Below are 144,179 nucleotides of genomic sequence, written 5' to 3' on the forward strand. Positions count from 1 at the left end.
TTGCAATTGCGCTTGCATTTGCACTTGCCACTCAGAGCGAACACGATTCCAGCGATGCAGAGGAGCGCAGCGCAGATCACCCCGCCCAGCTGCAGGGTCTCCCAGTCGTAAGAAAAGGAACTGTCTTTATCAATCAGGTCGTTGGCTTCCAAGGCAGGCAGGCCTGCCAGCACAAGGAGAAGGCCCCAGGTCACTCCCTCCATGTCACAGCTGCAGGGCAGGGCTGAGAGCAGGGTGCACAGAGCAGGTCTGGGGAGGCCGCTGGGGCTGTAGGGATAAGACTGGAGCCTGCAGCTTTGAGTGAGTCCTGAAGTGTGCCTCCAAGAGTCTTCGAAGAAGCCAGTCTCTTTCCAGTTAAATCTGTAAAAACTGACTTAAAGTTTTCTTTGGAGGAGAGAACTATCCAGTGATAATTGTTATATATATATATATATATATATATATATATATATATATATATATATATATATATATATATATAATTGTTATATATATCCATACTGTATACATATCCATGCTTTGGCATAGCAATGAGGGTTGCAGAGACTTGAGACCCTTTTGTGTGTCCTTGAACAAATTTAATAGTGAAATTAATAGTAGACAAAGAATGAAATTTTCTGCCCAGCCAGTGCTGCTCAGTGGTTAAGCGTCAACCCATGAACCAAGAAGTCCCCAGCTCAATTCCCGGTCAGTCAGGGCACATACCCAGGTTTCAGGCTCAATCCTCAGTTGTGGGTATGCAGGAGTCATCAGTCTCATTGATGTTTCTATCTCTATATCCCCCTCCCTCCCTCTTTAAAAATCAATAAAAACATATTTTATAAAAAAAAGAATGAAATTTTCTTTCCTGAGGTTTTCTGCATTGACCAGTGAGTGAATCCTAATACCATTGTCCTACTAGAACAAGAAAAATACTAATTGAAAGAGTAAAAACCTGGCATTCACAGAGTAGACACTTTTTAACAATCCTTTTATGCTTGCAGTAAATAAAAAATATACTTATGGTCTATCCTTTAGTCTCTTTATACTAACAAAGACATTTAATAATTGCATTCTCTACTACATAATTTATATAAGTAAAATATTTTTTAGATAATCACCTATTTTCTACTGACAATATAAAATAAAAATTTAGGCATTTTGCCTTAGTCAGTTTGGCTCAGTGGATAGAGCGTTGGCCTGTGGACTGATGGGTTCCAGGTTCGATTCCGGTCAGGGGTATGTGCCTTGGTTGCGGGCACATCTCCAGTGGGAGTGTGCGGGAGGCAGCTGATCAGTGTTTCTCATTGATGTTTCTAACTCTCTCTCTCCCTCTCCCTTCCTCTTTGTGAAAAATCAATAAAATATATTTTTTAAATTTAGGCATTTTCCCATAGAAGGGGCATAAACTGAAATATATAATACTTGAGAATAAGTAGATATATTTTAGTCACCAAGGAAAATAGGAAACATGTTATATTGCAGAATAAAGATAACCTTGTTTTATTTATTGGAATATCATAGCAGAATGTATCTTGCATTAAATTTTTACATACCTTATTTTTATCTTATGATTTATCCTTTTAATGATGGTCACTATAGTTTGGAAATGGAATTGGGAGTATCTTCCTAGAAGACATTCCTTCTTGTTAGTATGTGAAAGTCTGGTGCAATTTATAAGAAATGTTACAGCGACCTGAACACTGATGCTTTCAGTATGGCAGTCATTTTCAGCATAAGTCCTGGTCACAAGAAATAGGAAAATGGTGATTTGCATAGGTACATTCTGCATCACTCAGGGCATTCTCTAGTGTCCAAATGTAACTGCCAAGTCTTTACCTGCAAGGAGTTCAAGATTCAGTGCAAGAAGCAGACTCATGAAAGCAACAAAGTGCAATATAGTGTGACAGGTGTTATAAAAGGTGACATACCTATGCTGGGAGCACAGGCAGGGCAAATACCTAACCCATCTTGAGGGGGTCGGGAAGTTTTCACACCGGTGTTGATATAGCAACTATTGCCAGGCACCATGATTTTTATAGATAGACTGAGGAGTAGACATTAAGGAATTTACTCGAGCTCAGAGAGCCAAGGCTTGAGTTTCCTAACCCATCCAACTCGCAAGCCTCTATGACTGATGCATGGACAAGACCAACTTGGAGGTGTGTTACTACAAATGTCTCTGCAAGAGGGAGCAGGCTTTTTGTAGAGTTTGTGCTTCGGTTGGGTGACTCCAAGGAGGAACTAGGGGAAGCCGGGCCAGTTTGGCAATTAGGTAGCTCAGGAGCTTTGACTTGGAAGCGACAAGTACAAAGCCAGGCCAGAGAGTTAGGTTCATAGGTTCACCTTTGCATCCCGCTGGTGTGAATGGAAGGGAGTGAGCCTGGCGCTGGGTCTCAGGCTCTGATAGGTGGAAAGGGGAAGGAGGCGGAGCCTGGGAAGTCGGACTGGGAAACGAGGCGAGCTGCTAAGGGGGGGGAAGAGAAAAAGAGGAAGAGATGTTACTTTAACCCCATGGCCACACCCATTACACTTATGGTGTCTAGAGCAGTAGGAGGGAAGAAATATTTGCAGGCCGACTTGGGATTCTCTAGGAGACATTTATTTGCAGGGTTTCGGAAGAAAAGCCACCCTGGGAAACCTCCCTTTTTCTATCTTGGGTGCGTCTGGCGGAGGTACGCCCCGCCTTCCCGAGAGGCCGCGGGGCACGCGGTTCTGCGCAGGCGCGCGCTCTTCCAGCGCGCCTTTCCCGGCAGGCTCCTGTGGGCGTGGCTGCGCGGGCAACATGGCGGCGCCCCAGGCGGTGATGCTTCCGGACAAACTAGGGTAAGAGGGACTGAGGGGGGTGAGCCGGGGGGAGAGGGGACGGAGCGGGCCGGGCCTGGGCGCGGAGGGGGTGCAGGCGGGAGGGAGCGGGCGCTGGGCCCGGCCGGCGCGCCTCCACGGCGGCGCCAGCCCTTTTGGGCGCTGTCCGGTCCCGGACGTGGGGCGGGAGGGGGGGCCCCGGGGAGGGGGCCGCAGGGAGAGCAGGTGGCGGGCTGGAGGTCACCTGCCATCCGGGCGGGAAGGGGCGAGGGAAGGGCACATGCGCGTTCCGTAACGAAAACCCGGGAAGCAAGCTTGCAACCCCAAGCGGCCGAGGGGTTTCCCGTCTTGGGGCGCCCAGGAGGGGGGAACCCCGCTGATGGCGAGTGTGCCTGTCTGCTTTTCCAGCCACAAAAGGTTCAGGGCCGCCCTGAAGAAGGAGAAACGGAAGAAGCGCCGCCAGGAACTTGCTCGATTGAGAGACTCAGGTAACCGGCCTCTTAGCCAGTTCTGTGTGCACGGAGGACATGGCTCTCCCCCTGCCCTCCTAACCTGCCACTGACACAGGATGCTGAGAGCTGTGTCTGTAAGAATGGCTGGGGCTGCTGCTCCCCAAGCCAAGTCATGTCGGAAACCACGTTACCCTGCCGCAGAGGAGGAAAATCCCCACTGACTGCGTGTAGGGACTTATGAACTATCTGATACTACAGGTGCACACATGAACTGCAGCAGCTAGCACAGCCCTCGCACGCATTAAGTATTCGGTGAATACTTTTCTTGCAAAACCAGCAGGAGTAGCCCTAACTGGTGTGGCTCAGTGGATAGAGCGTCGGCCTGCAGACTAAAAGGTCCCAGGTTCGATTCCGGTCAAGGGCATGGACCTTGGTTGTGGGCACATTCCCAGAAGGGGGTGTGCAGGAGGCAGCTGATCGATGATGTTTCTCTCTCATCGATGTTTTCTAACTCTCTATCCCTCTCCCTTCCTCTCTGTAAAAAATTCAATCAAATATATATATTTTTAAAAACAGCAGGAGTTGAGGATTTTGGATATTTTGCAAGTTTTTGTCAAACTTTAGTAATGTAAGAGACCCTTTGTGGACTCAAGTTGTTATTGATACGTTATTGAAATATATAAGCATAAAACTAGTTAGTAACTCTTAACTATAAATAATATATACACAAAACCAAGTGAAATTACACATCCAGTAAAAATCGCACCCACATTAATGTGATGTTACAGATGATGGGGGCACTGATTATGGCACTGACTGGAATTTGAAATGCTCCTATTAATCCTATGGTTATTTTTCTGTTAAAATACTGTGGAACATTCATCTGTACTGGCCATAATATCATTTGTCCTTTACATGGCGGAATCTAACATTTATATAATTATCCTGTCTGTTTAATATAATGAAATTAGTGCTACTAACTTAATTATAAAATTATAAGAGTAGTTATAAATGCTGATGGATGCACTGAAATCACACTGGAGTACTGAGCTATGATGGCTGCTATCCAGATTATCCAGAATATGCTTATTAAGTTATCCTGACAATCCGTGAAGTTCACAGACACTGGCCTCAAGTAACCAGGATTCTTGGGCTTGAGGAATAAAGCCATGGAAGTTTTATTTGCCACTGGAGTTGCCTAGTAATTATTTAGAGCAAGCATGTCAAACTCAAAGGCTAATAGGCCAAATAAATAAGGTTTAAGTTTATGTGGACTGCAAAAAACCCCCAAAAGCTTCCATTTTCATAGAAACGTAGGTTTATTTTAATAGACACATGCTGAATACAAAGGGCTGAAATAAATAATTGTTAACAAAATAATAGAACATTTTAATAAAAATTAGTATTTTTTTCTTGAACATTAACTTACCAGACACTGAATAGCTGCAAAAATTAATAAGCATAATGCATACAAACCTATTTTGTTCTTGGAAAGTGAAATATTTCCTGTTGCACACATGAAACAAGTCAATCCAAGATTAATGACATGGCCATCGGATGCTAAAATATTTGTTGTTAGTATTAGTGGAGAGAAGTGGTGCGCCTGCATGTAAGGCACGTAAGGGAAATTAATGCAACATGATTATAGTAATTAGTCATTAGCGAACGTTGTAGTTCATTATTAATTATTGTGTATAACAGGATATTGTAAAAATTAAGTTATGGGATTTTTATTAAAACACTAGAGGCCCAGTGCATGAAATTTGTGCACTTGGGAGGATTCCCTCAGCCTAGCCTGCTCCCTCTCACAGTCTGGGAGCCTTCAGTCAGACATCCTTAGCATTGCCATAGAGGCAGAAGAGGCTCCTGCCACAGCTGCTGTGCTTGCCAGCCGTGAGCCCTGCATTGAGTGTCTACTCCCTGGTGGTCAGTGCACGTCATAGCGACTGGTCATTCTGCCATTCAGTCAATTGCATATTAGCCTTTCATTATATAGGATTTCTTACCATTATATTAGCTGAGCCACAAAAATATTCATTGTGGGCCACATGTGGCCCGTGGGCTGCAAGTTTGACATCTTGATTTAGAGGCAATGCTTGGAATATTTAGAATGGAAAAGGCAGTGTGTTTAACTGCAATTTTTGTTAGCACCTCCTTTTTTAATTCATTTAAAACTGGCCCACTAGAGGCAGGATAAAGCATCAGGGATAAAAGGAAAAACAGGGTAATTCAAGTTATTGTCACTGTTAGTGATCTCCTTAAAGTTCTCAGCTACCTTTGTTTATTGTTTTATTCTCACACTTCTTTTAAATCTTTTTCTTTATCATTTTAAATCCTATAGCTGTTGTTTGTGTTGCGTTGTATTTTTTTTTATCCTTTTTGACTTTGCATAGTGCGTTGACAGTGAGCCTTTGTGGAGAGGCTGTTCATTGCAGCACACGTTAGATGGGTAAACAGTGCCCAGAAGGTTGGATTATAGAAGCATTCTAAACAATTGCTATAAGAGTGAGTTGACAAATGATTGGTAGAAATTTCTGGGATGTCAGCCTCTCAATTACAGGTAGTCTCTTTAGCACCCAGTTCTTAAAATAACCTGAAATGAACTGCCTTGTCAGCAAGTTGTAAAACTGGCATGATTCCATACATAATTGCATGGATAATACAGTTAGATATATTGTACGATCAAATATATGCAAGGATACATACATGTAGAAAAAAGGCTACGCCCAAAACTCTTAGTAATCACCTGGAGTGTGTGAGCTTGGTTTGAGGCATGATGAGGAGTTGAGTGAATCAGGCAACATATTTTTGCATATTGGCTGTGTCCAGGCAATGTCTAGTCTATGGACATACCTCTGTAAGTCAATCAGTCATAGCCTCTGTGCCAGGTTCTTTGGGAGGCCTTTATGTACATTAGTTCATTTAATGATCTGTGTTATTAGATATTCTATGTGAGTTAGAACTTATCCCAATTTTTTTTTTACCGACTTTCTTTTAATTTCAGTGTTGAAAAAATAAAATTTATTTGCTTACGAAAAGTAAATTATCTAGGATAAGGTGAACCTTTGGGTTATACTTAAACTCAATATGTGGGACAGACACAGAACCTTTTTCCTTAAGCCTGAGATCTCCTGTTACATTTCCTTAAGCTTGCTTTAGATGACCTCATTTCCCCCCTCAAATTTAATTCTGAATAGGAAAAGATATGTTTATTATAGTAAAATTTGTTTTCCCATGTTTTTGTTTTTGTTAGAAATAAGGCAAGCCCCCCAAGTCAGGGGTTCTGATAGAATACAAAACACTCGGGAGCCAGGCAGCAGGGCAAACATACTTACTTCTATGTAGAAGAATGCGCACACATGGTCTGGAAGCACGTGCACACCGAGCAGGAGGGCTGCTTGGGTTTATAGTCCCTTACACACATGTGACCTGTCCTCACTCTTGATTGGAGCTCAGGCACACAGCCTTTCGCGATCGGCTAATTCAAAGAAAGGAGTTGGCCTTTGCTGTTTCAAGATGGTGGCCCCCAGGGGAGCTGCAAACCATGTGGCCAACATGGCGGCTGTCCAAACTGTTCTTTGACAGAAAAGATGACTTGTTTATTCTCACATTTTGAAGATGTCCCAATGTACAGAAAGTTAAAAAACAATACTACCATATGACCGGCTGTCGTGGCTCAGTGGTTTAGCATTGACCCATGAACCTGGACAATTCGATTCCTGACCAGGGCACATGCCCGTGTTGCGGGGCAGATCCCCCATAGGGGCTGTGCAGGAGGCAGCTGAACAATGATTCTCTGTCATCATTGATGTTTCTATCTCTCCCTCTTCCTTCTTCTCTGAAACCAACAAAAACATATTTTTTAAAAATAACTACCATAAACATTCATGAACCCTTCACCTTGATTTGCCCATGGTTAACATTAGATACATACGTATACATTTTTTCCTGAACCTTTGCATGTCAGTTGCAGATATCATGACCACTGACCCCTACATACGTCAGCCTGCATCTCCTAAGAATAAGGACCACAATACTAAATTTGCACTCAAGTGAAGGAATGATAATTCAGTGATATGATTTATAGGCCATATTTAAACTTGCTCAAACCGAGATTGATTATTTTGAAAAGCCATGCATTCTGGATTAGTCTGTCTTCTCCTGATTAGCTTCAGGTTATACCCTTTATGCAAAATTACTACAAAGCTGATGCTCTCTGATGCTCTCATTGCAGACAGCGGGGGAGGGGGCTATAATGTCAGGTGGTTCTACTTCCTGTGATGTAATTGTGGTCATTATTGCCAATCAGTATTTCCCCTTTGTAATTGGTATTCACTTCTGGGCTGATATTTTGAGATGGTAGAAGCAAATCCTTTTCACAGCAAATTTTCATTGGATGCTTGATGTTTTTAGCATCTTTATATGAATTACTTGTTACAGTGGGGGTTGCAAAAGTGATGGCTTTCCTAATTAAGTCTTTCTACATTTATTAGTCCATTCTTCTGCAAATATGTGTTTCCTCCCATACCCCCACCACCTCTTTGAGTATCACTGTGAAGCCATCAGTAAACTTTCTAAATTTAATTTGTTATCAGCTTCTAATATTGTTAGTTTTGATGCTCAGATTGTACCGCAGTTGGAGCCTTATTATTAGAAAGTTTTAAAAACAGGATCATACCATAAAGGTAAAAAATAAAGAATGTATCTGAATTTTTCCCTGTAATATTGACTAAGGTTTTGTTCTCAGATAGTTTAATAAGACATTCGCATTCCCCCAGGACTCTCACAGAAGAAGCAGGAGGAAGAGGAGGAATCTCTTATTGAACAAGAAGAGAAGCTGTTGGAGACAGAGAGGTCAGCACAGACTGAAGCACTGCTTGTGAAGCCAGTTATTTCATTGGAATATTATGTCTTTATTAATGAGTATGAGTCTTCTTTCTAGGTCCCTGTCCAAAATAAGTCTTATAAAATACCTTGGATAATTAAATCTCTAGCTAACAGGCTATAACTGATATAACTAGATGTTGTCATATCTTTAATGGAAGTATTTTTCTGTTTTTGCTAATTCATAAATGTTTAAAAAAAATCAAACAATTAAGAAGTGTAAAAAAAAAAAAAGTGCAAGGACTTTAAATGAATTCAACACACCCAAAGATGGTCACTGTTAAGAATGTAAAAATAATAATAATTAAAAAAAATAAGGCCCTGGCCTGTGTGGCTGAGTTGTTTAGAGCATAGTCTCGTATACCAGAAGGTCATGGGTTCGATTACCAGTCAGGGCACCTACCCAGGTTCGGGTTCAATCCCTCCCTGGTCAGGGTGCCTACATAAGGCAGTCAATCCTTGTTTCTGCCTCTCCCTCTTTCCTCTCTAAAAATTAATTTAAAAATATCTTCAGGTAAATATTAAAAAACAGAATGTAAAGAGAGAAAGTGTACGTGTATTTCTATAATAGGACGATATTTATACGTTTCCTGTAAATTGCTTTTTTTGCTTAATATATAGGCCATTTAGTATTCATGCAGAGATCCAATCCAACCAATTCAATGGCAACGTAGTCATTGTATAAATAGAGCATAATTCTTTATTCACAATTTATAATTTACTAATGGGCATGTAGGTAATTTACTATTAACTAACATTTGCTTACTACGTACTATTAATTTACATTCAGATTTTTTACTATTATTTAAAAAGTTGCATTTTAAAAAGCACTGGCCAGTGTGTTCAGTGGTTAGATCATTGGCCAGAGCACTGAAGGGTCGCAGGTTGGATTCCCTGCCAAGGGTACATACCTCCGTTGTGGGTTTGATCCTGCTTGGGCAGCATATGAATGCAATTGATGTTTTTCTCTCACATCCCTCTTCCTCTCTCTCTGAAATCCATGAAAAACATATCTGGTTAGGATTTTTAAAAAAAAGTTGCAGTGACCATATATATTTTTGGTAACTGTCCTGTTATTTCCTTAGGAAAATGCCTGGAAATGAAATGGTTGCGATCAAAGGATAAATGCACATACAGTGTAGATGGGCAGGTAGGAAGGGCTTCCCAGTTTGCAGTCTGCAGCCCCTCCAACAGTGAGTCAAGGTGCCTACCTCCCCATACCTTCACTTGCGCTAGGCATTGTCAACTTTATAAACGCCTGCAGTCAAAAGTTGTATTTCACTGTTTCAGATGTACATTTCTTAATTAGTAGGGTTGAGTATCTTTTTATATGTTTTATTACATATTTATAGATTGCTTAAGTCTTGCATATTTCTCTTTTGTTATATATTTTAGTTTGTTGTGTGAGCAGTGTTACTTGATTTAAGAATATTCTTTATCTGTCATGTGTGTCATGTGTATTTTTTCTCATTTGTTATCAGTCCTAACTGTCAGCTTTCATCATGCTATCTTGTCTTGGTGTCTGACTTAAAAAGTCACAAAATGACAAAATACTGTGTGTGTTTTTCTCTAGTATCTTTCAGGAGGTAGTTTTGTCTTTGTTTAAGTTAAACACAGTAATGTGAATGTGCTTAATGCTACTCACTTGTACACTTAAAAATGGTTAAAATGGTAAATTTTTATGGTATATTTTGCCACAATAAAAAAAGTAAAAATGTTTTAAAAGGAGAAAAAACTTTAGAGACACTATTTAGTGTGTTCATTAGAAATGTTGCTTCTTACAATTAATTCCTGTTACCCATCTAAGCACATAAACAGCTGAATTGATCAAAATGCCAAACAGAAAAAAATGTAATAGTGTTTGGGAACATGGAGTAGATTCAGCCAGATCTGTATTCCAGTCCTGGCCCTGCTACTTACTAGTTGTGTTCAAGTTGCTTAATCTCTCTAAGAATCAGTTTCTTTGCCTTAAATATAGAGATAAAGTCAATCATAGTATCTACCTCGTAAAATCGGGGTGAATGCATAGTACTTAAAATAGCGTTAGCAGATAGGAGGCACGGTGATAACTCTGGTTGTTATAGATTTCTGTTACACTAATGCCACACAGTTGATCCTTGAACAACATGAGAGATGGGGGCACCAACTCCCTGCACAGCCAGAAATCCATGTATAACTTTCAACATTTGCAGTATGCCAATCTCAATCATTGCTAAAAGACATGTTCCTAGAATCTGCAGTTGGAAATGGAATATATTTTCCCCAGAGATTATTTGAAATTGTGATTAGGTCCCTAGACATAAAACCTTATTTAACTCCTAATGTTGCTGAAGAGATATAGAGTAATTTCTCATATTTCATTTTCCATTTCCAGGATGCATGGGGAAATGCAATTTGGGTTCTAAACACCCCCAATTGGCTAATAAACCTTTGAGCCATAACCCATCTTTAAATTAGAAACTTGTGATGTTTGATGTACAAGACACCATTTTAAGATAGCATCACTCTTTATAATAGGTCACTTTTAAAATAAACTGGACACCTGCTAATTTATTTTTATAACTCCTTGTCACCTTTTCTTAAAACCTGTAACGTTCTTCATTTTAAAGACATGATGATTTAGTTTTAGTTTCCTTCTTTCAGTTGTTTTAGTGCATGGGACAAACCACAAGAGTCTCTTAACTGTATATAGCAGCGGTCCAAAGGCTTATAGCAGAAGATGCCAGTTTTCCCTGCTGCTGCAATCCTGCACTGCCACTTTCAGAATGTGCAGAATAGGAAGGGTAATACAGTTTGAATGTGAAAAGCTAGATGTGGCTTTAAGACTTGTTACTCACTTTATTGGCACCTACCGGTAAACATCACCTATGGTCAACCTTCAGGGACAGTTGTAGTGTCACTGTTTTATGTGAGAGATGTCATAAATACAAAATGTAGAAATAGTGGTTTTAAGCTATTGTCTTAAAAACAGTTGCTGAAGTAAGTGTAGTGCTTTTTCTAAGATCTTTCTTTACTCACGTCTTTTGACCCTCTTACTCCCACTTAACTGCTTTCTAGAAAATGTCTTTCGTGATAGTTTCATCCTTCCCAAACATGCCATTTTTTGCGTGTGTGTGTGTGTGTGTGTGTTTGTATATTAATGCCCATTTCTCTTATTTAATTGCCTTATCACATTTATAGGCAAAAATTACATGAGGAGTGGTTACAGCGGGAGCAGAAGGCACAGGAAGAATTCAGAATAAAGAAGGAAAAGGAAGAGGCAGCTAGAAAACGGCAGGAAGAGCAGGAGGTACAGTATTATCAGATAACCAGTTGACTAATCAGTTAGCCCAACACTCATTAAGAGTTATATATCTTGAATTAAAAAAAAAATGGATAGCATCCATTTTACCAATGTTGTAAAAACCTGTTTTATTTGTCCTGTGTGTGCAATGTTATAAAAAAGTAAGTCTGAAAAAAATATTACTTTTCCTTTTTCCCTCCTGTAAAGAGAAAGTTAAAGGAAGAATGGGAAGAACAGCAGAGAAAAGAGAAAGAAGAGGCGGAGCAGAAGCTACAGGAGAAGAGAGAGAGAGAGGTGATTCCTGTCACAGGAGGGTAAACGCACTGCGTATCCTCTTAGTGAGCTGATGTGGCAGGTGCTGGGGTTGAAGATTAAGGGCTTGGGCTCCAGTTTTTTGTTTAAAAAGAGTCATGTTTTAGTGAAGTATACACTAGGGTTTGCTTTTGGTGCTCTGGAGTTTTTCATCTGTGCATTGGCATATGCTTTAATTAAGGTTTTTCTTCAGCTTTACCTATCTTACCCTTTTTACCAGGGATTGGCAAACTCTGTGAAGAGCCAAAGCATAAACATTTTAGGCTTTATGGTTCATACGGTGTTTGTTGCAAACACCCAGCCCTGCCAGTGTGCCATGAAAGCAGCCATAGATAACCTGTAAATGAATGGTTGTGGCTGTGTTCCAATAAAACTTTATTGCTTTATTTACAAAAACAGGCAGTGGGCCCCTGCTTTGTACTATGTACCACTCTAGAGCAAACGCTGTTGTCTATGGGTTGGCTTATAGAATAATATTTTGTATAGTTTCCACATTTATTTGCTTTATAAGAGTTAACTGCTTATGACATGTCAGCAAGAATTAGTTGATTAAAAGAAATCAGGAACTCAAATATTGAGGAATTAGGAAGTTTTTTTGTTATTAAATCTTGACTTCCTTTTCATTTTGGGCTATAATACAATTGTAGCTAACACGTTGCTCATTTAAAAAAATCTGTAATGTTATGTGTACATATCTCCTGTCTGTATCTTCAGGATTCTTTTTAAAGATCTGGTATATTTTGTTGCTGTTCCTTAACAGTGTATTTACTTCAAAGAATCACAGCTCATCTTTCCTGAGTCATTCATCAGGATGTATCTTTTCTGTAATATTGCTGGGTTTGATGAATATAAAATTGGGTAATTAATCACTATATCATGGGGGAAATGCGTTGGTGGGGGAGAAGCCGCCTCTTTGACCTTTGCTCTTTGTGTCTCAGGCTATCATTAATTCCAGTGCAGGTTGTTTTAGATACCCTTATTTGAGCACTGCTTTCCAATAAGATGAGAGCACACTGGGTTTTAGGGGCAGGGCAGTCGTTTGGAACTCATCATTTTTTAAGAGAGTAATCAATTCCCATTTTAGTAGAAGAATGTTCTTCAATTGCAATCTTTCTGACATTTAGATAAAAGCTAAGGCTTTTTTTTTTTTTTTTTTTCAAAAAGCTAAGGCATTTGTTTCGAAGGAAGTCTGTTCAGGCATTAAAGAGAAACAAGTAAAATGAAGTAGATTCTAAGCTTATAAAAAGGGATGTGCAGTCTCATTTCTGCTCTGTGCTAGATACTTCTCTAGTGGGTAGAGATAAAGTATCAAAAAGACAGTCCCTGCTCTCAACTGAATTAGTTTTCTAGATGATAAGTAAGCAAAGAAAAAAAGCTCATTTTAAGTGCTATAAGGTCATGTTAGGAGCTGTAAGGAAATAAAGCAGAGTCATGTGATGGAGTGAGTAGGGTAGGCGAGGACTTCTTTAGATTGCCTGGTCAAGGAAGACTTCTGTGAGGAGCCTATTGGTCAGCTGACACCTGAGTGCAGAGACCTCAGGGAGAAAGGGGTCCAAGCAGAGGAAAGAGGCCTGTGCTTGGAGCGGAAGGAAGGTCAGAGTGCCTTAATCCTAGAGACCAAAGGAGAGAGAGGCAGATGGAGAGGGCAGGAGGGTGGGCAGGGTCAGATCATGTAAGACCTGGATTTGAAGGAGGAATTTAGATTTTATGTTAAAAGTAAGGGGAAGCCATTGAAGGGTTTCTAAGCAGGGAGTGACTTCATCTAATTTACCTCTTTACCTTTAAAGATCATTCTAACTTTTTAAAAATATATATTTTATTGATTTTTTTACAGAGAGGAAGAGAGAGGGATAGAGAGTTAGAAACATTGATGAGAGAGAATCATCGATCAGCTGCCTCCTTCACACCCCCCACTGGGGATGTGCCAGCAACCAAGGTACATGCCCTTGACTGGAATCGAACCTGGGACCCTTCAGTCTGCAGGCCAACGCTCTATCCACTGAGGCACACCGGTTTCTGCATCATTCTAACTTTTGTATAAAGAAGGGGGTAGTGAGCAAGGAGGCAAAAGTGGAAATAAGGTGATCAGTTAGAAGGCAGCTGTTCCAGATAGGACAAGGAGTTGGTTTGGCTGAGGGTAGTGCTTAATACAGCAAAGTATACAGATTTGGGGTGTGTTGAATCAGAGTTAATAGGACTCTAGCTGGTAGATTGAATGTAGAGGAGTTTAAGTCATACACTTGCAGGTTTTTAGTTTGAACTGAAATGGGGTAAGAGATAGGGAAAAGGTAGTTTTCATTTGAGCTTTTAAGTTACTGAGGACCTTAAGTTACTGGTCTTATATGACCAAGTAGAGTTATTAAGAAAAGCTGGATAGATGAGTCTTTTATATAATGCTTTAAGAGGCTAGAAGAAAAGTCTGTGGATCATAATTTCAAAAAATCGTTTAAGTGCCAATGAGGTCAAATCTATTGGCATATTGGCAGGACTTCCTTTGCCTTATTGAAAAGTTTGAGATTTTTCATCAATCCTAATTACTACTGTTCATGTCATATTTTAGCATATATTAAATGTTTATGATGTTTCAGCTACCATTGTGTTTTATAATATTCATAATACCTCATCTTAAAAACTAGAACGTGACATATGTGTTCAAGTACACTAAATATGACTGTTACTATAATATTATACGGTATTTTCAATATTTTGCAATCTAAGCCAGTAAATGTCCTATTTGAATGAAAACTCAACTTTGAAGTCTTTTTTCAGAAGATCGGTGCTGTAGAAAGCAAATTGGGAACTGAAACTTTTTGTGTGCATGGGTTGGTAACATTTTTACACATGAGATTCTTAACCGGAGAAACCAGATGTGCCTTACCTGACTTTCCGGTTTTCACTAGTCCTATGTTTGCACCATTTGTAGGAGGCTGTGCAGAAGATGCTGGAGCGGGCTGAAAATGAGGTATTTTCAAAACCTTTTGTTAAGAATTTGAGACTGATGAACATTTCTTTGAAAACAACACTTCTAGCAATGTTACTTTTGCGGTTGGCTCTGTAGATCATGTCTGAAATATCTGGGGTCACTTTCGCACCTCTGTGATTTATGCAACAACAAGAATTATAGAAGTTATCAATGAATACATGCAAATGGTATTGAATCACCCCTGTGGGCTGTCCTTCTTTATACTCTTCAGTGTATGAATAAGACACAGTGCACACTCTTTTTTTTATATATATATTTTTGGTTTTTTTACAGAGAGGAAGAGAGAGGGATAGAGTTAGAAACATTGATGAGAGAGAATCATCGATCAGCTGCCTCTTGCCCACCCCTACTGGGGATGTGCCCGTAATCAAGGTACATGCCCTTGACCAGAATCGAACCTGGGACCTTTCAGTCCGCAGGCTGACGCTCTATCCGCTGAGCCAAACCGGTTTCGGCCAGCACACACTCTTACACCCTCCCCACAATGGACCCTTTACCTTCCTGCTTCAGAGTAACCTTGATTTCTCTTAGTGATGGTTCTCTAAGAACTCCTTGGCCATTTTCAGAATGCTTGGACAAAGGGAAACCTTGGTGACTGCTCTTGGTCGCCGTGACGATGCCTAATAATGAGTGGTGACGGAACCGAGAGAGGCACAGTTTGTGTCTCAGCCCAATTGCTTTTCAAGTCTCCATTACATGTTACAACTTAAATTACATGTTACAACTTAATATTACTAAGAGAATCCATCTTTATTTATGACCAAAACAGTTTAATACATTTTAAACATTGAATTTTTAATGGATCATGGTTATTTTCAACAGTTGGAAAATAGTGCCACATGGCAAAACCCAGAACCACCCACGGATGTAAGAATAATGGAGAAAGATCGAGCTAACTGTCCATTCTACAGTAAAACGGGAGCTTGCAGATTTGGAGATAGGTAACTAATTTTGCTTTATCATGTCCGAATGAAGTGCCTCAATATGTTGAGCTTTTTGAGTTCTGTTTTTAGGGGTGACTTGGGCTAGAGTTTGAGGGTTCACAGTCAGGCACCTGCTATGTTCTTACTGCTTCTCCAGTTCCCAAGCTATCTGTCTTCTCCCCTCCCACACACCTCACCCCTACCCTCCAATAAGGGGTTTAAGGCTGAAATGAGTGAACGTAGGGAAAGCACGTAGAATAGTGTCCGGCAAATGGCGAGCACTCTTGGAGTTTTTTTTTGTTATCGTTGTCATTCTTCTCTGAGAAACTCTTATTCCCTGCCTCTTCGCATCAGTGTTATTGAAACGACATTCATGTGGAAAATTAAGCGTTGATGTCTTCATTTAGCGATGTCTTCCTACCTACTCTATGCCAGGCAATGGCGATTTTTATTATTTGGTCTGTTGATGAGTAACTCAAATTATGTAAATAATTCATAATGATGAATGAATCCACCCAAGGCAAAATCTAATTATTACTATGCATTCTGCAGAATAAAATGTCTAATCATATATTAGTGTCCTATTCAAAAAAGGGCTATGAATAGGCAATTTTATATGTATTCGATGAGAAACTGTATTTTGTCTCTTGTGTTTATCTTATTCATAAGATTATCTCTCCCATGAGATAATTTCCTTCTTTGAAAATCTGAACCTTTCTATCTTTCTCTTCTATTTCTTTTTAAATTTAAGCCTTAATACTATTTTACATTTTTGTAAGAACAGTGGTCTTCAACCTTAGATGCACATTAGAATCACTTAGAAAACTGTAACAAAAAGTATGTCCTAATTCAATTTGACTAAATCAGAGTCTCTGAGACTTGGGAAGCCTTAGTTTTGAAATGTCCTCAAGTGTTCCTAATGTGTCCCAGGATTGAGAGTCCCAAATGCAGGGTGGTTCACTCCTTTTATATTTCACTAGAGGCCCGATGCACAAAAATTTGTGCAAGAATGGGCCTTTCTTCCCCTGGCTCCCGGCACTGCCTTCACTCTGGCTGGAGCCACCTTCTGCCTTCCCACGCTGCCCAGAGGCCTGGAGCATCCCACCCTGCCCCTGGCCGCTTGGTGTCTGCCTATGCAAAGTAACCCACCATCTTTGTTGTGTTAATTTGCATACTCAGTTTTGATTGGCTGGTGAGTGTCACGAAGGTATGGTCAATTTACATCTTACTCTTTTATTAGTGCAGATAGTAGGATTGTTTATGCCCAGATGATCTTTGAAAGGAGTCACAGGATCTGATCAATAGTGAAAATTTCCTCTTGAGGAACTGGGAGCTAATGAAACTTTATTTCCCTTTGTACTTTTACAAGTGTTTTCCAAATGTATGCTCAATTTCCTCAAGAAATAATGATTTATGTGAAACACCAATGTGCAATTAAGACTCAGCATGAGTTTATATTTGTATGGATAGTTGAATCAGGTTGCGTTTAAGGTCTTCCAGCTGCAGGATTCCTCATTGACGAAACATCTCTCTTAACATATCCTTGAATTTTAAGACTGGTCATCTGATTCTGGGATTCTTCTTCTGGTGGGGATAAGTTAGAAGGGAAAATGTCCTAAGCAGTTTCAGGAAATCAGTTGACAGTGCTTATTTGTAGAAAGGGTTATGGCCTAACAGGCTCTCAAAACTCACCCCTGAGAGTCTTTTCAAGGAAACAGTGGTCAGATTAGTTTGTGAACATTTCTTAATGTTTTGATAGGCATATGACATTTTACTATCACAACTATTAAAAAAAAGTAAAACAGCAATTTGCATATTTTCATTGTTCAAGTGGTGAGTTGTGAAATCAAATTCTAAGAAATTAGCATTTACAAAATCCAGCGCCATCCCTTCCAACAAAAACACTGTGCCCTTTTTACAGGGAGCCATAGGGACTTGCTCTGGATCGCACAACTGTTCTTTTCGGTTGAGATCTGTCATATCAGAAGCCATCACTTCCATAGCCTAAGCATTTCTTAGGTTTTGTTTCTATAATTAGTACAGTTCAATTCTAGAACCTTTCTGGAATTGATAAATGTTAGAGGCAGAGCTTTGAGGAAGGTTATTTTTTTCTTCCTAAAGGAACAGAATTACTGATGAAAGGTAAGACTTACCAGAGTAGTTATTTATAGCTCATACATTTCCTGTACTAAGGAAATGTGTGAGGTATAAAGAAAACTCAGGGTCTCCTGGACTAAGTTTAATAAAATAAAAGAAATCGAAATTAAGGAAAGGAGGAGAAAGTGGGTTGTGAATGTGTGGTATATTTGGCACTGGATTTGAATATATCCCAGGCAGATGTTGAAATATACAGTCTAGTTCTTACCAAAAAGGAAGAATGAGCAGTATCTCTGAAAAGGAAGAAATTTTCCTGGTATCGGAGTCTAAATGTTTCTCCCATTAAATACTATGTAAAGACATTGAATAGGAAGTGAACAGTAACTTTCATAGATGTTTTGTTAACAGTTGCATATGTGATTTTCATGAGAATGTTTCTTACAGAGACCTTCAATAAAGGATTGCAGCCAAATTGCATTATGTGTGTATATACATAAATATATACATACATATATCTATCAATATATAAAAACCTAAGTGACTGTTAAAACCAGCCAGTGCTATGACACTCACTGACCACCAGGGGGCAGAAGCTTAACACAGGAGCTTCCCCCTGGTGGTTAGTATGCTTCCAGAGCCAACCTCCCACAGTCCCATCCCTCCACCCAGCTTGCCAGGCCGAGGGACCCCACAGTTAGCTTTACCTAAGAGGGCATTTGGAGACCCACACAATTTATTGGCTGTCCTTGGGGTAAGATAATGTTAAAGTATGTGATTTTTGTGCCAGTCTTACTTGATTTAGGTATCTGAGCAATGGGCAAGTAGCATGTTCTAAACAAGGGGTTCTTAAACATGGCTGACCTTCAGGACCGAGTGGGGAGTTACTTGAAAATATGGGTCTCCCACTCTGAGATCCGAACAGATGATCCGTGTGCAGAACTCACACTCATTTGACATCCTGGGAACTAGAACCAAGTTTATTCAGATGTAATAAACCCGTGAGCAGGATGTTAACCTTGTTAAAGTGGTTTCTTGTTTAATTCTGCATGTGCTTCATACATGTAAAATTCTGATGCACAGCTAACGCTGCCAGTTAGATTGAATCATTGCTCTTTGTTCTGTCGGTAGCTGTACTTGGGAAGATGGATCTTACCAGAAGGTCCCTAACTGAATAGTCCAGGCAGGTCCTTTGGAAAAATAACATTTCACATTAACGAACACTGACTGCACATTTCTGAGCTGGGCACAGTGTGTGCGGGCATTCTGTGTGCAGTATCTCACTAGGTGTACAGATCCATATTGTACACATGGAAAGTGAAGATGAGTTAAACATTTAGTCATTTCAAGGCCGTTATTTTTTCCTAGCATATGCCTAGTTCTTCACCTTTTTTCTTTCTAAAAGTTCTGGGTTGTTTTTTCCCCCTAAAAGTTGTGTCCTAATCAGTTTTATAACTAGAAACCTATTCAGGAAAATGTTGATGATTTGGAATTGTGAAGTACATCCCCTCCCAATCCCCATTTTATTTTAGGAGAAGGATATAAAAAAAACCCAAAAGATTTTTAAAGAACTATTCAGGTTTGGGCTTGTCCAGTTTACACAACAAAAAGAAAAATCTTGTTCATAATGGTTAGTTTTCTTCAATCAAATAAAAATTAACTACATTTGCCATACCACTTAATGAACTGCAGGTTAACTCGGATTTCTTGGGTCCTTTCTTAATTACCAGCCATGTGACTTTGGAAAGTGCTTTTTTCTTTGCAAAGTACAGAGAAATACTAGCCCCAACTGTCCCAACAGGTTGCAAGGATCAGAGGGGAAAATGTAGAAATGCCATGAAAACTATGAAATGTTATACATGTATGAGGTTGAAACACTCCGTTAGCTGGCAATTCTTAGATTACCCTATTCTCTAAACATCAGGTTAGTTGAAGATTATCTAGAACCAGGATTGTATTGTTCTGACTTTCCTCCTAAGTTCCAAATGGGGTACCTGAATGGCAAATGAACTTGGAAATAATTTTTGCATTTTAATGGGATCACTATATTGCTCCGTCTTAAAAGTTTTCTTAAGTATTGAAAGTTAATGTCCGAATGGATTTATTTTACAATTAAGTTGAAACAGTCAAGTTACTTGAGTCTCGATCTCCAGGTTTAATGCAAGCACTTTATGTGTAATTTCTAACTATTGCCCTACTTAATTTAAACTTTCCTCTTATATGCAGGTGTTCACGTAAACACAATTTCCCCACATCGAGCCCCACCCTTCTCATCAGAAGCATGTTTACAACATTCGGGATGGAGCAGTGCCGAAGGGATGACTATGACCCCGACGCCAGCCTGGAGTACAGCGAGGAGGAGACCTACCAGCAGTTCCTGGACTTCTATGAGGACGTGCTCCCCGAGTTCAGGAACGTGGGGAAGGTGATCCAGTTCAAGGTGGGCATGCGCAGTGCACGTGAGGGAGGAGACTGGGTCACTTCCCACTGAAGTACCCAGTGGGACAAGAGAGCGAGGGTACAGGCTTTGTGCCCAGCTGGGGGGCGTGGGACAGTGCCTGGCCCTGTGTAGGCCACCCCGGCACTCACTGAATGGCGCTCCCTTCTCTCAGAGGTACTGCATGGACTCGTGCTAGCATGAAGGTTCCTGGGTGCCAGGGACTAGATGGGAAAGGCTCTCATCTCTTCAGGACCTTTGTGATCTAACTCTTCTAGCTGGGGAATTTGTGCAAAAGTTCCCTGCAGACAGCAATGCCAGCATTCAGTTATAGGCCGCCTGTGACAGACATGCTGCCTCCCTCTCTCCCTCCCTCTGGGTAATGGGTCTCACCCAGAGCTGCAGTGTGCACAGATACCACTCCATTTACTGAGATTGTAGTTGTATGGTTGCATTGTGTTGACAGTGCCAGGCCAGATGCGTGTTATTTTTTTCTGGAAGTACACTGGAATGTTAGATCTTGATTCCTTTTCTTTACATTATTTTTATTTAAAATATGTTTTATTGATTTTTTACAAAGAGGAAGGGAGAGAGATAGAGAGCTAGAAACCTCGGTGAGAGAGAATCATCAACCAGCTGCCTCCTGCACACACCCACTGGGGATGTGCCCGCAACCAATGTACATGCCCCTGACCGGAATCGAACCCGGGACCTTTCGGTCCGCAGACCGACGCTCTATCCACTGAACCAAACTGATTTTGGCTTCTTTACATTTTTACTCATTGAATCATTTCAATACTGAACATAGTATTCCCAAAGTCATGGTTTGTGGTGCAAAAATGGGATGAAAAAAAAGGCATTCACATTGCACAGAATTATTCTAGCATGTTCCTTAAGGCGAGAGGAAAGTCTGATGTAACACCTAGTAGTTGAGTCCTACCACAGTGAAGACTCCTACTTCATGAACCATCAGTCCCAATCCTGAATGATTCTGTTATGGTAGGATAGGGAAAATGTCCCATAATTTTGGGAAAAATAGGAATAAAGTTGTTTTTTTCCTGCTTGTTGGAAATAGCCAAGAGTAGAGCAACTACTAACCGGTAGCACTTATGAAATTCAAAGCTACACTTATTCCTACCAACTTCAAGGCTTTACCATTTTCTTCCCCCCTTTGCCTTTTATTTCTGTTGCGCATGCCTTTCTGTCGTCCCACTACTTCTCAGCACAGCCAGTAAACACTCAAGTAGAATTGCCTGGCTACCCATAACATGGAGCCACGGTAATGCCGTTTGGCTAGGCCTGCATTCTGGAACATGTCATTAAATTTACCTCTCCGTGCCTTTTTCTCATCCCGAAAGTGAGGGGATTGGACAACATTAGTGGTTTCCCTCTTGGGGTCCCTACAGTACACTCCTCCATGATGTCAGTGGTGGAGCTGCTTTCAAAACTTCAGGCCATCCTAGCTGGCATGCTCAGTGGCTGAGCATCGACCTATGAACCAGGAGGTCACGGTTTGATTCCTGGTCATGGCACAAGCCCAGGTTGCAGGCTCAGTCCCCAGTGTGGGGCATGCAGGAGGCAGCTGATCAATGATTCTCTCTCATCATTGATTGTTTCTATCTCTCTCTCTCCCATCCTCTCTGAAATCAATAAAAACATATTTTAAAAAACAACACACAAAACTTAGGCCAGTTAGTAGAAATCACACCAGTACCTGCAACTAGTCACTTACTAACCATGGTGTATTTGTTTTCTTTTGTTTAAAATTTTGTCAGCTAAGCTCATGCTAATCACATTGGTAGTTATAAATGGAAAGGTTTGCTTAGTAAATTTTTAGTAGGAAAATTTCCAAAACATTAAATTTTCCATGGAAAATTAATAATGGGTCTTTGGCTTAAGTGATCTCTAAGGTACCTGGTACAGCTGATGTGGCTTCCCAAACAGATCCTGTCTATTTTGGGTACTCTAATAAAAATACTCGGGGACAAATTTGTAAAATTAAACATTTATTTTGAAAATAAAAGCTGAATATTACTATGAACATTTGAGGACCTTTTATACCACTATATAAAACCAAATAAAAAATAAAATAACCACCCGGCCAGCATGGCTCAGTGGTTGAGCATTGACCTATGAACAAGGAGGTCACGGATTGAGTCCCCATTAGGGGACATGCCTGGGTTGCCGGCTTCAGCCCCAGTGCCGATCCATGATTCTCTCTCATCATGGATGTTTTTCTCTCCTCCTCTCTCTCTCTCCCTCTCTCCCTCTCTCCCTCTCTCTCTCTCTCTCCCTCTCTCCCTCTCTCTCTCTCTCTCTCTCTCCCTCTCTCTCTCCCTCCCTCTCTCTCTCCCTCCCTCTCCCCCCTCCTTCCCTCCCTTCCCCTTCCTCTCTAAAATCAATAAAAATATATTTTAAAAAATAAAATAACCAAATTAGATATGTCATTTTCGAAGGCAAAGGATCAAATGTTCAACATAAATAGTAATAGGAACAGTGCATCTTAAAAAGACAGACCATTCACACCTTATCAGGTAAAATATTATAAAATTCCAAGACTGGGCAAGGATGTGTGAATTAGTAAAACCACTTCAGAAGGCAGTAGTTGTCAGTACCTAGTGAATCAGTAAACTTACAAATCTGCGCACTGTTTGTGGTCATGCACACAAAGGAGCAATCCATACACCTACAGACACGTGTTCCAGAATGCTGGCTGCTGCACTGTTTGTTGATGAAAATTGGAAGCGCCTTGGATACCTGTCATTCGAGGAGTGGACACATTGATTTGCTAATTTGATGTATCCAGTATCCAGTAGTTAAAATGAGTCCTTAAGTTTATGGGATTACATCTTTAAAAAAGGATGTGGAATAAATACTATTTATGTAAAATTTTAATGTGTGCAAAGCAATGCTATACTCTATCTATATATATTTTTTGCATATGTACACATACATATGTGTGTGCCCATATATGCATAGTGGACATACATTTCAGTGTGTGTATGTGTTGCTGTGGATGTTTGTGTAGGTGTGTATTTATGTTTAGAATGTGAAGGATGTGCCCAGCCTTAGGACAGTGCCTGTGTATGTGATGGAGAAGAGCTTCAAATGGATCTTTAATGTTTTATATATTTAAACTTTCTCTGTCAAAAAGGAAAGTGTCGGGGTTAAATCTGGGTGGTATGTAGATGGGCTGATTTTCCCCCTCGATTTCTGTGCATATGTGAAACATTTCACATCTATGGGAAAAAGGACCTGGATGGACAGGGATCAGCTCATTGGGGCCTGCAAAACCGCAATGTGCTGAAGCGGTGGTCGGCAAACTCATTAGTCACCAGTCAAATATCAACAGTACAACGATTGAAATTTCTTTTGAGAGCCACATTTTTTAAACTTAAACTTCTTCTAACTCCACTTCTTCAACATAGACTCGCCCAGGCTGTGGAAGAGCCACACTCAAGGGGCCAAAGAGCCACATGTGGCTCGCGAGCCGCAGTTTGCCGACTACGGGGCTGAAGTATACCTTAAATAGACGTGAGATTGGGCTGGTTCCTCAATTTTGGAATCTTCTATTGGTAACAAGTTTTGGTAGTGTTGACCTGAACAAAGTGCATTTAATGGCTGAAGGACATCTTTTCCTTAGTTTTGTTTTGGTTTTATTGATAGAATTTTTCATTGCTCTTTAGGTCAGCTGCAACTTGGAGCCTCACCTGAGGGGCAATGTGTATGTTCAGTACCAATCGTAAGTATTCTGAACATAAAACGTCTTCAGTTTGTCACAGTACAGTGTTGTGACTGTTGGTGTCTGCGGTTCTTTCCACGGAATAATAATATAGCTTTATTATGCATGGTATTTTTATTTATTTATTTATTTATTTATTTATTTATTTATTTATTATCAATCTTTATTGTTCATATTATTACAAAGGTTCCTCATTTCTTCCCCCCTCCACCAGGTTTCCACCCCACCCTCCGCCCCCTCCCCATCCCCCATTGTCCTCATCCATAGGTGCACAGTTTATGTTCAGTCTCTTCCTCCCTCCCTTTCCCCAATAGTAAATCTCTTTTCAGATAGTAAATCAGTTACTTAGCATTTTCTCATAGCAATAATACCTCCACATGCCCAATGATACACTTCACACAAAAGACATTTCCAAATAGGTCAACCAGCCTCATCCAGGCCCCACCCAAGGCACTCACAGATCAACACCCCAGCGCTATACTAACTCAACACATCCAGATCTAAGCCTTCATCACTTGATTCAGCAGACCCTCAAGTTCCCGCAAAAGTTTCCAGCCATGTCTGAGAGGCAGCCGTGGGGCAGGGGCAGGTGAGGAGCGAGCTGTTCCGGGCCTGGCTGCTCCGGGCCTGGCCTCTGTATGCATGGTATTTTTAAAAATGTAAATATTAAGAGCTGATATAGAAATGTACAAGGGATTTGAAAAGAATACATTTGGATTTCATTCTTTGTATAAGTACATAGTTTGGAACCTTTTGTAATATAGTTATTTTTTACTTATGTAACTTTAATAATTAAAATGCAAACTGAAAGGGATAACCAGAATAGAGGAAAATATAAATCATAAGAGCCAGGAATTGAAGCCCCCGGTAACCTCAGTGTGCAGTTAGTGTACCATTTCTGCTGGTTTTGGTGTTTGCCCAGGCCACGCCGTGGCTAATGAGGTAAATTAACCATCGCAATAAGAAGAGTGATCTCCACTGAGAAACAGTGGGCACTGATAATGGGAAACACTTCTGCGTTTTTAACGGTCCCATCTTTTGGTTTAAGAAGCTTTGGCTCGAGCCAGTTTCCATGCGCCAGAGCCTCAGAGAGTTGGTAAAAGGAGCTCCCGAATAAACGGTGAGCTACGGGAGCTGGAATGTTCTAATGCGTACTCTCTCAGTACAAAAACAGTAAGCTTGGAGGTCCTACAATGAACGAATGCAAGGGTTTGTTAACAACAGCGTTAATCTACATATGAGAACGTGTCCGTAAAACGTGTGCTTTCATTTGCGGTTTCAAAGGGAAGAAGAATGCCAGGCGGCCTTTTCCCTGTTTAACGGAAGATGGTATGCGGGACGCCAGCTGCAGTGTGAATTCTGCCCAGTGACCCGGTGGAAAATGGCAATTTGTGGTAAAATATAACACGATGCTTTCCCCCCAGTTGTTCTACTGTTACACAAAAGGAAATTCTCAGTGAAAAAAATTGTATCTTAAAGAGGTGAAGCGTAGCTTTTCCCTCCCACAGCAGACGAGCTGAGATCATTACATAAAGGACATTGCCGTTTAGATCTGTAACAGACCTTGTGTGTCTCTCTGTGCATGATGTGATTGAGGTCCCAGTGTGTGGGTGACAGAGTTGGGCTAGAATTGGGCCTTCTCGTCCTCAGTGCTGGGGCCCTGTCTAACTTTTTAAAATATATATATTTTATTGATTTTTTACCGAGAGGAAGACAGAGGGATAGGGATGAGAGAGAATCATCGATCAGCTGCCTCCTGCACACCCCCTGCTGGGAAATGCCCGCAACCAAGGTACATGCCCTTGACTGGAATCGAACCTGGGACCTTTCAGTCTGCAGGCCGACGCTCTATCCACTGAGCCGAACTGGTTTCGGCTGTCTGACTCTTTAGGAAGCCAGAGAAGTTGGGGTCCTGGAAGCCACCTTTCCCTATTGCAGTCTCAGAGATGTTTGCTGTTGAATGCTCCCCTCTCTTAAGCTGTGTTGTTTTCCCATCTTTATCCCTAATGGATCTTGGCTCATCTTTGCCACCTGAAACATTACCCATAACACCCCCTGCCTTACTTCAAACACATGCTTTTGTGCTGCGGATTGAAGCTGGCTGTGGCATGTGGCGAGGGCACAGTCAGTCAGACTGACTCATCCACAGTGGCCCCACATCAGGAAGTGAGTCAGTCCCTGGAGTAGCCAGCAGTGTTGATCCTTGTTCTTTTTTTATTTCTCTTGGATGGGCTTAGCCAGACTGTATCGCTAAGGTACCGGAAGCTAAGAGATGGAGCTATTTGTGTCTTAAGGGAGCACATCCCTGATCCTTTACTTTTCTTTGCTTTTCTTTGCTTAACACCTCTCATTTAAAAATATATAATTTACCAAGCCTGAATCTTTGGCAACTTGGTCGTAATGGATGCTGTCACTTAAAAACCATTTCTTGAAGAGCGGGGGGTGTGATATTTTGGAATCCCTTGCTTTGGAAAATGAGAAGAACTATTATTATACCTTAAGTTGAAAGGCTTGAGGGATGAAGGAAGTGGACCTGTTTGATCCACAAAGGTGTTTACTTCTGTCAGTTCCTGGCAGTCCAATATGGCTTCACTGCAGACTCTGAGTGTGACTTTGACTCTCCAAAGCAGGAGACTGTTTCACTTGTTTTGTTTTTCAAAATAATTTGGTGATTTTTCCCATTAACTAGTGATGCTGAGCATTTTTTCGTGTCCTTCTTAGTGGCCATTTGTCTATTTTCTTTGGAGGGATGTGTATTCAGATCATTTGCCTGTTTGTATGTAGGTTACATGACTTTTTACTATTGAGTTGTAAGAGTTCATGATTAATTCTACAGATCAGTCCTTGAGTAGATCTATGATTTGTAAATATTATCTCCCATTATGTGGGTTGTCTTTTCACTGTGACGCTGGCCATTGAAGCACAAAAGTTTTTGTTTTGATGATAACCATTTATCTAAGTTTTTTCTTTTTTTGACTTGTGCTTCTGCTGTCATATCTAACAATCCATTGCTTAGCCCTGTGCCACAAAGATTTTACTTGTATGTTTATTTCAACGTTTCATAGCTTCGTATCTTACATTTAGGACTCATCATTTTAACTTTTGTATATAGTGTGTGATATGGAGGTATTTCTCTTTTAACTGTTATACATATTTGGGAAATTTACTGCTTTTAAAAAAATTTGAAGACCCCAAAAAGATTTCTGAGTTGTTCAACTAGATTTCACTTTGACAAGAATCTTCCACATTAAAAATACTTGGTAAATTTAAAAGCGTTAGGCCAATGTTTTCCATCTTCTTCTTAAAGTGTTCATTAGGGCAGTGTTTTTCAACCTTTTTTGGGCAAAGGCACACTTGTTTCATGAAAAAAATCACGAGGCACACCACCATTAGAAAATGTTAAAAAATTTAACTCTGTGCCTATATTGACTATATATAAAGTAATTCTCTTGAATAGGAATCAAATAAACACAAAGAAAGTATTTTATAATTACTTTATTATGAAATATTAAGTAAACAAAATAGTGAAAAATTATAAAATTCTTGTCTTGTCTGCACCTATGGCACACCAGGCAACATCTCAGTGTGCCGCGGAACAGCGGTTGAAAAACGCTGCATTAGGGATCTACATTGTCAGTGAGTGGGATGGTGAAACCTAGAAAAAAATTGGAGTCACCACTGTGCCATTTGCACACCACACAGTAACCCAGTAGAGAAACAGGACCTCCCGGCCATTTGTTAGAGCACTGGAATATATTTGAAATTCCGGGAACCAAAACTGTGACATCAATTTATGTAAGCCCCTTTTAAATAATGTAAAGAGGAAAATAGTTCTGTCGTGTCCAGCATGAGCAATGTACTTCCTAAGAAGGATCAAGTGCCGGCAATAAACGCTATTTCTTTCCTCACCGTGCCATTGCAGGTTTATATGAAATGCAGCAATGCCCCAGAGGAAAACACTGCAACTTCCTTCACGTGTTCAGAAATCCCAACAATGAATTCTGGGAAGCTAATAGGGACATCTACCTGTCCCCAGACCGGTCTGGCTCTTCCTTTAAGAACTCAGAGAGGAGAGAGAGGCTGGGCCACTACGATGAATACTACGGCAGGTCCAGGAGGAGGCGAAGCCCCAGTCTGACCCGCTTCTATAAAAGGAACGGAGAAGCCGAGAGGAAAAGAAGAAGCACCCACAGGGATAAGAAGTCTCACAGACACACAGCCAAAAGCCGTGAGAGGCACAGATCCCGAAGTAGAGAAAGAAAAAGGGACCGCAGTTGGGGCCGGGGCAGCCGGAGCAAGAACCACCGGAGCCGAAGCAGGAGCCGGAGCAGAAGCAGGAGCCGGAGCCGGAGCTGGAGTCCAAGCCCCTCTAAGTTCAGGAATTACAGTGGGAGAAGGTCAGGTAGTAGAGATGGAATTGTTCATAGCCCCAAATCCAAATAAACCGATTTTTTAAAAATGATCGCATATGTTATTTATTATGGCTGCTCTCTACCTGGGTACAGGGCTCTGAGTTTAAATGGATTAGCAAGTCTGATAGCACCCCATATCATCGATAACTCTTTTAAAAGTATTAGCATGGCTGGCGTGGCTCAGTGATTGAGTGTCGATCTATGAACCAGGAGGTCACGGTTCAATTCCTGGTCAGGGCATATGCCCATGTTGTGGGCTTGATCCCCAGTAGGGGGCGTGCAGGAGGCAGAGGATCAGTGATTCTCATCATTGATATTTCTATCTTTCCCCTTCCCTTCCTTTCTGAAATCAATAAAAATATATTTTAAAAAATACTTTTTTTCTCTGATAACATACGCTTCTTTTAGAAAATATAAATGTATAAATAATATGAATACTACTTGTAATCCTAACCCTTAAAAATAACTAGTTAACAATGGAGCATCACTTTAGTCTTTTTTCCTCTTATGGGTCTGTGCACATTTTTTACACAAAGAACAGATGGCTGCAGTTGAATATGCTTTTTGTCACAAAATATTGTCATACTTTCTCAAGGCCTATTCTGAATGTTACTTTTACTCACTGCATAGTGTGGAACTCTTATTTAACCATATCCTTCTTGTTGAATTTTAAGTTATTTTAACTTTTACACTATTAAAAAAACCCTGTGCTATAAACAAATAATCCTGTGGTAGATTTCCTTTCATACATTTCTGGTTATTTCCTTAGGATAAATTATATTAAGAGATATGAATACTGAAGTATTTCCAAATTGCCCTCCAGAAAAACTACACAGATCATCAATAATAAACTTTGCTATTCCCACACCCCACATTTTTACTTTTCACCAACTTGGTAAATTTTATGTGTTTACCTTTATTTCGGTACAATTGGCTAAGTAAAATACTTCTTGTATATTTAATGGCCATTAAATTTGGTTGTTTGCCCTTTATTAATAATTTGTTGGATTTTTTTTACATGCAATAGCTGAATAGTTTGTTTTACTTTAAAATTCACTTTCTCAGTTTTAAAGTATTACACTATAGAGTAGTTATTTTTTTTTTTTTTTGCCTCCCTCCTATTCCCTATTTGCAGTCCCTCCTCAGAGGTTTTCCATTAGGGTGTTCATTTTTTTTTAAATATATAGTATATTGGCGAGTTCACTATATACAGGTAAATTTTTGTCATTTCAGGAAAAATGGGAGTTGTAGCTACTGAATATGCCTAGTGTTACAGCAATTCTGTGGTTAGAGAACATTCTATTCTAAAAGCTTAATATAAAATAATTGTTCTTAGATTTCAGATCATAAAAGCTCACGCTTCCTCATAAATTTTTAAATTTTCTTAGTAACCTTTCCATTGACATACTAGGGATCTTGAATTTCAGAGTATACGGAAATAAGGGCTTAAGGATACACAAAATAGCAGAAGTTACTTAGGAATCTTGGGAATAGAAATTTCTTCAAGATTGGGATTTCTGAGTGATACTTGTTGAAAAAGTCCTTTAATCTGTAGTCTATAAAAGAAAGTATGTGGTCCAAAAATACATTTTACTTTAAAAATTGATTTGTTCCAGACTTTAAATGCCTGTTTTACCATAAAAATGATTATAAATTTTCTGTAATTATATATAGCAAGCATGTCAAACTTGTGGCACAGGTCACATTCCTCATTTATTTGGACTGTGTTAGCCTTTGAGTTTGACATGCTTGATCTTTAGGATTCACTAATGCCAAATAATTATCACTGAATTCAATATGTTTAATAAGTTATACACAATAAAAGGTGGTATTCAAAGCTGAACAGTCTTTAGTAGATCATGGAAGGAAAAATGTCAGAGGTTAAACACCAGCTTGTGCTCTATCAAGGTTATGAGTGATAGTATTAGGTGGCAGTGTCATATGGAGGGGAAGCAGTTTTTGTTTTGAGTGAATAGAGAGGGAGGGGGAGAGAGAAACATCAATGATGAGAGTATCATCAATTGGCTGCCTCTTGCTCCTTCCCTCTTACTGGGGCTTGAGCCCCAAACCCAGGCATATGCCCTGACTGGACCTCCTGGTTCAGTGATCGGCAAACTGCATGTTGCTTGCGAGCCACATTTGCCTCTTTGGCCCCTTGAGTGTGGCTCTTCCACAAAATACCATGTGCGGGCGCGCACGTACAGTGTGATTAAAACTTCGTGGTCCATGCGCAGAAGTCGGTTTTCGGCTCAAAAGAAATTTAAATAGTCATATTGTTGATATTTGGCTCTGTTGACCATTGAGTTTGCCAACCACTGTCCTGGTTCATGGGTCAGTGCTCAACCACTAAGCTACACCAACTGGGCAAGAAGAAGCAGTTTTTAAACCACAGACCAGTTCATTATCCTGAAAAACGTCCATCTTAAATATTGTTTTTTTTTAAACTTATTAATATAACCTGATTACCACTTATAATTCAAAAATCCAACTTTACATTGCTCACAGCCCAAAGACCTGTTTTCAGGGAATAAATAGCAATGTGTTAGAGGCTCTTTAAATCGAGATTTTTTTTTTTTTAGCAGACTAGCAGATTAATTTGATAAGTTTTTTGTTTTTTTTCTGGTTCATAGATATATCCACCCACCTCTGCCCCCACCCCCCACATGTATTTGTCTTTGTTTCCTCATTCTTAAAAATCTTTGCAATATTTAACATTCCCCATCTGTGGTTAATAGGTCCCTTAACTAAGCTTTGATTTGCTGCTTATGTGACAGTAGTTGGCAAAATCAGTTTGTTCTATGAGTGTGCTACCCTGTTTCCCCGAAAATAAGACAGTGTCTTATATTATTTTTTCCTCCCAAAGTTGCGCTAGGTCTTATTTTCAGGGGATGTCTTATCTTTCCACGCGCTAGGTCTTATTTTCGGAGGATGTCTTATATTTGGGGAAACATGGTAGTACCTCCTGTTCATGGATCAGGGATGGGGTCCCAGCTGCTTTGGAATACTTTCTATTACCTGGAGTAATAGGAGTTGCTCATTCAGAAAGAGGAGAAAAGTCAAGTGCATCAGGTTTTAAAAGCGGCATTTATTGATTAAAAATAAATGTGCAGATAGGCTCTCTGTAGCATGGAATCCATATTGTTTTTTAATGAACTTGAAGTATATGAAGACTCCTTATATCTGCCATTTATCTCTTTATCTCGTGTGTGCTTTTAACAACCACCACATTCAAATGGAGGTGAATATTCAACACGGTAACTGAAAAAAACAAGGCCTTAGAATTTTTCCTTCAGCAACTCTCCAGTTTGACAAGCTTTTGGGAAGAGAGAGAGAGAAAAACACACTACAATAGTGTACATTGAACATTTATTAAAACTAATTGGCGATGTGATGAGACATTGCACACATGGCCTGAATATTAATCACAATCACGATAAAGCTTAATCCAGCCCAGCAAATACAAATGAGAGTATGAACCGTGAAGATGAGTTTACATATGGAGTATGTATAAAGGTGACATTGAAATAGCTCTTAAAAATAGAGGGCCTACTAATGCCATTTCACCTCAGCTCTCACTTTGATATGAGAGATGGTATGCTTATAGTTTTGTAAGATTTCTCATAACTATTTCTCAGTGCTATTGAAGGGCAGGGAGCTCCTAAAGTTTGCAGCACTTCTAAGTGGCAGGAAGCAATAAAGGAGAGCAACATAAATGTGGCTGCAACCAGCACCCCAGAAGGAACCTTCGTGCTTTAAATGACATAATGAACACTTGGTGGAGAGGAACATTTTCCATAAGGATCGGTCATGAAGAATTCCTGGCAAGTCAACGTTCTATTTTGTTTTGGGGCATCAAAATCCAACTAAGTGACAAAATGATTATGACCACAAAATTTGTCTCGGGAGTCTAATGTTCCTTGGCCTTAAAAACAATATGCTTGCCATTATGAAACAATCTCTTCTTCATCCCAGGTTTAGAATGCCAAAGAACTAATTTTCAGAGTAAAACGGTATACTTCCAATTTAGTCTGGGTATTCCTTTTTTTTTTTTTTTTTTTTTTAGGTATGTAGTTTCCAAATAGGGTCTTTGGTATAAACTTGATGTTTTTCTTTGAAAATTTCAACATAGTTTTCATTCATTTGATATGTCAATTCCCTTTATTCTCATATATTGGAGTGCACTGGCTTTTGGCTTCATACGTTTCCTTTGCCAAAGACAGTAGTTAATAAATGTATTTAACCTGATTGTCATTTTCATAAGATATCCAATTAAGAGAAACAGACCTATAAACCTTAAAATACCCAGGTACCTTTCTTTTTCTCTATCTAATTCATGTAAGTCCCTTAAATTATCAATTGATTAACCAAAATTCCCTTTAAAAAAAAATTGTGTAGGCCTGAATGAAGCAGCTTAGTGAAACAGTAATACTGACAAGACATCTTACACCATTAGCTAACATGGACATGAAGGCAGTGACCATCTACAGTGTGAAATGCCACAAGAAGTCATCAACAGGGGAGGAGAGTTATGTCAGTCCAATCTCTTCAAGAACACTACGTGGGGTTTCGGCTTCCTGCGGAGGGAAAATGTGAGACTCTGGTAAGCAGATGTGGGGTGGCTTGAGAATGTGAAACTGACAAAAGACTTGCAAGTTTCAGAGAAGGAAAGCAGTTCAGTGGTATGGGCATGTTCTGTGAGCCAGTGGTTATTTAGGGTTTTATATCCTATACATAGGAAGCCACAGAATATTTTCAGCATGCATTAAATATATACACTGGCCAGATTATGATCTCTGAGCACATAATAATCGGGCCACTCAGTGTGTGTGTGTGTGTGTGTGTGTGTGTATGTATTAGAGGCCCAATGCATGAATTCATGCATGGGTGGGGTCCGGCCAGCCTGGCCAGGGGGAGGGGACATAGGCACTTGGCCGGCCTGCCTGCTTGTCGAACTCCTGGTCAAGGGGACAATTTGCATATTAGCCTTTTTTTATATAGGATATATACTGAGTGACCAGATTATGCATTCAGAGATCATAATAATCTGGCCACTTCGTGTGTGTGTGTGTGTGTGTGTGTGTGTGTGTGTGTGTATTAAATCTTATTGTTCAAAGTATTACATTGATTACTGACCGATAATTTCTATAACACAAAAAGCAGTCAAACCCACTGGCAATTTAAGAAATCATTGCTATCGAATTATCTAGCTACAGAAAAGGTAAGTTATCCTAGTGTTAAAATTCACCCACCCCCTCCCTATATAAAAAGCAGGGGAAAACCTGAGTTGTCCCAATTCTTCACATAATTTTGTTTCATGCTTTTATTTTTTTTGGGGGGGGAGAGGGGGAATGTCATATGTATTTAAAGGAATGTCTTCCTCTCAAGAGTTTTTACCCAGTTTTTCACTCACCACCTCAAATCTCCCCAGGGCAACCAATGACTTCAATAAAGGCAACACACACACACACACAGAATGCTTGGGGATAAAAGGCATTTTTGTCTTATGTAACAACCAATACTCATTTTTTAACATCAAAGGAAGACAAAGCCGGCATATATAGAAAAAATTATTTAAAAAATTCCCTAAGTGGCTGATTTTGCACTTCACTAAATATAAAGGGACCAAGTAGATCAAATTTCAAGTGTTACTTGCAACAATTTTATAATTAAAAGGCATAGTATGTTTTCATGAAGGAAAATAATGTAATTTTTAGTATCTAATAATAAATTACTTACTTTTGCATCCTAATTATGGTACAGCACAAAATAAGGAAAAAAATATATTAAATCATAAATCCATATATTAGATGATATGTAAAACACTACATAGAAAAATATTAAATTACACTTTAACTCCATGGTCTGTTGCCTTGTTGGGAAAGCAAGAATCAATAGTACTTACCTTCATGTGTAGAGATTAAGGGAGATAAGTCTTAGTGCCAGATTTATAGGACGTGCTAAACATTTTAGCTGGTAGCATACACAGTTGAAATCTAAATGAAGGTACTTAGCATTCAGTAGCAAATGAAGTACTATAAACCAACTCTCTGAAGTTCATATGATAACCTTTAGTATGTTTGTATATTATATTAACGAAAAATGGGTGAAAATCAGCTTTGGTAAAAACGATTATTTTTTATGAAGTACTTTTGCTCCTCCAAAATTGAACCTCAACCTAACCACACTACACAACTAAATATGAAAGAAGAAGAAAACAAGTTAAAACATCACCACAAGTTTACGAGCAGCAAAATACAGAATGGAGGGAATTTTACGACATAGGTGACTCAGTTAACAGCAAAAAGGTTAAGGGGGAAGAAAGCAGAGGAGTTATTAAAAAATGAGACTTAAGAGACATCAGCTAGATACAATATGATCCTTGTTGGAATCTGGTTCTGACAAGCCAATTATAAAAATACATTTTTCAGATGATGAGATTGACACAATACCTGCTGAGCTAAGGAGGCAGCTTGTTTTTCAGACTATCGGGGAAAAATGAGCCAGAAATATTAGGAATTACTGTCAATCTTATGAGGTGTGGTACTCATCTTTTAGGGATGCATACTTTAGTTTCAAAGATGATAGGATGTCTAGAGCTTGCTCTAAAATACCGAGGGCAAAATGGGGTGGTGGCAGATGAAATAAGTATTGAGCTGATGGTTATTGAAGTTGAGCAATGTAACGTATAAATGAGGGTTCCTAGTACTGTTCTATTTGCATGTCTCAATTTTCATGATATAGCTTTTAAAGAAAAGCCAATGGAAATTATGTCACACTCCCAAGAGTGATATAAGCCAATCTCTCTTTTATAATGTTTAGCTTTAAACATTATATGCACTGAATCACATACATAATAAAATGAAACAATTTAAAAATAATTTTCATTTGACATTAAGTAATTTTTAGTGTCATACAAACTTTAATGTACTAATTAAAGGGTGCCTACATTCAATTCTGTAGTTACCCATGTAAAAATGCCCCTCATCCTGCTCTCTGGAGCTGGCCAGATTTCTCCTGTGTGCTCACTGTCTGCAATCTTATATAGCATTTCTCAATGAGAACCATGCTGCTTATCAAGTACACATTATTTAAAATATGTGTCCTTTCTAAAGGGCATAGATTCAAAGAATTATTTGCACATTTTATTCCTTTGAAATGTGTCATATAAAATATTTTCACACGTTCACATTGAAATTGTAGCTCAAAATTACTAGAAAAATTATTGCCCAAGAGTCAAATTCATAAAAACACAGAAGTAGAATGGTGGTTACCAAAGTTTGGGGGAAGAAGGAAATGGGGATTTTTTTAATGGGTACAGAGTTTCAGTTTTGCAAAATGAAAAATTTCTGGAGCTCTATCACAACAATGTGAATATGCTTAACATTACTGAACTGTATACTTAACAATGGTTAAGCTGGTAAATTCTGTTATGTGTTTGGTTGTTGTTGTTTTTTTTACCACAATTAAAGAAATTAACTGGAAAAACTAAAATGTAAAATACATTATCAAAAGGAATGGAGAAGAAAAAAGTCATTCACATGAGACAAAATACATGCAATACTTTTATTTTAGACATGCAAGGCAAGCTATTTCAGAATTGACTAATTTAAAGCAAGCAGCTGTATACAGAAAACAAAAGAAGCAACATATTGTTACAGCTCAGCACACAACATCCGGAGCAAACAGGCATGAGACAATGCATATTTATGCATCATTAAAACCAGATAAATAATACATTGCAAGGCGGTATGGAGGGGAAAATGGAAATGAAAGACCAATGTTTCCCAATGCTTTCAATGTAAAATGCCAAATTTCTCATTTGATGGCCCATCCAGGTGCCATAGTACGAATGGTAAGAACTGATCTGCATGCCTGCCTGATACACATTTTCATGGTCTTCCTTTAGTGGTAAACCAGTGTGAGCATCTTTTGAATTTACTGTTTAATGATAGCTTACTTAACTCATGCTTTGAACTCTCTAGGTGTAAACAATGAATTATTTGGTACTTTCCTTTTGTAATAAAGTATGTTGCATGTTTTATTGAAAGTATACACAATAACGATCAATATTAAGAAATATAAAACCATAGTTAATGAATCATAAGAATTCTAAATGAAGACTATATGATAAAACCATAACCATTAAAATGTAAGTATTTAAACTAAATGTTCAAATTTGGCTATACTCAGTATTAATGCTTTGAAAGAGTTACTTAGTATTAAATAGATATTGCAGTTCAGATTTTCTGACATAGTTTTCTGTTAGTTTTTAAAGGATTGTTTGATCTTCAATAAATGTGGCATTACAAATTTCTTAAAACTGTGTTTCACTTTAAATTATGTCATAGTACAGATTTTACTTTCTTGTATTTCTGAATACACTTTTATGTGATACATTAAAACACATTAGCTCATATAGACTGTGATATAGTTATACTAAATATAGGTGTGTTTTTTTCAAAATTTGAACACCAAGCCACACTATATATTATGGCACAAATTATTTGGACTTAGCATTTCAGCTGTTTTCTTTGGTAAACATTGTAATGATTGCTAAGTTTTCCTCTTAACAAGATTAATCACAAATGGCTCACAAATGACATGGATATGTTTAAGATGAAATATTACTAAAACATTCATAGGTCTTATTTTTTTAAGAAATTAAACCAGCTGCAAGCAGAAATAAGCTACATCAAGATCACATATAGAATGAAAATAAAACAAAAAAGAGAAACAAGAACAGGAACAAAGTTACAATGGTAAAGGTGTTGATTTAAAACATTCTATTATTATAAGATGGTCACCAAGCTGAGGATATTTTCTTTCATAAGTATATCAGCTCTCTATTTCCTCTGTAAGAGTCTGCATACCCGTCGAGTAGTCATTTAGTACACTGGGACATTAAAATATTCATGACGTGGCTACAAAAGAAATGCATATGTTCTTATACACAGCATACAAACTGACAGACATAATCAGATTTCTAGAAGGTTTAGTGCACAGTAAAGAAAACTTAAATTTTTGATTTTGTTCTTCGGTTTATAGCTGAATATTTTAACTACCAAACAATGTCCAGGAGTTCGCACTCATCTTTTAATTTGACTATATATATAGATCTATCTATGTAAAGTATAGATAGATATAGATATAGATATATAATCAAAATGACCTACATCCTACAGAATCCTAAAATATTTTCAGTGTAAGTCATCTGGTCAATGCGGAGTTAACTGAAAATGCAAGTACATACTCCCTCCCGCCAGTACATTCAAGTTCATCAGGATTTAATTCCGCTAAGTCAAAGAATTTAAACCCTTAATGAAAGTCATTACATCCTAAGGTGACCATAAACTCTTTTGTAGACCCTAAAGGGAAAATCTTTCCCAAGAAAAGGTAGAAAAGTAGTCACCCATCTGTATCTTAAGTAGCAATGGAGGTTTTAACGGTTCACTTAGGTTTAAAAAGCAAAAACACCCAAAGACTAGGCCTTTGAGATCAAGGATATATCACTTTTGAAATAATCTTTTAAAGAAATCTCCAAGCAGATCTGTTCAGTGTCTATGCCTCCAAATGTATGTAAACGGTGTTTCTCACAGGTGACCTGAGTGCGGTTTAAAACTGACCTTAGAGAGTCCGGAGATGGGTTTCTAGGGACGCCAAGAACCTCCTGAAACTAGAGGCAAAATTATGTGCAGATTTTTCTGAGAAGAGGAACCTTGGCCCTTCAGACTCCTTGGGATTATACCCCCACCAATATACTTGTGACTCAAAAGAAGTGCAAAACTGCTTACAGGAGTGCTTTAAAAATATCCTCATTTTCATATTTCTTCAACTTGGCACTTTGAAATGTTAGGCTACAAAGTCATGTAAATTGTTCCAATAAAGTATGTAATAGATCCCTTACAAAGTAACCATTCAATGCAAAAGTATCTGAAGAGAAAATCCAGTTAAATTTTAATCCTCAGATAATTCCTAAATAGTTTAAAGAGAAAACTGCCCTTCCCACATCCCCCCCCCCCAGAACAGATTAATACTGAAATGAAACAGCTTAAAATAATAATATTAATAATAAGTTAAACCCCCAAATGCTTCCTTTTCTTCTGGAAGCTCTCATTTCCCCAAGGGAATTCGCTATCTGTATCAGTAGCATTAGTGAGTCACAGTATTTAATAATACTTTTGTCAAATGAACCTCTTTCGGTATTCTCTTTGTTAAAAAAAAAAAAAAAAAAAAGATGGATCATTACAAGAGCAAAATTCCCTAGTATCCGTTAAATTAAATAATTGGGATTATCCCTGGGGATTTACTATAACTAAGACTTTTCAAACAATGCTAAAATATAAATAACAAACTTATCGTTGTAAACTGAATTATATAGTATCCTACTACATTTTGATGCATGTCAGTACTCCAGCACGTATTCTAGTATGCTTTCTTACACCCCATGAAACTCTTGCTGTGATACACTTTCATTCTGTTTTCTGGAGAGAGAACAAGAAAAGTTTAAGTCTGTCAAATAACCTTTCACCTAAATAATACCAATGATCTTGAGTATTTCTATTATAGCTTTTAATCTATGCTTTCTCTCTTTAATTTTATATCATGGAGAGCTTATGCCATTAAAAGGAAAGTAAGTTTTTCTAAATAAGGCTGAGTACACAACCATTCCTCTCCAGAGGAGACTTACTATGAAAGAGAACAAATAATTCCATAGGAACATTTCTCAAAGGTGATAAGACCTTTCACTGCCTTTAGGAAAGGGTTGGTGATAAACCCAACAATTTTTTTATAGCCAATGATCCAGATTATCGTACTTAAAAAAGGAATTAGCATTCATCAATTGTGAAGACTAGTCTTCATAGAAAGAAAACCCTGTTTATTGGGAAAACATCCTTTGAGAAAAGAAACCCTAAATAATGTATTCTCTTACCACATTTAAGTTGCTATAACATATTTTAAATAACTTCCCGTTTTAGACTGCGAGGGTCTGAAAATAATGTGCTAGGAACAAATGTCTAATGACCAGTTACCATTGAAGGTTGATTTTTAACAATGACAGGTAAGCCCATCACTAACCAAGGAGTAAACGTAACTCCAGTATTCTGGGCCCTTGTACCACCAGTACTTCTTAGAGTTATGGAATACTTATATTTAGAATTAGGGAGGGTGAGAGTAAACGCTGCCTTAACATACAAGGGCCCCTGTGCAGAATCAGACCTACTATCATCTACTCAGCAAACTGAGTTTCTTAATACACTAAAACATCAGTGATGTAGATTATGTGAGAGCAAAGGCCAGAATGAAAATAGAAAAAAAATTAATCCAGTTGTAGTACACAAATCCAAATCCAAAACTGCCCTTAGTTCAGATTCCTGGAGACTGATTTTTTTGAATAAAGACTGGGCACTTACTATTTTCAATCCTGGGCCTTCAATCCTGGGCACTCCTTATGCTCATCACTGATTTGCTCTCCATTAAGTGTATTCCCAAACTTCAACATTTCCCTCAAGCTTTCTGCCTCTCTCTTCTCTCCTCAGTCCCCAGCAGCTCTCCACTAGCTGATGTAGCTTCTCAAAGCCAAGAAAATTACAACACTCTCAGTTTCACTCAACCAACTTGTGAGGGGGGAAAAGCAACCTATAGTTTATCCACATTATCTACTCAAGAAAGGAGGAAAAATTGGACTTGCCCTGGACCAGTGCTCAATTCACCCTCCCAATATACTTTCCGCTTTATTCTATTCCTGTTTTCATCAGTCTCTGCATTAGCTCCTTTTCCTTAGAATACATATGTTCAACCCTCCTCCGTACTAAGAATAGTATTTTTCTCACTCCCCTACAAAAAGGACCAGATGGAGTGGGAAGTGTAGGATAACAAAACATTGAGAGGAATTAAGTTACACCTGTTCTCAAAACCACCAATGTTCCTTAAAAAAGACAAACCCATTACCTTAAAATTCCCCAGACATTAACCCTACAAGGCTGATGACGCAAAGTAAAGTGATCTGGGAAAACTACAACGAAAACTGGTAAGCTAGCAATTACCTGAAGGCTTAAGGCTTGTTGAAATGAGAATTGCTAAAGTAAACTAGTGGTATTGAATCCCAAATTGAAAATCTAATCTCTGATTTTCTCTTTCTATTATAGTAACAATGTACTCAATGAGAAAACAATTTACATTTAATAAAAATAAAGTGTAACTTGAAATTAATTTCTACTCCACCTTTTCTTGCAAATGGGCATCATTTATTCCTTGCATTATAAAGTAATATCACTTGTCCTTCATGTTCTAGAATACAGCAGTCCTTTTGATTACTTCTCACTGAATTCTGTAGCAAAGTCCTAACTCCCAATACTAGAACCCTATTCCCTATGCTGAGGAGCAAAGGACCAGAGAGTATCCCAGCTCACTGAGATCTGTTCTCAGCGAGGAATAAAAAGAAGCACTTTTTAAGTACCTTTTAGATGACAGGGCTTACAGGGCTCATGGGGTCAGGGTTATTTCACAACCAGTTATGGGGCATTAGGAAAATCAAGTGATTTTTTACATTAAGTTAGGAAAGGGCGGTAAGAGCAATAACTGCTCCAGATGGTATCTAAAATGGTAGAGCACAGAGATGCTTCACTTTACACACTGAGACTTTCTAGCAAATGCTACTGTATGTTTTACCTAATGGATCAACAGTGTATCACTTCCATTCACCCAGCAGTTTGTAATTTAAAAATGACAAAATAAAATATTTTATACTTATAAAACTTGCGCATTTTACACCTCTAGGAAAAGAGAGGGTGCTCAAACATTTGCAGAGTTAATACCATTAAGTTAATGTCCTGCTCCTAAATCTTCTCTCACTTGATATCCCTGAGTATCTTTGCCATAACATTACATAGAACTGATCTCATTTCTTTTATAATCAGTTAACAGTTTCATATAAGGCCATCTGCAATTTTCTGTTTCCCATTGATGGACATTTGTGTATGTTCCAATGGCTTAATGTTATAGTGACCATGTGTCTTGGTGCATTTGTACATTTGTATATTGGTGTATTTTTATATTTCTGTTGGATAAAATTCCTTGAAGTATAACTGATGTGTCAAAAGGTGTACACATTTGACCATTAAAAGGTATCACCAAATTAATCTTCCAAAATGGAATGCAAGTGCTCACAAACAACAAACTAGAGTCTCTCATCTCTGCCAATCAAAAAGCAAAACAAAAATAGGTTTAACTTATAATTTATATTCTCTTAGTAAAAAAACCATTTGTCTTTCACCTATGAATGATTTATTCATAGCTACTGCTGTCTTTTTCTATTGTGTTGTTGGTCTAAACCCTGCTCTAAAACCTGTTAGTGATAAATTATTTTCTCTGGCAGTTAACTGTACTTTAGAAAATTCTAAAAGCAGATTACCTTAGCAAATATAACTACAGACTATATGTGAAATTTGACACATATTTTAGGGTAACTGTATTGTGTTTGCCTTGTCCTTACATTTGGATCATAACTCAAAATGTGCTAAATTTAATCAGGATTTTCCAAAAAACAATTTCTTGGAGTCACTGAATTTCAAACTCTAAGTATCTTTACTAAGTGAATTCTTTAAGGTTAATTGGGTATCAAAACACACACAGAGTCTATATGTAAGCCTATATATTCAAATTCTGATCAGTTAACTATTCCTCCTTTAAGAAATTATCAAATCCTTAAGGTGGATGGCAAAAAGAGCAGATTCTAACTGCCTGGAGGGTATATTCAATTCTGTTTCCAGGTAAAAACTCAATTACCCTAATAGATGTTAACAAATTTGGTGGTTGTTGGGGGAAATTAAATTATATAGTGACATCGTACAAGCTTTGCTGTGGGTATGTGCTGAACTCAGCCATAGATTATCTCCTCAGGTACTGGTCATCAAATAATTTTGGTGAATCACAGAGGTGATTTTTCCAGGAATTTATATGTTATTAAGGGATATTTGTCCTCCTCTCATAATATTTAGGGTTTTTGTTTTCTTTTTTGCTCCTTCTACCCTTTGATTCATTTCTATCTAGTCATTTATACTCTGGACTATATACAGGGTAGGGCAAAAGTAGTTTTATAGTTGTAATTTTTGTATTATTCTTATATGCAATTATTGTATTATTTTCCATAAGACAACTATAAACCTACTTTTATCCCACCCTGTATTATATTGAAAAGATGTAGCAGTCTTTAATGTAAATGCAACCTACAAATGGAATCTTGGTATTAAATTAAGCCAGGACTTCTCAACCTCAGCACTACTGACACTTGAGGCCAGATAATTTCTTGTTCTGGGAGGGCTATCCTCATCACTGTTGGATGCTTAGCGGCATCTTTGGTCTTAACCTACTACCGTGTTTCCCCAAAAATAAGACATCCTCCAAAAATAAGACCTACTTACAGGTTTCCTTCTGAGTGAAATATAAGGCATCCCCCAAAAATAAGACCCCCCTAGGCTAAACATTTGGTCCACTGATTCTGAAAGAAATGGAGTCACAAGAAATTCACCAGGAAATTCAGGAATTGGATTGTTATAATGATGTTCCAGAAGATGATGACATGATTGTCATTGAATAAATGAGTAAATTCTTGATACTGTAAGATTCACAGTTTGTCTGGTTTGTGTTGACAACTACTGTACTACCATACCGTATACAGGTAATAAATTTCCTTTATTTTCATTTAACAATAAATGTGTACCGTATTCTTCTTCATGGAAAAATAAGACATCCCCTGAAAATAAGACCTAGTGCATCTTTGGGAGCAAACATTAATATAAGACACTGTCTTATTTTTGGGGAAACAGGGTAGATGCCCGTAGCATCCCCACCACCAGTTGTGACAATCAAAACTGTGTCCAGACATTGCCCAATGTGTCCTGAGAAGGCACAACTGCCCAAAACTTCAGCTGAGAACTACCGAGTTAATCTAATTATCTCTGGTCAGTGAGTGAGTTTGTGTTCTATTGTGTTTGCCTGTATTTATTTTCCTACAATGGGAATTTTTTAAAAGCAGCAACAGAGGAAACAATAGAAGGAAATTTTAAAAATGTGTCAATAGGAGAAAAAAACTCAAACCTTAAAATTTTTCAGAAAGCACTTTTTAAAGAAAAAAGTCACCACCAATAGCTAGTAATATGCACTTTTGCAGGCCCCAACCCTAGGGCTCATGCAATCAATTTGGTAAATCAGGATCAGCACTAAAAAGGGAAGAATAGAATAGAAAATGTGAGATTGTGAAATAAGTAAGTATATTATTTAACAAAAGTTTTTCCTGGTTTATTTGTATGTAACTAGTGTGATATAAAATGTATTTATTACTGTGGGTTGTCAAATACTTTTGAAAATCAGATTTATAGCTACTGAATATTTTAAGTTATCCAACTTCATTATTACAAATAACCCAGAGTAGCAAGAATTGGCTTAAAATGAGTTAAAATCAAACAGCGGGGGAGGAGAGTTCTCAAAATTCTGAAAAGCGGACAAATACAGAGAGCTCAAAAACACACACACGGAGCAAAATGATTGCAATGTGAAAACAAGTGACAAAGCACATTGGCCAAATTCTCCCTTATCTATACTAATAAAAGGGCAATATGCTAATTAGACTGGATGTCTTCCTGACAGAGCTGGGGGCGTGGCTGGCCTGCAAACTACCCATGGCCGCTTGCCCTGGGCGGCCCCACCCTCCAGCAGGGACACCACCCCGATCTGGGGCCCCCTTCAGGGCAGGCCAGCCAGCCCCTAATTGTGTACCAGGCTTCTATCCTATATAATAAAAGGGTAATATGCAAATTGACCCTAATGGCAGAACGCCCAGAATGACCACTGGACCAGTCACTATGAGGCACACTGACCATCTCTCGGTCCCTTCCCCTGGCTGTCAGGCACCGGTCACCTGATGGTGAACAGGGAACAGGGGGTGAGTGGCAGCAGGGGGCAGGGCCGGCTGCAGGCAGCTGGGGAAGAGGGCCCTGGTCGCGGATTTCGTGCACCGGGCCTCTAGTTAACTATAAAGTGATAGGCAAGAGTTGTTCGCCCTTCTGTTTTTTCTACTTTAGGGATTAATGTAATCACACCTCACTTATACAGAACTTGTTCTAGCAGACTAATGAAATTTGCCTATAAAAAATTAAAATATGGCCCTGGCTGGGTGGCTCAGTTGATTAGTGTTGTCCTACACACCAAAAAGGTTGCGGGTTCAATTCCAGGTCAGGACACATACCTGTCTCTTCCTCTTCTCTGCACCCCCCCTTCCTCTCTCTCCCCGTTTCTCTCTCTCTCTCTCTCTGAAATCAGTTTAAAAAACGAATATATCCTATGGTGAGAATTAAAAAAGAAAATTAAAATATGCTAGCATGAAAGACTACACTCTGGCCATAGCTGGTTTGGCTCAGTGGATATAGTATTGATTGGCCTTCAGACCAAAAGATCTGGGGTCAATTCTAATCAAGCGCACAGGCTGGGGTTGCAGGCTTAATCCCCAGTAGGGGGCGTGCAGGAGGCAGCTGACCAATGATTCTCATTGTAGATGTTTCTCTCTCTCCCTCTCTGAAATAAAAATTTTATTTTTTTAAAAAAGACTACAGCCTGGTTAAATTTTAACCCAATTTAAAAGAAAAAGGGTTAGGCTTAAAGGTTTTAACATAAAGTGGTAATTATAAAGGATTTATAGGAATTTGTCTAAAAATATTTATACCAATATGCTTTTTCCTGCTACATACTATATATATATATATATATATATATATATATATATATATATATATATATACACACACACTTGAAAGTATGTGTTTTAAAACAATGTAATATTCTTGAGTTCCAATAGCTTGCCAAAATATTATTAGTAAAATTTTAATTAAAAAACCCCAAACTTCATATTAAAAGCAATGTTATTAAATCCTTCCAGAAGTTCTTATTAAATATTTTTAAATTACAAAAGATTTATTTTTCTAAAGAAATCACTTTTTCTCCTAAGACTCTTACCTTTGCATTTCTTAATGCAGTCCAACAGATGACTACTCCCACGGAAATATCGCATAGAACTAAGACATATCATGCAGACCCAGCACTAATTTCCATAGAGCACCACTTTCTAGACAGGCAGATTAACAACTGCAAATCCAATAAATCTACTCATAAAGTGGATCCCCTCTAAGTAGAAGCCAATTCATGAGAGCAATGCTTGCTTCTGGTACCTCACTTATTTTCATTTCTCAGGTTGTTCCAGTGAGAAACAATACCAACAGCAAACAAAGCTCAAAAGGAAACCCCGACACATTTCAAAACGATGCTGTTAGTATAAAAAAGAAAGGCTGACACATCTCAAAAAGCACTGGTCAACACCATCATGCATCTCCCGCTGAGGGTTAAAGCCCAATGCCCAGTAGTTAAGTTTGGATCTTCACGGATCAAGCAAGGACTTGGTATCATCTCGCGTGCAACAGTCTTTGCATAACACTCCATTGTATCCATGCCACAAAAATGGTAAATTTAGTAGTTACCAATAAATAAGGTGGGGGTCAAAGGAACTAAAGTCTTAGACTGCTCTTTATCATAAGATATCCTCAGACAAACCTCCCCATTCTTCATTCTGGCTCTATAAAATTAAGGAGCAAAGAAAAACCGTTAAGTTCCTTACTTTACAAAGAAAAGGCACTCTATATTTTCTTTGTCATACGCTGATAAAATGAATCCAACTGTCCCACTCCCCTTCTCACCCCCCCCTCCTAAAAAGTCTAATTTAAAATAGATATTTAATTGGTGTGTGTAGGGGGAAGAAATGTTCAAAGTACAGGAAAAAAAGAAAGTCAATTTAGTAATATCAGCATGTCGCATTTTAATTTTTTAAAAAAAATCTAGTTAAGTACCAGTGGCATGTTAAGAAGACATATTTTAAATTCCAACAGTCAAGCTTTAAAAATTGGATAATGGACAAAATTTTCTGGGCTTTACCTCCAAATCTAATTATGTATTCATAAAACTGAATATCAAAAGGAATAAACAGAGTTCGGTCTAGAATTGTCAAAAGTAAAACCCTTGTTTACCAAATAATTAAGTAAAATAAAAAAGGTATCTTTATTACTTAACCACAGTGTCTGATATGTTAGCAATTATCAGAGTACACATTTAAGTTCTCATTATTAACTATAATATGCTAATTGAAAATCCACTTTATCTACTACTGCCTACCCTGTTTGCCTGCAGAAAGACTACCTAAATAAATGAAAGACTACCTAGACAAACTATATGACATTTACATATTGGGTAAAAGGGAAACTTGAAAGAAATTGTTCTAAAGAAAATAAACATAATTAAGGATAGAAATGTATATTTCGCAAATTAAAAAGGACTGAAATCAAAATCATTTCAGATTTGCATATATCTTTAAGCCATCTTTGGTGTTAGAAATAATTAATTTAAGTAAAAAGACCTGACACCAAGTAGAAAAATCACAATACAGTGGACCCTTGAACAGCCACCTAGTGTGGAGGTGGTGATTTTAGGGCCATCAACACCATGCAGGTGAAAATCCAAGTATAACTTTTGACTCCCCCAAAACTCAAGATGTCCCTAGTATCCTCGGGGATTGGTTCCAGGATCCCTTGTGGATACCAAAAGCTGAGGACAGTCGAGTCTCCTACATGAAATTATGTAGATCAATGCATACAGCTGGTTGTCTACATCTGGGGACCCCCAATGGAGTACAGGTATTTATTGGAAAAAAACACCCACATAGAAGTGGACCTGCATAATTCAAACCTGTGTTGCTCAGGGTTAGATTTACATTAAAAAAAACTAGGTTAAAAATCAATTACTTAGAACTTTTACAAATTTAATGCTGCATTTAGATAAGTGTCTTTACAGCTATAGACTAAATGAATACTACACCCCAAATTATAAGACCACAAAAGCTACTATAGATATAGGTGTTTTGATGAATGCAACAAGAAATGATCTGAAATATATGATTTATAGCTACATATCCAATTTACAATTCCAACTATAATATTAATAATTTGGAAAACGAAATTTCCCATCCAAAAAGTAAAAGATGGCATTGGAAATCTACTCTGTTCAATACAGAGAAATGTCCAGGAGAATGATGAATTTTTAAAATAATGTTGCTGAGGAACCCAGAAATTGGTATTTAAAACAGAATGTTTAAAATATACATACATGACAATACACAAATGGGGGGTAGGGGGGATGACGAGCACAGTGGTTAAGACTTCACACAGCTCTTTGGTCTAGGAGACCTGGGTTTGGAATCCTGGTTTGGACAGCTGCTACCTACGACTAGTTACCGGACCGATAAGCCTCTACTTCATTTGCTGCAAAGGCTATTATGACGCTCTGGGTATCCTGAGGGTTAGTATAGGATGCGCCTCATATTTAAGTGCTCAATAAGCATTAGCTATCATCATACTTCTCCTTTGTTGTCATGGTGTCCATATAAAAATGTTCTCAAGCAGTTTGTGGAATGATTTTTCTCATCTTATCCCACCAGCTATTATATGAACAAAATTTTCAAATATTCTTCCAGAAACGTAAACATGTATCAATATATAAATGAATGCATTTTAGGAAAAAAGTGTCTTGTCACCTCTAGATTTCATGTGACAGTATGTGGGTGAATAACCTGAATAACAGATTAACCCGTTAACCTGAGGCCTCACTCCCCATATAGACTGCAGCGTGGCTTCATAATGGCCTTAGTCTGCAATGTATTATAACTCACTCTAAATTCATAATGGACCAGCCACCTTCTACCTTCCCAAAAACTGAATGGCAAAATTAAGAAAAATGATTCACTCAGACCACTGATTAGAAAATGTCTTAATGTACCATCACTTTTGTTTATGTACCCAAAAAATGTAAACATAGCTATAGATGAGAAATAGAGCCAAAGCCCTCTTCTAAATAAGAAACTGTTATTTTTTTTAAACTAGGGTGAGATGAATAAGAAAATTTTATGCATGTCTATAATCATACTATGATGTTTCTCTATTCCTACTTTCCCCAAATGAAGATATAAAAATACTTCAAAAAGGGAGACATTGCTTACTACTCTAATACTTCAATAGGGAACACACACAAACACACTCACATACATTCTCTCACAAATAGATACAGACCTGTAATAACTTTTTTATCAGCTAGTACATTACTTATAATATATGCTATAAAGTAAAGTTAGCATATTTGTCATACTGTAAAGTCTAGCAATTTCTCAGTACAGTTTAAAAAAATCCAGACACAAGATGTCAATACCCTAAACAAATTTTTCCAGAAAATAACACATTAAAATTAAAAGCTTAACTTCAATAACTTTAGAAATGTTTTAAAGCAAATATAATTAATCAGGAAATGAATTGGAGGAAATACCAGGATTTGATTGAACAGACTATAGTTCCATAATAATGAAATATGAAAGTGATCAAGGGAAGGGACAAATATAGAAAGTCTCCAATTCTTGATTCTGACCTAATTTTTAGAAAAGTCTGATCTGTGAACAGCAAAATAATGAGTATTAACCATAAAACCAAGTTAACAAGAGCAGACTGTGAGCTTGCAGTCAGCCCACCTGATGTTAAAAAAATAGCCAACTGGCCGAAACCGGTTTGGTTCAGTGAATAGAGCATCGGCCGGGCCCGCAGACTGAAAGGTGCCAGGTTTGATTCCGGTCAAGGGCATGTACCTTGGTTGTGGGCACATCCCCAGTAGGGGGTGTGCAAGAGGCAGCTGATCTCGATGATTCTCTCTCATTGATGTTTCTAACTCTCTGTCCCTCTCACTTCCTCTCTGTATAAAAATCAATAAAATATATACTTTTAAAAATAGCCAACTGTACACTCGTGGAAAAGGAGCTATGCTCATTTCACTACTGAACAGTGAATGGCATCAGGGCAGCTAATAAAATGCTTCACTTTTGCAGGTACCTTAACCACTGTCTTGGTAACTCAAGATCACTAAATGTTTAATGCATTGTTCTCATATTTTATATATGTGTGGCCCAGATGATGTCATCTCAACTTTGAGCAATTCCCACAGCTGACACAGTCAGGGACTGATGCAGAGGGATTGTAGAGGTCAGTGGTTAAGAAGTTATAATGGAGAAAAAGAGATATACCTTTCTGTTATAACAGAAGTTCTTAAAAATTGGATTTCAACAAAACATATGAATAAATAAAACAAAAACACCCATACATAGAGAACAAGTTGATAGTTACTGTAATGAAAACATGCTACATTTGTTATATTGAGTAGTCCCTTCTTCTTAGGCTATAAGCTTTGTTTGATTAAAACCACAATTATCACTAAAGTATAATTGAACTTGGTACCTGAATTAAGGTATCATTAAGGTTTTAGGAAAAGGTAGCCTTATCTATGAATTTTTAAACTTCAGAAATCAAAGGTACAGAAGCATCAACTATACAATTAACCCAGAACAAGTATAGAAATTAGAACAGGAAGGAGGTTTATTAATGGCTCTAGTAATATCAAGGCAAGAGAATAATGTAGTAGCTTGACAGAACATGGTTTGTTCTCTAAGAGCAAAGAAAAGTACTCTTCAGTTAGTTTTCCTAACACAAAACTATAGGGTTCTACAAAAAGTGTAATTATAACACTATGATTTACTCATCTACATTTGCACTTAATGGACATGAGATGAAAGTATGAAATTTGGAATGAAAATGCCATGATCTCAGTCAACTCCTGATTATCTACATTAATGAGAAAAGAGGTTATCTTAAGTAATTCAGAACAATGGATGGAGAGTTCTCAAATTACTGTTAATATTTGATGAATCTTTTCCCTTCTTAAAGTGGTCTGTCCTATAAAGGTTTAGACTCTAGTTTTTTGAGGTCCCAAACTGGCCATCAATAATGACAGACCATTTTCAAAGTAAACGATCCATCCATAGATAATGGAGTTGACATGACTGACATATTCCAATCAATAAACTGCACACAGACACTGCATGCTGAGCATGCTTCAGAGTCATTTCTGAAAACATGTGAGGAGGAGAGATGACTGACACTTCCTAACAAAAGCAAAAACGCATGCCAATGTCTAGAGAACTCCCAGCTTACCTCCTGCAGCAGATCGGCCTGCTCGATGGCCTTAAGGACGTTTTTCTTAGATGTTTCCTGCACTTCCCCTCCCAAAAGAAACTCATCCAAAATAAAATAGGCCTTCTCAAAATTAAAGATGATATCAAGCTCACACACCTGAAAAACAAAGCAAACAAAAAGTGATTAAGAAAGCCAAAGGTAAGTATAGCGAATGAAATCTGACCAGAGTGAATCCATCTGAGTTCTTTCTCAAAATGGCAATATTGTTAACTAAGCGTCATTGATTTAGTTAGTTTAATTTTCAAATCTCAAGTACTTGAAAACACAATTGCCTACATGCTAAGTCAGATCAACTCTGCATGGGCAACTTTTCTACTCATAAAAGCTGATCTTTGAAAATACCCGTTTCCTGGGTAATGTGATTATAACTGCCAACAAAAGCTAAATTCTTCACTAAGCACTTCTATATATTACTCTTTGCAGTTGGACTCCTTTCTATTTCACTATTTTAAACCTCATTCTTAGCGCCATAATTAAATGAGTAGGTCTGTGGGGTCAAGCAATTTTGGCAGTTAACTGATTGAGTAGGCTCAGACAAGAAATAGTCATTCTTTCTCTCTCCCACAGTTCCTTTCAAAGAGTCAGAATCCCCAAGACAATCAAACTTGTTATAGAAAAGATTAAAAAAAACAAAACTGTGGCATTCGATTCCCTAAAACAAAATATTACTCACACTGCCAAAATACTTGTCAAGTAGTTCCACGTAACGATGAATTATTTCCAGGGTAATTAGCTCATTGTCCTGATCCTCAATAGCACAGCAAAAATACAGACTAGCGTATCTGTAACAAAAGCAAACGTGAAAAAAATTTACCCTATAATCATGGTTCCTAAATATATTTTCATATCCTATTGTGAAAGACCCCATGTTTACACAGCTTATTTCCTCTTTACAATAGTACAGATTAGTTTTTTTCCTAGTTTACAAATGCAATAAATGCCTAATAGAAAATTTGAAAAGTACAGACAGGCAAAAAATAAAAAATAAATAATAATAATAATAATCATTCAATCACATAATCTAGAAAGAGTAACTACTTTGCTCTTCTTCCTTTCAGACTCTTTTCTATGTAGATACTAAAACATAACTGACCCAGCTTGTTCTGAAGTTTATTTAATTAAAGCAAAATGCACTGCATGACTAATTCCAAGTACAAGTAAGCAGGGAAGAATATAAACTCTCCAGCTGAAGGACTTATTGATATTGAAGGTATTGTCAATGTGAAGTCAATGTTCTGGGATGTTCTATTAAAGTGTAATATACACAGAGAGAAGAACCCAGGTCATAAATGTGTAGCTCAATGAGCTTCCAAAGTGGGCCTGCCTGTGTACCAGCACCCAGATTACTGAACCCCTCTCCTAGTCTCTCCAGATCCCAACCTCCCACCCTCACGAGTAACTACTATCTTGACTTCTAACAGCATACATTTTTAAAAAGGAAGTTTCTAGAATTGTGCAATAAACCCCAAGAAATGAACAACAGTTCCAAGTTATTACAGAAGTTGGAGAAAGAGACCAGAGGAAACAGACCTCGCCTCAATTTCTCCAAGTTCTACCCTGTTGAACTGAAGTCTAGGTTATTGTCCCTTGAAGGAATAAGGTTGATAAACTCATAGTCTCCAAATTAGCATTTTAATGGTTATACTTAACCCAAGAAAGCCAAAACTTCTTACCATACAATCCTTCAAGGCATAGCAAATGACCAAGTCCTTTGAGGAGGATTAAAAGAGCAATTTCAAATGGTTTAAGCCTAGTTAAGGGTTTTACAAAAAAAAAACAAAAAAAAAAAAAACCTAAGACATTCTAAACAAATTTCGATTGAGATTGTAATTTTCTCTGAGTAGCATTTAAGTGATTTTTAGAAAACACAATGGGCAATTTACTGCTCCAAGCAGTAATGCAAATATATAAATGAGCACAATCTCCATTCAATGAATTCCTGCTCTTCAGTGTGAGAGTAATTATTTACATAACAACCTACTAATTTCAGTATTATCAAAAGCATCTCATCTTATTTGATCTTTCAAACAGCAAGCATCATCATCCTTGATTACAGAAGACAAAAAAAAAAAAAAAAAAGGTCTAAGAATACAGGGCCTGGTAAGTGACTGTACTAGGACAGGAAATCTGATCTTCAGACCTGAACTCCAGGTACTACACCAACATCCCTTGTCATACAAAGCATGACTTTTTGCCATATTCATTCTGCCTGACTTCTGCATCTAGTCAGTTATTTAAGACGGCGTAGAGGCATTTGAATGTGTTCATTTCTTATCAAGAAGGACTTAAGAGGGCACCACCTCCAACTTGAACAAAAAGGCTTCTCCCTCCTTTTCCCAGCACTAACCTGTGTTGATCTGTTTAAAACGCAATGGGATATTATAACTCCCCATCCGCCTGAATCCCTGCTCACCAAATAGAGTTTTGAATTTGGAGGAGTGGGTACAAATGACACATTAAGATGCCCTGACTTAAGAAAACCAAAGGTTAAAAGAACTGACATAAAAAATACTAGATTGAAAACCAGACATGAATAGCTAACATGAACAGAGTGCTAACTGATTCCATTAGAATTTACTACTACGGTAGTTTTGGGTAAAATTTTTTAATTATAAGACTTTTTTTCTTTTTTAACTTAAATCAGTCTAATTTAAACTTAAAAATATACATTCTTTGCCCTGCCTCCCCCCTGCAACAAGGATGCAAAAATCAACAGTGACAGTGGAATATTTAAATTAATACAATGGTATTTGGCCAAAAGAACTTTTAAAACTAAATTTCAGCTGGCAATACCCTACAGCTACCAATATGTTAAAAATAAATAGGAATTCAAAACAAATCCAAATCAAATCCACAATCAACTGAAATTTTCATTGTATTCAGTTGCGAATAAAATAGCAGCCATTGTTTTACACCAGGTACTAATGGTATCAACTTCAGAAGAAATAATCTGTCTAGTGTGTGGATAATAAAAACAGTTACCTTCTGTTAAAAGGATGTGAGCTTTTCAAACTTAGTTTTTTCATTTGTCAACATTTCCAAATAAAATAAACAGCTCCAGCTCCCTATGTGAGTAGGGCTTCCATGAAGCCATTACATAGCCACTTAAGGTATAATCTCTGGAACATTCTATAGTTTCAAAAAGCATTTAAAGTCTCAAGAATGCATAGTTGTTATTTTCGTTTCTTCCTCTTGTCTTGTTTGCTTCAATATATCCATTGCGTCAAATAGACTCAATGAAAAGATTTTTTTCAACGTTACTGTTTAGGTAACCTAATGCTTGCACGGTCTTTGCTCCATAACCACTTACAAATAAACAGCATTTTAACACTGGTCAAAGGTCCTCAATTCTAAATATTTATTTTTAGTCCTTCTAAACTATTAACATAAATATCACCAGACTAATGCATCTTAAGTACCAACCAGTAATATTTTAAAACACACACACACACACACACACACACACACACACACAAAACTCCACATTATCTAAATGTTTGCTCTTGCTCAGAATGGTAAAAGAGCAACCAAATTAAATCAATTCTTTACTGTAGATGAACATTTAGTTATCAGGATTATAAGAAGGTACTTCTTTCCAGAAAGCTTAGAGAGAAACAATAATAACGGTAACATTCATTGAGTCCTATTTTACCATTTCAAACCTCACAAAAACCCTTCCAGAGATAGCATTATTACTTGCATTTAGGAGACCCAGACTTAATTGAGCAACCTCCCCAGAAACAGTGATCTGGCTCCAGAGCCCAAGTTTTATATTAAAAACTACAGCCAGGAACTGTATTAAAGTAACCCAGCACCTGGCAAAAATTAAGACATATTCAAAGCAATATTTTAACAGCTTTGCGGAGAGATAAAAATTGTTATAGCGATTTAGTAAAAGATTACCAAGAGAACCTGAAGTGTACTCCCTATTTTTAGAAATGGCTTTAAAAAACTGAACAATGAGCTCATTTTGTTCTCTGAGTGTATATTGGTAAGTCTGAATCTGAAGTAAAATTAATAATAGACTAGTAAGAAGAAACGTATGTTTGGTTATTTTTAGCGAGTGGATTAAGGCTTACTCTAATTACCGGCACTCGGAGAGCATCTGAAAGTGCCTATTCTTACATTCAAAACACATGACTGCTCTGCAGTCAGCTAAATATCAGCTGATGGTGGGTGAATGTAACTAAATAAACTGCTCTCTACCCACGGTGTCATTAAAATCCTTTTGTTAGTAAAGAAAATCAATACAGTGCTCTTCCAGGAATTCTCAAGTTAGTCATTTGGAGACGCATGTATTTTTTAATTTGGAGACTCTAATCCAGTGCCTCTTCCATAGCATGCTGCACAAAGCAGGAATAAAAAAAGCATAGTGTACTGTCTTCAAAAGATCTCAAGAGCATTTATTGTAGAGATGAGGAAACAAAGGCCAAAGACTGGTTCAAAGTCACAAAACTAGCTTATGGTACAAGCGGACTGGTACTCAAGTTCTCAGACATTCAGTGGATTTCTTCAGCTATACTAATTTTATCCTTACTTTTCCCTCCTGACAGGGGGAATTGTTATGCAGAATGTTCAGAAGTGGATGAGACTGCTTGAGGAAGGAGGACAGAAAGCTAAGTGCTAGTTCAGAATTTCTCTGCTAAGTGGGAATTCTTTTGCCTGAAAGGTCTTCTCTGCCAGCTGGACTAGGGACAAATAATCACCTGTTTATGTGAATAAATATGTCCTTAGTACAGTAGGTGTTTTCAGTATGCATAGCAAAATGATTGAATTAAACTTTTGTATGTGCATTTTGTCTTGATAAAGCCTTTTTGTAAGTGCACCTTTTATTTATAGAAGCTTGAGGCAAGTAGAGTCAGATTACGTTTCCCTTTAATAGCCTTCAGAAGAAAAATCAGCGGCCCAACACGGGTAGGCTGAATACTGCACGCAACACCAACTAGCGCTTTTCATCCTTCTGTTTAACAGGCCATTTCCTTCTGCTGCAGGAATCTCCATTCCTGGGATTCATTCCCCTGCTGGTATTTTCCTCCTCCACACGGGGGACTCCTTCCCCTATCTAGAAATAAGCTCCTGTCTTGCATCTTTTTTCAAACCCTGCCCCCCCTCCTATGTTTGTGGTTGGTTACCGCCTCTTCTGTCCTTCAGAGCGAAGCTCCCCAAATAATCTATGCTCACTGTTTAAACGTCTCCCCCTCTTCACCCCGCTTTTTGGAGAGCTCTGTCTTTTGTATTCCGCTGAAAATGTTCCCACAAAGGGCATTGTAGGAAATGCTCACTGTAAGATCTAACAGGCTTTCTTTACTGTAATTGAACTGGATGCAACATTTGGCACCGGTGACTCTCCTCTTCTCTGTGTTACTGACCCTATGCTTACCTTCTCCCTCCCCCCTTTTCCTTCTACTTGGATGTTGGTGATCTAACACATTATGCCTAATTACCCCCCAAAACGTGCATGCCTATGCCCACTCTAAGAAAACTAGGCAACTCCAAGTAACTTATCTACCACCTCCCTATTCAGCCTGTCCGTGGAACCAGAAATGTGGAATCCCTCCAGTCCCCCCTTCTTTCGCTGCCCTCCCACCTGCTGGCAGAGACCAAGTCTTAGTAAATTTACCTGGTAACAGCTCTTTCCACCTGCTGAGCACACAGCAAGAGGTCTTCTTCCGAATGGACTCATTATAATTCCCTCTCCAAACAGATCCCCCCTCAGTTTCCAGTCTCAAACCCCCCCCCCCCCCGCCCCCAATTCTCCAATTACAAAGAGCAAACCTTTTTGGATCACTGTTCAAATCTTTTGCCTCTAAGCTTAAGATTGGAGCTGTAGCTCCTATGTCAGTCACTAACTAGCATATGACCTTGGACAAGTCACTTATCCCAAATCCTCATTTTAAAAAACTAAATTAAAGTTTGATCAAAGTAGTGGTTTTTCAAACTCAGGAACCATCTCCTCTACAGAGGGCAGGGGTACAGGATCCCAGTCTTTATTCTACAAGAGCACCTCCACTTGTTTCATTAAGGTCCTATCGTTGGGGCAAAAAGCTTTTTTTTTTTTTAATCATATAAAAAGTAACAATTTATATGTCAAGTTACCTCAATTAAAAAAAAATCACTTAACTAGGTATTCTAAGACATTTCCCAGCTCTAAAATGCTATGTCTTTTCCTCAACAAGTACTAAACCAAACACTGGATATAAAAGTACCCAAAGATGACTACATTCATTTTATTGGAGAAAGGAGTCTAGGGTATTTTTTAAATTCTCAATGTCTTATAATCCCCCTCACTTCCCCCCACTGTGCCCCCCACAATATGCACCATCCACACTCGGAGTGGAATACGGGAAAGCCGAGATAAACCCAGGTTTCTCTTCAACCCTCCTTGTAGTCCGTAGTCTGGATTGTTAGTTCTCTACACATCCCCCTAGAAGAGAATTTTTCACAAGCAGCAACCCTTGTATCTTAAAAACAGTACATTATTCCTAAGGGTAGAGAAATAGGGGAAAAAATAATTATATTTCTTTTTTAACATGATTAGCACAATCTTGAGAAATTTATTTTAAGGTATTCAGAGTGTCAGATGCTAATAAAGATATATGCATTTTAAAAAAAAGATTTGTGTTAACAATTTTTTTACTTTATTCTTGGCAAAATTATCTATCAGATCTAATCACCCCTCTACCACAGCAACAAGTATACATCAAATCAATAAACACTTCTCATAGATCCTGTATATTCACAAAATTTTAAAACATTTATAGGACTCAAATGGTCTATGTACTCAAGGTGTTTAGAGTGAATAAGATTCTAAAAGTCAGATGGAAGGCATGTCAATTATCAGTCATTACTTTATAGATAGAAGCAAGAGGAAATGCTTAATCTAAACTCAGAGAATTACTCACAATTTAAAATACTGATTCTACTTCCCCCCGAAAGGGAATGAATTCAATGAATTTTTCTAAAAAAGATGATTAAGACTTTAATTATATAATTAGTTTTAACGCAACGTCCCCGATTTTATCATGTTGGCCTGGGTAATAAAAACAAGTTATTAAAGAAAAAATACAAAGCTTTAACTTAACACCCTTTTCATCTAGATCCTTGTTAATTGTTCATTTCCAGATTACAAATGACCCACGTCTGATTCTGCTCTTTGACCTTTCTGAAAAAGAAAAAATTATACCTCTTGTAAACAATCTTCAGATCGCGCCACTCCAGAAAGCTGCACATCTTCGGCTTCCGCGCTAAGACGGTTTGCACAAGTTCTCTTGTGATCTTTTTCTTCTCTTTGTCTGACAGCGGCACATACCATTTCTGCAGCCGAAGCTTCCCCTGACGGCTAAAAAGCAACATAAACTGCATCTGTTAAGATAAACAGAATCAACATTATATGCGATACTTGGATTCAATCAAGTTACGATTAGGATGGCTTGTTTCACAGAGAAGCTTGGTGGGCAGGGAATCTGACTGATGAATGACCAGTAGTCACCAGTATTTATTTCTATGCCAGTTAAAATAGCCAGAAATTCCTATAAATATATTCCCACCAGATGCGGAGCTCCCCACCCTATCCTGTGCCGCTTAAGTTTGGAGTCTGCAGAACAACAAGAAAAACAGGCATTGAGTTGAAGTGAAAATGCTGTGGCAAAAGAAAGACAATTCTTGCAATTGAAGGAACTATTGTCCATCTGTGCTATACATTCCACTCTCTGTAGGCATCAAAAGAGAATTGTTAACATCAAACGGGTTAGGTACAGTTGCAAGAAACAGAAGACCTACTATTTCTCACCCTTAGGCTGTTCTTGTTCCAGGACGAATACCTTGTAGGCAGGCTGCTATCCCTCAGAATGCTTTCTTCATTATGCTTACATATTTTCTTTTTATTTTTCAATTACAGTTTACATTCATTATTATTTTTATGCTTACATAAACAAGAGACCTAAAATATTAACCCAAAGTGTTCCATAAACACACATTTTCCTCAATAAAAGCCTAATTGTATGTATCCCTTCTCATCTCACTTCTTCAAAATGCCAACATAAAATACGCACCCAATAAAGTGGGGATGTACTATGAAAGGGAACATAAACCTTTTAAAAGCCCAAATAGTGTACATTCAGAAACATTACATACAAAATACTTCATTTAAAAATTTTAAGGGCATTTAGAAATGGAGTGGATGCTGAATTCCGGTGTATCTTACATGTACTATGTTGTATGTATTTCCTTGGAACCTGCAAATCTGTTGATTCAGACGGGCATCTTTCTTTCTTTGAACTATCCTAAGTTCCTTCCATAGTGTTACTGCAAGGGAGAGGCCAGCCTGATTCTTAATATTTGCCACACCATGGTGAATCTGAACACGGGGTGGGAGAATTTACCCAACCGGTTTAGAATGAAACGGGTCCTACATCTCGCTGAGAAATGAAGGTCGCTTTTTGCACGAATCCAAACGGGCATCAGCGAGCTACTGGGGAAGGTATGATGCAGCAATTTAACTTTATTCAAGTTCAAAGCGGCTCCCTGCACCCCGCTTCCGACACTTCCCTGGCACAAAATTCCCAGTATTTGTGGCATCGAAGTGCCTCCCGTTCAAATCCTGGAAGAGAGCGGCATCGGAAGAGGGCAGCAAGCAAAGCATTAGCGGGACACGGCTTAGAGCAAGCCCGTTACCAGAACTTGGCAAAGGACAGACCGGGATTCCAGGATCTTGGGGGCCGGGCGGGGTGGGGGGCTGCTTTCCACAGGAGTCAGGGCTTCAGGGCGGCCCGTACCGGGGCTCCCTGTCCCCCTCCCTAACACTTTACAGGACGGACAAATAATTCACTCTTCCGAACCATTGATGTGCGGACACGGGACGGAGAGCCAGAAACAACTATTTTCTCCCCCTGGCTAAAAACAACGCTTTGATTTTGCCGCCAATCGCGGGGCACCCCGATTCCTCGAGACCCGCACGGAAAAGCACGGGCCCGGCGGCGGAGCAGGCTCCGGGCCAGCGGTCCTCGCTCCGCCGCCTCCGCCGCTTCCCGCGGGGCCGCTCTCCATCCCCGATCGCGCCCGGCGCGGGGACCGGCGGAGCGGGGCAGACAATGGCATCGCAGCCGCGCGGGGGGCGCCCGGGGTCCCCGGCCGCCGCCGCCCCCCGCCCCCGGCCGCGGGCCCCTCCCCGAAACGCCCCGCCAAACTTGAGGGGCTTCCCGGACCACAGGTGCCGGCGCCCGGGACTGGGACCCCCCAGCCCCCCGCATCCCGGGACGCGGCCGCGGAGAGAAGTGAGTTGCGGGGCGTCGCGCCCCGGTGGCGGGCGCGGGGTGGGGTCGCGGGGCGCGCGCGGGGCGGCTGGGGGCGCGCCCACCCTCCCAGCCCGCCGCCCGGTCCCCGGCGCCCCGGCTCGTCCCCCGGGACTTACGGCGGCCGCGGGCCGCGGGCGCGGCGCTGCTCGGCCGGCGGCGGCGGCTGAGGAGCAGCCCCGGTCGCCGGGCTGCGAAGCAGAAGCCGTGGTGCTCGTGGGGAGGGACCCGCTCAGTGAGGAAGGCTCCGGCGGCGAGGGGAGGGCGAGCCAGCAGACCCCGCCCCGGGGGCCGGGCGAGGGAGGAGCCGGCGCTGCGGCGGGCGGAGGGCGGGCTGGGCGGCGCGCTCCCGGCGGCGCGACACGAGCCTGCGGCAGCGGAGGCGGCGCAGCGGGCCGCGCGGAGCGAGGAAGCCGATTGGCCGGGCCTCTACCGAGAGGGGTGGTCTGGACCGGAAGCCGGGCCACGTGACCCGGAAGCGGCCGCCGCGGAACCCGCACGCCTGCGCACTCCGGCGCGTTCCCTCGGGGCGCGCGCGGGCGGCAGCCCAGACTGCTGGGTGGTGGGAACGCGGCGTTCCACTGCCCCCCGACCCCGCCGCGTGGGGTGCGGAAGAGCTGGACCGCGAAGGGCCCAGTTCGAGCTCCGCTAACCCCACGGGGTGGGACGGAGGCGTGACGGCCGGCGATGAGGAGGAGGAGAGAGAGGGAGGGCTGCAACTCCGTGGAAAACGTCAGCTCTTGTGGAGCTCGTGCACGCGGGCAGGGGCATTTTGCAACCCCCGGGGCTTCGAACTGAGCGGAATCCGGCCCCTCCTTCCCATCGCACTGCTGCACCCCTGGACACCTTTCACCCCGTGTCTGCCCTGCACGCCGGATGCCCACCTCCCCCAGCCACCCACCCGGGTTCCGGTGTAGCCTTGGCAATGACTTGCTCTGCCAGGCATGCCCTTCCTCGCAAATGTCACATCTTCCACGAAGCCTCCCCCCCAAACCCCGTAAGAACAAATCCCTCTTTCACCCACAGGCTCATGAAGCCGTTGTTTAGCATATCTTGAGTTTTGTTAATGTCTCATCCCAGCCTAGTTCAACTGGCTGATCCATAACACAATTATTTATACATGCGAGTTAACTGATAAGGACTAGAAGATGATAGATTTGGTGAGAGCCATAGTGCTGAGCATCGTGTCTGGCCGTATTTTTTTGTTTGTTTGTTTTTAATGAAAGAATGCATGATTCATCTAGTCCGACTCATCCTCTCCAGATGAGAACAGAGGAGCCCCACGGGAATGAGTGACCTTGTTTGGACAGGCAGGGATTTCTCATGTCTGATGCTATTCATTACCGGTCACCTAGGTTCTTACAAAGGAAGCGAGAAAATTGCTTTTGTTGCGCGCTGCCCTTTTCTGCGGAGGTTCCCAAACACAGTAGCCAGAATTTTGTCGTGGTCCAAAGTGAAAAAGAAATGCTAAGTTTTTCACGGAGCTAGACTGAATCAACGTAAAGGTTTCTTCTGTTAGGGATTAGGTTCCTTTTGTGTGTTTAGGATAGTCCATAATAGAGATCGGAGGGCATTTTTAAGTAAAATGAATGTATACATAAAAATGGATCACTCCTCTTTTAAGCACTATTGTGCTGCTTGGGAAATGTGCTGCTAACATGAATGATTAATGCATGCTGGAATATTAAAGAGGTGGTCCATCCAAAGCACAGTGCTGGCTTTCTGTAGGTCTTGAGGTCTCCTGCCCAAATTTCTCTGTTTCCTGACTAATCATGCCCCAAAGGTACATGTTAATGACCCATTTCTCTCTTACTCCACCGAACAGATGCCATTCCATGAAAACTTGCCCTCTGAATCCAAACTGCTTTTTTTTTTTCTTTTTCAGTACAAAACATTTCCTCAAGGATGCTCAGATAACTGCCTCCAAGTTTAAACTCATTGGTTATGCTCCTAATGTTGGTCTGTTGTTCAGAAAATGAGGACGGGAGACTTGCTGATGACATATTGGCAGTCTCTGGTGTGCCTAACCAAGGAAGGGGGGAGGGGGGGGCTTGGAGGTAGGGAGGGAAAGGAATTATGGGAAAAAGAATTAGCAGCTGAAAGCAGTTATTACATAATCTTGGCTGCTTATTAATTTAGCAGAAGGAATGGCTTATTAAATTCTAATAGCAACAGCACAAATGCAAACAACCTAGCAATTAACAGTGCAGGGCCCATTATTTTGTTAATATGTTCTCTTCTTTTGGCAAGTGGGTAAGAGCAAAATTTTTAGAAGCAGATGGTCTTTTTCAGTGGATTTATATGGTTTATGCCTCAATCTTAGTATTAAGTGCTAATTGTGCATTCACCCGGAAAGACAAAAGAAGCTCTGTTATTGTCTTTGTTAGTAATTAATCGCTTGACTTTGATTACCACAATCTTTAAATTGTTGTTATATGCATGTTTCTTCTCACCTAGTATCTTCTTCATCTATTATGTTAACAGGGCATCATCTTTTTTAATCCCCTGCTTTTGTTATCTGGGTGGTCCTGATTTATTGGTTGTGAATGATGGCACAAAGTTATTTTTATGAAAATTAAAAATCAGATGTTTTTACTTGTTCCTTTTTTGTACAAGAGGTATTTATTAAAAAACCATTTTTCATGGAACAAGAACATGTAGTTTCTTGATTTAAGACTGCCTGTCTGGTTTCAATGGCCCAGGTAGATAAGGGAAAATTCAACAAGGTCAGAAGAAAGAACAGATTTATCTTTAAGTAGGAAAGATAATTTTGTCCCACATATACAGAAGGTGAAGAATTGAGTCTACCAGATACTTGCCTGTTATTTACTTTTTTTGAGACATAATTGACATGTGACATATTACTTTCAAATGTACAACATAATGATTTGATATTTATATATATTGCAAAATGATCACAATAAGTTTAGCTATTATCACTTGTTTCTTAAATTTAAAAAAGGACCTATGTTTCATGTATGCTAAATTCAAGAGCTAAGAGTAAAATCGGGAGTCTACTCTCTAACAATAAAATGTTGAGACTGTGTAATCTTTTTATAGCTTCCAGAAATAGTTTTAGTTTTCTGTTAAATGTGTGGTGACCATATGATTTTATCTCCTCTCCCTCTCAAAATGCCATTCAATGAAGAAGAGAGAGAAAGAGAAATGTTTAAAGTATGTGTCTACAATGACAATAAGAGAGGATGTCAACGGGACATCAGGGTCTGCTGTCGCTCATCAATAAACACTGCAATTTAAGTAAAAATTGTAATATGTGTATATTGAGGATATGGAGAAGCAGAAGTGAGGGGATGTTGAAATATTGCTCAATCCTCTTGCACTAACAGGAAGCAAGCAGATAACATCTAACATAAATCGAGAAATAGAATTTTTAGTAAACTCCAGAAGCAATAATGCCTCCTTTTCCAGGGACTGAATCTTGAGGTAGGATGTAATAAAGATTATTACTGCATTTAATTTTACTGCAGGTTTTACTTAATCTTCTTAAAAAGTATAATAAAGTAGATTAAAAAAAAACTCTTCTGTTAGTACTAACACTGTATTATGAACTCGTGCAGAGTTCCTTCGGCTAGTCTATGCTATGCTATTTATGAATTATTAAAATGGAATTCCATGCTGAATCAGTGTAGCCGATCGCAATAAGCATGAAAAAGATTTCCAAAGATGAAGTTGTTCCTGAGAGAAAAGTGGCCTAAAATGAGAGTCGTTAACCAAAGCATTTCAAAGAGATAGAGCTGTCACTGCCAAAGTCCTCAATGATGAGCTAAAGAGAAATGTGAAACATATGCTCTCTCTTTAAGCCTGTTTCGATAGCTTTGAATAAATTGCAAGAAAATGATTCTTGGCTCAGTGGGTAGAGCATCGGCCTTTGGATTCAAGGGTCCCAGGTTCCATTCCGTCAAGGTCAAGGTCATTTCCTTGGTTGCCAGCACATCCCCAGTGGGGGGTGTGCAGGAGGCAGCTGATTGATGTTTCTCTCTCATGGATGTTTCTAACTCTCTCTCCCTCTCCCTTCCTCTCTGTATAAAATCAATAAGAATATTTTTTTTAAAAAGAAAATGACTCTTCCTTTTTAATGTTGGGTAAGAGCAGTGATTCTCAACCTGGGCAATTTTGCCTTACTCTGACCCCCCAGGGGACACTTGGAAGTGTCTGCAGACATTTTGGTTGTCACAGTGGGGAGGAGGAGGGAGCTGGTGATACTGCTGCAATACACAGGACAGCTCCCGCCACAGAGATTTGATACGTTTTCAACAAAACAATTTCAGATAGTATTCTTTTGACATCGTCCTTGAAATGAAATGTTTCAGCAGTAATCTAGCCAGTGCTTCTAGGCTAGTCTCGAGAGGACTTGTGAAAGCACAGATCCACAGATCGTGGGCCCCATCCCCAGAGTTTCAACAGGTCTGAGGTGGGGCCTGAGCATTTGCATTTCGAATAGGTTGCTGCTGATACTGCAGGTCAGACCACACTTTGAGAACAATTTCTCTATAACAACAACAAAAAAAGCTGTGATATATAACTGGAAAGTGCTCAAAGCCAGCAATTGTGATATCATTTTCCCAGACAAATGATCTAAAGGTAACTTGAGATCTGAATATTTTTCATAGCTGACTTCATTAAGCCTAATAACATTAGTAGAGTAATATTCCCAGTTATATGAACCTGAAGCTAAAATCTTTATGCACAATCCAGAGTGGCATATAATCATTGTATGCCCTGTGCAAACTAATATTCAATAATAGTCTGTTAGAAAGTAGAGCACTTAGAGAAACCTGAAGCTTGAACAATAGAAGTGAGATGCTCGCTTGATGAATATCACTAGTAGTCTCAAAATATTTTCCAACTAAGTAGGAATCTGAAATATTTTTTAATATATTTTATTGATTTTTTACAGAGAGGAAGAGAGAGGGATAGAGAGTTAGAAATATTGATAAGAGAGAATCATCGATCAGCTGCCTCCTGCACACTCCCTACTGGGGATGTGCCCACAACCAAGGTACATGCCCCCGACTGGAATCGAACCCGGGACCCTTCATTCTGCAGGCTGATGCTCTATCCACTGAGCTAAACTGGTTTTGGCAGAATCTGAAATATTTTGTCAGCAATTACAGACATGAGAGAGAAAAGAGAGGGTTTAGAGGGAACAGCTAGACATAATCAATATCCCTGGACATACTGACAGAAACCACTATGTGGTAATCAAAATCTGCCCTTTCTGTTCCTTGGCGCACAGCTAGACCCTCTCCTCTGCCATACCTGCAGCTAGGTTTGCCCATGGGACTGAGATCAGCCAATGAATGTGGATTGAAGTGATGTCAAGCCATGGCCCAGAAAATCCTTCCGTAGCAAAGCCTCTTCCTTCTTTCCCTCCAGAACTTTGTGATTGGGAGAGCAGTGAATTTGCAAGTAGGTAGCTTTTTCTCAATCCTAAACCTGTTTTTTGTGCTACTTCCTGTGTCTCATTTACGTTGAAATTAGAAGAGAATTCTCAAACAATCTGAGTCCAGAATTTATAATTCCTCATCTATCAAAGGGGCGAAGAAAATTGAATTGTGCTTGTGTTTTATTTATTTATTTATTTATTTATTTATTTATTTACAATCTGGCAAAGGCTAGCATTTGTATCAGGCAGTAAGTAAGGCAATATTTTAAACATCATAAGGCTGAAAGAACTAAGGAAATAAGAAAAAGGGGAAGGGCACATTCCAGTAAAGTTCCCTAATTTTCAAAGGTGGGTAATGTTATCTATTTTTTAGAATTAAGAAATCGAAATTTATAAGTTTTTGTGACCAGATTATGCCACTGTCTTCTAAATACTATAGGAGAAAGTTAAAACATCTTAAAACACTATTTATAATACACGGACATTTTAATAGAATGATTTGAAAAAAATTTTCAGAATTATCACATACATTCAAAATACAACAAATAGCCGAGACTGGTTTGGCTCAGTGGATAGAGTGTCGGCCTGGGGACTGAAAGGTCCCGGGTTCGATTCCGGTCAAGGGCATGTACCTTGGTTGTGGGGACATCCCCAGTAGGGAGTGTGCAAGAGGCAGCTGATCAATGATTCTCTCTCATCGATATTTCTAACTCTCTGTCCCTCTCTCTTCCTCTCTGTAAAAAATCAATAAAATATATTTTAAAATAAAAATAAAAATAAAATATAACAAATAGAATTTTACTCCAGTAAAATTAATAATAAGAAAACCAATAAATTTAATTTAAAAGCAGGGGAGGATGGGTGGGAAGAGATCAACCAATGAATTTGTATGCATATATGCATAACCTGTGGACACAGACAATGGGGTGGTGAGGGCCTGGGGCTGGGGGAGATGAGAAGAGGTTAATGGGGGAGAAAATGGGGACCAATATAATGCTTTCAACAATAAAGATCTTTTAAAAAATATATATATTTTATTGATAGGAAGGGAGAGGGATAGCCAGAAACATCCATGAGAGAGAAATATTGATCAGCTGCCTCCTGCACACCTCCTACTGGGGATGTGCCCACAACCGAGGTACATGCCCCCGACCGGAATCAAACCCGGGACCCTTCATTCTGCAGGCTGATGCTCTATCCACTGAGCTAAACTGGTTTTGGCAGAATCTGAAATATTTTGTCAGCAATTACAGACATGAGAGAGAAAAGAGAGCGTTTAGAGGGAACAGCTAGACACAATCAATATCCCTGGACATACTGACAGAAACCACTATGTGGTAATCAAAATCTGCCCTTTCTGTTCCTTGGCGCACAGCTAGACCCTCTCCTCTGCCATACCTGCAGCTAGGTTTGCCCATGGACTGAGATCAGCCAATGAATGTGGATTGAAGTGATGTCAAGCCATGGCCCAGAAAATCCTTCCGTAGCAAAGCCTCTTCCTTCTTTCCCTCCAGAACTTTGTGATTGGGAGAGCAGTGAATTTGCAAGTAGGTAGCTTTTTCTCAATCCTAAACCTGTTTTTTGTGCTACTTCCTGCGTCTCATTTACGTTGAAATTAGAAGAGAATTCTCAAACAATCTGAGTCCAGAATTTATAATTCCTCATCTATCAAAGGGGCGAAGAAAATTGAATTGTGCTTGTGTTTTATTTATTTATTTATTTATTTATTTATTTATTTACAATCTGGCAAAGGCTAGCATTTGTATCAGGCAGTAAGTAAGGCAATATTTTAAACATCATAAGGCTGAAAGAACTAAGGAAATAAAAAAAGGGGGAAGGGCACATTCCAGTAAAGTTCCCTAATTTTCAAAGGTGGGTAATATTATCTATTTTTTAGAATTAAGAAATCGAAATTTATAAGTTTTTGTGACCAGATTATGCCACTGTCTTCTAAATACTATAGGAGAAAGTTAAAACATCTTAAAACACTATTTATAATACACGGACATTTTAATAGAATGATTTGAAAAAACTTTTCAGAATTATCACATACATTCAAAATACAACAAATAGCCGAGACTGGTTTGGCTGAGTGGATAGAGTGTCGGCCTGGGGACTGTAAGGTCCCGGGTTCGATTCCGGTCAAGGGCATGTACCTTGGTTGTGGGGACATCCCCAGTAGGGAGTATGCAAGAGGCAGCTGATCAATGATTCTCTCTCATCGATATTTCTAACTCTCTGTCCCTCTCTCTTCCTCTCTGTAAAAAATCAATAAAATATATTTTAAAATAAAATATAACAAATAGAATTTTACTCCAGTAAAATTAATAATAAGAAAACCAATAAATTTAATTTAAAAGCAGGGGAGGATGGGTGGGAAGAGATCAACCAATGAATTTGTATGCATATATGCATAACCTGTGGACACAGACAATGGGGTGGTGAGGGCCTGGGGCTGGGGGAGATGAGAAGAGGTTAATGGGGGAGAAAATGGGGACCAATATAATGCTTTCAACAATAAAGATCTTTTTAAAAATATATATATTTTATTGATAGGAAGGGAGAGGGATAGCCAGAAACATCCATGAGAGAGAAATATTGATCAGCTGCCTCCTGCACACCTCCTACTGGGGATGTGCCCACAACCAAGGTACATGCCCTTGACCGGAATCAAACCTGGGGCCCTTCAGTCTGTAGGCCGACACTCCATCCACTGAGCCAAACCAGTTAGGGAAACAATAAAGATCTTTAAAAAATAAAAATAAATTAAAATGGCCAAATATATGGTAATGGAAGATGATTTGGCTTTGGGTGGTGGGAACACAATGTAATATACAGATCATATATCATAGAAACTTACACTTGAAAACTATATGGTCCTATCAACCAATCTCATCCCAATAAATATAATAAAAAATAATTTAAAAAGTCATTTCATTCAAAATTTGTTTTACAAATGAGGAAACTAAACCCCAGAGAGTTAAATTGTTCAAAATCAGAAACTAAGTAGCAGGTGAGGAACTAAGATTCCAAAGTTCTGTCTATCTACAGTAGGTGATTTTTTCCTAGAGAAAATCACCTCTACTGTCCATAAACTACTAGCCTCTATCTCTACTTCTTGAATTTTATTAGTTTTTTCTGCCTCTCTTCCCCTACCGTAGCATGTGAAGTATTCTCCTTTTCATCCTCCTGATTATTGCAGTATGTCAGACCAACAGACTGGACTATCTCAGCACCTTCCTGCCACCTGGTCCCATTTACTTCCTTCTGAACATGGTCATTTAAGTGTTTTTACTGAAACATAAATCCAATAGAGATTAGATCCCCTGCTTAAAATGCTTTAACTTCTTTATTACCTCATTTAGTAAGTCTGGGCCAGGCATTCACTGGGTACTAGGGATAAAATAGAGAACAACTTAGACATAGAACTTTCTAACAGGTTCATATGGTATGGTTGGGGTGGGGCATAGTTTACACTCAGTAATTCCAATATAGTGGAGTGTTTCTTTTTTTTTTTTTAAATATATTTTTATTGATTTTTTACAGAGAGTAAGGGAGAGGGATAGAGAGCTAGAAACATCGATGAGAGAGAAACATCGACCAGCTGCCTCCTGCACACCCCCTACCGGGGATGTGCCCACAACCAATGTACATGCCCTTGACCGGAATCGAACCTGGGACCCTTGAGTCCGCAGGCCAACGCTCTATCCACTGAGCCAAACTGGTTTTGGCTATAGTGGAGTGTTTCAAAGGGGAAAGGCCAAGGTGCTGTGGGAGCATATAAGAGTGCCTAACCCAGAGTCTTGATGGTAGTGATGGATGGTGGGGTCAGAGAAGGTTTCCTGGAGTGCACAGCCTTTAGGCCAAGATTGAAAAGACAACCTGGGAGTTAGCTGCAAATACAGGGCAAGAGTACCCCACACAAGGAGAATAGCATGTACAAAGATGAAGAGATGAGTGCATTACTGTCTTAGGGACCTGAATGTGGCCAGGTACTCCTGGGTAAAGAAGAGTCCTCAGAGAATAGGAGGACTACATCATGCAAAGTCTTTCGAACAAGCTGAAAACATTTGGGCTTTGCCCAGCTGGCGTAGCTCAGTGGTTGAGCATCAACATACGAACCAGGAGGTCTTGGTTTTATTCTCAGTCAGGGCACATGCTCGATTTGTGGGCTCAATCCCCAGTATGGAGCGTGCAGGAGGCAGCTGATCAATGATTCTCTCTCATCCTTGATGTTTCTATCTCTCTCCCCCCTCATTTCCTCTCTCTGAAATAAATAAAAACTGAACACATTTGGGCTTTCTATAAGGATATTGGGAGACAATGGAAGATTTTTAAGCACGGACAATGCCATTATCAGATTTGAGTATTGGAGTTTCAGAAAGCTCACTCTGGATGAAAAGTGGTTAATTGTAGGATATATTGTAGTCAGAGTTTAGTTGTAGATAAAATAAACCATTATAACTGATACAAACAGAAGCAGCCTAAAAGTGATTGAAAGAGCTGGAAGAGGAAAATCTAGGATGAGTTTCCAGGAAAACATTCCAAAATAGCACTGCAGAACTTGACTGCCAGGGAAATGCTGTGCCTGCCATTATCAGTGGAATATTAAGAAGCTCTTTCCATAACTGCTGGCTTCAGGCCTATACTTCCTCTGTGGTGACTGAGAATTCAGAAGTTGCTGCCAACAAAATGGATGCCATGGACCTTGCCTCTTTTCAATTGTGTGGCTAGGAACTGGACATCGGACTTCCTCTTCAACTGACATTGAAAGCCAAATGCTTCCATAAATATTTTTGCCAGCAGAAACAGCAGAGGCAAGCCCCCTGTTCATGATATATCATTTCCCCTCTTAAATCTTGGATGGGCACACCTTTATTGTTGGAATCTACATCAAAACCAGAAGCCTAGTTGAGGGGTTTAGTTTTCCATTTTCTGGAAGGAGCACCACAAGGACATTAAAATGAATATTGAGTAAGCAGATTCACAATGTCCACTGCAGAAGTCTAGACTGGTGGCCAAGAGACCAATTGAGACCAATTGTGTAATTCACATGAGAAGTTAAGGTAGCTTGAACAAGAAATAAAGAAAAGGAGATAGATTTGAGAGAATTTAGGAGGTAGGATGGATTGGTGCAGTTTGGTTTGATGTGGGAGTAAGGGGAGTGGGTATAAATTCAACAATGATACTGGGGGATGATTCCCTGAGAAATGGACCTGGTAGAGAAATGATGAACCCATTTGTCAACCTTCAAATCAGATATCTATAGGGTCTTCAAAGGGATAGTAAGAGTTGTTGACATAAGTCTGAAGGCTCAGGAGTCAGGTTAGGGCTGGAGCTAGAGATTTGTGAGTCATCAGCGTAGAACTGGTAAATGAAGCTGAGTCAGAGGATGAGATCATTCTAGAATAATGTATGCAACAATAATATTGTTTTTAAAAGTCCTGTTAAAAACAGAATTATAATATGGTTCCCATGACGTTTTTCACCTGGTGTTACTCCTATGATTATGTTAGGTTATCAGGCCAAAGGGAATTTGCAGACATAATTAAGATTATTACTAGTCAGTTAACATTAAAATAGAGAGATTATCACATTGTAAAAGACACAAACCTGGCAGGAGGGAGGTAGCAATCAAAGACTCAAGTCAGGAGGACAGCACAGACCTGTAACATTTTTTTGTTTGGTATTCCTCACTCCTTCTAAATTCAGTAGCCCAGTTCTTTAGGGAAACTGTTTTCTTCCCCTACCATCATCACTCGCATTCCAAGGATGAAAATTAAAATAGAGAGATTACCCAAGTGGGCCTAACTTAATCATATGGCATTCTTTAAGAGAGTTTTCTCTGACTGGCAGAAGAAGAAATCAGTGATTTGAAGCATAAGAAATATTCAGTGAGGGGAATTTCTTCATTGGTGAGTGGGGGGGGGGGGGGGGGAGAAATGTGAAAGGACTTGAGAATAGCCTCTAAGAGATGAGAATGATCCCAACCGATAGTCAAGAGCACCAGCAACAACAACAAAAACCCAGGAACCTCAGTCCCACAACCACAAGGAACTTAATTCTGCCAACCATCTGAGCTTGGAAGAGGATCCCAAGCTCCAAATGAGAACACAGCCCCAGTTTATACACGACTGGACTCTTGACCCACAGAAGCTGAGAGATATTGATGCTGTTTTAAATTGCTAAGTTTGTGTTGATTTGTTATACAGTAATAGAACACATACAAATACCTAGGATACAACTCAGGAATATTAACTTCCAGGGGCAGGCAGGGGGAAGCCTCCACAGAAGACTGAGAAGCAGCGGTCAAAGTATGGGAGGAGATCCAGAAGTATGTGGAGTCATGAAGCTAAAGAAACAGCTTCAATAAGAAGAAAGTTGTCAAGTGTGCCAAATATTGCTGAGAATTCAAACTGAAACAGAAGGGGCTCACTAGGTTTTTTAAAAAAGCCATTTGAGTGAAGTGATGTGTAGAAATACCGCAGCATATGGATGAAAAAATGGAAAGGGGAGGAGTGAACACAGCTCTTTCAGGAAATTGTATTTAAAGAGGAGGAAAAAATAGAGAGGTAGCCGAAGACGGGGCATGGCATCAAGTAAGAGATGCTGTTGTTGCTTAAGGAGGGAAAGACATGCTGATAGGTAGGAGTTAGTAGAGAGGGAGAGGTTGAAGATATGGGGGAAACAAGTAAATATTCAATACTACAAAGATGCTGAGTAGTGAGGAGGTGATGCAAGCCACAGCACAGGTAGAGAGACTAATAAGAGAAGGGACATTTCTTCCATTTTGCTCAGAGCAATGAATGATAGGGAAGGAGCTTCTTTATCACTGACACAGAAGAGGAAATTATCTGCTGGCTGTGAAAAAAGAGGTGGGGATAGGTTGAGCAGACTGAAGCAGGTTTCAACTGGAAACCTTGGAGAACTTGAGAGAGGCTTCTGGAGCAATATGAAAGGATAACCGAGGGCATGGAGAGTATAGTGGAGATGAAACCAGTGACTGGGTCATCCTACACTTAGTTGCACTAATAGAGGATTGAGATTTGCCAGGTGGTTGAGATAGAAGGAGAAACTGAAGTGATAAGCGACGGAATTCAAGTCAAACAAGGAAAACAGTGGCAATGAAAGAGGGGAGGGAGGCTGTGGATGATGATAGAGCAAAAAGAAAGGAAGTAATGGGGTTGAGGAAAAGGAAGACCTTACCTCTATTAAGGCCAGATTATAATTAGAGCAACTGAATGAGACACTTGGAGGTATTGGAAGATGTCTATGTGAATGCATTATTTCAGAGGCATGCAACAAATACGGGCAGAGCTGGTGGCCAAGTGAAAAGGAGGTGAAGGTCACTGGAGCAGAGAAAACCACGAAAGGGACTTGCTTGAGTGTTGAGTAGTGAGTCATCTATGTGGATGTCAAAGTAGCGGGACTTAATGGAAACGGTGACAGGAATATAGTTGCTAAATACTTCAAAGGAGGACGAGGAGTGGTATATAATGGCAACTGGAGGAGTAGGATGTGGGTGTTTTTTTTTTTTTTAATAAAAATAATTGATTGTGATACAATTCACACATCATACAGTTCACCCATTTACAGTGTGCAGTTCAATGGCTTTTAGTGCTCTTATATTCAGAGTCATGCAACCATCACCACAATCAATTTCAGAACATTCTCAGCACTCCAAAAGGAAACCCCACACTCCTTAGCCATCACCATCATCCTACTTCCCCATCCCTTCTCAGCTCCTGGCAATCACTTATCTGCTCTCTGTCTATGGATTTGCCATATACATGAAAGCATACTACCTGTAGTCCTTTGTGTCTGGCTTCCTTCACTTACCTTAGTGTTTTCAAGCTTTATCCAAGTTATAGCACGCATTGGGATTATATTTCAGAGCATTATTTTAATGGATGAAAAGAGCTTAGGGGAGGAGGTCAGGCAAGCACTTCCCCTGGACACCAAGTCAGCTATGGTCATTAACATTCAGTGCTGAGAATTGTTATAAGTGCCTCTTTCTCTTAGGAGTATTTAAAATAATTCAATATGAAATGCTAATGCATGCTTCTTCCCTCCCTACCCCCAGCAGTAAATATTAAAAGTCTTATTTAATGACAAAAACTGAGTCAGTCATTGTTGCTTCATGTAAACTGCTCGCCTTAGAAACACATTCATCTTGTAGAGGACATAATGAGCAAAACTGGCAATGCCCTAATAAGCTCCAAATTAAGCATCCATAATGCACGGAATATAAGAATCAGCCAAAAAATGTCTATTTATTGATCATTAGCATTAATAAGAACAGTAGCAAGTGTCTTTGTTCTGTTCACTTAAAAATTATAAAAAACAAGGTAAGCAAGCAATTAGGAAGTTAATGCGAGGATTCTGTTTTCATCCCGATACTGCAATCATTTATTTCCTAACAGGATATAAATGATTGCAGTATCAGGACCTAACCTATTGGCCTTAGAAGCCCTGTATGGCTTCAACTTCTCTGGTCTTTGGCTAATTTCCAACTACATTAGTAACAGATACTGTGACAATGGAATCAGGGCCTACTAAAAGCAATAACACCGAACGAATACATCTGCCTCCAGGAAATGTCCATTACCAATAAGTATAAGAGACTGTTGTCTGTATGAAGGGACCAGAGCCCCTTATTAATACTAGTGGAGGAAGTAATCCAAGGAGCTAAATGTGCCAATGAGAAAAGGAAGGCTCTCTGAGGAGCTCAGATTGTAAAAGACACATCCAAGCTTGGCAGGAGGGAGATAGCAATCAAAGACTCAAAGCAGGAGAATAGCACAGACCTGTAATAACTGATGCAAGAAAGCCTAGCAATGGGGAACTGAGACTTGCTGAAGGCTATTTGAATTAGAAGGTTCACAGCTGCAGTGTATCTTTGTTTGCTTGCCTGGTATCCCTCACTCTTTTATGCTCAATAGGCCCATTCCTGAGGGACCGTGTTTTCTCCTCCTGCCACCATCACTCCCATTCCAAGGAGGCAAACTAAACGTATGCACCCTTCAGGTTTGGACAAATCATATTTAAGAATATGAAAACATTTTTCAAAAGAGATTTGTAATATATCATCTGCAACCTGTGGGAAATAGAAATGCTTCTTGAAGTCAGGAGATGGGCAAATGCCCTAGTTTTCAAAAATAGGGAGAAAGCAGGTTATGCAAATGTTAATGGGGATTTCAATATTAATTCTCCATTAAGGATATTATGTGGGTGGTGTGTGACTCCCAGAGAGAGAAGAGGTGATCCTTAAAGAAACCAACATGGATTTATTAAGATTTATTAAGAAAAGACAGCCTGACAGACAGGCCTGCTGTGTGTGTGTGTGTGTGGTTTGTTTATTACACTAATAGATCAAAGAAAGGGATGCTGTGGACGTAAAGTTTTCTGTATTTCCACAAGGCGTTTTAAGACTTTCATAGTATCCTGGTAGGAAAGATGGAGAAATTGCATGGATGATGAGATAATTTACCAGCATTACCACTCTATCCTAAGAGTGATGATTAGTGGATCTATCTTTGTCAAATCTGGCATGTTTTGTCAAAGGTCAGAGCTATTTTCCTAGCATAGTCATTTTCAAGTAACCTGGATATGAGCTCAGTGGATCTGGTTATTAATGTCTGGAGAACAAGAAGCTGGGAGGCAGTAGCACTAAAAGCAGATGGCAAAGCAGATTCCAAACTGCCATTGCCCCTGGAATGATGTGCCAGCTAGTATCTTTTAGAATAAGGCAGGACACATGTGTGAATAAATGCATAAATGGCCATCTCTATTAAAATGAAATTTAAATAGGAGAAGTTTTAGTGTTCTATCCTTGGAACCAAAGTTAAGTGTATAGGGAGTACTTACTAACTAGGAGCATGTGGAAAAGAAGATTGGAATTTTAGTGGCCTGAAGCCAGTAAGACCCAAGAGTATGATGAGGCTACAAAAGAAAAGAGAAAAGAGAAGAGAAGAGAAGAGAAGAGAAGAGAAGAGAAGAGAAGAGAAGAAAAGAAAAGAAATCTTGGATTGTTTAAATAGAAATATATTATTCTGACTATTCTATGCTTTTGATGATCAAGCTTACTATACTTTGATTTATTATGTTCAATTCTGGGAAACATATTTCATGAGGGACATAGACCAACTACAACTCCTTCATAGGAATTATATGATAGAGTGCTATAAATCAGGACATATGAGCAACAAGGACAAAAGGATGGCTCTCCTGCATCATTGAAATAGATGGGATATAAGAATTTATTTCGTTCAAGAGGAAAACAAGGATCTGTGGATGAAAGTTACCGGGCGGTAGGTTTTAGATAAAATATAAACAAGTACTGCTAATCATAAGGAATCTACTGTAGAAATACGTGAGCTTCCAGTTGTTTGAAATATCCAAACATAACATGGCAGCAGGGATTCCTTCACTACATGAAGGGCTGGACACTCAGAACCTTAAGCCTCCTTTCAATTTGGGGGCCCTGCAAAGCCCACTTTGTTTGATGATGATGATGTGTGTGTGTGTGTGTGTGTGTGTGTGTGTGTGTGTGTGTGTATGTGTGTGTGTGTTACCTGTGGTTGAGTAGGCTCCAACTCCCAGCGGCTCTATGGATGAGTGATGTCCAGAATGTCCTGTTCTCAACAGCCCTGCTCAGCTCCTGCCTATGGCTTCTTTAATGGAGTCAATTCATTTCATATTCGGTCTTTTTTGCCTGCTGCCTTCTATCTTCCCAGCATTACTGTCTCTTGCAAAGAACCCTGCCTTCTCATGATGTGCCAGCTTCAGGTTTGTCATTTTTGCCTCCAGGGATGTTTCAGGTTTAATTTGATCTAGGACTCAACTTTTTTATCTTTCTGGTAGTCCACAGTATCTGTACAGCTCTCCTCCAACACTGTATTTCAGATGAATCAAATTTTTTCCTATCAACCTTCTTCACTGTCCACCTTCCACATCCGCACATAGCAATTGGGAATGTGAGGGTGTGGAAGATCTGTTTTGGTCTCTAATGACAATCTTTACTCTTAGTGATCTCTCCGAATTCTTCCTTTGCTGTCCTTCCTTGTCCTGCCTTTCCTGGCTGTAATCTCCATCTGAATTGATAACTGAACCAAGGTAAACAAAATGAACAAACTATAGGTCTTCATTGTCTATGCTAACGCTGTGTATTTCTTTTATAGTCGTGATGTATGTCTTCTTGATGTTCAAACGCAGTCCTCTTTGACACTTTCTTCTTTCACTTTCATTGGAAATCATTTCAAATCATTGCTACTTTCTGCCAGTAAGATGGTGTCATCTGCTTATCTTAAGTTACCAATATTTCTTCCACCATTTTCATTCCTCCTTCTTCTGAGTCTAGCCCTGTTTTGCATGTATGTTCTAAGTACAGATTAACAGGAAGATAAAATGGACCCTTGGTGACACCTTTACCTCTAGGAAAGCATTCTGTCTCTTTATATTATGCTTGGACAGTGGCTTGCTGTCCAGGTTATAAAGTACTGAGGCATGCCCATTTCTCTCAGGGCAACCCATGGCTTTTCATGATTGATGTAGTCCAAGGCTTTACTGTAGTCTATAAAATATAGACTAAAATTTAACTTATTTACACTATAATATTTTTATTTAAAACATTTAGTTCCATGCCCATGTCTTTCCCTAATCTAATCAGTTAACTACAGCTAAAATGTCCTAACTTCATGATTATGTATAGGTTTGTTCAAAATAAAATGGCATGATGGTGACCAAGTTCAAGGCATGTGTTCATCATTAGCCTAGAATTTTCCTGCTGCCCATTCTGTGTCTAGGACTGAAGCTATAGTTTTCCCAAAATGCCTGGCCCAGAGAGAAGCAATTGGAGGGTTCCTGCCATAACCAAGCCCAGAGCCCTGATTGTTTCCTTCCTGTTCTTAGAAGAAATTGGCCTCCTCTGTGTGATTTGAAGTCATGAATCTGGATCACAGTGAGCAGTACGCTTTGCTTAATGAATCCTTAGGAGGACAGAGAAAAAAACAGACTCAAATACATGCTGGGGTGGTTAGCCAGCCTTTCCCTGAATGCTGTCCCGCTCCAACCTACACTGAAATAGGGAGGCTTTTCAGTAGTTCTGTCTGTTGAACCTAAGATGCATAGTCTATATTCTTGATTGATTTTAATCTGGCTTGGCAGCTTTAAGTATTGTGGCCTTCTGCAAGCAGGAACGCTAGTAATGAGGGCTTTGTATAAACAGCATAGCTGCTGGGCTCTCTGCCTCATTTCCCGCCTTTTGTCTTCTTGACCTCATGTTCCATCACCTGCTAATGTCAGACTCCTATGGCTTGCTCATGAGGAGATAAGTCAAAGAAGTAAGGGAAGAGAGTAGGGGATAGATGAATAATAAACAAATAATCAGATGATGCTGGGTGCTACCCTTCTCTGCATCTGGAACTCCAGACCTAGAATATTAAAATTCCTTAAACAAGCTATGTTCTCTCCCACCTCAGTGACTTTGAACACGGATAGAAACCTTCCTCAGTTTTCAGAAAATCTCAGCCCTTTTCACCTCTTCAATGAGGCCTCCTTGACATTCCCATATTTTGGCCTCTCCTATGACCTATTGTTGTCTGCCCACTCCTAGTAGTCCAGAGGCTACTTACTAGCAGCAGCCATGTCTTTTTATTTTCTGTAACTCAGAGACCTTACATAATGGCTGGCATGTAAAGATTGCTCAATAAGTCTTGGTTAATTGACTGAATAGGGCAAGAGAGTTGAAGGCCTACCCTCATCCTATCTAAAAAAAGAGTAATATGCAAATCGACATTACATATTATGTAATAAACTAGAGGCCTGGTGCATGAAATTCATGCACAGGCGGGGGTGGGGGCGGTTGTGGTCAAAGATGGCTGTCTCCATGTGAACACAAGATGGCCACCACAAGATGGCCAGCAGGGGATGGCAGTTGGGAGGGACCAGGCCTGCAGGGGAGGGCAGTTAGGGGTGACCAGACCAGCAGAAGAGGGAAGTTGGGGATGACTGGGCCTGCAGGGAAGGGCATTTTGGAGGGATCCAGGCCTGCAGGGGAGAGCAGTTGGGGGGTATCAGGCCTGCAGAGGAGCAGTTAGGCTGGAAGGGAGTGGATAGGGGGTGATCAGGCTGGGAGGCAGAAGCAGTTAGGGGCAATCAGGAAGGCAGGCAGGAGAGCAGTTGGGAGCCAACAGTCCTGGATTGTGAGAGGGATGCCAGATTGGAGAGGGTGCAGGCTGGGCTGAGGAACACCCCCCTCCCCTGTGCACAAATTTCATACACCAGGCCTCTAGTTTATTACATAAATAGTATGGAACACCCAGGATATTGCAGGGAAGCCATACAATCCAAAAATAAATAAGTAACTCTGTGACAAGTACCAAGAAGTGAGGGGAATGGAGTGACAGAGAAAGACACACAATAAGCAGATAAACAAATAGGTCAGGAGGTGATAAATAGCAAGAGAGATAAATTGTAGGGAGGGGCTACTGGAGTTGTTATTTCAAATAGGGTGGAAAGCCTCCCTGGCAAAGTGATATCTGAGCACAGATCAGAAGAAAGTGAGGGAATGAACCAGTAGAATCTGGGGGATAAGCCTTCCAGCAAAGAGAACAGGAGCATGCCAAATCTTACTACTTGATGGGAGGAAGTGTGGCATATTTGATGTAAGGAGTTAGAAGGAAGCTAGCATGGCTGAAGTAAAGTGAGTGAAGAGGAAAGTGGTGAGAGGTGAGATGAAAAAAAAAAAAAAGAGAGAGAGAGAAAAGGAAGGAAAAATAGACAAAAGATGCAGAATCCATTGCCTCTAATTACTAGGGTTTGGACCCAGGTGAATATGGTAAACCATCGGAGAAAATGAGACCCTGAATTTGTGTGGTTGGAAAGTAGGAGACAAGCCAGAGGAATGGAGGGGAGTAAGGGAGGAGGGGTCCTAATTCTGAAATAGGAGACAATACTAAAAATAACATTCTAGTATACTTAATGTTCTTCCCAGGTAGTTTATTATCATATTCAAAGAATAACATTTAAACATCAGCACAGGAAATTAATGAGTTGTAGGCACTAGGGTAGTGGGATCACAAAGAACATCACATCACATACTTTTACTTGTACCGTCACTAATGATGCTAGGCTGGTTGATCAAAGTAATGTGGTACAAATAGCATACAGAGATTTCTGCAAGTCATTTGGCAAGGTCTTGGTATCCTTCTGAAAGTTGGATAGATATGATCTGAATGGTCATCCTACTAGGTGGCTTTGTTCTTTTTTAATTTTTTTTATTGTGGCAAAGTACACATAATTTATAATTTACTATTTCTACCATTTAAAAGTATACAATTCAGTGGTATTAAGTATATCCCCAGTGTTGTGCTACCATCACCAGAACATTTTCCATCACCTCAAAAGGAAATCCTATACTCATTAAGCAATCACTCCCCATCCTCCTCTCTCCCCAGTCCCTGGTAACCACTAACCTTCTTTCAGTATCTATTGATTGATTTATTCTGGATATTTCATAGAAATAGAATCACTGTAGCTACACTATTTTCCATTCCCACTAGCAATGTATGAGGATTCCACTTTCTCCACATTTTTGCCAACACTTGTTATTTTCTAGTTTTAGCTTCGTAAAAACAAACAAGAAAGAAAGAAAGAAAGAAAGAAAGAAAGAAAGAAAGAAAGAAAGAAAGAAAGAAAGGAAGAAAGAAGGAAAGAAAGACCCAGCTATCCTAGTGGGTATGAAATGGTATCTCATTGTGGTTTTGATTTATATTTCCCTAATGACTAATGATGAGCATCTTTTCAGGAGCTTACTTGTTGACTATTGCTACATCTTCCTTGAAGAAATGTGTTTGTTTCAAGTCCTTTGTACATTTTTTAATTGGGCTGCTTATCTTTTGTTGTTGAGATGTGAGTTCTTTATATATTCTAGATATTAGCTCCTTTTATGATTTGAAAATATTTTCTCCCATTTTGTAAGTTTTTTTTTTTTTACTTTCTTGATAGTATCCTTTAAGTCACAAAAGTTTTTAATTTTGATGAAGTCCAATATTTTTCTTTTTAGCTTGTGCTTTTGGTACATGCCTAAGAATCTGTTACCAAATCCAAAGTCATGATTTAACCCTAGGTTTTCTTCTAAGAGTTTTAGAGACTCTATCCACTGATAATCTACAATATATATTAATGGAAAAGTTGGAAGGGAGCACCCTCTATATCACATAACAATGGGAACTGGAGGCCTTGGGCAGTCTGTGAGAGGCCAGGCCTTCTGCTGAGAGAAACAGCATGTTAGAAGCTCACCAGGAGAGTTGATATTTCCCAGCACCCACTCAGTCTTCAGATCTTCAGACCATACAGACCCTTTTCCCCAGGGCTCATTAAACACTAGCTTCCTTTCTTCTGGAGCAGAAGTTAATGGGGCTTTAAGTAGGGTTTTCACAGTTTGTCAGAGGTTAGGAAAGACGCTATGAATAGGTAGACTCCAAAGAGTAACACAGAGCCACTCATGCAGCTATGAAGAGCTCTCAGTGCACACATGGGTAAGGAGTCCCAAAACTATATCCCAAAAGGTGTTTAGGAGTCACTTGGAAGCTTCCCCAGGTCTTTTTTTCTTTATTAAATATATTTTATTGATTTTTACAGAGAGGAAGAGAGAGGGATAGAGAGTTAGAAATATCCCAATCAATTGCCTCTTGCACACCCCCTATTGGGGATGTGCCCACAACCAAGGTACATGCCCTTGACCGGTTCGATTCGGGACCTTTCAGTCCGCAGGCCAACGCTCTATCCATTGAGCCAAACCGGTTTTGGCGCTTCCCCAGGTCTTGCAGGGACTGTTTGACTTGGTCTGGGGTGATGACCAGACAGAACAGGAGATATTAGCTTCTGCACACAATCCTCTCTCAGCTATGAGGTTTTCTAATGCAACTTTACTGGCTTTTCTGCCTCCCTCTTCCACTTTTAAGGACCCTTGTGATTCTATCAAACTCACCCAATAATCCAGGATAATCTCCCTATCTTAAACTCAGCTGATTAGCAACTTTAATTCCTCGTTGTCATGTAACATTACATATTCACAGGTTCTGGGAATTAGAACATGGGTGTCTCAGGAGTCCATTTTTTCTGCTTGCCACATCTCATACTTAAAAGATCTCCAAACTGTTAAGGAAGAACCAGGGGGTGGAATTATGGCAGCTTTATCATACTACTTTTTCCTTTCATTAGATACACTGATCCAGGGCTTCTGCAGTCTTTGGGCATAAGCATTGTGAACACCTAGTCACTGGTCATTCCGACTCAGCCAGATGATTTGCCAACAACCCCAGGGAATATGTATCTATCCCCTCCCTCAGCGAACCCTCTGTCTTTCCAAGACCATAACAGTAGGTCAAGTGGCCTTGACCCCACAGTAAGTGACAGCTATCCAGTTTCATGGCAGGGACAAACACTATACACCGTGCATAATGCTGGGGCAAGGAAGGTTTATTGAGGAAACATAGAGGAGGGCCAATGAAATGTATGACAGATTACATACCTTGTGCATACCACCTCCCAACTCTTATCTTCCCATAGAGAAGTGTTTGAGGACACGGCACACTTGAAAGCACCAAGGATTGACTCCAGTAGAAAGACTGCTCCTCTTTGTTTAGAGAGAAATAGAGAGGGACCGGAGGCACCCAATCAGGAGTGCGCCATCAGGAACTGGGAGGACTTGGTAATCCTCAGTGCAATGCCTTGCTGAGGTGAGAATCACGCTAATCTGGAATTGGCAATCACACTTCTCAGCTGAACTTTTTGAAGTCTTTCCTAGGAGACAGCCTGTTGCTAGGCTCCTGAGGAGGGGCATAGCCCCTTCAACAGACTCTCCGTCTTCAGATGGCAAACAGATCAAATTATCAGATGACAGTCAAATGGAAAGTGTACCAAATTCAGGATTTTGAAATATTGAAGAAAGCCAGAAAGATAAGTAAAACCTAACCAGACAATGTTTATTTGTGATTTTTTCTTCTTTTTTTTTCTTTTCTTTCTTTTCAAATGTGTCCAAATACTCCAACATCATGGGGTGAAATGGGTCAACCACAGAAAAACCTCAGACATTTTCTAGACCAACAGATAGATAGATAGATAGATCGATCTAGATCTAGATATATATGTACTAGAGGCCCAGTGCATGAAATTTGTGAATGACAGGGCGTCCTCTCAGCCCAGTCTGCACCCTCTCCGATCTGGGACCCCTTGGGGGATGTCCAACTTCCAGTTTAGGCCTGATGGAAATCCCTCTCACAATCCTGGACTGCTGCTTCCAATCGCTCACCTGCCTGTCTGCCAGGTCACCCCCAACTGCCCCCTCCCTGCCAGCCTGGTCACTCTTAACTGCTACCCCCGCTGACCTGGTCACCACTTACTGCCCCCCTGCTGGCCTGGTCACCCCCAACTGCACCACCCCTGCCAACCTGGTCATCCCTAACTGCCCTCCCTGCTGGCCTGGTCACCCCTAACTGCCTCCCCCTGCTGGCCTGGTCACCCCTCATGGCCCTCCCATGCAGCTTGCTGTTCAGTCATTTGGTTGTCCCTCACTAACCCTCACTGCTGACCTGGTAATAGGCAGCCATCTTGTGAGGGTGTGAGGGTTAATTTGCATATTACCTCTTTATTATACAGGATATGTAATTCTGAGATTAATTTTAAGGACTTAGTTTTTCCTTCAAAGAGTAACAAAAGCTTGAGAGAATGTCTGCCTGCTGAAGAAAAATCAGCATAGAAATAGCAGCTAGAGCTCTTAACAAAACCCAGAGGCTACCCAAGTAGCCTACCAAGGAGTGCACTAAAAGTTCCTGGATTTATTTCCAACATCCCATAGCAGATGGATGTTAACATTTCAGCACTATGTCTCTCCTTCAGTCTTAGGAGCGCCTTTCACTAAGAATGTTCCCCTCCAGTTACCATATATAATGCAATTAATGAATGGAGTGTGTACATGCAGGTGGGGGTGAAGATAGAAAAAATTTAATTTAGATACAAAAGCAGAAACTGTATATTATTCAGAGTCAACTTCCCCACCATAAGTGTAAAAAATCAATAAAATATATTTAAAAAGAAAAAATATTTTCTTTAAAAAGAAAAACTTCAGAAAAACAAATTCATATATCAAAAACTATGACTATCCTAGCAAAGAGAAAAACAGGAATTGTTCTGAAACACGGGATAAAATTTAAGTGCTATATCTGAATAAGATGACATCTTCACGAGCAACACATAAAATTCAAGTCAGTAGGGAGCCATTGGATGATTATAAAACAACAAAGCTGAATCTCAAACTGTCCTCAGGTAGGCAACTTCAAAATCATCCTTTCTTTTAATCTCAGTACTATCCATTTCAAATCCATGTTTTCTCTTAAAGTTGCTTGCTGACCAGAATGTTGTTATTTGATAAGTTAGAAAAATAAGCATAGAGAAGGACACTAATCCCAAGAAAGGCAAGTTTTTGGAAAGCTGATAACAAATAATCACCTCTTTTAGATAAAAATCTGCCTCAAAGAAGATGGGATGCATACTGAATTAAAAAATAAAAAGAAATAAAAATTTAAAAAACCCACACACAAAACAACCTATCTTTCATTGACAATCCTCAAATCAATGATAAAGATGAAAAGTCCCAAAGAGAAATGCTGAAAAGAATATTACATCTTCCTGCTTCCCCAAGATGTCATTAATTTAGCACAGGAAAACAGGTGGATATATACTTTTCATATATTTTTCCCTCTTACAATCTATCCATAAGTCTACAGTAATAATTAGCATGATGGGCTGAAACACTACTACTGTTTAATTAATATGTGAACATCTTCATATTATTATTATCAGGAATAAAAATGTCAGACTATAGACTGAGCCCAACCATCTGGTTTCCCATTCCCTACAGGGAATGTTTGGTAGGAATTGATGTTGCTAAAACAGAATTGTTGGTGTATTTTAGAAACCATGACTATACTGAGGTCAAATATGGAAATTCAGCTTCTCTCTGGGATTTCCACTGATTCCTAGTGTCTTTTTTCACCCACCTGCTCCCTTTCCTTCAAACTTCTTTAGGCGTCCCTAAATTCCTACCTCTTCAGTGTGCATGCCCCTCTGTTCAGTGGGCCTAGTCAAATGTCGCTTCCATTATCACATTTGCCCCCTCCCTCAGTCATGCAATTAGGATCAGCACGTTTTCCTGTTTTAATTGTTTTTTTTCTGCGAAGCAGTATACCCCTTTACACTATCACCCTGTATGAGGAAACATCCATTTTGCATCCCACTTTGTCCTGACCGCAAAAGAGGAATGAAATTGTGTTTGAATTCAAGTCAGGGGTCAATGGATTAAGAGACAAAAACTTGCCCAGCCTGCATGGCTCAATGGTAGAGTGTCGACCTGTGAACCAGGAGGTCACAGTTAGATTCCCGGTCCGGGAACGTGTGGGGATTGTGGCTGGATCCCCAGTAGGAGATGTGCAGGAGGCAGCTGATCAGTGGTTCTCATTATTGACGTTTCTATCTCTCTCTCCCTCTCCCTTCCTCTCTGGAATCAATAAAAAAAAAATTTTTTTTAAAGAGACAAAAACCTTGAAGTTCAAGGCTCATTTGTGAATATAGCTTAGACATTTCAAGAAACCATGTAGGTCTTGTTTGAAAAGTAAATATAAAACTAAAAGAAACTTAACTGCGTGGTTAATGTGGAAGCCTCCTATATAAACTTAAAACTTCTGATCTTGTTTTTAAGGAAATGTTTTAAAATTTCTTGCAATAGGAATCATAGAAATCCAACCAGCAATAAAAAGCTCCAAATTGTAGAGAAAATATTGCAATTCTCCTGAAAAAGAGCCCTACTTTCTGGGAAGAAAAGTGCAAGTTGGCCAGCCCTGACTCAGCACAGATGGGACAATAATAGCTTAAATTGAATTCTTCTGCTGCAGGATTATCTATTTCATTAGGGATTTAGACTCAGACAGAGAGCTGGGCAGTTTTGCTCATTCTTATTCTCAAAATAATAATATTCTTTCCTTGAGCCAGTCGATTTTATTTAAAGTTTTCTATAGCTAAGACTGCTATAAGCTCTAATACTCAGGAGGATCTCTTGTATGTTGCAAAGAAATGGCAGAGGTATATTACTTTTTATGCTGCAACTGCAATGATTCCCCCCCCCCTTTCTATCTCATTTTTATTTAAGTTACAGGAAGACAGAAAAAAAAGTTCACTTTCTCTGTCATCCCTAGTCTATGCCCTTGCTAAATTGTTTTCAGCTCAGTGAAATATGTTTACACAACACAGATTTTTTAAATTTTTAAATTACAGTTGACATACAATAGTATATTAGCTTTAGGTGTTCAACCCCGTGATTAGACATATTATTACTTATGAAATGATTGCCCCGATAAATCTAATACCCATCTGATTCCATATATAGTTGTTACAATATTATTGACTATATTCCCTATATTGCACTTTGTCATGACTATTCTGAAACCACCAATTTGTGCTTATAAATCCCTTCACTTTTTAAAAAATGTATATTTTATTGATTTTTTAAAGAGAGGAAGAGAGAGGGATAGAGAGTAGAAACATCGATGAGAGAGAAACATCGATCAGCTGCCTCCTGAACAACCCCTACTGAGGATGTGCCCACAACCATGGTACATGCCCTTGACCTGAATCAAACCTGGGACCTTTCAGTCTGCAGGCCGACGCTCCATCCACTGAGCCAAACTGGTTTTGGCTCCCTTCACTTTTTTTACCCACTGCTTTAATCCTTCCTCTCCTCTGACAGCTGTCAGTCTGTTCTCTGCTTCTCTGGGTTTGTTTTGTTTGTTCATTAGATTCCACATATAAGTGAAATCATATGGTATTTGTCTTTCTCTGTTGGACTTATTTCACTCAGCACAACACCCTCTAGCTCTATCCATGCTGCAGATGGCAGGAGTTCATTCTTTTTTTTATGGCTGAACTATATTCCATTGGATATCTATGTACTTCTTTAAATATTCATCTATTGATGGACACTTAGTTAGCTTCCCATATCTTGGCTATTGTAAATAATGCTGCAATAAAATATGGATTATATGTCTTTGAGCTTAATGTTTTGAGTTTCATCGGATGAATACCTTGAAGTGGAGTGGCTGCATCCTTCTTTGTCTCTGGCTATGGCCTTTGTTTTAAAGACTATTTTGTCTGGTATAAGTATTGCTACCCCACTTTTTGTTTTATTTATTTCCATTTTCATGCAATATCTTTTATCATCCCTTTATTTTCAATCGCTGTGTGTGTTTCAATCAGGAGCGAACCTTTTATAGTAGCTGCTGGCAAACCCAGGGTGGGCCAAGAGTATATGGGACAGGACATTTGTAGTACTGAGAAAGCAACCATCATACGCAGACTCAGAAGCAAGGTCAAGAGCAGGTTTCTTAGATCTGGCTTGTGCTGTGGTCTGGGTCCCAGGCCTATCACAAACACACTGCAAGAGTAAAGCATCCTAGATAAAATTATCCTGTTTCCTTTAATACTATGTATCGGTGCCTCTATCAGTTATTTTTACATGCCAACATTCAAGTGCTGTCTGACTTCTGCTATGTTTCATGAAATTTATTGATATAGTTTGGGAGACAACATATTCTAATACAAAAACCCTGGGTTTTATTGGAATCATCCAAGGAGCTTTTTTTTTTTTTTTTTAATATATTTTATTGATTTTTATACAAAGAGGAAGGGAGAGAGATAGTTAGAAACATCGATGAGAGAGAAACATCGACCAGCTGCCTCTTGCACACCCCCTACTGGGGATATGCCCCCAACCAAGGTACATGCCCTTGACTGGAATCGAACCCGGGACCCTTCAGTCCCCAAGTTGATGCTCTATCCATTGAGCCAAACCGGTCCCGGCCATCCAAGGAGCTTTGAAGGAAAATACTGATGCCTGGGCCCACCCATGTAAACTAAGTCTCTCTAGCAGCGGGGCCAAGGTCGTGTGTGTGTGTGTGTGTGTGTGTGTGTGTGTGAACTGTCCATATGATTTTTATTGCAGTCAAAATTGAAATTGTTGGGTAATGACCAGAGTGAAGCTTTGGAAAAACTTTGAAATCAGATAGCGTTGGGTATAGATTTCTGCCTCTCTACTAAGCAGCTGTATAACTTTCTGTGGGTAAAAACTCCTCCTCTGGGGCTCAGTTTCTTCATTTGGAAATCAGGGAGAAAAATACATATATATACTAAGTGGCCAGATGACTATGACCACCTGACGTTTGTAGGCAAATTGCAAACTAGCCGTACACTGCATTGTATGGGATATGGGAGCCGAAGGCCTGTTCGAACACCTTCGCTGTCTGCAGTCACCAAGATAAAATGTCTCCAATTCACACAGGAGCACAAGGATTGGATAGTGGAGCATTGGAAAGAAGTCACATGGTCTGATGAATCATGTTTCCAGTTGCATCATGCAGATGGCAGAGTGAGAATTTCAGGGAAACAGCATAAAAGCATGCCCCCCATATGCCTGAGTACAACCCTTCAAGCTGGTGGGGGCAGTGTTACGGTTAGGGGCATGTTTTCCTGGCATGATTTGGGCCCTTTAATTCGTGTGGAACAATGTCTGAGTAGCACAACAAACCTAAGTATCGTTGCTGATCAAGTTCATCCTATCATGTTGATGGCGGATCCCAATGGAGATGGCTTCTTCCAAGACAATGACCCATGCCACGGTGCTCATATTGTGCAGGAGTGGTTTCAAGAACATGTGGGAGACTTTACCTTGCTTACTTATCCCCCACAATCACCAGATCTCAATCCAATGGGACATTTGTGGGACGAAGTTAAAAGAGCCACCAGACAGCTGGTTCCACGGCCATCCAATCTCACAGACTGGACAGTGCTATTCATCAGGCATGGGGTCAGATTCCTCGCATCACCTTTCAACATCTCGTGGAGTCAATGCCAAGAAGAATCGCCGCAGTATTGAAAGCAAAAAGTGGCCCAATGAAGTGCTGATGGGGTGGTCATAATAATCTGGCCACTCAATGTATATGTCATAGACTTCTCTGATAATTAAATGGATGCAAAAAAAGAGTCTACTCTTTGCCTGGCACATAGTAGGTGCTTAGTTAATGTCAGTTCTTACCTTCCCAGTACCTGCTGACTTGCTCTGAAAAGTGCTACTGTGTCTCCCCACAAATCTAAGAATGAAAATTAAAGTTTCACATGTATGTGGAGATGGTGGGGAGCTGTAAGAACAAATGGAGGAGGGCAAGATAAGATTGCTACACTGTCAGAAGTTAATGAAAGAGAATGTAACAGGAAAACAAACAACTGGCTGAACATGAAAACAAGGAAACCTCTAAGTGGTTAAAATACAATTATGCAAAGACTTCCTGTGGAACAGATTTAGGATGGCATAAGAGCTGATCCCTACCAGGGATAATAAGTAGGTGCTGTGGGGTCAGAGAGCCACTGATTCAGATTGGACAAAGAGGATAGAGACATAACTTAAAAGAAATAAAGCTGTAGATTACCACCAGTGTTTAATGGACTCAGAAGGGATTGGGGCTTCTGGCAGAGTGTTTGGGAGATATTTAGAAAATTAGCCAGAAATAATGCAATGTCTATATGGAGTTGGAGTCTCAAGTGGAAATACCTTCAAGCACAAGAAAACTATTCACCAGGGAGCCTCTACAACACCTTAGGTTAGTCTGAGTACCCTCCTTTGGGTTTCTTGTGTCACCTGTAAATTAACATTCAATATTATATTAACAGTAACCACTTGTGTATTGACTAGAAGACTGAGATTTTGGGGGTTTGGGGAAGAGGGCTATGTTCATTTATGGACAATACTTGAAGTTCAACCATTATCAAACTCAAGTAAGTCAAATCAGAGCCTGGGTCAGTATGGCAGACCTTGAGATAGTCTCTCCCCCTTTATCTTGGGAATGCTAAGTTTGGTCCAAGGAGTGGAGGGTCTAATGACAGGAGAGACAAAACCTGTAGCTGTTTTGCTTTCATAAAGAATGCCAGTCTTAACATGGTGACAGTATTCCACAGGAAAGCAGAGGAAAGAGCCACATGAAATTGAGCTGGGATCCTTACTACTGGACTTTATAAGTTCTATGAACCATTTCCATTTGAGTTATGCTTTCTGTATCTTGCAAGCCAAAGTTTCCAATGGATCTGGGAAGGCCGTCTCATGCACACAGTCTTCTGATCCCTGCTTGAATAGGTTTTGGGTCTGGAACATGCCATTACTAAGACATAAAGAGCACGCCCACCTTGTGCTGGGTTTATTGCCTTGTATGGGCAGGCTCAATGAGTGTTCCTTCATTCTGCTTAAGCGTGTGTCAATATCCCATAGGCACACACCCAACTCTCAGTATTTTACACTCCAAGTGGCGAGGTTAGGGTCCTACTCCTGCGGCACTAGACTAGAGGGTTGTGCATAGGCTGCCTGGGGGAACTGGCTCCCATGATTGAAGCTGATTGTGCTGTCTTCTCCACACACATAAAGCATTGTTCCATCCAGTTCTTGTGCCTGCATTGTGTTTCCCTTGGCAACTCTGATGTGAAGATGTGATGGGCAGAGGGTTTTGGAATCTCCCGCTGGGATTAGCAGTGTTCTGCTTGACAGTTATATGTAGTCAATTTTGCACAAAGGTATAGTGGGCAGATTATCTTTAGATAAGCAGGTTGATGACTGAATTTCTTAGCATCGGAAGTTGAATTAGTTGGAAGTTTTTGAAACAGATGAGAAAGCAAACAAGAAGGGCTTTAGATAAAAAAAGGATTTATTGGAAGAGTCTTTGGATAATTCATCCCATAGATTGTCTCAGTGGGACAGTGGTGGGATTAGTAGAATTGTATCTTTGGTGTCAAAAGATACAGAAACCTAGCTGCACCCAACAGGCTCATGAAGCAGGAGACAGTGTAGCTTGCATCCTTGATTCCTCTGTGATTCCTTTAAGGTAGGTGAGCACTGAGTAAGAATTTTGCTGGGTGATAGAAGCTCTCCTCCTCTTCCTCCTCCTCCTCCTCCTCCCCCCCCCCCTCCTCCTCCTCCTCCTCCTCCTCCTCCTCCTCCTCCTCCTCCTCCTCCTCCTTCTTCTTCTTCTTCTTCTTCTTCTTCTTCTTCTTCTTCTTCTTCTTCTTCTCTCTCTCTCTCTCTCTCTCTCTCTCTCTCTCTCTCTCTCTCTCTCTCTCTCTCTCTCTCTCTCTCTCTCTCTCTCTCTCTGTTTGTTTTTGCTCTGTCATCCTCTTTGTCATACTACAGAACCTGACTACCTGCTTGCCGATTCACCAGATATAAGAAATAGACACAAAACAACCCTTGCACATTCCTCATTTGTCATGAGACTGGTGACATTAAAAGTTAATTTCCCATGAGTTTCTGGGCCTGAGCCATTAGGTCTGCCTGAAGTCCATTCTACTTCTAGAATAGAGGCCAGAACTAATAAACCAGCTCTCAGGGAAGCAAGCAGGGCAGCCCTAGTAATTTCAAGGACCAGATGAGAATTCTCATCTCCTCAGGACAACACCTTCCCTGCCTGGCTCTGCCTCTCTCTGCAGGTCTCACCCAGGATGTTGAAACTCTGGTTGATGGCAGCTCCAGGGCTTACATCCTCCCAGCACAGACACCTGAAAAGAAAGAGCTCCTTTCCCTTCGGGCTAATTTGAAAATGTCCAGGGAAAGTCCTCTGATGGAGCAAGCTCGGGTCATGTGGCCTGTCTTACAAACTGGGTTGTCTTAGTCAGCTGGGGTAGCTGTAACAGAATACCAGAGACTGGTTGGCTTACGCAACAAACATTTCTCATGATCTGGATCTGGAAATTGTGAGATTACAGTACCAGCATGGTCGGGTTCTGGTGAGAGGCCTCTTTCTAGTTTCCAGATGGCCACCCTCGTGCTGCGTCCTCACAGGGTGGAGAGAGAGAGAGAGAGAGAGAGAGAGAGAGAGAGAGAGAGAGAGAGAGAGAGAAAGCAAGCTTTCTCCCATTTGTCATGAGATTCTGCCCTTATGACTTAATTACCTTTGAAAGGCCCCATATCCTAACACAGTCAGACCATAACGTGGGTGATGGGAGCTGGGAGGAGGGTGTTATGACTAGCAGTGCCAGACAGCACAGTTGGCCAAAACCAGTTTGGCTCAGTGGATAGAGCATCGGCCTGCGGACTCAAGGGTCCCAGGTTCGATTCGGGTCAAGGGCATGTACCTTGGTTGCGAGCACATCCCCAGTAGGGGATGTGCAAGAGGCAGCTGATTGATGATTCTCTCTCATCGATGTTTCTAATGGGTCATTCTCAAAAAAGTGGGGTGCCGGCCATGTAAAATAAATAGATCCCACCACAACAGTAAGTAGGAAACCTTTGAAATCCAAATAACCTTTCTCACTAATGCTTCTGACCCAGTTAGGGAAGAGAGGTCACCCCCAAGAGCCTCATTTCTTAAAGAATGTTGCCCAGTAGAGCTGTTTTTCTAATCATGTCCAGCCATGACAAATATTGCTGTGCTCCTGTCCCATCGAGGAAACACTGAAGAACAGAGGGTGGCTGTATGGTTCTATTTCTAGAAAATGTCTAGAGTGGGCAAATTCATAGAGACAAAAGGTAGACTAGTGGTTGCCAGGGGCTGGGAGGAGGTGGGGGTGATAGCTGAAGGATATGGAGTTACTTTCTGAGGTAATGCAAATATTCTAAAATTATAGTGATGGTTGCACCATTTTGTGGATATACTAAAAACCATTGGCTTGGATACTTGAAATGGATGATTTGTATAGCATGTGAATTGTATCTCAATAAAGCTGTTGTTGTTGTTTTTGTTATTATTGTTGTTGTTGTTGTTGTTATTATTATTATTATTACAATATTATAACAGAGGGCTGAAAAGAAGCTTAGAAAGTGGTGAAGTAAGAAAAGCATACAGCCGAAACCGGGTTGGTTCAGTGAATAGAGCTTCAGCCTGTGGACTGAAAGGTTCGATTTTGGTCAAGGGCATGTACCTTGGTTGCAGGCACATCCCCAGTAGGGTGTGTGCAAGAGGCAGCTGATCGATGATTCTCTCTCATTGATGTTTCTAACTCTCTATTCCTCTCTCTTCCGCTCTGTAAAAAATGAATAAAATATATATTTTTTTAAAAAGAAAAGAAAAGCATATGGACACCCCTTCAGCAAACCAGACCCATGATGGAAGATAGTGGATGAGGGACAAGGTTTTTACCGTACTCAGAGCTATTTCAAGTGCGGTCCTCTCGCCAGCAGCTGCATCTCCTGGGAGCTGGTTAGAAATGCACATTCCTGGATTCTGCCCCAAACTCCCAAATCAGAATCCCTCAGGATCATGAAAGTTGACAAAGCATTCATTTAACTCATTGCTGCTTTTAATAAACAAGAACTCCTTACCTACAGTGTCCATAGGCTTTCCAAACTGCAGGTCCAACAACAACAATAACATATTTTTTTCTAAAATATTCTTTGGACAAAGAACCCTTAATTCTCTACTTTACAGATAGTGATGCAACCTAGCAGAGCTTATTAACAACCAATGGTTACTTGCAGTAAAGATAGTTCATTTGCTGGAAGCTGCTAAAGCAGTTAACCAGACTGATGTGTCTTAAAGCTGCAAGTATTTTCTCTATAACCTGCTGGAAAGACACCTCTATCATATTTCTCCAGCGAAGATGCTGAAATTGGTGTGAACGCAATGAAAGCTGAGATGCAGGTGGAAATTCAGAGATAGTTTTGTCATCTTGAAAGCCAATTACCTGCTCCAATGCCACATCTCCAGAGCCAAGGTTTGAGGACACATTTATCTGCCGTGATCCTGTGAAGCATTGTAAGTGCTGCACACATATTAGAAATACAAAGCCACAGCAAGAGAAACAATCTTAACGCCGCTCCTGAAAATATTCAGAAATGATCTTTAAGCCACGCACAAAGCTCAGTTGCTGAGCTGCCTCAGTGAAATTGCTCTGTCATCATCCCCCTAACTTTTAACTCTAGGAGGTAAATGTTGACTGTGGTCAATTGCTATTAGGCAAGGGGATGTGATAAATCGGTGGCAAGAATTCCGTGCTGGCAGTGCTGGCCAAAATCACCTGGCACCTGCTCTGAATTCATTTAAAAGTGGGTGTCCATTTGCTGCACGATTGCAAATGCACAGAGCCACGGTTGAAAGGGCAGTCCAGCCACTGTCTCGGCTCAGATGGTGCTGTAGGCTACAGTAAAATGTCACGCTCTAAAAAGTAAGCGCTATAACTTTTTATAGTAAAGTAATATTTTAAAATAAAATTTTATGTACAGGAGTTCATTCTAGGATAGACTATTTGACTCTGGCCTTGGCGTGGAACATTGGGCATGTGGCTAAAATGTGCGTTTTGTGCACCCCTGGATTACAATGGACCAAACTTAAAATGAACATTAGATATCCAGGTTTTTAAGACAGTTGGCTTTCCCCTACCTCCCTCCAACCCACCGATACAATTTCCCATCAGCTTGTGTCCTTGTTCAGCTCTTCCTGTCTTCTTCCCCTTCTCTGCTCTGTCCTTCCCAAAAGTCAAACACAACTTCCTTCCATTTGCTTAGGGAAGCAATTCAGCTCTCCCTGCCCTATCTCCAAAATTAAGTAGGGCCTTTATTCACACAGCTAGAGCCCTATAGTCAGTACTGAAACCTGGAACAACACCTCCCCCAGACTCTTACAGAGAAAAAAAATGTATATAATATTCATAACTTATATGCAAAAATAGAAGATACTAAATATAAAAGTAAATAGACATTTCCAGTGGGTGGAAATAAGGGGTACATGCAAACTCTCTATATTATCTTTACAATTGTTGTGCAATCCTCTCTAATAAAAGAGAAACATGCAAATTGACCATACCTTTGCTACTCCCACAAGCCACGCCCACCAGTCAATGAGGGCAAGTATGCAAATAAACCTAACCAAGGTGGTGGTTGATTTGCATATCCAGGCCAGAGCGAAGACTGAAGACAGTGTAGAAAGATGCCAAGCACTATGGAAGGGAATGAAGCTTCAGAGAAGGAAGGGAAGCAGGCGGGGCGGGGGAGACCACAGCAGGAAGCGCTGTTGCAGGAATCTTCCTGCAACGGGCCTCTAGTGGAATTATAATCCCCTCTCCCACATTGGCAGTTGGACATTGTCAGGTTCCAATTCATAGTTTCCTGGCTCCAAAGTATGTGCTGTTTTCACTATAACCTACTAATTTCCAACACACGCCCCAACCAGGGATCAAACCTGCAATCCAGTCATGTGTCCTGATTTGGAATTGAACTAGCAACCTTTCGATACACAGGACTATGCTCAACCACTTGAGCCACTCCAACTAGGCACAACAGATTAAAAAATGTTATTGATTTCAGAGAGAAGGGAGAGGGAGAGATAGGAACATCAATGATGAGAGAGAATCATTGATCGGTTGCCTCCTGCACGTACCCAACTGGGGACCAAGCCTGCACCCAGGCATATGCCCTTACCTGGAATTGAACCGTGACCTCCTGGTTCATAGGCCAACGCACAACCACCAAGCCACACTGGCTGCATGCACAGAAGCTTTTTGGTATCAGTCAGATTTGCACTCTGAATTATGTTTATTGAATAATGTTCTTGATTTGTACTAGAGGCAGGGTTAAAAATGAGGTGGCCTTGGGAAGCAGTCTCAATATTAAGTTGAAATATATGATCGTCACAACTGGCTTAATGCTGGCAATTTCACACGGTTTCACCTGATATATGCTGTGTGATACACATGCACAAATGCATTGCTCTAATCCAATTCATGCTTTGAATCAGTCAGAGCTCTGGTTGTTTCCCAGCGCTGCTGTAGCTATTGGCTCTGGGGGAGAACTTTCTCTGAGCTGTTGGAGGTACTGTTTCAATTTTTTTTGTTTGTTTCAGCGTTTATTGGAATTTTGGGGAGACTTGTCTGTCAGCTATTTGCTGTGCCAATCTTTTTCTCCTCTCTCTGCTTCTTTGTGGTTAAAGTTAGCCACTTAGAACTTGGCTTCCCAGGTGCACAAAATGTGTCCAAGCCTTAAATAGCAAGTAAATCAACCAGTAAAGAGAATTCTAACTTCAATTTGTAGACTTTAAAATGTGTATCCAGATTCATCCCAGAGGCCTAGAGTAAAGAAGGTACAGTACATTTTAAGGTTATTTCTTGACAAGCGCCCCTAAAGATGGGAGACATAGAGAAATGCTAACTGCCCCTTGTTCAACATCCTTGAAAAGAAATATTAGCTATATTTTGATGTAATGGATTTGGAATAAGAAACTTCTTTATTAAAAAAAAGACTAAATATAACATATACTAAAATAATTTGAATTTTACAGCTAATACCCTACTCATATTTTTAGTCTAGTGCCATCTGTTTATCTGAAATTAAATTTCTGGCTGATAGTCATGCCAGGAGATGCTGTTTTTTATTTATACGTGCAGCTGCGGAAAAGAATAGGAAAATCTGTTGGAGTCGAAGAACTATGTTTATAAAATGTTTTGGTTTTTTTTTTTTAAATCCAAGTTGGCTGAGAAAGTGACTTTTGAATTTAGTGGCAGCTGATTTCGTTTGGCTGGCATTCAGTCTAAGTAGTTTATGTTGGAGACAGCCCATTTGTTTTATATTTGGATGCAGAATGGCAAACAGAGCCTTCTGAGCTATGGGGAGGACCAGGAGATTACACACATCTTATTCTCCCTATTAGCCTACCTTTCTAATTATTTCTTGTTTGTTTGTTTTTTACACCAACACAAGTGGCATGCAATAGGTCTGTGAATGAAAAGCCCACGTGGCAAATTGTCTGCTACCCAGTAGCCCTCTTCTTCTTATTCAGCTGTAAGAAAGTCACCGCCTGCATATTAATTGGCATTTGTTTACAGGAGAGGGAAACGGTGGCTTTTGAAAATATGACTCTGTGGACATGCGTCTTGTCACGCTGGCTTACAAATAGAATCACTGAACTCCCTTTGAGGGTTCTCGGTGATTCTGCCAGGAGCCTGATTCTTCCCAACAGAGTGTTAATTAAAAGCCAGCCACCTCTGGGCACCTCGCTGTGTTCCAGCCACACCCCAGCCGCCTCTTTAATCAACAGCACGGGTTGGATGTCTACTTTTAGACACTGCAGCTACCACCCCTATGTCAAAGGCAGGGATGAGGAGAGGGATTGTATTGCATTGCTTCCAAGTCAGGACACCTGAATCTCCATTAGAAACCATTCCCATCTGTCATCGACTTGGACTACTTGAAACTTCCCACGTAAGATGTGGGTTTCATAGAAAAAGGAGGTCTGGCCTTTGTACCCAAACACTTTGCACACAGGCCTCATTGTGTTTAGCCGATAAACCCATTTTTTTTTTTATTTTTTTTTACGGGGCAGTATGAAATTATCATGTGATGTGCCAGCTTCTCTTAATGTTGTGAAAACAATGCATTATTTTGGATGTAGAGGCTGGCTTTCAGTGATGAACTTATTTTTAAAAATATATATTTTATTGATTTTTTTTTTTTTTACAGAGAGGAAGGAGAGATAGAAACATCGATGAGAGAGAAACATCAATCAGCTGCTTCCTGTACACCCCCCCACCAGGGATGTGCCCGCAACCAAGATACATGCCCTTGACCGGAATCGAACCTGGGACCCTTGAGTCCGTAGGCCAAAGCTCTATCCGCTGAGCAAAACCGGTTAGGGCAGTGATGAACTTATTACTCATAAAGTGGAATACATTCTAAAAGAAAATTGATGTATTAGTGGCTCTGCTACCATAATAAAACATCCCAGATTGGGTGGCTTAAATAACAGAAATTTATTTCCATAGTTGTGGAGGCTAAGAAGTCCAAGACTGAGGTGCTAGCTGATTCAGATCCTGGTAAACTCTCTTTTCCTGGCTTGCAGATGGTAGCCTTCTTGCTGTGCGTCACAGGGGAGAGAGAGAGAGAGAGAGAGAGAGAGAGAGAGAGAGAGAGAGAGAGAGAGAGAGAACCTTTTTCTTCTTATAAGGCCACAGTCCCATAGTCCCACAGTCCCATATGGTTAAAACTCTCCCCTAATGATCTCATTTTTCCTTAATTACCTTCTAAAAGCCCTATCTCCAAGAATAGTCAGTCATGTTGGGGGTTAGGGCTTCAACATACGAATTTTGGGAGGACACAATCCATTTATGGGACTGGACTAAGAGGCACTTTACTATTAGGCCTCTCAAATTACCGTAAAAAGAACCAACTTTTAAAAAGTTGGTTTTAATATTATTATCTTTAAATTTCATATCTCAAAAAGAAGTCTGTTTTTAGGATTTCATGGAAAGTTTGAAAATATGCCAAACTAATCTGTGGAGTATTAGAAGTCAGCATAGTCATTCTGGAGGGAGGGACAAGGGATAAAAAGGGGGCATGAAGGGGGCTTCTGGGACCCTCCACTGCTCCATTTCCTTCGGGTACCAATTCAAAGGATGTCATCAGTTTGCAAATATTTGCTGAGCTGATCATATATAATTTGTGCAACTTTTCCTATATGTATGTTACAGGTCAATCAAAAGTTTAAAAAGCCAAAATCCGTTTGGCTCAGTAGATAGAGCGTCAGCCTGCGGACTCAAGGGTCACAGGTTCGATTCCCGTCAAGGGCATGTACCTTGGTTGTGGGCACATCCTCAGTGGTGGGGGCGGGAGTGCGGGACGCAGCTGATCAATGTTTCTCTCTCATCTATGTTTCTAACTCTCTATCCCTCTTCCTTCCTCTCTGTAAAAAATCAATAAAATATATATTTTTTAAAGTTAAAAAAAGAAATCTGAATGATGCATTTAATACCACATATAAACCATCCAATCATCCCATTGTTTTCCAACTCAGAAGTAGAAAAGACAGAGGTCTTTTCCAGTTCAAAAAGCTACCAGAGGTTAACCACTAATGCATTGTAACATATGAAGAAGACTAGCCTTGTACAAGGTTGAGCATAATATCTTCCCACAGGCACAGGCAGAACTGCAGACGCAGGGAAAATTTCTGGCTGACACGGCTCAGTGCTGTTTTCTCAGCCGGTAGCCCAGCAGCTGGAGGCTACAAAGGCGTGTTTCCAGGGAGAAGAGGAAGGTTTTCTATGGAAGGGACAGTGTGGACTCCAGATTGGAGCCATATCCTGGACCTTCCCGAGAGTGACAGCAGCTTTAAATGCATTGTAAATAAACACTGCCATGTTCCAGGAAGCTCCAGCCGCCCCAGGAGGAGGCTTTGGATCTGAGCAAGCGCCAAAACTGGCTTTCCTAGATGATATGTGGAGCTGGAGAGTCAAGTGATGCGTTTGTAACCTGGAAATCAGTGTCCTTACGTGGACAAAAAGAGCCACATGCTGACCTGACAAGCTCAGAGTGGCCTGCGTGGCAGTCTCACAAACTCAGAGACCTAAGATAACCACAAAAGATGGTCTGAAAATTAAATATCTAACTACAGACAGGTTATAGTGGGCAGTCATGTCCAAGACCGATATTTCACCTGACACATCAACTTAGATCTTCTTTACTGAGCCCATTTGCCTTTTTGCTTCTAAGATAATATATCTGTGAGATGTCTGGGTAGCTTGTAACTTCCTTTTTACCCCTGATCCCTCAGGGCACAACAAATGGCCTCCAGACATTCCCTCATTGTTACTGCTATCAAATTAATTGTCAACTGTTAATTAGTTAAAGTATCCTGTATCCATCTCTGAAAAAGAGGCTCATGTCCATCATTTCACCTTTTACCCTATCCCAGAGGTTTCCCCGCTTCGCTCTGTCCCACCTCCCTAATCTATCGCCAATGAATTTCATGTAACTCACCTATGTCCCTTTCCTTTGATTGCAGTGTATAAATATAGAAACGTAACCCTCCATTCTCCAGAGCATTATCTCAATCCATTGAGGTTCTGCTTCCCGGCATATGTCGACAGTTTGGCTCAAATAAACTCACAAAAATTCTTTACAGGTTTCGATGGTTTTTGTTTTTTCCCCATTAACAGTTAAAAGCTGCCTGTTACCAGACTAAAGGGGTCTGTTTTCCTGCCTATATCAGAGCCAAATAAGACACAACAGGAGTCTTGCACCAAAGCAAGTCAGGGTTTATTTGAAGGAAGTGGCACTCATGCAGAGAGAGAGAGACATCCAGGTGAACGAATGCCAAAGTCCTGGCTCCCCAGGCTGCCAGAGGGTGGGTTGTATAGGGACAGATCATGAATCCTGGGGACTGAGGGAGTTGGGGTTGTGGTCTCTCCTCATTGGTTGGCACTAGGGTAGGAGGGTCGTTAGTCCTTGCAGCTGGTCCTGGTGTCAGCATGGCGTCGTTTTGTCTGGTTTTGCTGCTTTTCTGGGCCAGGAGCTGAGGCACAGCTTATCTCTAGTTTGACCAAGTCTTTGTCTCTGTGGTCAAAAGACCAGGGTTTTGTTCCTAAGATTTCATGTCAACCAGAACCTCATTGTCCTGAGGACTTAATGATTAAGGGAACAGACGTGCAAGGGGGAAGGAGGCAGGTGAGTCAGGTTCTGAAGGAGGCCTGTTTGAATGAGAAAGCAAGGAGGAAATGTCACATGAAAGAAACGAAGTTTGTCCGCAGTTACACACCCAAGATGGAGCTCGTCTTCTGGAAGACAATGGCAGTTACAATTTGCACTTGTAACCAGCCTTCCAGGTTTACACACAGGTTACTGCTCAAATGCCAGCACACTGGGATCATGCCCCATTGTGCCTAGCTCTCACATTCAGCATTTCATTGTTTCACATTGTACTTTGACTTCCCACAGGACCTGAACAGCACTAGCCAGTTGAATGTTTTCAAAGCTTTCCTATTTGCAGAGCTGCCTGCGCCACAGGCTAATGGAAACTTCATTGTTTCAGGAGTGCTGGCTCTTGCAACAATTACCTCGGTGTTTTTGTCTGTCATTGGAAAGCGGGCACATTTGCTTCTACTTGCCTCTTATGAGTTGATGAGGCATAATTTTAAAATAACTGGATAAGATGCTTGTCAGGGAGGAGACATTTTCCTTCCAGGTTCTTCTGGCTGGTCTGATAATCAAAATGACATGAGACAGATGAGCAGGAGAAAAACAAATTCAAGTTTAACCTCCTGAATACATGAGAGATATCCAGGAAAACTGAGTAACTCCCCCAAATAGCAGAAGCCATTACCAAATGCCATCTTCGGCTAAAGAGAAAAGAAGGCGTTGGGGCCGAAACCAGTTTGGCTCAGTGGTAGAGCGTCAGTCTGTGGACTGAAAGATCACAGGTTCGATACCCGTCAAGGGCATGTACATTGGTTGCAGGCACATCCCTGGTAGGGTGTTTCAAGAGGCAGCTGGTCGATGTTTCTCTCTCATTGACGTTTCTAGCTCTCTCTCCCTTCCTCTCTGTAAAAAATCAATAAAAAATATTAAAAAAAGAAAGAAGAAGAAGACATTGGGGATGGAGAGTCAGTTATGGAAGTTGACCAGGAACAGCATAGTAAATGAGGGAAAGGCTATCATACAGACTTAAACCCATGACTTCTCCACTGATAGTGAAGGCACAGGTCCTAGTGAGGGAGACATCCTTACAGGTAGAGACCTCCCTTGGTTCTTAGAGCTTCTCCGGTGTCTACTGTTTCTTAATATTAACCAGACTAAAAAGTATCTCCAAAGAGGCATAGTTTGAGGTGGCAAATTCTGCTCCCGGTAATGCTTTTACAATAAATGTCGGAGCTCTTTGTCATCATTTCCCTGTGGAAATGTTCCTCTGCGGAAAGTAATGGTTTTTACGTTGTTGAGAAATTCTGATTTTGTGTTTGTGGATTGTGCGGTACTTTATTAAGTTAAGAGACATTAGACATTCATGATCTAGGCTCTGTGTGTTGGTAAATTTTCAAGCATTTAGGGATGTAGCTATTTTTTCACCATTACCCATCTTTTGACACTCAAAATGTTCTTGGACCACTAGTGTTGGATTATCCAGGAGCTTGTTAGAGTAGATTCTTAGGCCCATCCTAAATATAGTCTAGAGTAGCAAGCTCTCAGTAATTCTTCCAGATAATGCAAATGAATCACCAAGTAGGTAATGGCAGGAGTTGAGAAATCCCTCTCCTCAAAACATATCCCACCTGGACAGAACTACTATTATTATCTAGGACGAATTTCCCTAGTTGATGCCACTTATGGTGAAATATCTCTGGCTTGCGGAGCGCAGTAAGTCATTTTCAGTTCCAAGCCTTCATGTGAATCCATCCACTCGGGCTTTTCCAGCTCGACAGATGGCAGAGAGCAGGTTGACTGGGTAGCGAGGGTGAGAGGAAGGAAGTGGCGTAGAAAATGCAGTGCCTTTGGTGGGAGAAAGTAGGCACACTCCATCACTGTGGCCCCCTGGAATCATGCTGGAGGGGTGGGCAAGAAGGGACAAAAGAGCAATGACAATGGTCACAATCATGGTAAATAACCGTTGGTGCAGGGATTCCTAAACTTGTTTGATAATATGAATACAGATTCCACAGAGGCAGGGAATTATGAAATATTTACTCTGGTTTGTGCTTTATTCACCATGGGCTTATGCCATCTGACTTCTTAGGGGAGAAATATCTGTATTTTAAACAAATGCCTCAAGTATTTGCATTCACAGCATGCCTGAGTGAATAGCAAGTCTGGATCCTGAGCCTGCTGCTCTATCAATATTATTTCTGGAGCTCTTAATAAGCCTAAAAAGTCTTATGACATTTAACTAACTGCTTTGTGTAATGAAGAAGCTCAGTAGCTCATCCAATGTTACATAGACAATGGGCAAAGATGGAGGATTCCATCCCAGAACCCACTTTTTTCTTTCTACTCTGTCATACTGTAACCTTCCATAAACTGTTGTGGTTCCAAGGTTATTCTACCCAGGACACACCGTGGTTGCCACAAGCTCACTCTTTGGAACCCCAAAATGATCCATTAGGATGTGGGGAAAAGTTACCCTTTTCATAGCAACATTTATAATTTTCATGTTATGTGCCTTTGACCTGAAATTATGATATGAATGTCCAGGTTTGGGTAAAGTTGTGTAAGGAAACCATGATGGTGAACTAGCAAGGATGCCTTTTCCTTCCTCTCCTCATGTTGGGGCATACAAGAGCTGGAATGGTGTCCCAAAGGAATGGAAAACAGGGCTCTCTCTGGAAACTGAGAATTCCTAGTTGCCTTAGTATCAGAGCTGGTTCTGATACTAAGTGATGGAAGCAGGGCACATATTGCTCCTGCCCTCTGAAACCTTATTTTATTTCAAGAGATCCCTAGAAGGGACAGGTGCTAGGGAGAGAGGGGAAGAGGCCGGGGAGAGGTCAATGGAGAGAAAAGGAGACATATGTAATACTTTCAATAATAAAGAATCAAATTGGACAAAAAAGAAATCCCTAGAAAGAAAACACACTAATTGAATACAACAGTGTTAAATAGTGATAGTAGCAAGAACAAGGCACCATCTGGTACATTTGAATAATTGTCAAGGTTGGCTTTTCTTTAAACGTTGCTTATTGCTCAGTCCACCCATATTCAATTACTAGAGCTACACGTCATGTGGTGGTGATGAGTTGGTAATACAAAAGTGTACTTATGCCCTAGCTGATTTTGCTCAGTGGATAGATTTTGCAGCTTGAAGGGTCCTGGGTTTGATTCCGGTCAAGGGCACGTACCTCGGTTGCAGGCTCCTCCCCAGCCCAGACCCTGGTTGGGCCTCAATGAGAAGGCAACCAATCCATGTGTTTCTATTACATCAATATTTCTCTTTGTCTTTCCCTCTCTTCCACTCTCTAAAAATAAATGGAAAAATACCCTCGGGTGAGGATTAAAAAATAACAGTGAACTTGCATATTAAATTCCTCAAATTCACTGCTTTTGGGAATTCAAATACAACATTTGACCTTCATCTATATTTAATCACCTATTGTTGGTTACAGCTACCTTTTTAAATTTGTTTCAATAACTTCTGATTCTTAGTCTGTCATCTATGACAGTGTGTGCAAACCCCAAAATGATCCATTGTGATGTGGGGAAAAGTTACCCTTTTCATAGCAACATTTATAATTTTCACTTTATGTTCTTTTGATAATATGTATAACATTATATTATAGTAATATAACATGTATAAAATGTATAAATACAAATAAATATTCTGGGGGTTACATGATTAAAAAATTCCCACCTGCCCTAACCGGCTTGGCTCAGTGGATAGAGCATCAGCCTACAGATTGAAGGGTCCCAGGTTCGATTCCGGTCAGAGGCATGTACCCAGGAGGAGATGTGCAGGAGGCAGCTGATCAATGTTACTCTCTCATCGATGTTTCTAACTATCCATCTCCCTAATTCTCTGTAAAAAATCAATAAATTTTAAAAAAATTCCCACCTTTTGGGATGCTGGCTCAAAAAGGTGTATGAACTTCTTAGGCAGTATATTAACTCTTTCTACCAGAATCATGTTATCTACTCATTTGATAAAATGCCTTCATTCTGAACAACCCAGTACATGTATATCCCATGTTGGGTCATGTACTAAATGTTCCTGTGTATAGACAAGGATAAGAAATATTTGCATATTTGCTGCTTTTAGGAAGTTTACTATCTGGAATGGAGATGATGATAATGGCAGTGATTTTGGAGGAGGTGACAATGATAATGGCGATGATGATAGTGATGATAATGGTGATGATGATAATAGTAGTGATGATGATGTCCAAGAAACAGAAAAGGAGAAGAAAGCCTTATTTATGATTGACATTAAAGAAAAAGAAAATTAACTGTTTCTCCTCCCTACTCTCTGTTAAGGTAACATCTTTTCCTTAGCAGTGAGACTCTTCCCTGCTTGTTCATCTTGCTTCCCATGGAGCTTAAAAATACTGAAGTTATCTTCAGCATATACTACAATTCTCAGCTTCTTAGGATTTAAGCCTTGGGAAGAGGAGTTTTTTTCCCAGGCCCCTGCCACTCTTCTGTATTCTAGTACCCGGTGCTTGCTCCACAAGCTGTGAAAGCTGTGAGTCATGACTCCCATATGGTGGGATTCCCTCCCCTCCCCTCCATCCACATGCCTGCCCAACCATCTGCTGCCACTCTCAAGGTTATGGAGCAAGAGATGAAAGAGGGACGGGAAAGGAGAACACCAGGAAAAAAGAACACTGTTTTATAAATAAACTTGAAAAAAAAAGAGATGTATTTTCTTATTACAAAGGCAATTTGTATTCATTACAGGAAAATCAGAAAATGAAGCGCAATAACAAAACAAACAAAACAAAGCAGTCTCCCTCAGAGCATCATTAATCACGCTAACCATCTCCATGTGCATTTTTCTAAACTGGCATCCTGTATCTATGCAGCTAGTTATCAACCAAAATGAGATTATTATCACATTATTTTGTAACTTGTTTTTTTTTAAAACTGAATCACAAACATATTTCCATGTCTGTAAATATACCCCACACTAGCATTTGTAATGTTTAAGGAGTGAGTATTCACTATGTAAGGCATTATTCCAATTGCTGATGTTTATATACAAACATGAGTAAGATCATCTCTGCCTCATGTGGGTATAACATAATTTCCCCCCCTTAGCTAACAGTTAGGTCACTTCCATATTCTTGCTTCTACAAATAAAGTTATAATGAATCTTCTCGTAGCTATATTTTTGCATATACTCATAAGTTTTGAATGATTGCATCAGCCACTTTGTTTGTCCCCTGGGTTTTCTCCCCATCCTTCTTTGCCTTGTCCTTGTCCTTACAGAGTTCTTCATTAAACTCTTCTCACTTACCCCATGGGAGTGTGCCATCTGTTTCCTGGCAGGCCCCTGGATGGTAAGAGCACGCTCATATTCCTGGCATATTCTGAATCCCTAACTGTTTGCCTGAATTTAGGAACCTGGGATGTATCATCCTGAAAGGTCAAGATCCTCTTTTCTCCTTTGACTTAACACCCGGACACCAGTGAGCACTGACCAGCGACCAGTTGTCTCCCATTTCTTTCTCCTAGACCTCTCCATAACTATGTGGCGATCTCTCAACTCATGACCAAGGCTCTCTGGTAGGGGACACAAAACAGAATCAAGAGAGCCCTCCATTCCTCTCAGCTGCAGCTGAGACCCCAGGGTCTGTGCTGTCTTCACCTTGTTCTTGATGCCTGAAACCCTCCCTGGAATCATTGTAAACTGGGAGAGGTTGTGTGACCATTTATTAAATTCTTTTAAAGACCCAGAGTTCATAGCGCAATTTGTTTCTTCAATTCTTTCTCCATTCTAGTTTTAAATGGTAAATAGCCAGAACTGTATTTTTAGAACTTTCCTGATACAATCTCTTCTGTGATTGTCGTTTCTGTGAATCGGTAGAAATTTGTTTTCTTAAAAGTCCACATCCAATTTTACCTCCATTGCCTTTTAGATTTTTAGATAAAGCTATTATATTACTTTGTTTAAAGGTTCTTCACACTCTGTTTAACCAATTGTTCTTGGGTGTTGAGAAGTAAGTGTCTGTCCCATTTTGTGTGTGTGTGTTTGTGTACCTTCTGCTCAATGAAATTGCTAACAAGGTTAGTCAATAATGCCAAACACTATTCATGTTAGTGAGACGAAACTTCTTTATATCTGTGTATTTAGAGTTCCCATCTTCTCACTGTGCGCTAGGCCCCTGCTCCTTGGTACATTGACTTGTTCCGTGATTCCAATTCCTAGAGGTGGACACTTGGAAGGAGTTTGGTTTCCAAGTCAGAAAGATCTGGAGTTAATCCAATCACTTATTGGCTTTGTCATTTTAAGGCTTCTTTCTTTACTGAGTCTCAAGTTTTCTGACCTACCTCCCAAGGTTGTTGTGAGAAATAAGAGATGACCTATATGGAAACAATCTAGCGGGGCATGTGAAAATATATGATTCCTCAGGCTTTATAACTTTCTCCTCCTTCCTTCCTCTCTTTTCCTCCTCCCCAGACCTCTTTCCTCCTATCCACTCACCCCCTTCACAGATCCTCCTGCTTCTCTTATTTTCTCCTTCCTCTCCCCACTTCACTGTACCCCTCCCCAATTTACCATTTCCCCTCTTCATTTCCCTTTTCCCTCCACACTTCTTCTTCCTCTCCTCCTTCTCCCTACTTCTTTCTTCTACACATTTCCTCTTCTCCCTCTTTTCCTTTTCTTTCTTCTTCCTACCTCCCCTCTCCTCTCCACTTTTCAGACTGTAAGATTGACATGACGATAAACGGGATTAAAAACCAGGTCAGAAGCATGCCAGATAGAGTTCCATTGCTCCTTAAAAAATAAAATAAAATAAAATAAGAAAAATAAAAGACCATAAAAGTATAGGGAATTTTACTCCGAAGTAAAACTCTCAATTATAAATCCATTACTCCAGAGTTCTTTCATGAACTCTCTTCTTATAACATCAAGGACACAAAGAATGACAGGAAGTTGCTTATAACAGTCATTATTTTTCCAGTCTTTGAAAAATGCCTGTCCAATGTTCCAGATACTAAAGATTTGGCATGGCGAAGCAAAAGATAAACTCTCTAAGTGGTTACATAATAGGGCAAATTATCTTCTCTGGTGTCAGGGAGCTGGCTGGCTGACATGAACCAGTTAAGTAATTCTGAGGTGTTTGGAGCTGGAATGATGATCCCTGATTTCAGGAAACTGCTGTATCAGCTGACAGGGCTGCTCTCAAGGCTAGCTGGAGGAAGGCATCCTGGGCCCTTTGCACCGGAATTCAGACTTCGCTTGCTCCCTCTTTCTCAATGTTTACACATTCTTAACTTTTCAAGAAAAACAGACTGTTCTTAAGAAATTTTAAGAATCTGCCCACAACACTATCACAGAAAATATACTTTGTCTTAAATTGTTATTACATAATATGTTATGTATAGTATACAAAGTAATAAATGTAATATATATATACCGTGTTTCCCCGAAAATAAGACATCCTTCGAAAATAAGACCTAGCGCATGGAAAGATAAGACATCCCCTGAAAATAAGACCTAGTGCAACTTTGGGAGAAAAAATTACTATAAGACACTGTCTTATTTTCGGGGAAACAGGGTATATAGATTGTGAGAAATACAATAAACACACAGGTGCTGGAACGTTAACATCTGGGCTCTCTTCATGATTTCTACTTCTCCCACCAAAATAACTGCTCTCCTAAGCTTTGCATTCTATTTTATTAACAACAAGCACTTTTACCACAGATAGAATGCATTCCTAAACAATTTGCTTAGTTAGGCTTATTTTTGAGCTTTATAAAAATGGCATTATAATAATGTAGAGTTTTTTCACTCATGTTTCTAACATCCATCAATTCATCCATGTTGTTTTCTGTAGCTGAAGTTCATTCCTTTTTACTACTATTCTTTTAAAAAATGTATACATTTTTATTGATTTCAGAGAGGAAGGGAGAGGGTGAGAGAGAAAGAAACATCAATGATGAGAAAGAATCACTGATTGTGCTGTCTCCTGCATGCCCCCTACTAGGATAGAACCTGCAACCCAGGCAGGTGCCCTTGACTGGAATCGAACCTGGGACCCTTCAGTCTGCAGGCTGACATGCTATCCACTGAGCCAAACCAGCTAGGGCTACTACTGTTCTTATATTTCATTTGGTGAGAATACCACAATTCATTTATCCGTAGTCCTATCTATGAACATTTTGGTTGTTCATTGTTTCCAGGTGTTTTCATAATAGTCTTGTTATTATACATGAGAAATACACTAATAAGAATTTTTGGTGTTCCTTTGTCAAATTAGCATAGACATTAGACCTATCTTTGAGCTTTTCCTGTTTCATCATTGCCATTTGTCACATAAAGAAACTTAGATGCAGGAAAAAGAAACGATTTGCTCATGTTCTATTGCCACTGCTGTTATTTCCACTACTCTCAATTTTGTAAACCATTTAGGCTCTATCTTGGTTCCTCTTGTATGAACAAAGAGCCGCTTCTATTTCGACACGACTAGAACTAGGAAGATATTTATTTTGATCTCACCAAACTTATGATCTGGGAAGCAATGTATTACAGTGAAAATAATATACGCTCAAGAGGCAGAAAGATTTGTGTTTTACAATACTGGCATCAGCACTTGTAGCAGGGGTAGTCTTGTGCAAATTACTTTCTCTTCCCAATCCTCATTTCCTCTTCTGCCAGATGGAGATAGCCTGGCCTTCCTCACAAGATGGCTCACTGCTTATGTCAGGTCAGACGAGTGAAAAATCCAATCATCAGGCCCATTGGCTGTGAGCCTGGCCTACGGGACTAATGATCTCACCATAATAGCTATTTCTGGGCCAGGGCCCCTATCTAAATTCTTTTAGGAAGTTAAGGAAGAGGGGAAAGTTTTTTCTTGAGTTTGCTGAATCATGATTGCTGTAGCTCAAAATTATTCACATGCCAAAGTAGCACATTTTGGGGTGGCATATTCTGCTCCCCTTCAGTAACATTTTAAAAATAATTAGATTGTTTTAATTATTACAAATTAAGTAATTTTTAATCAATATACATATATTTAAAAAGATACTCTCTGACTCAATAATTTTGAGGGTATTTTTAAAAAGAAAAAATAATCAGTGATTTACACTTAAGGCCTATATCTTTAAACCAGTGGTTCCCAACCATTTTTGGCCATGCCCCACCTAAGCATCTCTAAAATCCTGATGCTCCCCCCGTCCCCCGTGACATAGAATTCTTATTATCCAAAAAGTGAACTCCTATTCACTTGGAGGAAGCCTAAAAGGCCATTCACTTGGTCTAAACAAGCTTCCCAAGAACATGGCATCCATGAAAGAGAAAAATTAAAGAACAGAAGGACAGTTGAAGTACTGAGGAAGAAATCGCTAAGACATTGTTAAATAATAATAATGTGAAGTGATATGAAAAAATAGCAAAGTTTTAAAACATATCATAGAGAACTGACATGCATAAATATGTCACAATATATATGCATATACTGTATATGAGGCCCCTAGAACCATAAGAAATACACAGAATTCACTGTAAATAACTCATTCTTGAATTGCCCCCCTTAAATATCAAATTACCCCCTGTAGGGCAGGTGCCCAATGTTGGGAACCACTGCTTTAAACACAGGGATGCAAATGTCCTCTCCGTGGGACTTTGGCTTCCTTATAGTATGATGGCTGAGTTCCCAGGGCAAGAGAGCTAGGTGAGAGATACATGCTAGTATCACCAGGAGACTTTTAAAAAATGTCTGCCATCAACTCCAAGAAATTCTGATTTAATTGGTCTGGGATAGATTTAGGAATTTATATTTTTATAAGCTCCCGAGGTGATTTTGTGTGGCCAAGGTTAAAAACCACTGCCCTCCTATGAAACAAGAGATTTGCTTTCCCAAGTGTCTGCTCCCAGCAGTGTTTTATATGCTACTTATTGGGCTCTAGAGGTTCCAGTCATGTCTTGTGATGTTCAAAGGCCTTCCAGAGAAATATGAGCAGGAAAATGCCCAAAGCAGTTGGATAACTAGATGTGATTTTACAGAGATCCACAGCTTCCCTTTGGCTGCTTCAGAATGATGGTGGATGGGGTGAGAGCCCATGTGTTTTACACAGAATATCCTGGAAAGGTAGAAAGGCTGAGTTGAAGAACTAGACAGGGACTTCTGGTTGCCCTATTATTGAAGTGACAGTTAGATGAATCAAATGCCAAGTGAAGTTTTTCCCATACTTCCTGAAGATACAATCTCTGCATCTGAGAAATCAATGCCCTTCTTTTATTATTTGATCTGTAGCTAAAAGAAACAGATAAAGGTGAATGTTAGCCAGGGCTCATCTGATGCACTCTCAGTAGATGCCACAAGGAATTAAGATCCTGTTACTTTTTAACCTGACACAAGATGTCACCATTGCTCCTGTGCTTTTGACAGTAACAGTATGAAGTTAAACAGCAGTGAGAGTGCCTTCTGTTGATGGGGTTTGTTAGCCCATAACCCATTCCATTCTATCCAAGTTAGAGTATTTATGTATAAACACGTATTTGATTTTTACCCTTATATCAGATATGGATCAAAGTTAATATCTCTTCGTGAACACTACATGAAGAAACTTTGGTAGAGGTGATTATAAAATAAGATAAGATTACATTTTTATAGGATAACTGGAAAATTCTAGATCATGTTTTCATTTGGCCTCACTGCTACTGAAAATGTTAAACTGATCTCCTGTTACCATGCTTTTGGTGCCAAAGTGGGAAAAAAGGCATGCACATTATCCCAGGGTACCAATAACTAAGAAGTGGGGAGGATTAAAAGATCTTTGTCAATGGGGGAGAAAGGGGGACATCTGTAATACGTTCAACAATAAAGATAAATTACAAAAAAAAAAAAAAAAGAAAGAAAGAAAAAATCTTTTGAGCACCAAAACATCATTGGAGATGTTGCCAAGATGGAGAAAGTCTATTCACAGAATTTCTCTTATATAGCTGTACTGGTATGTGTGGTTGGAAGAAATACTATCTAAAGACACTTGGAGGGGAAGATGGTGAACTCAGAGTATAGTTGAGTGAAGTCTAGAATTGTGGAAGTGGAGACACATTATTGGGAACATTAACAGAGGGTTGGACTGTGATGCATCCTAATGCTCTGCCATTCCCCTATATTACCTCTCCTCTATATAAACATTGAACATCACATAAAGAATATCCATGTGGAGAGAAACCAAAATGACGGCATAGGTAAACACCTGAACTTGCTGCCATGCACAACCACTACAAAACTACAACTAAAAGACAAATCATACATCATCCAGAACCACAGGAAGGCTGGCTAAGTGGCAATTTTACAACTAGAAGGGAAGAGAAAAGCACACTGAGACTCAGAGGAGCTGCGGAAGTAAAGTGCTGAGGTATGGGTGCACATGCACGAAGAGGGCTGGCAACTGAGTATGTGGCTGGCTTTTTCAATCCGCAAGGAGACACAAGCTCCAGACTACTCTGAATTCCAGTTCTGGGTGAAACTCTGGGGACCCAGACTTATACGGGGAGAAACGGGACTGTCTGGCAGCAGGCAGAATTCGAGGGTGGCTTTCTCTCAGACATGCTTGCAGTGACTACCAAGGGACATTGAGACCAGGGGGCCTCTTAGGGCAGGGCTGACAGTCAGCCATTGCTGTTTGCTCCACCCTGAGACTCCGCCCCATCCAAGCTGTGCACAGAGGCTTTTGCATATGAATGGCCTGGTCCTTTGAAAGAGATAATATAATATTAAAAGCAGCAAGAGAAAAACAGTTAGTTACCTACAATGGAGCACCCATATGATTGTCAGCTGATTTCTCAACAGAAACTGTGCAGGCCGGATGGGAGTGGCAAGAAATACTCAAAGTGATGAGTAGCAAGAACCTACAACCAAGATTACTCTACCCAGCAAAGCAATCATTCAGAATAGAAGGTCAGATAAAGAGCTTCACAGATAAGAAAAAGCTAAAGGAGTTCATTACCATCAAATCAGTATTATTTGAAATGCTGAAGGGTATTCTTTAAGAAGAGGAAGAAGAAGAGAAAGGTAAAGATAAAAATTATGAACAATAAATACATATCTATTAACAAGTGAATCTAAAAATCAATGAATAAAAATCTGATGAACAGAATAATCTGGTGACTATAATAGAATCAGGGACATAGAAAGGGAGTGGACTGACAATCCTCAGGGGGGAAAGGGTTTGGGGGGTGCGAGAAGAGACTGGACAAAAATCATACACCTGTGGATGAGGACAGTGGGGGAAGGGGGAATAAGGGTATGGGGTGGGGTGGGAACCCGGTGGAAGGGAGCTATGGGGGGGAAAACAGGAACAACTGTAATAATCTGAACAATAAAGATTTAAAAAAAGAATATCCGTGTGAATGGGTACCTAATTATTACTGTGCAGCAGGTTTTCAAAATATTAGTATCAATTGACTCAGACTTGTGGAATTACTATGATTACTTTATTTTTAAATTTTTCTATAATGAGTATATAACTAGTAAAAAAAAAGACCTCAAAACAACACAACCTATAATACTGTATGATTCCAACAGTATTAGCATTATCAAATATTATATACTGTACATAATTGTGTGTGCTATACTTTTATACCGCATCACTACAAACACATAAGTAATGCATTGCACTACAACATTATGATGGCTGCCAAGTTACTAGGTGATAGGAATTTTTCAACTTCATTATAATTTTGTGGCCACAGTCATATATATAATCTGTTGTTGACAGAAATGTCATAGAGCATATGATATATATGACATTATTTTTTTAACTTTTAAAAATTATGTTTGTATTGATTTTGAGAGAGAGAGAGAGAGAGAGAGAGAGAGAGAGAGAGAGAGAGAGAGAGGGAGAGAAAGAGAGAGAGATGGGCTGCTTCCTGCACACACCCTACTGGGGATCCAACCCGACACCTGAGCATGTGCCCTGACCATAAATCAGCAACCCTCTTGGTGCATGGGACAGCGCACAACTAACTGAGCCACACCGGCCAGGGCTGTATATGGCATTCTCAAAAAGGCAAAGCTATATAGACAGTAAGAAGATCGTGGTTACCAGGTGTTGGCAGGGGAGTTATGAATAGGCAGAGAACAGAGAATTGTTAGGGCAGTGAAAATATTCTGTATGATACTGTAATGATGAATCTGTGTCATTATGCATTTGTCCAAACACACAGAATGTACAAGCACCAAGAGTGAACAGTAATGTGGACTATGAACTTTGGGTGATGATGATATATCCGTATAGGTTCTTCAGTTGTAACAGATGTACCACTCTGGTGGGGGTGTTGATAATGAAGGAGGCTGTGCATGTGTGGGGCAGAGGGATAGGGGAAATCTCTGTTCCTTCTCAAATTTTCTGTGAACCTATAACTACTTTAAAAATTAACTCTTAAAAATATTATTCCAGAGATTTAGAATAAAGAGAGATACACATGTATTATTTAAATATTATTAAAATTATTATTGTTATTAAAAGTTAAGAAAATATTATCATTGATTTTCTAGTCAATCTAGATGCAGATGTAGTTAAAACCCTGGATTAGTCAGGGTCCTGTAAGGAAGTACATGAAAACTTTAAATTAGGTCCTTTGAAGATAATTTTAATAAAATGACTGTTTCCAAAGATGTGGGCAGAGTGGAGGGAAATCATCAGGGTGAGTGTAATACTCAAGGATAGCTCAGTAGAGCCATTAGTGCCAATAGGTCTTGAGGACAAGAGGAGAGACAGCTTTGGGAACCATTCAACCAAAGTTGTGACAGTAATGTCCCTGTCTTGTCCTTTCTCATTCCAATCTCTGCTATGTAGCGAATTGAACTAAGACATTTAGTTTGGTCACCATGAGTCAACTCCCCAGAACACAAAACAGAGAGGAATAAAGCAGACAGTAGATAGATCTGAAAGAGGAAGTGGAATATGTACAACAATGCATTATTTTATTTTTAATTTCCTTTCCAATTACAGTTTAGATTCAATATTATTTTGTTTCAGGTGCACAGCATAGTCATTACAATATTATTGACTATATCCCTGCACTGTACTTTACATCTACATCATTCAGTAACACTTTTCTTAAAAATTAATTTTTATCACATAATTTTACAATTTCATATGGTTCTACAAGTTTGTCAATGAAAATGAGTAATCTCTTCCCCCACACTTCAATACTTGTCACCCACTTTTAGGAGTCAACTATTTTTGATTCTATTAACTATTTTTTTCTTGGACTTACCTCCTTATTTTAAATTAACATTGACATTTCTAATATTTTTCTAATTCTATTTTATTGATTGATTTCTCACTGCGGAGGCTGAGGATTAACATAAAAATAGAAAGTCAAAGTTAGAGGCAACAAGCAATTATTTGAAATCCAAAGAATAGCTATTCAGGAAGCACTGATTCAAGCAGAAACCCAAAGTGTTCCAATTAGGATGTGAAGGCACGGGGTGATTATGAGAAAGGGAAGGGCAACAATATATCGACAGCAAGAAGGAATTTCTAATGGTGCAAATGAGCTAAGTTGTTTTTGAGTTATACATGGTGGTGCTAATCTATATATATAAAAGCTTAAGTGGCCGTTACAACCGAATGACCAGAATAACCGGTCAACCAGTTTCTATGATGTGCACTGACCATCAGGGGGCAGATACATAGTGCAGGAGCTGCTCCATGGTGGTCAGTGCACTCCCACAGCTAACCTCCCAAGGCCCCTACCCCCTGCTGGCTGGCGCCTCCCCCCGCAATGGACCTCAATTGCCAGCCAGGCCGAGGAACCCCACCCATACATGAATTCATGCACCAGGCCTCTAGTTCTAAATAAAGTCCTTAATCTCAGTCCTTGTCATCAGGAGGTTTGCTTTCCTCCTAGCTTTACAAGCTGTTGTTTGGAAGACAGTGTTGGTCTGGCCCAGTCCAAAGGTGATTAGCCCAGTTCAAACATTCCAAAGGTTTGAGGAGTGCAAGGCAGTTCCTCTGGGATGGCGGCTCTGACTCCATTTTAAAGTGTCTCCATTTAGATTATTTTTCTACTCTTACCCTAAGCTTCCCTTCCTATCTCAGACTGAGTTCCAAAACACATATACTTAACACTACCCCTGCCTAAACTACAGTTAAACCAATTTTTAAAAATTAGGTCAGGCCAAACCAGTTTGGCTCAGTGGATAGAGCATCAGCCTGCAGACTGAAGGGTCCCAGGTCTGATTCTGGTCAAGGGCATGTACCTTGGTTGCGGGCACATCCCCAGTAGGGGACGTGCAAGCCACAGCTGATCGATGTTTCTAACTATCTCTCTCCCTTCCTCTCTGTAAAAAAATCAATAAAATATATTTTAAAAATAAAAATTAGGTCAGAATTCAGTGTTCATAATATGACTTTGTAGCTATTAGGCATAAATGAACTACGTAGTATACAATTATTACATTTCTTGAAAAACTTCTTTTCTCTGGAGCTAATAATTGCATTATTTTTGGCTATTTTTCTAAATATCTTTCCCTAATTCACTTCCCAAACATCCTGCCAGAAGTACCAATCCCCTCTGAGTCCATTAAATACTGGTGTAATCTACAGCTTTATTTCTTTTAAGTTATAACTCTATCGTCTTTATGCAACCTGAATCAGTAGCTCTCTGAGCCCATTTCTTAGCTGTGTGGTCCTGGGATTTCCTTCACCTTCATCCTGGTGAAACAGAATTATCCTCTCTCATATGTTTGATTTCTTTCCTTGATCCTTTATCTTCTGTGTTAGTGTACTCCCTCATTTGGTAGAGTACATCTAAGGATTCTGATACTAATTACAATGTATCCGGGGTTTCCACACCACCAAGCAGTTCTCTGTGACATCATCTGGGTGTTCTATGCTAGTAGTTCCACTTAATTCTGAAACTATTTACTCAGAGATAGCATCTGATCCCACTGGTTAAGGGCTCAGTCCCAGGAAACTAGTCCCCATCCCCACCAATGACCCCCTCCTTGGGTTCAATTAATGAGTTAGAGTGGCTCACAGGACTCAGAGAAACATTTTACTTACTAGATTACTGGTTTATTATAGAAGGATATAACTCAGAAACTGTCAGATGGGAGAGATGCGTAGGGCAAGGTATGGGGAAAGGGAGAGAAGCGTCCATGTTTTTTGAGATGTCCACTGTCCCCAAATCTCTATTGTTCACCAACCCAGAAGCTCTCTGAATCCAGTCCGAGTATTTATGTAGACTTCATTACGTAATCATGATTGATAAAATCATTGGCCTATAGTGATTGACCTCAATCTTCATCCTCTCACCTCTACCCCAACCCCAGCCTTAGGTACCGTATTTTTCGGACCATAAGACGCACTTTTTCTCCCCCAGAAGTGGGGGGAAAAGTCCCTGCGTCTTATGGTCCAAATATAGCCTACACAAATACTTTAAAAAAAAAGTTTTTTTACTTGCCCGGCTCTGTGTGGTCTCTGTGTGCTTGCCCGGCTCTAAAATGGTTCTAAATGCTGCTGTTTACTTTACAGGGTTGATTACATGTGTTTATGACTGTGATGTTGGGTTTTAATGCACATAAAATATTTTAGGACACTATTTGTTTCAGAATCTTTTTTTCTTCATTTCCCTTTTCTAAAAACTGGTGCGTCTTATGGTCCGGAGCGTCTTATGGTCCGAAAAATAGGGTACATTTTAAAAGTACTCTTTAACATGAAAGACACCTTTAGTGCTCCCAGCACAGGATGTTCCAAGGGTTTCAGGAGCTCTGTGTCAAGACCAGGATGAAGACCAAATATATATTTCTTATAATAAATCGCAATATCACAACATCACATTAGCTTCCAGAGATGTTTGAGACATTACATATCTGAAAATATTTTTTAAACTACCATCTAAACAGATAAAATAATATGGCTGTGTATAGAATTCTATATTGAAACTATTTTTAAAAAATATATTTTATTGATTTTTCACAGAGAGGAAGACAGAGGGATAGAGAGTTAGAAACATTGATCAGCTGCCTCTTGCACACCCCCTACTGGGGATGTGGCCACAACCAATGTACATGCCCTTGACCAGAATTGAACCCGAGACCTTTCAGTCTGTAGCCTAACACTCTATCCACTGAGCCAAACCGGTTTTGGCTATATTGAAACTATTTTTAAAGAATTTTTATAACATCATTTCATTGTTTTCTAGCCAATCTGCTTCTTTAACTTTAATTTGTGAGCTATTTTTTCCACTGTGTAAAATTTGAGAATCTTTCCCTTATTCCCAGTGGTCTTTCCCTTATGCCCAGTAATATCTTAGCAAAGGCATAGTACTGGGTACTAGCTTGGCCCCTTATTCTGTTCTAGGAAATTTTAATAATTTTTTTTATTGTTTTCTTCTTTCTATTTTCATGTCTTTATTTCTAGAACTTCAGGATTCAATATTGGATGTCCTAGATTGATCCTTTCATTTTCTGATCTCTTTTTTTTGCATTTTACATTTCTTCTTTTTTTTTCATTTATTCCACTTTCTGTAAAATTTCTTCAGCTTTATTTTATAGCTAACTTCTCTACTGATTTATTTTAATTTCAAATGGGTCTTTATTTCTTCTTGGATTGGTTCTCTTTTATAGCCTGCTGTTCTTGTTTCTTAAATGACAAATCTCTGATCATATGTGTATAGTACTTAATAGTTTTCTTCTGCTCTCTGGATTGTTTCTGTTTTCTCTGGGTTTCTTTTTTCATGTTTGTTCTTTGTCTTTCATGTCAGAAATGTTATTTAAATGGAAAGTCTTGATAGTCAGAATTAAATAGTAAAAAGCTTAGTTTAGTGGAAACTGTGTACATTGGTGGGGCTTGACCTTATCATTGCATGATTAAGAGGGTGTCTGGATGTTTTATGGGGGACTGCCATATTTTCATATCTGTATGTACTTTTTTTCATGTTTTTAAAAAAATATTTTATTGATTTTTTACAAAGAGGAAGGGAGAGGGATAGAGAGTTAGAAACATCGATGAGAGAGAAACATCGATCAGCTGCCTCTTGCACACCCCCTACTGGGAATGTGCCTGCAACCAAGGTACATGCCCTTGACCAGAATCGAACCTGCGACCTTTCAGTCTGCAGGCCAACACTCTATCCACTGAACCACACCGGTTTTGGCTGTATGTACTTTTTTTAGGGATCATTCTCTGACCTGGAAAGTGAGTGGCTACTGGTATTCTCAGAGCCAGATAGGAAGATATCACCATTTGGAATGTAATGCTTCTAAATTAGTTCCTCAGTTGTTAGTACAGAACCCCTCTTCTCAGCTATGGCTATTTTTCAGCCTTCTGCCAGTCAGCTTCCATCAGTACCTGGTGCTGCCAATTTCTGAACATTCCTGGGATTCTCCAATTCAAATGGCTTTTTCTTGCCATTACTACCCAACCCCGAATCCTTGTAGATACTTAAGTGTTAGCTTTATGTTAATTCAGTTACCACTTAGCCATCTGGTTTCCAGGTTTCAAATTTTTGTGGCCTGGCCAGCATGCCTCAGTGGTTGAGCATCGACCTATAAACCAGGAGGTCATGGTTTGATTCCTGGTCAGGGTACATGCTTGGGTTTCAGGCTTGATCCCCAGTAGTGGGCATCCAGGAGGCACCTGATAAATGATTCTCATCATTGATATTTCTATCTCTCTCTCTCCCTCTCCCTTTCTCCCTGAAATCAATAATATATATATATATATATATATATATATATATATATATATATATATTTTTTTTTTTTAATAGTTTCCTCTCATCATTAAAAAAAAATTTATGGTCATCTCTCATTTGCTGTCATCTGCTCTTTCATTCTTTCTGACCTCATGGTTTTTGTAAAAAAACCATTTTTTTCCTGCAATAGCTTCCAATCCACTTTTTGTTTTGTATCTAAAACTGCATGAGTGGCTAGGGAAAATTATAAGTAGCTTAAGGCTGTTCAACTTCTCAGGGTCACTGTTCCCCCAACAGTTGCCTGCTGGAGATCTTAGAAAGCCCCACTTCTTTTTATATATTTTCTTTCATCTTTGCTGTGTTTACTCTTCCTCAAACATATGGCCCATTACACCCATTAAATTACATATTTCCCCATTACACTTGAGTTCAGTTCCTTTATTCTTGGAAAGATTGGAGGCTTGCTCACAATCAGAGTTGAAATGAATGAATTGCTACTTTTTATAGAAACGTGGTGACGCATCTCCGAGAGTATAAATAGAACAATGGGTGTTGACAAAGGGATTTTCTGTCACCATGGCTACTCCGCAATTATTCCTGATCCATACTTATTGTTTATCTGTATCTGAATTTGAATTTGAACAATCAGAGCTCTTACTGCTAAATAAAAATTTCCAATGAAAACACAGTGCCCATTATTATTTTCTCATGGGTCAGGCTCTATCGTTCAGGTTCAACTTCAGCCATATACCTTTGAGAGGACTGAGACAATCACTCTTCTCGGACAATGGCTGAATAGTCATGATAAGAATCATAATGGAAACAAAGATGACAACAGTGTAATAAAATAAAATTCAAATATTCTGACAACTTTATTTGGTTCTAAAAATAACTCCATGATGGAAGCAAGTATATTGTTAATCCCCACTTGAAAGATGAGGAGAATTGAGCCTCAGAGATTTCCATTTACTGCCTAAGGTCCCACCACTAATAAGTGACTGAGAGTTATAATTATGAACATTTTATCAAACATTTGCAAGATACCTTCAATATCTCAGGCACTGAGATACTGAGATGAGCTACATGTGGTCTCTGTCCTCAGGTTGCTCACAGATTAGTAAACAAATTTGTTAATGAATAAATAAACACACTTGAAAATATGCTCTGGGGATGGGGGTGGGATAGGGATGAGGGAGACATTTTAAAAAATAACCAAATTTCATTCATTTTTTTTTTAATCCTCACCCGAGGATATTTTTCCATTGATTTTTAGAAAGAGTGTAAGGAAGAGGGAGAGACAGAGAGAAACACCAATGTGAGAGAGACAATCAATTGGTTGCCTCTCTCAGGGCCCTCCCCCTAACCCACATACACCAGGGCCGGGAGCCTGAAACCAAGGTATGTGCCCTTGACCCAAATCCAACCCTGGACCCTTCAATCCACAGGCCTATGCTCTATCCACTGAGCCAAACCATAGGGCAAATATTATTTTATTTTGTTCATCTTCACTGAGGATATTTTTCCATTGATTTTTAGAGAGAGAGTGGAAGGGAGGGGGAGAGACAGAGAGAAACATTGACGTGAGAGATACACATTGATTGGTTGCCTCCCACAGAAGGCCCTGGGGCCGATGATCAAGCCTGCAACTGAGATATGAGCCCTTGACTGAAATTGAACCTCCACTCCGCAGGCTAACGCTCTATCCACTGAGCCAAACTGGCTAGGGCTGCTTCCTGATTTCAGTGTGCCATATGAAAGGACAAGAGAGGGAAAGATTTGAGATTGTATGGTCATAATTACAAAAGAGTGGTTTGGAAAGCATCTGAGACTAGATCTACTACCTACCTGTGGTCCCTTTGGGTCATTTACTTGGATGTAACCTTTGGGAGAATATCTGCAGAAAATATTGATCCACATAGCTTTATATGCTTCAGGATTGCTTTTAAAGTGTGTGTATTCTGTGATGGCTCTCTCTAAAGTAATACCATAAAACCAGTTTAGTGAACCTTCCATTTGATAAACTGGTTGACCACTCAGCAATTAACTTAATTTCACACTCTATTTCCTCATCTGTAATGCAGTACACCATAGGCATTTCAAGTATAATGTTAAGAAAATATTTGAGCTTCTGAATGTGTAATAGAACACATTTTTCCATGAATATTTTCTTTCCTCTGGCATCCTGGCATCCCGGCATCCCCTGAGTTAACTATACTCCATTTTTAATGATCCATTTGAACATAGCTAAAGCCCATCATATCACTAAATTTCAAATAACCCAAAATTTCTCTCTGAAAAATGTTCTGGAATATTTTTCTGATGCTATGAGGCAGATTTAAATTATTCATATTGTTCAAATGCATGTGAAAGCCACTGATTTGTAAAACTCAGCCCTCTTTTTACTATTCCCACCTTTCTATAGAATAGAGTCATCATATTTAATATGCTATCAAATGGATGTTGTAATTAAAATAAAGTCTCCGAAATGCTTAGGTTTGCTTTAAACATTAGTTTAAAACTACAGGCTTGGGGAAGTGTTTCCCAGACTTCCAGATGTGGAATTGCATTGGATCGGATTTCCTCATGGTTTCACGTTTTCCCTGGGATGTGTCAGGGGCCATGGAAGCTGTGGCAATAATGCAGGGAGTGACAGGAAAGTTGTGTCATTTCGAGGAGGAGAAGGGAGCGGTATTGACTGGGGAGGCCTTCTCTTGGAGATAGGGAGTGTTTTACCAATGGTACCAAATATTGACAGGAAATGGAGGTGTGAAACTCTCTTGAAAACCAAGCTGTAGGTTGGGGATGACCTTTGTGCATCTTGGAACAAAGACATGCCTCTTTTTCTTTTCTTTTTCTTTATTTTTTTAAATATATATATTTATTGATTTTTTTACAGAGAGGAAGGGAGAGAGGAATAGAGAGCTAGAAACATCAATGAGAAACATCAATCAGCTGCCTCCTGCACACCCCCACTGGGGATGAGCCCGCAACTGAGGTACATGTCCTTGACTGGAATCAAACTTGGGACCCTTCAATCCCCAGGCTGACGCTCTATCCACTGAGCCAAACTGGTTTTGGCCATGCCTCTTTTTCTGCCCCAGTTTGGAGTCTGAATCTAGCTCCAGCTGTCACCTGCCACACAGAAGCATTGCTCAGGAGAATGCTCCTACAATTTCTTACAGAGGCATAACTTGGCCTTCACTGGTAATTGCACCCTCAAAGTACTTGCCTTTCCTGTCAAATAATAAAAGATAATGTTGCTGATCTTGATTATCCAGTGTTCTGCATAAAAAAAAGAAAGAAAGAAAGAAATTCACTCCTGAAGTCACCTGACTTCAAATCACCAGTTAATGTGAAATTCATAAGAATTTTGTTATGATAAAAAAATGTTAACTTGGACAAAAGCATTTAGAATAGCTTCTTTATTCTTACTGGTATTTTCATGGCCGAAGATACACTTCTTTTTTCTCCTCCAAGGAAAATGTGCAGTAATTTTACCAATTCTACATTCCAATTGTATTAGACAGACCATTTCCAGCATTGTCATTCCGTTAGAGAATTTGCAATAAATCTTAATGATACATGCAAATACACCAATCTAATGGTCCATAGTAAAAAAAAAAAAAAAAAAAAAAAATGACTGTTACCATTTATTTTCAGCAATTTATATTATTTCTCACCTCCTGCTGGTAAAAAGTTCCAAAAGGCAGGGAACTCAAATTTTTAAAAACAGCCAGGCAGATCAGAGTAAAAAGGGAACACTAAGAAACAGTATTATTCTTTTCTGGTATCTGCATTAAATTTTTTATAGACTTTCATAACCTGGCATAATTCTGAGCTTTTTTAAAATTTGAAAACCACCTACAAGTAGTTATATGTAGATTTTGTTGTTGTTATTTACCTTGCTTTGGCATTCTTTTTAAATATATATATATATATATATATATATATATATATATATATATATTTTTTTTTTTTTTTTTACAAAAAGGAAGAGAGAGGATAGAAAGTCAGAAACATCAATGAGAGAGAAACATCAACCAGCTGCCTCTTGCACACCATCTACTGGAGATGTGCCCACAACCAAAGTACATGCCCTTGACCGGAATCGAACCAGGGACCTTTCATTCTGCAGGCCGACGCTCTATCCACTGAGCCAAACCAATTTCGGCTGGCATTCTTTTTATTCCTTCCTCAGTGGAGCTATCTATATACTGGGTGCAGAAAAAGAGTAGGTAAAAAACAGGTGAGAGAGGAAAAGAAAACCTTGTGAAGGGGTTTTCTGTTTCTAAAAAATCAATGGAATTACCCGTCCCTTTCTGCATCTGACTATTGAGTCATCTTCCAACTGAGAGATCTTAATTCTTTCTTGCTAGATATGACTTGATGTGCATATCCAATACTGCAGTTTGGTCGAGAGTCACTTATGATAGCAAATAATAAATTCCTGTGCAGGGTCCATGTCTTATTCATCTATGCAGTCTCCAGATCTAGCACAAGATAGAAGCCAATTGCACTCAATTTCTCCAATTGAATCCAATTAGCCAAACCAACAGCCCAACCCCTTATCACTACCTTTATCCCTTAATACCTGTGACAACATATGGCAGGCAGGGTAAGACTCATTGGCAAGAAGTAACGGATACCTACTTAAAGAAATATACACTGGCGCCAGGCCACTGTGGCTCATTGATTGAGCATTGACCTCTGAACCAGGAGATCATGGTTCAATTCCTGGTCAGGACACATGCCTGGGTTGTGGGCTCAGTCCCCACTGTGGGGCGTGCAGGAGACAGCCAATCAATGATTCTCTGTCATCATTGATGTTTCTATCTCTCCCTCTCTGAAATAAATTACACACACACACACACACACACACACACACACACACACACACTGGAAGTGAGGATGAGGATGGGGAACACATACAAAAAAATCAACAAATTTCATGGTAGTTCTAGTGTACCACACAGGAGGACCAGAGAGGGAAGGGTCTGGGTTTATATTAGTTAGGCCACAATAATAAAAGTGATTTAGAAAGCACCTGACACTAGCTACACAAGCTATTTATGGTCCTTCCAGTTCATCTACTTGGATATAATATTTAGGAAAATATCTTTGGAAAGCATTGAACCACACAACTACAGCAAAAATAAGGGCTGCACCATCTCTGCTTTTCTCTCTTCTGTTGAAAAGCTGGCTTACTTGGCTGTCTCATAAACATGGCAGAAAATGGCTATCCCTATCATTTCTGATTTTATACCTCCATTGTTGAACAGTGGAGACTGATTTATTATTTTGAACTCAGAAAAGAGAAGTGGATATGCTCAACCTGGTTCAGTTTCTATCCATGGCCCAATATTCAAGGGCCACGTGATAGGTTAAGTAGTTATAAATATGACTCAGAGACCCCTTTTGTCTGGGAGAACGTTCTCAGCGAAGGGAGCTGGTGGTCTGGACAGATAAGCCTAGAAGGTCATTAACACAATGGGGGGAAAAACAGAAACAGAAAAACAAACAAAAATCTACTTTTGCCCAGAGAGAAAAGACGGTACAGAATGAATAGATATTTGGACTAGGAAACTAATAAACAATATGTGCAAATTTCTGAAGGCAATTGAATTGGGTCAATGGTTCTCATAAATATAATTCATTTATCTGGTAGTGCAGGAAAATCTCATCAGTCTCCTTTAGTTAAAACTTTTCTTTCAGAACCAAACCCCCCAAAAAAGCTGGGGCAAAGAATAGCTCCCAGTATTTAAAAAAGTATACATTTTATTGATTTTTTTACAGAGAGAAAGAGAGAGGGATAGAAAGTTAGAAATATCAATGAGAGAGAAAGATCGACCAGCTGTCTCCTGCACATCCTCCACGAGGGATGTGCCTGCAACCAAGGTACATGCCCTTGACCAGAATCGAACCCTTCAGTCCGCAGGCAACGCTCTATCCACTGAGCCAAACCGGTTTTGGCGAGAATATTCATCCCCCTCCGCTCTGAAAACAGTTGGGGCATTTTTCTGCACAGCTAAAAGAATACATTTCCCAGCTCCTGTGTAGCAAAATGTTCCAGTGAGTTACATGCTGAAATTGTGGACTTCACAGCAGAAGCTTTTTTTTTTTTTTTTTTTTTTTTTTTTTTTTTTTTTTTTTAAGAGGAGCATATAGCTAGCATATATATTTTATGCTTTTCATTTCTTCGTCTTCATCCTAGAATGCAGACATAATGATTGGATTCCCAGCATCCCTTAATTGATGTGAGGTGACCTCAAGAGTGATAGTCATATTCTTTTTAAAAAAATATATTTTATTGAGTTTTTACAGAGAGGAAGAGAGAGGGATAGAGAATCAGAAACATTGATCAGCTGCCTCTTGCCCCCCCCCCCCCCCCCCGGGGATGTGCCCACAACCAAGGTACATGCCCTTGACTGGAATCGAACCTGGGACCTTTCAGTCTGCAGGCCAATCAATGCTCTATCCACTGAACCAAACCGGTTTTGGCAAGTGGTGGTAGTCATATCCTAAGAATGAAAGGATCAAAATATAGTAGGTGGCTGAGTCCAGGATGACACTGTAGAGCTATTGTTATACTATTTCAGCACTACTTAACTACAGACTTCTCTTATACAAGAGGGAAATAAACCTGTTGGTTTTGGTTAAACCATTTTTATCTCTGTAACTAGCAGATGGTTATAAATCCTAACTGGGTTAAGGTGCTGCTATTCAATGTGACAGAAGTATGAGACTAATGACTGAGAAAAACAAAATCTATGATGAGACCTATCACTGAGACTAATTTATTCTGGTCCTGACCATTTATGTTTTCATTGTGGCTACCATTTATTGAAACAAAAATGATATACAGATAAGATGGATAAACTCATGGTGCTTTTCAAAGAACACTCTGTGACAATAAAGAAGAGAGAGAAAGAACGTTCTGTGGGTGCTATGAGAATGTGCTTTGAAGAACTGCTGGGAGTGTAATGAATTGATGGAGGCCCCAGCTGCTGGGCTCTGAAATCCATCTCCACATCTGAACCAAAGCCTCATCTTCTGAAGGCTGCTCCCAGCCAGTGACCCGAGGCAGGGATACTAAAGTAGGTGTTTTTTTTTTTTTTTTCTGGAGGGACCTGGTATTCCTCTGTATGTCAACTTTGGCTTGAGGATTTCTTTTCTTTTCTTTTTTTTAATCTATTTTATTGAGTTTTTACAGAGGAATGGAGAGGGATAGAGAGCTAGAAACATGGATGAGAGAGAAACATCAACCAGCTGCCTCCCGCACACCCCCACCAGGGATGTGCCCGCAACCAATGTACATGCCCTTGACCAGAATCAAACCTGAGACCTTTCAGTCCGCAGGCCTACGCTCTATCCACTGAGCCAAACCGGTTTCTGCTGGCTTGAGGATTTCTTGATGGCCTTGCCAAACCTTCCTTAGACTATTAGGACACTGTTACCCAACCTTCTCCCCTTCTCTTCTTCACTTGAGTTCAGACTTGTGTCATGGTCTGAGGACCCTCTAGCCTTCCTGGTTCACATTCTATTTTCTCTCACAGGTAAAATCAGTAAAATCTTCTCATACTTAATCTCATCTTGGCATCTGCTTCTCTGAGGACCCGGGATAACAAACTCACTTGAAAGCAGGGTTTGTTGTAAGCAAAAAGCCTGTAGGTAAATAAGACTATTGCAGCTACACATTTTCTCCATTCCTATAGCAGGTCTATTTTACGGGTCCAATTTCTGCAAGGATAAATTATTCTTGGGCAAAAAGTACTACGCTGGGCTCTTACCTCTCCTTTTCCCTTCTGTCTGAAAAATGAGGAAAAAGAAATAATCACCTACAGCGAATTTTTAGTGGAGGCGTTTGGTAGTGTGCTGAGCTCAGATACCTGAGATAATAAAAACGAGGGGTGAGATAATATAGTTCCTCTTCTGCTAACTCATAATTTTGTTGGAGATATGAGAAAGTGGTGGGAGGCTCTGCTCCACATAGTGTTCAGCAAACAAGGTGGACCTGGCTCTGCCATCTTCAACATATGGGGGGATGGGGGGAATGGCAGGGAATTACATGGGAGAATTATACAGGCCAGGCCTGGAAGTGGGATATATCACTTCCTGCCTGCACTCCATTGGCCAGAAACCTGTCACATGGGAAGCTGGGAAATGTAGTCCGCATGGAAGCCAAAGAGGAAATGGAGTTGGGAAATAGCTACTGTATTACCTAACTCAGCCACTTAGAGGAAACCCAAAGAACAATGGCGTCTTTGTTTCCTCAATAAGGGGGCTTCTTTTTACAAGGACTTTTCCACATAAAGCTTTATCTTTATCAATATTCAGGCTGTATCACTTCATTAGAAAGTACGCATTTTTAAGGGAATTGAGAACATATTAAAATAATTTAATGGTAGTTGAACTGTCTTAACAATACTTAATTGACTTGCAGGTTTCTTATGCAATCAAGTGTTCCCAGGCTACTTGGAACAGATTGCAAAGCTGCCTGATCAAAATTCTTATTCCTTATTTATAGGCAGATTGTAGTTCAGTTCTAAACGTTAAATAGAGAGCAGGTAGGAAATTTTATTTTGTGTTTCATAAGTATGCCAAGTGAAAAGATGAATTGTATTTCCTTTTTCAATGCACAAGTATTATAGAAGGCTATGAATTTGATCCTGAATAAAAATATATTGGGGGTCTGATCAAATTACTATGAATTTGTATACAGCAAGGCTATTTTATGAATTCAGAATATAACTATTTCAATATGATAATAATGCTTGACACTGCACATCACTCAGAGATGGGAATTTTATTTTTAGCCGTGCATCAAATGAAATAACCATTTACTTTGAATATTGCACATTTTAGGGATGGCATGGGGTGGGGAAAGGAACATGTGCAAAATATTCTCAATAGCATTTGATGTAACATCTGCCTAGACTGTCAGCATGTATTTTTTTCTAACTTGTATTAGCTATTTGGCAATTCCAGCTGCTTGGTAACAGTTGTGGGATACCGGTTTCTCCAGATTGCTAACTACTGCAAGAGACCACACAAAGTCAGAATTAGATTAAAAATAACATTTGCAAAATGATAGGAGGCTAACCAAAAACATCACTTCTTAGTTTCACTCCACAGTACCTTCAGTTAAAGAAATCATGTTGCCAGTAACACTTTATGAATTCAGCACTTTAAATTCAGAAGAGATCTTAAAGGTCAACCTGTCTAACCTTTTCATTTCACAGTTGAGAGAACTGAATCTCAAAAAAGCTGAGCAGCCAATTAGCTACATGCACATTAGGTTAGAAGCCAAGTTCATCCATCCATCCATCCATCCACCCATCCATCCACCCATCCATCCATCCATCCATCCATCCATCCATCCACCCACCTATCCAATCAATAGATACTTATTGAGTGCCCACTGTCCAGGCACTTGTTTGATGCTGAGGATACAATGGTAAACAAAACCAGACATGATTCTGTTCTCATGAAAGAGACAAACACTGATCAGATGGTTATATTAATGTATTGCCACAAAGGAGAATTACATTATGTAGTGATGGCATGTAACAGGGGCTGACCTTCTCTGATAGGCTGGCGTGGCAAGGAAGTTTACTTTAGGTTATAAAGTTTAAGGTAGGAACTAAAGTTTGAGCACCAACCAGGCAAAGAGGAGGCAGAATGAAGTATGGAAACCCATGTGCTATGATAGATGTAAGAATAATATATTGGATGAACTTGAAATAGGCCAGTGAGAATATGATTCAAAATGGGGCTGACATAGAGGCAGAATCTATAGAAATAAACCATCTCTCATCCAGGCAAGTTGGTGTGAAGTTGTGAGGGTTGGACTTGAGCTTCTCTTTTGCTACAATATGGGGCAAGCCAAGGGATTAGTGTGAAAGCCCTGGGGATGTGGCCAACACAATGGAAGGCTGAGAAGAAGCTAGTGAGAAGCCAGGACATTAGTGGCACTGCATGAGCTGCAGGGTCAAGATTCACCTGAATGAAGAAATAATTTGGGTCCAGCTGGTGTGGCTCAGCAGTTGAGCGTCAACCCAGGAACCAAAAGATCACCTCACGGGTTCGATTCCCAGTCAGGCCACAATTCCAGATTGTGTGCTCAAACCCCAGTAGGGGGCATTGCAGGAGGCAGCCAGCCAATTGATGACGTTTCTCTTTCATCTCATGGATGTTTCTATCTCTCCCTCCTTCCCCTCTCTCTAAAAATCACTAAAAACATTTTTTTAAAAGAAGGGGAAAAAAAAGAAATAATGTAGCACCTCTTAGTTGTGTGTGTGTGTGTGTGTGTTTTATGATTTGAGTGAGTTTAAATTGGATTTTTTTGTCACTTGTAACCAAAAACGTCACCCTCAAATACAGACTCAGCCAAATAAAAATGGCACCTACATTGTAGTTGATGTGATGTTTGTCATTTTTTCAGTAATTCATGAACATTTGCTGCATTGAATGCTCATATTCATCGCTGTGTGGTTGTGTAGAATGCTTTCTATGTCTGTTTAAATCTTACTCCTCTTCACAGCTCAGGTTAACCTCCCTTTTGGAAGCTGAACAATTACCTTCATTCTCTTTTCAACTGCTCTGCCCTTTGAGTTGGTCCACTAATAGTGTGACTCAATCTACATAATCTTGTACTTTACTTTATTTTTAAAATAAGAACTATATCCTCTGACCCATTTTTCTTTAAAAGAATGCTCTTGTATTTTAATGTCAGTGCTTCATCTGTATTTTTTTCTTTGTAACTTTTTAAATACTAGTCGTCATATTTAGGGACACATCAGAATCACCTGTGGGCTTGTGAAAAGGTCAGATTCTCTCATATGTCATAGGTACACATGTGGAGAAACACCGCACATTAAGTATTATATAGTACAGGCGCTCAGTGCATAATTCATGAGTGGAATTCAATTAAAACTGCAGGAGGGATTTGATTTTGAGATTATGAGAAAGGTTTCTCCTCTAAGTCTCTAAGAATGAGCACCTCCTTCAACTTGTACCCAATGTTTTCATAACTATGCTGAGTATCAAGGTCGAGATACGGCATGCTTAAGAGGCAGCCACAATTTTTTATGACTTTAGCTAGAGCTGACCAAATAGAGAAACCAAATCTCATCCCTCAAATTCCACATGAATGAGTCACAGTGGCAGGATTTCTTGACAAATAATGCGTATTTCTCCTGCCCTTCATTCAGTTTTCATTTCTGCCCAAGGACCCTTACTTATTTCACCTTTGAGCATGAGTCTATTTCCACTGATTTTTAGATTTTGTTTCAATGGGAAGCACCCTGGTGTAATGGGAAGACATGATGCTTCTCTTTGGGCCATAGCTCTGTCTTCGGCAACAACTTGTTAATTTCTTCCTCTTTCTCCCTCTGGCCTGACTTATCTATCTCCACCTCTCCTAGACACATTAACCTCCTCAACAACCTTAAGAGGCGGATATTATAATTGCTCTGTTTTTCAGATAAGGAAACTGAGGCATAGGAAAAGCATGGCTACAGTGAGTCAGTATTCCAACCCAGATAGCCTGCTGCCAATTTTTAGAGCATTACAGGGGACACACGTCTGAGAATTCCAAAGTCTCTTCCAGTTCTTCATTTTATGCTTTTACTTTGGTTCAATTCATGAACTATGCATTAATCACAAATACTGTGTATAATAGTTCTCTTGAGGGAGTGTTTCACTGAAGGGACTGAGTTACATGGCATCCTTTTGCACTGGAGGCTTTGATGTTGAAAGATTCTTGGGTCCATTTTGTTCAGCACTTCAAACTGTACAATTAACTATGCATGCTTTGTTGAATGCAGTCTCAATTCTCTGATGAGTGTGTTCTTAAATCATCCATGTGAATTATTTGCTCATAAAATATGTCTTTTAGATAAATGGTGATGGAAGGAGACTTGAATTAGGGTAGTGGACACACAATATAATATACAGATGATGTATTATAGACTTGTACACTGGAAACATAATTTTATTAACCAAGATCATCCCAATAAATTAAATAAAAGGAGAAATAACATAAATATGTCATTTTTTAAATTTTGTTTTATCTTGTTATTTAAATCATTATAGATGTCCACCCCCCACTTTTACCCTTTGAGCTCTTCCTCCCAGCTCCCATCCCCTCCCCAGACCTTCACTGCACCATTGTTTGTGTCCATGTGTTACGTGTTACGCCCAGACTTCGTGATCCCCAAGGACCACCAGGGAGCCGAGTCCGATGCAATAAACAAAAGAGCCTTTTCCATGCTAGCATGGGCTCTGTCCCACTCACGCCGGCAGCATGGCGGAAGAGAGAGCGAATTTCGCCCACTCCAGGGGTTTTACTCCGGTCGGTGGTGATGTCACTGCCTCTTCTAACCCTGATTGGTTGGGTGAGGGCTAGGGTTCAATTACAGAATGGAGGCTAATTCCGCCCTGCCCTCTCAATCTACAGAATCTTTTTTGCTATATAAGGTAACATATCCATAGGTTCTTGATATTAGGTCATGGACATCTTTGGGGAGGGACATCATTCAGCCTACCACAATAGGGGAGACTTGGACACAAAAGTTATATTTGCCTTTCGACATTTGCTTCATGTTCACTGCTGAGTTCAGTTTATTTTGTTCAAAGCTGTTGAATACATGTATTCAGTACATGCATTCAATGCATGTTCAATGCATGTTGAGTTCAATCAATGTTGCCGAGTTAACTCACTCTTTTAACACAAGAGTTAGAGTCTGTCAGATCCTGGAGCTGGACCATGTTTGTCCCCCGTCCCCATCAGTGTCTGTGTCACACAGGACCAGAGAGTATAGGGGCTGTGTGCCACAGCTGTGCCATTTCTGGACAGAGCTTTCTTCTGGGATGATTTGATAAGGGAGCCATGAATGGTATCTCTACTAGGGCTGTCAACACCAACTCTTTGACTATATCTTTAAGGGACTCACCAAAGTAAAAAAAAGGAAACGATGGCATGGCTCTTCTCTGACCATTAAGAGTGTCTATGTATATTTGACTGACAATTTACAGCCATTAAGGAAGCAAGTAGATTTACAGAAAAAAAAATCACCATCAGTCCCACTCCAGCCTCCCTCTAAATATCTCTCTCTTCCCTAATTTATCAGGTATTGCCGGAAACAGAACATTGTCACTAATAGAAAAATGTGAAACGGGAATCCGGAAGGCTGGTCAACCTTAAAGGCTCTGAATGGTCGGAGCTATTCACTCATTGTTTAGTTGAGAGTTAAAGCAGCCTCCACCTGTTAATCATATGTAAATTCTTGCTGATTGTCTATTATTAGAATTCCCTGCCTAAAGGATATGGGTGTTTCCCATAGCCTCAATAAAAGGGATGGCAAAGGCCAGAGCAGTAGTAGTCCTCCCCTTAGAGGTAGACTCCCACCTGGCCCCTCATTTTCCCAAATTAACTCTTTTCCAATCTCTTTTCATTTGTGTGTGGCCTTCTCCAGAAACTGGACCCTAAAGAGGAATCCTGAACGACATGGGACGTGAGAATGGATCCCACAAGGTATTATACCTTTTTATAATCTTTTAAACATCAAAATCAATTTCAAGGCTACAGCATAGTCTGTTGCCCAGGCAAATGAATCCCAGAACTACTATTTAATAAGATGCTAAGGTGAGGTGGCATATGCTTTCTCCATTAAATAAAAAGTTCTTTATGGCCCTACCCAGTTTGGCTCAGTGGATGGAGCATCTGACTGTGGACTGAAAGGTCCCAGGTTCGATTCTGGTCAAGGGCATGTACCTTGTTGCGGGCACATCCCCAATGGGAGGTGTGCAGGAGGCAGCTGATCGATGTTTCTAACTCCCTTCCTCTCTAAAAAAATCAATTAAAAATATATTTTTAAAAGTTCTTTATGGATAGTAACGGATGATTAGTGCCTATCAAGGGAGGACTGGTGTCAGAGGGTGCTGTCATTTGATATCAGTAATTTTTATTTTGCATACTGCGAATTACTGTCAAAGGTCACTGAAAGTGAAGTTAGCTAGGCATTATTTTGCCCAATAAAATGTACCTGATTCAAAAAATTCCTGTTTTCTGTCCTTGCATTGCTGTCTTGATATGAAAGAAAAGAATTCCACCCCTCAGCAAGGAGTACGTGGTGTCTTCCACCCCTCATACCTTGAGTTCATGCTTTTGAGTCTTGAAATATAGTGGCAACCATACTTTGGTAAAAACTGTTTGAATTTTAACCCTTCTAGTTTAGCTCTTGCACCTGATTAAACACGGGGGGGGGGGGGGGGGCAGCTATTTACCTTAGCTTTCAGGTGGAGACTTGGAGGCTAAGGCAATTTTCCCTTGCCTGGGACCAGGAGCACAGGAGAGTAATTCCCACTGACTCAGTAACCTACAGAGATAGAAACTGTAGATAACCTCTGAGCTCTGCTTCTGTGTTATCAGCTATCTCAGGATAGGGCCACATTCCAATGTCCAGCAGGATGTGACTCGAATCGACTCTGCGGGCTGACCCCAGTCTTTAGAATGTAGTCTTTAGGATTTAGAATTTAGAACAGAGGAAAATTCCTGTGGTTTGAACCTTTAAAAGGGACTGCCTACCCCTGAAACGGTGCAGTCGTGTGGAGACCACCTGCGTGTGGTACTCTTGCGGCTGTCCTGGCCAGATATTTCAATACATCTTTGCCTGCTTTTTAATCAATCATCAGCCTCCGGTGGTCTTATTTTGAACCCAGGGTTCGACCCCATAACAAGTCTTCCTTTTCATTAATCTCCCTGGTCTTCTCTTCTCCCTCTATCCTGTTCAGGGTTTTCATCCACAATATTACTTAAGCTCTTTATTCTTCTGCTTACCCGAGCAGGAGCCTGGTTATCTTATGGATAGTTTCGTAAGAGCTAAAGCTAGAAAAGTATGCTATTCTATTTTTAAGATACTTGCAGTATCTCAAAAAATCATCTGTGAAAGTTTTGCCATCTACAATAATTTCTAAAACCCACCGGCTATTTTCTCAGAATATTTGTTTGAGCCACATGCTGTTTATGAGAATTCATTATTCTTAATATAATGCAAAAAAAAAAAGAGATATTGACTGAAGGTTGCAATCATGCACATCCCATAGTCACTTTTCACAATTCAATATGTGGAACCATGAACTTGATGAATTCTGGGTATCATTGACATGCTTCAGGAAACCAAGTGGCTGCTTCATGGATATTTCTTCAGTCTTTAATCTTTATTGCTAGCTGACTGTGACATTTTGTACAGGGCAAGGATGTTTTTTTCTTAATATCTTCTTTTCAATTCCCAAGAAAATATATAAATGAGTAGATGGTCAGGGTTATGAAGAATACAGGATATCATGTCGCTCTAATATGTTTCTGAGGTTTTGAGCTGTTTGTTTTGCCAGCTGAATGTTTTGTTTGTGTCAGGAAGAAGTCTAGCTAGATTGTAAACCATATGAAATTCTTCACTTGGATATTGCTATATAGAGGACAGAATAGAATACAACCTGCAGCCAACTTGTCAAGTCATAACAAAAAATAAATAAAAACTTACTCTTTTACTTCAACAAAGAGCAATAATGTGTTTTTAAGTTAAATAAGCAATATTATTTTAAAACTTGATGAAGGTATGTGATAAGCATTTAAAAAGGTGTTAGGCAGAGGATTTTATGGGAAATTTAAATCGATTAAACATTTATTTTGGATAATAATGTGTATGAGACAAATAGATAATCCTTTCTCCACCGAGAGCCATTAGCCTAAGGGAAATATTTTTATTGACAATTTACAAATAAAAATGCAATGTTATTCATTTCCTTTTTAAAAAGATAGTAAGTATATTATTCAATGGATTTTTCATCTTCTAAACATTTTATTAAAATTTTAAGAGTGTACATAATTGGTGAAAATGGTATAATACATTTCCATCACTCAGCATCAACAACAATCATTTTGCCAATCTTTCAACTTATTTCAAAATTAAGAAATACTTGAGTTATATATTTTAGATGTACTATTCAGTTTCTTGCCTAGTCATTTATATTCCTTACAGACCTTAAGACATTTCATCTTAATTTCAATTTGAGAGCTGCCATTTTTCTTTCTCTGCACTTCGAATGCTTTGTCTGTCTCAGAATTCTGCTCTATTTCTTCCATCCTTTCCTTTTATTTCCTCTTATTGCAGAAAAATAGTTTCTCCTCATGAAATTAAACCTCCACCTGAGTATTTCATCAGAGAGATGCAAATTAAAATGAAAACGAAGCACCACCTCACACCTGCCTTAAATGGCTACCATCAATAAATCAACAAACAAGTGCTGGACAGGATGCAGAGAAAAAGGAATCCTCGTGCACTGCTGATGGGAATGTGGACTGGTGCAGCCACTGTGGAAAACAGTGTGGAGTTTCCTCAAAAAATTAAAAATAGAACTGCCATTTGACCCAGTGATCCCACTACTAGGAATATATGCTAAGAATACCAGACTATCAATCAGAAAGAATACATGCACCCTTATGTTCATAGCAGCATTATTTACAATAGCTAAGCTCTGGAAATAGCCTAAGTGCCCATCAGTAGGTGAATTGATTAAAAAACTGGGGTATATCTACACAATGGGATACCTTGCAGCTTTATAAAAGAAGGTTCTCTTACCCTTTGAGATAAGATGGAGGGACCTAGAGAGTATTGTGCTAAGTAATATAAGCCAGCCAGGGAAAGACAAGTGAAAGACCTCATGATCTCACTTATATGTGGAATCTAATAAAGAAAATAACTGACAAACATAATAGATCCAGAGACATGGAAGCATGCAACACACTGAGCATTTTTAGAAGGGAGCAGGGGGAAGGAAGAGATCAACCAAATAACTTATATCCATAGCACATGGACTAACAATAGTGTGGGGAAGGCCTGGAGCAGGGTGGAGGGGGTCATCGGATTCAAAAGTGTAATTTGTAATATTTTCAACAATAAAATTTTTAAAAAAGAAATTGATTATCATTTAACTGGCTGATTTTGACTAGCCTCCCAATTTTTTCTGCCATATCTGCCATTCTGAGCTTACGTAGGACTTCAGTTTTCAAATAGTTCCTACTTCTTCTATACCCTCTAATGTGTTTCTTAAACAAACTGGAGTTCATTGTATTGGTTCTCCAGCAATAGATCTCAGGAATAATTAGTAATCAAAGAAAACCTTTGAAGAGTTCTTCAAGTAGAGGGGTGAATTTTCTGAATACAAAAATGTTATAGCATTCATTTTTCAACATCAATCAAATTTGGCATTCAAGTGCTTAGGAATGACATTATTTTTAATGGCATCTACAGCCAATTGTTTTTGTCCTTTAGTGACTAGTAATAGGTATGTTTTCCATGGAAATGGTTGATTACATTTGAAACTGTTATTTCAGAACTCAAGAGGTCTGATCCTCATTTCTGTATTTGATGATGCACTCTCAATGTTTTTGAAGGATAATAAGGCTGCAAAAGGGAAGTGAATATTTTCTCCATCAGTGTAGCTCATAATTAATTGATCATCATCTCCTATTAGTGTAATATCTTTGAACATGCTAATTGAAAATGAAACTGTTCCCTAATCACAGAAAGAAAAAGCAATATTAAACTGTTTAGTCTTTGTTCGCTTAAGGGCCAAACTATTAGCCAAGCCAGTTATAGGAACAGTTAATCAAAAAGTTTAAACACCTGATTTTTTAAATGATTTTCTGCCCACACTGGTTGAGAAAACCTTTTACTTAGCAGAGTGGGTTTGGCTTTCCCAATAACAGAGAAGTAATTTTAGTGAGATTGAGAGAGTATAAAGTAAGGGGAACACAAGATAGAGTAAAATATAATATCATCATCATAACACAAGCATGATGCTTTCACAAAGTTATTACTACCCTGGTTCCCCGAAAATAAGACAGTGTCTTATATTAATTTTTGCTCCCAAAGATGCGCTAGGTCTTATTTTCAGGGGATGTCTTATTTTTCTATGAAGAAGAATATGGTACACATTTATTGTTAAATGAAAATAAAGGAAATTTATTACCTGTATACGGTACGGTAGTTGTCAACACAAACCAGACAAACTGTGAATCCTACAGTATCAAGAATTTACTCATTTATTCAATGACAATCATGTCATCATCTTCTGAAACATCATCATAACAATCCAATTCCTGAATTTCCTGGTGAATTTCTTGTGACTCCATTTTTTTCAGAATCAGTGGACCAAATCTCTCATGTTTAGCCTGGGGGAGGGCTTATTTTTGGGGGGATGCCTTATATTTCACTCAGAAGGAAACCTATAAGTAGGTCTTATTTTCGGAGGATGTCTTATTTTTGGGGAAACATGGTACTTCATGTAGTTCCCTTGAGGTGTAATTTTCATTCCCATGTTACAGATAAGGACATCAAGTCTACATGATGTTAGAAAGTTCATTTAATGTAAGTGGTATAACCACTATTTAAATGCAAATTTTTGGACTCTACATCTTATTGTGGGTCCAGTACTCTTTTGCTATGTCATTTGGTCTCACAATTAGATTCATGTCAAAAGAAACTATGAGCAATGCTAGAATAAGAAAAGGTGAGTAGAGAAATGCCAAGAATCAGTGTAACTTGCCATTACAATTCTGGATATGATTGTTACACTTATATTGCAAAGATATAACTTGTAGAATTGATAGGTAAATATTTTTTGAGTGACTGGATATTGTGATACTTAGTGAAGAGTTATTGTTTTGGACTCTACAAATTTCCTATAAGAGTGGAATACAAAGTAGACAGGTATTTTTAAATATTTATTGTCGAGGTTATTACAGATTTCCCCCTTGTTCATTTATTTTGATTTTTAGTTACAGTTATTGATAGATATGTATTTGTTGACTTCTTCTACTTCTTCTTCTTCTTCTTCTTCTTCTTCTTCTTCTTCTTCTTCTTCTTCTTCTTCTTTTTCTCCTTCTTCTTCTTCTTCTTCTTCTTCTTCTTCTTCTTCTTCTTCTTCTTCTTCTTCTTCTCCTCCTCCTCCTCCTCCTCCTCCTCCTCCTCCTCCTCTTCCTCCTCCTCCTCCTTCTCCTACTTTTTCTCCCCCACTTCTTAAAGAATACCCTTGGTGTTGGCCTCTTAAAGTTCCTCTTGTTTGGGACTCTCTGTGCTTCCTAGACTAATAAGTCTATTTCTTTCACCAGGTAGGGGAAGTTTTCTCTACTATTTCTTCAAATAGGTTTTTAATATCTTGCTCTATTTTCTCTTTCTGGAACCTCCTAATAGGAATGGTGGTACATTTGAAGTTGTCCCAGAGGCTTCTTATACTATCTTCATATTTTAAAATTATTTTTGTATTGCTCTTCTGATTGGGTGTTTTTGCTTCCTCATATTCCAATTCATTGATTAGAATCCTCTACTCTACTGTTGAATCCCTGTATATTATTCTTCATTTCAGTTATTGTATTCTTCATTTCTGACTAGGCCTTTTTTAATTTTTTGAAATTCTCCCTAAGATCCTTGAAAGTCTCACTAAGTCCCTTGAAGCTCTTATTAAGATTCTTGAGCAAGCTTATGACCATTGTTTGTTTGCTGTCTTTCATTTCATTTAGGTATTTTTCTGGAGATTTCTTCTGTTCTTTCATTTATGACATGTTTCTTTGTCTCTGCATTTTAGCTGCTTCCCTGTGTTTGCTTCTATGTATTAGGTAGAGCTGCTATATCTCCTGGAATTGGTAAAGTAGCCTTGCATAGTAGGTATTCTGTAGGATCCATTGACTCAGCCTCCCAGCCACTTGAGCTGGGTACTTTAGGTGCATCACTTTGTGGGCTGTGTTCACACTCTTGTGTAGTTGAGCTTTAATTGCTGTTAGTGTCTCCAGGCCAATTGGGTGTGAGGACCAGTTGCAACTACAATAGAAGAACTGCTGTGCAGAAGACACTTCTATGGAGCAGGACTTGCTTCAGTGGGGCTTTGGTATTCACTGAGTGTTATACTCTGGTATGGTCTGAAGCTGTCCAAAGTAGACAGTTTTAGAAATAAGGAATGCACTGTTTTCCTCAGATTATTTCTACTACAATGCTACATTCCTACTGCAATGCTACATGTCTATTCTGCTTAGCAGCAGCAAAAAGTATTATGCAAGAGCACATTTGTTATGATGTCAGAGAGACACGATCTAGTGTGTAAAGAATATTGCTGGGCCTTGTCTTTTAGGAAATTTATAGTGTAGACTTCAACATACAGGCAAGAGAATGATAACTCCTAAAGTATGGGTTGACAAGCTTTTTCTATAAAGGGCCAGATAGTAAATATTTTAGGCTTTGCAAATATGTATGGTCTTTTTTGCAGCTTCTCAACTCTGCACTTACAGGGCTGAAGTAGTCATAGACAATACAGAAACCAATGAGCATGGCTGTGTTCCAATAAAACTTTATTCATGAGCCCTAGAATTCAAATGTAAGTTCGTTTCTATGTTTCCTGAAATATTATTCTCCTTTTGAAGTTTTTTTTTCCATTAAAAATGTAAGAAAAACATTCTTCACTCACAGGTTGTACAAAAACAGGCAGCAGGCTGGATTTGGCCTGTGGGTGACAATTGGAGTGATTAGTACAGAATGGCGATGAAGGATGCAGGAGATAAGGGCGCCATTGGGAGAAGGGAGAGGACATTAGGGTGAAAACATACCTGAATTCAGGTTGAAAAGAGGACAGCAAGAAAGCTCTTGTTCAGAGTAGGCAGGCACCTCTTCCCACCACAGTAATGATAGATGCCCACAGCCTTGGGGAATTGTTCGAACAGATTCACTCAAAATGACTCATTGGTTTGAACAAAGCTGGAGAAGATTTTCTGTCTTTTATTCAAAGGAAATAATTGGCCCACCTGCTTCTCTTAAATTAAAATTTCCAAAGCTCAGGCCTGTAAGCCTCTTAACATGATTTACTTCTTATACCTCTATCAACCCAGAATAGCTGCTTTTCTCATCTTTTCTTGTAAAACCCTGTTCCAAATGTACAAGGCACTTTATCCACATGATGTTTCATGGCTATTTCCAGGCCTGTGATCACGGAAACACAATCAGCTATAGAAAATTTGAATGGCGCCCTGGTAAGTGTTGTGGGCAGGATTTGACAAGACATAGATAATCTGGAGATTCAGAGATGTGATTTGAATATCTCATCTTCCTTCCTCCGTGCCTTTGAAAATACTTTTTTTTAACCGAGGAATGAATTATACCTAGAAAAACTCATTGTTTTTGGTATATACAATAGGTCTATGAAATCTGACAAATGCATGTAACCTCCATGAGGTGTTACATTCAACAGTTATGTAACTCCATGACACGCAAGATATAGAACATTCCCGTTAACCCAGAAAGCTTCCTGGTTCCCTTTTGTAATTATACTGCCTCCTAAGCTCAGCCAGAGGTAAACACCAATCCATTTTCTGTCCAAATAGATTTCTAGAACAAATCTATAGTTTTGCCTTTTCCAGAATGTCATGTCAATGGAATCATACAGGATGTAGCCTTTTGGGTCTGGCTTCTTTTAGCTAACATAATGCATTTGATATTCATCTATGTTGTTGCATGTGTTAGTAGTTTGTTCCGTATTACTACTGTTAAGTAGATTTCATTGTATGAGTACACCAGTTTTTTTCTTTTATTCTCAATGAAGGACATTTGAGTTGTTTCCAGTTTTTAATGATTATGAATAAGCCCACTATAACCTTTCATGTAAGATTTTTGTATGAACTTAAACTTGTATTGCTCTTGGGAAAATCCCTAGAAGTGGGGATTGCTGAATTTGTGTTAAGTACTGTATATGTTTAACTTGATGAGAAAGCTCCAAACTGTTTTTCGTGCCATTTTGCATCCCCTCCAGCTGAGTTTGAGAGTTTTAACTGCTTTACGTTCTTGCAGTGCATGGTACTATCAGTTTTTGTCTTTTAATCCCGGCGGTTAATGGTCTATAAGTGTGTAATAGTATCTCATTGTGGCTTAATTTGCATATTCCAATGATTAACAATGTTGAGAATCTTTTCATATGCTTATTTGCCAGCCATGTATATTCTTTGGTGAAATATCTCTCAAATTATTTGCCCATTTTTATTTGGATCATTTGCTTTCTTACTATTGAATCCTGAGGGTTGTTTTTTTTTTTTTTAATACTCTGGAACAAATCCTTTATCAGGTATGTGTTTTAGAAATATTTCCACCCAGTCTGTAGCATGTGTTTTCATTTTCTTGTGTGTGTGAGAGAGAGAATTTTAAAAATTGAAATATAATTGACATACATTATGTTAGTTCAGGTACACAGCAGAATGGTTTGACATTTGTATACTTTACAAAATGGTCACCACAATAAGTCTAGTTACCATCAGCCCCCACTCAAAGTTGCAAAGTTTTTTTGTTGTTGTTATTAAAAACTTTGAAGATTTACTTTCTTGGCAAATTTATTATTGCTTGTCTCATTTTTGATTCTTATAAGTATATTTCCAGTAGGACACGATCTCACTCATCTAGGGGAAATGGTGAACAACATAGACTGATGAACAAGAACATACCCAGAGAGAAGGAGCCATGGGTCAGATGGTCGGACCTCAAAGGGAGGGTGGGGATAAAAGGGAGAGATCAACCAAAGGACTTGTGTGCGTACATAGGAGCCTAACCAGTGGTCAAGGACAATAGGGGGGTGGGGGCATGAGTGGGGAGCTGGGGGATTGGAATGGGGGGTTGAGGACAAATATGTGATATCTTAATCAATAAAGAAATTAATTAAAAAATAAAAATAAAAATTGCAATATATTTTTATAGTCAGCATACTGTCCATTGTATTCTCATAACTTATTTTATATCTGGAAGTTTATATCTCTTGATGCCCTTTCCCTCCTTACTCACCCCCTCAACCCTCCTCCCCTCTGTTCTCTATATCTATGAATTTTGTTTTGTTTTGTTTTGAAATTCCATATATAAGTGAAATCGTATGGTACTTGCCTTTCTTTGTCTTACTTATTTCATTTAGCATAATAATGTCTAGGTCCATCTATAATATGTTGTCACTAATGGTGAGCAGCATTCCATTGTGTATACTATATGCCACATCTTCTTTGTCCATTCACCCATCGATGGACATTTAGGTTGTGACCATATATTGGCTACTGTAAATAATGCTGCAGTGAACATTATTTTTTTTTTTTTGAATTAGTGTTTCCGTTTCCGTTGGATAACACCCAGAAATAAAATTCTTGGATCGTATGGTAGTTCTATTCTTAACTTTTTAGGAGATGCCATACATTTTCCATAGTGGCTGAACCAACTTATTGATACATTCCCACCAACGGTGCATGGAGTCCCTTTTTTTCACATCCTCACCCTCACTTGTTACTTCTTGTTCTTTTGATAATAGCCATTCTGACAGGTGTGAGGTGCTATCTCACAGTGGTTTTGAATTGCATTTCTCTGATTATTCTCTGATGTTGAGCATCTTTTCTTATGCCTGTTGGCCATGTGTATGTCTTCTTTTCTAAAATGTCTGTTCATATCCTATGCCCATTTTAAAATTAGATTGTTTTCTTGTTATTGAACTGTATTTGAATATTAAATCCTTATCAGATATATGATTTACAAATATCTTCTCCCATTCAATAGAGTGACTTTTTATTTTGTTGATGGTTTCTTTTGCATTGCAGAAGCTTTTTAGTTTGATATAGCTCCAATTATTTGCTTTCACTTTTTTTGCCATTGCCATTGGAGTCAGATCCAAAAACATATCGCCAAGAGTGATGTCATAAAGCTCATTGCCTATGTTTTGCTCTAGGAGTTTTATGGTTTCTGGTTTTACAATCAAGTAATTAATCAATTTTGAGTTAATTTTTGTGTATGGTGTAAGATAGTGGTCTAGTTTCATTCTTTTGCTGGTAGCTGTCCAATTCTCTCAACACCATTTATTGAAGAGACTGTTCTTTCCCCATTGTATATTCTTGCCTCTTTTGTTGTAAATTAATTGACCATATATGTGTCAGTTTATTTCTAGGTTCTCTTTTCTGTTTCTTTTATCTATGTGTCTGGTTTTTTTTTTTTTTTTTTTTTTTTTTTTTCAGAGAGGAGGGGAAAGGGATAGACAGCTAGAAACATCGACCAGCTGCCTCTTACACACCCCCCTACTGGGGATGTGCCCGCAACCAATGTACATGTCCTTGACCGGAATCGAACCTGGGACCTTTCAGTCCGCAGACTGACGCTCTATCCACTGAGCCAAACCAGTTTCAGCTATGTGTCTGTTTTTATGTTAATACCATGCTGTTTTGATTACTGTAGCTTTGTAATAAGTTTGAACCCAATGAGTATGATGCCACCAGCTTTGCTCTTTTTTCCTCAAGATTGCTTTGGCTATTTGGGATCTTTTTATGATTCCATACAAATTTTAGGATTGTTTTTCTATTTCTGTGAAAAATGCCACTGGAAATTTGATAGAGAGTGCATTGAGTCTGTAGTTTGCTTTGGGTAATGTGGACATTTTTACAATATTAATTTTTCTAATTCATGAGCATGGGATATCTTTTCATTTATTTGTGTGTTTTTCTCCTTTCATCAAGATCTTATACTAATAGTTTCCAGAGTATAGGTTTTTCACTTCCTTCGTTAAATTTATTCCTGGGTATTTTATTCTTTTTTATGTAATTACAGATAGGCTTGTTTTCTTAATTTCTCTTTCTAATAGTTTGTTGTTAGTGTATAAAATACAAAAGATTTTTGTATAGTGATTTTTGACCCTGCAAATTTACTGAATGTATTTATTAGTGCTAACAGTTGTTTTGTTGTTTTGTTTTGTTTTGGAATAGAGTCTTTAGTGTTTTCTATGTATAAAAACATGTTTCTCATAAATAGTAATAGTTTTACTTCTTAGTATTTTCTAATTTGGATGCCTTTTTTCTTCTAATGGCTAGGACTTCCAATACTATGTTGAATAGAAGTGGCAACACTGGGCATCCTTGTCTTGCTCCTGATCTTAAGAGAAAAGATTTCAGATTTTCACCTCTGAATATGATATTAGCTGTGGGCTTATTATATATGGCCTTCATTATTTTGAGGTATATTCTGTCTATACCTATTTTTTAGAGTTTTTAACGAAAATGGACATTGAATTTTGTAAAATGTTTTTCTGCATCTATTGAGATAATCACATGATTTTTATCTTTCATTTTGTTAATGTGGTGTATTACTTTTTTCAATTTCTTAACAGTATCTTTTACAGAGCAAAATAATTAATTGATGGAGTTCAATGACACCACAGTAGCAAGGATCATATATAATGCACAAATATTGGTTTTAAAATACCATTGTCCAATAAAAGGAACCAGAAATCACCAGAAATATAACTGATTCCAGGATTGAGGCAGGGAAAATACAGGAAAGACTAAAACATCTTGTGCTGTCAGAAATAAAAGTGCTATAAAAAAAGCCACGGGATGTGTTGAAAGGACATAAGAGTCAACTTGAAGGGGCAATTAATGGTCAAATTTGGTAAAATATAGGCAATAAAACAAATAATGATAATAATGGATTATAACTAAAGAATAAGGTAAATATCCATGAATCCATACTGATTTAGGTACATAATTGAGTAATATAATAATTGAAGGAGAAGAAAAAGTTCTTTTTTGATAGCCCTTCAGTAATAAATACAGAAAGAGAGATGGAGATAAAAGTCATCATTTGGCAAATGCTACACAAATAATTTTTACACAAGAATTATTAATGGATCTTAAAAGTAGTGGATGAAAATATAAGAAGAAAGAACATATTTGCATAGCTTAAATGTATCATCCACCAAATATTTAGTAATTGCCAAGGGAAAAATAGTAAATTTACAGTGAAGAAATCTGGAAGA

The 144,179-nt window shown here is 39.5% G+C and overlaps 2 protein-coding genes across 14 annotated transcripts; one reads left to right on the forward strand and one right to left on the reverse strand.

Moving 5' to 3' along the window:
* Positions 1 to 2,207: 2,207 nt before the first annotated feature.
* On the forward strand, positions 2,208 to 41,391 carry ZRSR2 (zinc finger CCCH-type, RNA binding motif and serine/arginine rich 2). Of its 6 annotated transcripts, none has more exons than XM_036439538.2 (11): positions 2,671 to 2,805; positions 3,193 to 3,272; positions 8,015 to 8,090; positions 11,301 to 11,409; positions 11,611 to 11,697; positions 14,639 to 14,677; positions 15,521 to 15,639; positions 19,942 to 20,155; positions 23,839 to 23,894; positions 25,179 to 25,288; positions 27,817 to 28,348. In XM_036439538.2, the coding sequence occupies exons 1-11, from the start codon at positions 2,765 to 2,767 to the stop codon at positions 28,335 to 28,337; spliced, it is 1,452 nt and encodes a 483-aa protein (XP_036295431.1). In that variant the 5' UTR covers positions 2,671 to 2,764; the 3' UTR covers positions 28,338 to 28,348. The 6 variants fall into 6 exon arrangements, with proteins under 6 accessions (XP_036295430.1, XP_036295429.1, XP_036295434.1 ...); XM_036439539.1 differs by lacking the exon at positions 2,671 to 2,805 and adding an exon at positions 9,206 to 9,356 and having other exon boundaries at positions 3,209 to 3,272; XM_036439537.2 differs by lacking the exons at positions 8,015 to 8,090; positions 27,817 to 28,348 and adding an exon at positions 39,844 to 41,391 and having other exon boundaries at positions 2,208 to 2,805.
* AP1S2 (adaptor related protein complex 1 subunit sigma 2) lies at positions 31,372 to 71,451 on the reverse strand. Of its 8 annotated transcripts, none has more exons than XR_006741774.1 (7): positions 59,876 to 59,988; positions 57,650 to 57,828; positions 51,140 to 51,248; positions 50,425 to 50,562; positions 45,832 to 45,926; positions 34,043 to 34,051; positions 31,372 to 32,880 (listed from the first exon to the last, which is right to left on the reverse strand). XR_006741774.1 is itself a non-coding variant. In XM_036439559.2 (7 exons), the coding sequence occupies exons 3-7, from the start codon at positions 57,826 to 57,828 to the stop codon at positions 37,188 to 37,190; spliced, it is 516 nt and encodes a 171-aa protein (XP_036295452.1). In that variant the 5' UTR covers positions 59,876 to 59,922; positions 71,433 to 71,451; the 3' UTR covers positions 35,856 to 37,187. The 8 variants fall into 8 exon arrangements, 6 of the variants coding, with proteins under 6 accessions (XP_036295453.1, XP_036295454.1, XP_036295452.1 ...); XM_036439559.2 differs by lacking the exons at positions 31,372 to 32,880; positions 34,043 to 34,051; positions 45,832 to 45,926 and adding exons at positions 35,856 to 37,227; positions 37,930 to 37,979; positions 71,433 to 71,451 and having other exon boundaries at positions 59,876 to 59,922; XR_004988274.2 differs by lacking the exon at positions 34,043 to 34,051.
* Between the last annotated feature and the right edge of the window lie 72,728 nt (positions 71,452 to 144,179).

Source organism: Pipistrellus kuhlii, unplaced genomic scaffold (assembly GCF_014108245.1).
Source record: "Pipistrellus kuhlii isolate mPipKuh1 unplaced genomic scaffold, mPipKuh1.p scaffold_m20_p_16, whole genome shotgun sequence".
Lineage (NCBI taxonomy): Eukaryota > Metazoa > Chordata > Mammalia > Chiroptera > Vespertilionidae > Pipistrellus > Pipistrellus kuhlii.

Coding starts and splice junctions, on each gene's coding strand:
- AP1S2 (XM_036439559.2), bottom strand. CDS start 57,828: ATGCAGTTTATGTTGCTTTTTAGCCGTCAGGGGAAGCTTCGGCTGCAG. Junction 51,249..57,649: donor CTGAAGATTGTTTACAAGAG/GTATAATTTTTT, acceptor CTTTTGTTACAG/ATACGCTAGTCTGTATTTTT. Junction 50,563..51,139: donor TTGACAAGTATTTTGGCAGT/GTGAGTAATATT, acceptor TTTGTTTTTCAG/GTGTGTGAGCTTGATATCAT.
- ZRSR2 (XM_036439536.2), top strand. CDS start 2,347: ATGGAAGGGAGTGAGCCTGGCGCTGGGTCTCAGGCTCTGATAGGTGGA. Junction 2,806..3,192: donor ATGCTTCCGGACAAACTAGG/GTAAGAGGGACT, acceptor CTGCTTTTCCAG/CCACAAAAGGTTCAGGGCCG. Junction 15,640..19,941: donor GCTTGCAGATTTGGAGATAG/GTAACTAATTTT, acceptor TCTTATATGCAG/GTGTTCACGTAAACACAATT.